Source organism: Bos grunniens, chromosome 8, assembly GCF_055505025.1.
Source record: "Bos grunniens cultivar Pamir isolate PY7600 chromosome 8, Bosgru_T2T1.0, whole genome shotgun sequence".
Classification (NCBI taxonomy): domain Eukaryota; kingdom Metazoa; phylum Chordata; class Mammalia; order Artiodactyla; family Bovidae; genus Bos; species Bos grunniens.
Window position 1 is genome coordinate 96,778,737 of NC_141172.1, and position 144,179 is coordinate 96,922,915.

General features: G+C 45.6%; 2 long non-coding RNA genes across 2 annotated transcripts; both read left to right on the forward strand.

Annotated features, from left to right (window-relative positions):
- Positions 1-10,173: 10,173 nt before the first annotated feature.
- Positions 10,174-84,907, forward strand: LOC147367747 (uncharacterized). Its single transcript, XR_015169301.1, has 8 exons — positions 10,174-10,283; positions 36,235-36,379; positions 40,774-40,998; positions 41,530-41,608; positions 42,666-42,733; positions 82,920-82,988; positions 83,147-83,259; positions 84,287-84,907. It is a non-coding gene; the product is annotated as an uncharacterized LOC147367747 (long non-coding RNA).
- A 27,249-nt stretch (positions 84,908-112,156) lies between these two features.
- LOC147367748 (uncharacterized) lies at positions 112,157-117,333 on the forward strand. Its single transcript, XR_015169302.1, has 3 exons — positions 112,157-113,569; positions 114,310-114,499; positions 115,860-117,333. It is a non-coding gene; the product is annotated as an uncharacterized LOC147367748 (long non-coding RNA).
- Positions 117,334-144,179: the final 26,846 nt, after the last annotated feature.

The following is a 144,179-nucleotide window of genomic DNA, read 5'->3' on the forward strand; positions in this document are numbered from 1 at the left end:
CACCCTCACTGAGATCCAGTTACCTCGTACTTTAAGTCACCTGTTGAGTCCTACGCTCCTGGTACCTATTAGGTTTCCTTAGAATATTTGTTATCCTTGATTTTCCTACTCCTTGCCAACCACAGAAGCATTCTTGGAATGCATCGCGCCCCGAATGAATCCACTCAGCCCTTTATGCCAAGCCCAGGAATCCCGCTCGGTTCGGAGACTTGGAAGCCCTTGCGGATCCTGCAGCCGGTCTTCGGCCAATGGCTGCCAGGGCCTGTAACCGGAGGGGAGGGCAGGTTTTCGTGGGGAAACCCCCGACCCTCCTCCCGCGGCCTGGAGAGTTTCAACCCCACCCCATAGGAGCCAGCCAGTTTATTTTAACTCTGAAAATATTGCCTTTTTCAAAAGGAGGAACCAAGAAAGAAAGATACCTGCAACCTCCTCCCCCTGTTGCTTTCGTTGTGATGGCAAACATTTCTTGGGATACTGGGGCTTGAAGATAACATGGAAAAGTTAATCCACTTTACCGTCAAAGCCAAGATTGTTAAACTGCATTGAACTTGGATAAGTCCTTGATTGGCAACCCTCACCCTCCTGATATGTAAGTCAGGACTAAGCATTTTCTAGTTAGGGAACCGGTGCCGTGAGGAGCTTTCTGCTTTTCTCTTATTTATCTAAGGCAGTAGGCCTTCGCCTTCAACAAAAGTCACCACCACAGTGAAAAAACAATATTACACAGATGAATAGGAAAGCCACTATTATTATGTCATATAATCAAGACAAGATTCTGAAACTCAATTAAAAAAGGCAGACTTTCCTAACAGCCTTTTGGAGGCGGAAAGCCAGTGCCTCTTTGTGGCAGGCAGCTTTCTGGTTATTCCTCTGATTGCATCATAAAGGGAACTCTCTAGATTTGCTCCAGCATTTCTAAAAGAGGTAAGGAACTTCAAGTTCACAAGTCATCTCCTTTCAAGGCAGGTGCCTGGTGTGACATCAGGGTTATGACCATGCCTCTTTTCAGAACAGGTAGGTCCAGAAGAGTTAAATCCCTGGCCTATATAATTTATAAACATGAGGCTGAGTAAACGTTTGATGACTAAATTGCACTCTGAAATAATAATGGAAGACACCCTTGAAAAAAGAATTAAATACTTACTGGTGACTTTATTTCAGCAAACTGATATTACAAGTTTTGTGGTATGGAAGTTAATTATTAATGTCTTTGGAGTTATAAAATAGATTTTTTTTTTTTCCTCCAGCACAAACTGCATTAGTTGGCAGAAGATGTGATGGAAACCACTAGTGTTAAGGGATTAATGTGGAGCCACAGAGGAGTGTGATAGATTGAAGAGGCTATATCAGTGTTTCAAGGGAAGGACCTGGCACCCAGAGCTGGGCACCAGAATCTGGGTGTTTGACAGCACCCTAGCTTGTATGTAAATGCCACGGGATTCAGGAAAAGCTGCTTTTTTCAGAAGGTGAAAGTAAGAGATGCTTTGAAGTACCCATCGCTTTGAAATGAAATCCCTACAGATAAATGACTGGGAAAGGGTCTTGCAACTTTCTCAGGGTGGCAAATCTTTTCCCAGCCTCTGAGTGACTCTCGTGTCCTGGTAAACTCCCGGCCTCTTTTTCACCTCAGTCTTGTGCAGAGGTTAAGAAAGTGAGCTGTAACACTAGATTTCCTGGGTTTCTGTTCTGGTTCTGCTGCTTTCTAGCTGGGCAAGCGCCTTGACCTCACTTTCCCTGTTTTTTTCTTCTACAAAATGGGTATATCAATTGTATCTACTGCTGAAAATAATAAGGATTATAAACGGGATCATCCAAGTAAGGTGTTTAGTGTAGGACTTAACACTCAACACAGGTATGTGTTTCTACCACCAGGATTCTCCAGGGCACCTTCAACTGCATGAGGACAGGAGCTGTTTTTTCATTACCATATTCCCAAGTTCTAGTACAGTGATACTGTAGTACTCTTTAAGTGTTTGTTGAACGAATAATGTACTTTTGTCAGCAGTCCATCAACAGAGAGCCTGTCTTCCCTTTAAGTCTCAACTTTATGCTCATTAATCCCCTTCATTGTAAAGAACCTTAATCCACTCAGACTCTTATCATTTTTCCCACCTTATTTCATCACTCTTCCCCAGCTTCCCAAGCTCTTATTTCCCTCAACTCATGCCTCATTTTCTTTGACCTGGGCATTCAGGCCTCTGCACAGAGTTCAGCCCTTTCTATTCCTAAATATCTCAGTCATTTTTTTCCCTACTGTCAGGGTGGGCTGCCTTGGTTCAAGCCCTGCTCATCTATCACTTTTTTTTTTTTTTAATTTTAGAAAAAGGGTTTTTTATTCTACTCCGTTGAAGTATAGTTAATTTGCAGTGTATTTTGCTGTACAGCAAAGTGATTCATTTATACATATGTATACATTTTTCTTTTTTTTATTTGGCTGCATGAGGTCTTAGTTGCCTGTAGGCTCATCTCTCACTTTAAATTGTTTTTGTAAGCCTCCAAACTGCTGTCCTCTTCTTCCACCTCCTCCATAGCCTCCCTGGAGGGACTTGCCAGTCAGTCCAGCAGTTAAAACTTCGTGCTTCCATTTCAGGGGGCAGAGGTTCAATCCCTAGTCAGGGAGCTTAGATCCCACATGCCTTGCCGCCAAAAAAAAAAAAAAAAAAATTCATAGTCTCTCTGGAATTAGATCTAATCCATTTTGTTCAAATCACTTCTGCCCAACCACCCTCCTTGGCCTAAAAGAGCAACACCAAACTCCTTAGCCTAAAGTAGCAAACTTATCCTGGCCCTAGACAAGCTAACAGGATCATCTCCAGAGACTGACTCCACCCTCCCTCAACTTTAACTGGATGTTCTCTCAAGTCTGAATACACAATGTGTATTTTCCTCGTTTTTCCTGTCTGAAATGCCTTGTCTCCCCTCAGGCTCTCATCTGGCTCAGACTCCCTAGTCCCTCTTAATTGTCCCTTGGTCTGTTAGTCCTTGTCTAGAGTCATCCTCTTTCCTCTGAGCTCTAATGAAGCCATGTGGCCTCTGCCATGCCATTTCCAGTGGACTGCGATGATCTGGTTACTTGTTTGTGGCTCCTGTTCTGCTGGGGCATCTTTAGGACAAATGGCCAGTGAGTGTTCTCTGTAGCATGAAGAGAGCCAGCAAAACTGCCCTGGTGAAAGGACTCATCTGGGAGCCTGCCTTGAGCCCTGCCCTTATCTTGTCAATAACTTGTCTCTGGTGGAGAGTTCACTGGCTCAGCCCTCTGCTTTCCAGTCCCTTCTCTCCCTCCACCCGCTTCTCTTCTTTGAAAAATTATATGAAGGACAGAGAAAATAAAGTCCTTCGTAGTTATGTCCTCTCAAAGCAGTTGGACAAAAAGCGAGGGAACAGCTCAGCCCAAGGCATTGTAATAAAACAAACTAGAAAACACAAAAACAAATAACCAAAAGCCAAACCAAAACCAAACAGCGCGGCCACTCTTCTGGAGCCAAATCCATTGCCTTTCAAAACCCAAACATTGGGTTTTGAAGTTTTTAGAGCAGAAAATGAATCACAGACATTTAAAAATCAATTCTCAGAAATTTAATTAAAATCATTTTCATGAACCTTTAGGTTTGATCACTTAAGCTACATTCTTAGGCCAAAAATGTGAGGCCGGGTTTAAGCTATTTAAAAAGAAATCTGCACTTAATGGGATTATCTTAAAAGACTTGAGCTATTTTGACAGCAATATGTTAAATTCAGCCTTTCAGTGTCTTCAGCTTGTTCTGATATATTAAGAGAATGCAAACAAACAAAAAACCCAAATCTCTGTTTAGGTTATTTTTAAACGCCTAAGTACAGCAAGTAATATCTTTTAAAAGCAAGGTGCATAGTAGTACTATTTCTCTTAACAAATAATTAGGATCTAACATCTACCATCTTTTATCAACTATGATTGTTTTTAAGGCCACAAGAAGAATCTTCTGCTACTACGTGCTTTTGAAAATAAATCTAGCATTTAAAAGTAAACGAATCAGGGACTTCCCTGCTGGTCCAGTGGTTAAGACTCTGTTATCCCAATGCGGAGGGCACAGATTCAGTCTCTGGTTGGGGAATTAAGATCCCGCATGCCCCATGCTGTAGCCAAGGAAAAAAAAAGTGGGGGGGGGGGTGCTAAATGAACCCACAAAGGCAAATCAGCAGAGAAAACCATTGCTGGAATTTTCTCCTTGACTTGGTTCACCAAATTTTCCTGGCCTGATAAACAATTTCCACGTAGAATTGTGTTGAAAAGAGAAAGTGAAGTGAAGTGAAGTCGCTCAGTCATGTCCGACTCTTTGTGACCCCATGGATTGTAGCCTACCAGGCTCCTCTGTCCATGGGATTTTCCAGGCAAGAGTACTGGAGTGGATTGCCTTTTCCTTCTCCAGCAGATCTTCCCGACCCAGGGACGGAACCCAGGTCTCCCGTGTTGTAGACAGCCGCTTTACTGTCTGAGCCACCAGGGAAGTCCAAGAGAAACTTGGACTTGAAAAGAGAAGCAGAACATTATTATACTCTGCATGCTAAGTAGCTTCAGTTGTGTCCCCTTATTTGCAACCCCATGGACTATAGCTTGCCAGGCTCCTCTGTCCCTGGGATTCTCCAGGCAAGAATACTGGAATGGGTTGGCATGCCCTCCTCCAGGGGATCTTCCTGAGCCAGGGATCAAACCCAAGTCTCATATCTCCTGCATGGCCAGTCGGGTTCTTTACCACTAGCGCCACCTGAGAAGCCTATTATACTCTAGAAGATTCTGTGTCCTTAATTTAGAAGCCTTTGTGGGCTGTATGGCAATTGTATCTCAATACAACTGTGAGGAAAAAAGTCTCTTTACTTCAGATTCTTAGACTAATACAATATCGCCCTTCTGAGGAAAACAAGATTCCCTGGTTTAAATCAGAATGGAGGGCATTTTTTTTTTTTGAGGTGGAGGGCAATCTTTTGCACTATGAAAAGTGTAGAGATTTTGAGGGTTTGAAAACAAATGCTTCACACCCTGAGAAATGCAAACAAGAAACAATTCTGTGCTGAATTTTCTTCTCAGTTTGTGGGCTGGACAAGAGGATAAGTTATTTTTGCCAATTTGATATTATGTACTCCTGGCCAAAGAAATTATTAAAAAAATAATAATAACAATACATTTGATTATCCTGCAGCTGACTCTTTCTCACAGACATTGTGTTAGTTAATCAATTTTAATGTCCTGGCTGGTGCGAAGAGTGCTGGGAGGATGGCCAGTGTCAGGATTTTTTTTTTTAACAAAGGTCAAAATAAATTTCTGGCAGCACTTGCATATCTCTTAGTGTGCTTGGTGTGTTTTTCAAAGTCACTAGCTCAAATCTAGACACGGGCTTTTCTTAGATCCAGGGATGATCAGAAGCTTCTTGAAAGAGAAAGCCCTAGAATAGTTACCTAATCTTACAGGAATTCCCAGCATTATAGAGATTCAACAAGTTAAACTATTCAGAGACTCACTCAGTCTATGCTGTCAGATTGTTGTTCTTGTGTGCAGTCGCTCAGTCATGTCTTCACTCTTTACGACCCCCGTGGACTGTAGCCTGCCAGGCTCCTCTGTCCATGGGATTTCCCAGGCAAGAATACTAGAGTGCGTTGCCATTTCCTACTCCGGAGGATATTCCCAACCCAGGGATGGAACCTGTGTATCCTGCACCGGCAGGTGGGTTCTTTACCGCTGCACCATCCCGGAAGCCCTCGGGTTGCTACACGTACCCAACAGAGTTCTCAGAGTCACGTGTTTATGGGAAACACCCAACTGTTGAATTTCGGTGTTCTGTGTTTCATTCAGCACACTCAGTTTTCTATTAAAATAGAAACTCATTTGAGTTTCTTTAAAGACAGGTCAGACTCTTTGGTCTATGTGAATGTGGATTAGAGTGTCATTATCTAAGTTTGATTCTTTGCCCCCTCTTGCTTCAACTCAGTGAAGGAGGGGTCTTGGACAGAATTCCTTGTCTAATGGGAGATGAAAGAATGACTTGTGATGAGAGTGCAAACATGCTGGGGAAGAAACCTGGGACTTCCACCCAAGAATTTGGATGCCTAGACCTTGTGCTGCCTCTTATCAGTTGGTTGACTTTGGGTATGTTATCTAGCTGCCCTCTATTTTCCATGCCTGTGAAATGGGGCTATGAGTGCACCCACCTCCCAAAGCTGTTATGAACACCAAGACATCGGGTGTGAAAGGCACCGCTGGGGTTAGCTTCTCCACTCTAGCAATGAAAACTAACATAGTTATCCCCATTGATAAACTTTCTGAGGTTAGCACTGCCACTGATGCACTAGAATGCAGGCTTCAAGAGATAAGGACCCTGACTGACTTACTATTATTCCAGAATGTAATGCAGTTTGCTGGCCTGTAACAGGTGCTCAACACACATTTGTTTAATAAGTGAACTCCATTTTACAGTTTAAGAAACTACAAAGTCGAGTTGGCAAAGTGACTAGCTCAGGCTTGTACAGCTAAGTGAGTGAGGAAGCCAGTGTTCTTGGAGTCCACATGGGGAAAGAGGCCTGGGGTATCCCTTCTCCTTATATGGCCTGCCCTTTTGTCATCCTTGTTTCTTTCTGACCTCAGCTGTGCCAGGCTTCCCTTCATCCAGAGTTTTTTTAGATCAATTTCTCCAGCAAATAAAATTCTAACCTTTGGTTCAGGTTGGGGGGAAAGTAGTCACACTGTTGTATGGGGTAAGGGAGAAATCTTAGGACATGATTGATTGGATGGATGGATGGATTAGTAGGTGAATGGATGGATGGATAGATGAATGGATTTCCCAGCAACTGCTTATATAGGCTTTCAATCAGTAATCCCATTTCCATCCCCAGATGCTCCCTACTTCTGAGTAACACCTTGGTGTCTCCACTTCCTGAGCCCTCCAAGGGTCCTGCACCTTGAAATCAATCTGCCTGGTTTTCTACTTCCTCTGATCTAAGTTTGGCTTCCCAGCTCCCACTGTCTTTGCCCTGGTAGGTTTTGTCTTTTAATTCTTTACTGTCACCTAAATGGGGTGTCAGAAGGAGCATAAGAAAACACTTTTGTTGAATACACCATGTTTGATTCTTAAAAAACCCTTTGCTCCTTTTTTTTTCATTTTTTAAAGGTTTTTTTTTCTGATTTTAAAAATTAATGCCTGCTTACTCACAAAATCAATCAATAAATGCAGATTCAAGAAAAATGAATTCACATTGTACCTATCCAGATATGACTGTGGTTAACAGTTAGGTATACAAAGTTTCAAGATTTTTATGCATATATAAAAGTAGTAAAATTTATTTTTAAAATACCAATTACCATTTACACACAGCTTTGCAAATTTGCTTTTATTTTCACTTAGTAATTTACCATAGCTGTACATGTTAATACATAGATATACCTCTTATTTTTAAACACATCATAGTAGTTCCTAATCTTGGTATTTAATCAATTGCCTTTTGATGGTCATGTAGATTGTTTCAATTTTTCACTATTCCAGAACTTCCTTTTGCAATCTTACACAAATTTGCTTATTTCATTAGGTTCGATTATAGCAATTGCTTTACTAGGTTGATATTATTACTCATTATTAAATAGTTCCTCAAAAAGTTATGTTTCCATCAATTTACATTCCCATCAGCATTTCCATTCCCATTAGCAAGGTGTATTACATCCATCCACCTACTAATCCATCCATCCATCCAATCAAGCCCTAAGATTCCTCCCCTACCCCATATAACAGTGTGACTGCTTTTCCCCCAACTTGAACCAAGGATTAGAACTTTATTTGCTGGAGAAATTGATCTAAAAGAGCTCGGATGAAGGGAAGTCTGGCACAGCTGAGGACAGAAAGAAACAAGGATGACGAAAGGGCGGGCTACATGACAGTGTTACCTGCTGCCCAGCACTGAGTATTGGCATCTTACTCTTTGGCTACTCTTTGATTTATTATTATGCTTCTTTGTTTGTTTTTGTTTTTACAATTTAATTTTTATTTTATATTAGAGTATAGTTGATTTATAATGTTGTGTTTGGCTCAGGTGTACAGCAAAATAATTCAGTCATGCATATACGTATGTCCATTCTTTTTCAGATTCTTTCCCATATAGGTTATTACAAAATATTGAGTAGAGTTTCGTCTGCTATACAGTAGGTACTTGTTGATTATTTATTTTACCTACAGTAGTGTGTATATATGTGATTCCCAGATTCCTAATTTATCCTTACCCTCATTTCACGTTTCCCCTTTGGTAATCATAAATTTGTTTTCCAAGACAATGAGTTTGTTTCTGCTTGTAAAATAAGTTCATTTGCTTTTATGTATTTTTAATTGAAGTAAAGTTAATTTACAATGTTATGCTAGTTTCAGGTGTACAACAGGGTGATTCAGTTATATACGTATATATTCTTTTTCAGATCCTTTTCCTTATAGGTTATTACAAAATATTGAGTACAGTTCCCTGCTGCTCCTTTGAAATCCAGGCATCTACATATGTCAGCTTTGAGGCTAGTCAACCTTGTAGGGCAGTTGGTTTGGATTGCTTCCAGACTTTAAGGGTGTGGAAATCAGACAATGTTAGAATGCAGTCAGAGGCTTCCACTTTGCACGTACTGAATCAGAGACCTAGGGAGCAGAGGTGATGCCCATGCCACACACTGGCAGAGGTGGGGCCGCAGAACATGTGTCATGACTCCCAGCCAAGTCCCAGCTCCTTGCTTGCATCATACCGCACTGACAGGAACCCCTAAAACCTGCCCTTTCCCTGAGCCCCTTTCCCTTCTGCAACCAGAAGTGTGGACCTCAGGAGGGGATGAGAACCAACATTTTCAGTGTGCTTTCTTTTTAAATTTTAAAAAGTTTTACTTACTTAATTTTTGGCTGTGCTGGGTCCTTGTTGCGGTACTCAGGCTTCTCGTTGCAGATGGCTTCTCTTGTGGAGCGCGGGCTCTAGGCGCATGGGCTTCGGCAGTTGCGGCACATGGGCTCAGTGGTTTCAGCTGCGGGCCCTAGAGCATGGGTTCAGTAGTTGTGCTGCATGGGCTTAGTTCCTCCGTGGCTTGTGAAATCGTCCCAGACCGGGGATCGAACTCTTGTCCCCTGCGTTGGCAGGCGGATTCTTACCCACCAGACTACCAGGGAAGTGCCTCAGTGCACTTCCTAAGCACTCCCACCTACCCCAGCTACTCTGCCTGTGTTGGGCCCTCCGTGATCCTGTGAGGTAGGTATTACTCATGTCACTCTATAGAGGAAGAAATGAACAAAAGGGAGATGAAGTTAATCAAACGAGTAACCTGTGCCCAGTCCTAAGGAGATTTAGCACGGGGAACTAGATCACATCTATCTTAGAGTGAATGAGGAGGCAAAGTGTGCGCTGGGTTTAAAGCGAGGAAGGGTGGTTATCAGCAACACCCATCTGCCCTAAATGGATCATGGAGATGTTTCCTGGGATGACTGAAGACATTCTGACACCTCACCCCAGGGGTGTGTGTGTGTCTGTGTGTGACTGTATGGACTCTAGCCTGCCAGGCTTCTGGCTCCATAGGATTTTCCAGGCAAGAAGGAGGGAGTGGGTTGCCATTTCCTCCTCCAGGGAATCTTCCTGACCCAGGGATTGAAACCACATCTTCTGCATCCCCGTGTAAGAGTAAAACCCAGCACCACAAGCACCTCTCAAGACATCATCTAGCTGGTTCAGGGGTTGTGTTGCTAGGGGTTGAGCACAAGTAGAACCCAATGCTTGCTGGCCAGGTCCCCTCTGGAATGACTGAGCTGTCCAGCATGCCCCATGTATAAATGTCAAGTAAACAGCAAATTGAAGTGCAATCTAACTATTGTGCTGGGACTGTTTGCTTTAGATATACTAGTTGGCAGGAAGGGAGAAGGAGAGGGAGAGGGAAAAATATGTGTCACTTTGCAAGGCAGGTTGTGAACGTCCTGAGTCCTCCCTTGGCCGGCTGGAATGTCACAGAAACCAATGTCAAATAAATACAGGGCTTGCACTCCATGTTGCAAAAATAAGCATGTCCATTTGCTTGAAAGAAAAAAAAAAAGTCTTTCAGATGAGGGAACATTTTCCAGTCAATCACACAGCAGCAAAGTCATCCTGTTGAATTTGTGACTCACAGGCTCTCTGTGTCAATAGACAGAGAGTGAGCCCAGCGTTATGACTTCAGTGGGAGATGAAGCAGAAGCTGGGATGAAGCAGGGCTGGCTTTAAAGCAGGGCCCTGGGCTCTGACAATAAATAGCGGAGGAAAGTCTGACCACTCACAGGGTGAGTAACTCATTTGTTGGTTCCTTTTCTTTATTACTTGCTTGTCTCCTAGAAAAGAACCAATTACAATTTGCCTTACTTCATCCTTTCCTTGCACCTACAATGATGAAGGACGTCATTGTAAGGACTACTGACGGAGCATCCCGTGGCTTGATGCTCTGCACACTTACACACATCGTCTTCTGGCCTTGTAGCAATTCTGTTAGGTAGTTGGCACTTTACGTGTTAGTTTATGAATGAGAAAATTGAAGTCCACAGAGGTTAGGCATCTTTGTAAGCTTCTGGCCAAGGATTCTCATGTGGTTCTCTCTGGCTTCAATTTCAGATTCTGTGCGATTTTGGGGCATTCTCCCATTTTGCTGTCTTGCCATGAGCCAGATGTTAGCCTGGGCACTGGGGCTGCACCGATAAGTAAAAAATGGTTCCTGCCCTCAAGGAGCTCCAGGACCAGTCAACATATGTTGTCTTGTGTTCTAGACAGCTGGGATCTGATTAGGTTGCCTGAAACTGGTAGTTATTTAAGAGAAGATACTACCAAGAGGCTCACTGCTTGTTTACTTGGCGGCACTGAGTGGGGGTGTCCTGGGACAGAAAAAGCAGTGCAACAAAGACCACAGATGAGCCAACACCTGGCCCTCAACTGGCTGATCTTAAAGCAGATTTTCGCAGCCAGTCACGAGGGTTGGGGCAGGTGGAGGCTTGGTGTTTGGTCTGAGGTAGTCACAGAACAGGATGGAGAGGGACCTGAGCCTGACCACAAAAGTGATGGGCTGGCTTCTAGTCCACAGGCTTCCCTGGTGGCTCAGAGGGTAAAGAATCTGCCTGAAATGAAGGAGACCTGTGTTTGATCCCTGGGTTGAGAAGATCCCCTGGAGAAGGGAATGGCAACCCACTCCAGTATTCTTGCCTAGAAAATCCCATGGACAGAAGAGCCTGGCGGTCTACAGTCCATGGGGTCACAGGGTCAGACACAACTGAGCAGCTGTCACTCACTCACTCACTCACCAGTCCAGGCCCTGCTCTGCACGCACGTGGGCTGAGGTCAGTCACTGGCTCTGTCTGCGTGTGGGCTCTTCAGCTGCGCATGAGAGAGCGAGCAGAGTAAGGCCCCCGTGGCTCCGAAGCATCAGGATTAATTGGGATGGTGGGGTCCGTTCTTGACTTTTTCTCGATGGTCTCAGCCGAGATATTCTCAAGTAAGAAGGAAAAAAAAGCAGTAAATCTGGTGGCTCTCAAAGCTGAGACATTTCTTCTTCACCCTCCACACAACTCTGCTGAAAACTGTTCTGGTCAAGTAACTTTGATCCTTTTAGAAAATCTGTTGTCCGTGTGGACAAAAGCAATTCTTCATTTGAATAGGACATCAATTCTTTCTCCTGCTTTTTCCCTGTGGCCCCAGTGTCCTCCCATTTCTGAGAAGTCGTCAGCATGGAGACTATATTCCCTAGTTGCCTGAGTCCTCTTCAAAGTCCAGTCCTGACGGTTTTTCGTCTTGCCGGCTGGGGAAATTCTTAAAAAGACACGGTCAATAATCTTTTGCTGGAGTATACTTTCGACACGTTTATTTTGGCTCGTGTTGTTTGTCAAGCCCTCGTGGAGCCCTGTGAACGAGAACGCTCCGTTTACCATTTGACTTTCTCCCCATCTAGTTGGCAAACATTGTGTTTCCTCAGTAAGCTGTCTGAAAAACAAACAGTAGAGTTTACACTGGTCTTTGTGTCGCCCATCTGCCTACTCAGTGATCTATGCAACAATGTGGGTGCTAGAAACCTGTATGTGTGTGCGTGTGTGTAGGGAGAAACGCTCATTCATTTACTCATACAGTTGATGTTTAGGGAGCACCAGCTATGTGTCTGACTCGGTGCTGGGCATTGACTGAAAGCCCAATGGAGGACTTCCCTGGTGGTCCAGTGGTTCAGAATCCTCCTTGCGATGCAGAGGATATGGGTCTGATCTGTGGTCAGGGAACTAAGATCTCACATGCCTTTGGGCAACTGAGCCTACAGGCCACAATTGCTGAGCCCACTTGTAGTTCATGTGCTGCTGTGATAGATCCCACGCTATGAAACAAAGGTCCCACATGCAGCAACTAAGACCCAGAACAGCCAAATAAATAAATATTAAAAAAAGAAGAAGAAGAAAGGCCAATGGTGAACAAAGGTAGATGTGATCTTGCCCATAGGAAGGTTATAGTCTATTGTTGGGAAAAGATGTTAATCAAATAACAGCAACAAGGAAAAATAATAGCAAAGTGCAAACACTGCTGTGAAAGAGGAGGCATGGGACAGGAAAGCTTTTAAAAGGAAACTGGCCGAGTTGGGGTATACAAGGAGTACAGTGGGGAGAGGAAAGTCATGTCCTCCTGTGGACTATGATCCCTGACAATTACAAGTATTTATGCCTTTGAATTTCTGCACCTAGCATAGCCTCAATTATATTTCTAAGTTATTAATTTTTTGAGTTATTTAGTGTTCTAGGCCAGGGTCTCAGGGCACAGAGACAAATGGTATAGCCTATGTGGAATCTAAAACCCAAAGCAAAACAAGCTGAAAAGACTCATAGATATAGAAAGCCGGAGGGGCGTGTTGGGGAAAATAGGTGAAGGATATTAAGAGGGACAAACCTCCAGTTATATCAATAAATAAGCCACAGGGATGTAATATACAGCATAAGGAATATGGTCAATAATATTGTAATAACTTTGTATGGAGACAGATGGTTACCAGACTTATTGTGATCATTTCATAAGGTATGCAAATGTCAAATCACCTGAAACGGACATAATATGGCACATCAACCAGGTTGCAATAAAGGAAAAAGTAATTAAAAAACCCCAAGACACTGCCTAGGACCACCCCTGAAAGAAATTGTAAAACAAAGTGCTGAGTGTTGCAATAGCAAGGGTTGTGCACAAGATTGCAGGAAAGCCCAGAGGAGACAGAGACTGATTCTGCTTGAGGCTGGCCTGCCAGGGAGAGAAGAGAAGCGGCACGGAGACAAAGAAAGACATGGAGGTGGGACACTGCAGGGTCTGTAGATGGACTGGTGTGAAGTCCCGTGGGGTCAACGTGGAGAGGGTAGATGAGACTGGTAATATTTGAAAAGTCATTTTTGGGGCAAAAACTGAGGGGCCCAAATAGCTGCTCAAGAAGACCCACAGGTTAAAGTTGTATTTTCCACACTTCCAGTAATTCTAGAACTATGTTAAAATTGTTTAGCATAGATATGTTCTGCCAGCTGTGACACGTTCAGTATTTTTCTGTACATCCACTTATTTAGAAAATATTGTAAAACTTTAAAATACACTCCATAATAATTTGTATAATATCAAAGTTTGGCTGTACTAGCTCGATGTTCTATAACAAAATATACAATAAATACATGATTAAAAGAATAAATACTTCTCTAATGGCACCCCACTCCAGTACTCTTGCCTGGAAAATCCCATGGACGGAGGAGCCTGGTAGGCTGCAGTCCATGGGGTCGCTAAGAGTCGGACACGACTAAGTGACTTCACTTTCATTTTTCACTTTCATGCATTGGAGGAGGAAATGGCAACCCACTCCAGTGTTCTTGCCTGGAGAATCCCAGGGACGGTGGAGCCTGGTGGGCTGCCGTCTATGGGGTCGCACAGAGTCAGACACGACTGAAGCGACTTAGCAGCAGCAGCACGCCATATAAAATCATCTTGAATCCCATCAGTGGTACTTGTATTCCATTTTGATGAAAACCATTGTACCACAACTCTACAGCAATTTCTTTCTTTCTTTTTTTTCTTAGTATTTTAAAAATAATTATTTTATTGAAGTTTAGTTGATTTATAATGTTGTGTTAATTTCTGCTATACAACAAAGTGATTCAGTTATACATATACCTACATTCTCTTCCATATTCTTTCCTTATGGTTTGTCGCAGGATATTGAGTATAGTTCCCTGTGCTAGACAGTAGGCCCTTGACGTTTATCAGAGCACTTTAGATGTTAAAAACCAAAAGATTATTTTTTTCTTCTGTCACTTGTGTCTCGCATTTAATGGTTGAGCAGAATCTCTTCTGTCTAACCTGTTGATTTCTATGACTAGCAAGTAAGGGCCACTGCCTCCTTTGGAAGAAGCCCATGGGCTTGGCTTCTCTTTTGTATCTCATTTTTTCCCCATTTCTGTGTTTCTGAAGTGGTGTTGGAGAAGACTCTTGAGAGTCCCTTGAACTGCAAGGAGATCCAACCAGTCCATCCTAAAGGAGCTCAGTCCTGAGTGTTCATTGGAAGGACTGATGTTGAAGCTGAAACTCCAATACTTTGGCCACCTGATGTGAAGAATTGACTCATTTGAAAAGATCCTGATGCTGGGAAAGATTGAGGGCAGGAGGAGAAGGGGACGACAGAGGATGAGATGGTTGGATGGCATCACTGACTCAATGGACATGAGTGTGAGTAAACTCCAGGAGTTGGTGATGGACAGGGAGGCCTGGTGTGCTGCAGTCCATGGGGTCTCAAAGAGTCAGACACGACTGAGCAACTGAACTGAACTGAAGTGCATGCATTATCCAGCTAATGACAACTGCCCACATAATCTCCTCTTGTGTTCCCAGCAGTGCAACTTCCAGTGGTCAGTTTCCTGTTTAAAACATACAATGTTGTTTTTCTTGCCCAGGAGCACCTGTACATAAAAGGGAGTTAGCAATATTAAGCCGCTCATCCCAATCAATGCTCAAAACAACCCTGAAACAGAAGTAGTTAAAGCCTCATTTTACAAATGAGAAAACAGGCTCAGATGGATCCAAGTAACTGTCTGTCTCAAGGCTTTGTGGTCAGCCAGAGCTGGGCTTTGAAACCAGGAGAGTCTAGAGATACTGAGTCCAGAGCTTTCTCTTTGGCTTCAGAAATTCACTTGGGAGAACTTTGTTCCTCGTCCACTTAACAGGTATTTGGTGAATGCCAGTTATATACAGAGTGCTCTGATATGAAGGAGAATTCAGAGGAGATGAATGACATGGGCTGTGCTCTGGGGGAGTCAGAATTATAAATGATTATGTTTTTAACAATTAATTTTAAGTTAAAAATTGTTTTTTTATTAACTACTATCAATAACCTCAGATATGCAGATGACACCACCCTTATGGCAGAAAGTGAAGAGGAACTAAAAAGCCTCTTGATGAAAGTGAAAGAGGAGAGTGAAAAAGTTGGCTTAAAGCTCAACATTCAGAAAACGAAGATCATGGCATCTGGTCCCATCACTTCATGGGAAATAGATGGGGAAACATGGAAACAGTGGCTGACTTTATTTTTGGGGGCTCCAAAATCACTGCAGATGATGATTGTAGCCATGAAATTAAAAGACACTTGCTCCTTGGAAGGAAAGTTATGACCAACCTAGATAGCATATTGAAAAGCAGACATTACTTTGCCAACAAAGGTTCGTCTAGTCAAGGCTATGGTTTTTCCTGTGGTCATGTTATGGATGTGAGAGTTGGACTGTGAAGAAGGCTGAACGCCGAAGAATTGATGCCTTTGAACTGTGGTGTTGGAGAAGACTCTTGAGAGTCCCTTGGACTGTAAGGAGGGCCAACCAGTCCATTCTAAAGGAAATCAGTCCTGAGTGTTCATTGGAAGGACTGATGCTAAAGCTGAAACTCCAGTACTTAGGCCATCTCATGCGAAGAGCTGACTCATCGGAAAAGACCCTGACTCTGAGAGGGATTGGGGGCAGGAGGAAAAGGGGACGACAGAGGATGAGATGGCTGGATGGCATCATGGACTTGATAGACGTGAGTTTGAGTGAACTCCGGGAGTTGGTGATGGACAGGGAGGCCTGGAGTGCTGTGATTCATGGGGTCAGAAAGAGTCAGACACGACTGAGCTACTGAACTGTCTGACTGACTGCACCTGGTAAAAAGGGCCCAACCTAAAACTGAAAGCAAAACCTTTTCTAAGTACTAGAGCTATTTTCTAGATGAAACCATCACAAATAGCTCTTTATTATTTTCACTTGGCTACTCTGCGGAGACTTTGAAGTGACGGATGGTGGACGATAGATTTTCTTTTCCTTTATACGTTAATAATGTGGAAATTGAAAACAGGTCCACAAAAAAAAAAAAAAAAAAGGAAGTTGGCATGAGATACAGTTGCTATGAACAAACATTGGAGCTGCTTCTTAGCTTCCTGGCAGCCAGGAGAAAAAGAGAACATAGCTCTCACTATCATAGAGGAAGAAGCCCATTGTTATTTCTGGTCCTGAAGCCTCAAGTTCACTTCTTACCTGGAAGCCCACCTATGGACATTGATAGACACAATAATTAATGTTTTTGGCAACAGCTTTCCCACAAATGCCAGTCCTTGTCTGCCTTTTCTCGTGAAGGCCTTTAATTAAGGTTGAGAGCTTCACATCCAGGACAACATCAGTGAGGGCTTGATTCATGTGGTTCAACAACCACTATAACACGAAGCAGCACAGAACAGAGGGTCGTTAGGGCTCCAAGTGAAGTCCTGCAGGACTTCAGGGGACCGTGGGAGCGTCTACAAGTTGGACGGTGGGGAAAACCTTCACGAAGGAGGTCGTCTTTGCATGGGACTTGGGGAGCAGGAGTCGATGAGCAGAGGAGAGGGTGAAAGGGAAGAATATTCCAGGCTCAGGGAGCAAGTGCAGCTGGCACAAAGAAGTGAAAATGCTTGGCCTGTTTGGAGAATGTCAATCGGTCCGGGTGGACCGACAGAGATCCTAAGAAGGCTTCTGTGAAAGAGGTTATATTTGCCACTTGGACATTTTCTAGTTCTTCTGAGACAATTTTTGTTGTTGAGTTAGGCAAAAACGAATGAGAATCAGATGGCCACATTTCTCTCGAATCCACACGGGCTTAAAAAACGAAGGGGAAAAAGAACTTGACAGAATGTGTCTTGGCTTCTGCCAAACCTAAAGTATTTGAAACATCACACAAGACAGATCTCGAACCCAAACACATGCCTGGATTCGCCCACTTCTAATGGCAGCTGCGGCCGTTTCATAAAATGAATTGTCTTCAAGAGAAAGGGGTCTGATGGAAGAGCGTCATTAAAGAGAATGGCTGATGCGGGGGTGGTTGGCCAGTTGGCCCTTGAGAATGTACACATTTCCTGCCCTTGTGAAGAGAGAGGGGCCAGCGCGGTGTCGCCAACCAAGCTATTGATCTGGCTCCCTTGTAGGATGACTAAAACATGTATTATTTGACTTTATTGTGTTGCGTGTAGAAAGAATTCAGCATCTCTTGTTTCTCTCCCTCTCTGTCCCAGTTTTATATTTCAGAGGGTAAAAATGAAAAGAAATATGTTTTGCATCAGTCTCTGTTCACACGAGTGGAGACTGAATGAGGAATGGTGGAAGCAGAGAAATGAGATCACTAAACACACTGTTTATTATGATTTTAAATTCCTGGCTTGAGGATCACGGACATTTGCAAAGTGGAAGGAATCAGGAAGAGGGGTGAACTGACTTGTGCATCGTCCACAGTTGGTCAGTTGTAAAGTTCAAACTCCAGCCTGGGCCTCTGATTCCTGGGCTTTCATAGCCAACACATTTTTGCCAGGCTCGGAACTGAGAATAAAAGTGAATTCTCTTGTATAGTCTTTCCTTCCTCATTCCTTTGTTTCCTTTCTTTCTCTCTTTCTTCCCTTCCTCCTTCTCCCCTCCATCCTTGTCTTCTTTCCTTTCTTGCTTTCTTCAAAAGAGACATTTAAAAAAATTATTTTATTAATCTATAGTTGACTTACAATGTCATGTTAATTTCTGCTGTTCAGCAAAGTGATTCAGTTATACTTACGTATACATTCTTTTTTTGTATTTTTTTCCGTCATGGTTTATCACAGGATACTAAATATAGTTCCCTGTGATATACATTAGGACCTTTTTTATCCATCCTATACATAATACACTTTGCATCTGCTAATCCCCAACCCCCAATCCTTCTCTCCCCATTCCTCTTTCCTTGGCAACCACAAGTCAAAACAGACTTTTTTAAAAAAGTTTTTATTTTATGTTGGACTGTATGTTAATCAGCATTAACAATCAGTTATGTTAATCAGCATTAACAATGTTGTGTTAGTTTTAAGTATACAGCAACGTGATTCAGTTACACATATACATGTATCTATTCTTTTTCAAATTCTTTTCCCATTTAGGTTATTATAGAATATTCAGAAGAGTTCCCTCTGCTCTATTGTAGGTCCTTGCTGGTTATCTATTTTAAATCTAGCAGTGTGTACATGTCAGTCCCAAACTCTCTCTCTATTCTTCTCCCCAACCATCCCCCCTGGTAACCATAAATTCATTCTCTAAGTCTGTGAGTCTGTTTCAAAACAGACTTTTTCCTTTTTTCTTTTGAGAGCTCAGTGATGGTAACAACATCCAAACAGAGTTAAGGTGTGTTCAACGTCAGTCTGGAGATACAGCCTTGGAATTGTACTGATAGAATTTAGGAAAAAAAAAAAAACTAGCAATGGAAATGAACTGCAACTGGGACGGAAATAGGAGACTAGTGGAGGAGGCCTTCAGAGAAGAGCAAGCATTGGAAGGGCCCGAAAGCCCAAGAGAGAATTTGCTGGCTGGATCTTGAGTAAGTGGGAAAAGGCAGGGGAAGCATGGTGGGTGTGGACGGATGAATGAGCGGTTGGGATCCGGGACACTGAGGCTTAGTGAGGCCAGAGCTTAATTTAGGGAGGGAATGGTGGTGGTGTTGGCAAGTGAGGGAGGGGAAGTGGGCAGGGGTCAGATGCCGGAGAGTCTTGCATTCCATGTGAAGTAGGGTGTTTGGGCTTAATGGTGTTTGCATGCCCATTGACTGCTCAGAGTCCTTCCCTCTGGAAGGAAAATTCTTAGGAAACTGGCTTCTATTTTCATATATGTCTCTGTGTGTGTGCACTTGTGAGTATTTTTAAGGTCTTTAATACAATCCAAATGACATACTTGTTGCGATGTATACTTTTTTTTAGCTTTAAAAAATTATTTATTTTTAGTTGGAGGACAATTGCTTTACAGTATTGTGTGTGTTTCTGCCATGTATCTGCGTGAATCAGACATATGTCCCCTCTCTCTTGAACTTCCCTCCCACCCCATCCCCCTGATTCACGCACTGTTCTGTATGTAGGCTACACCTCAATAATCAAGGGGGAGAAAAGACATGCTGGGCAGAATCCTTAGCCAACTTTTTAAAATACAAAATATCAGCTCGAGGATGATGGTGAAGTGACTGGAATCCATAGACTTCTCTTTCTCGTGCTGAGGCTCAGAGAGTGTGAGTCAAAGCAAACCTTGTGAAAACCTGTGGGAAAGCCTGAGGAAAACCTGCTCACCAAAGCCCTCCTCTTGGACCTTCTAGATTCCTCCACCTTAACCCTCTCTCATGTCTTCCCCTCAGACCCACCTGTTCTTCGGCTCTGGTCTTGGGGACACTATCATCTTTGGGTCTTCAGTCCAGGAACCTGGGAATTCCCTTAGCTACTCCTTCTCTGTGAACCCGGTCTTACTTTATGTACCCTCTAAGTGTTTCTTTTCTTTGTTCTTCTTTTTTAAAATTGAAGTATATCTCATAGTGGTTTTGATTTGCATTTCTCTAATGATGAGTGATGTTGAGCATCTTTTCATGTGTTTGTTAGCCATCTGTATGTCTTCTTTGGAAAAATGTCTATTTAGATCTTTGGCCCATTTTTTGATTGGGTCATTTATTTTTCTGGAGTTGAGCTGGAGGAGTTGCTTGTATATTTTTGAGATTAGTTGTTTGTCGGTTGCTTCATTTGCTATTATTTTCTCCCATTCTGAAGGCTGTCTTTTCACCTTGGTAATAGTTTCCTTTGATGTGCAGAAGCTTTTAAGTTTAATTAGGTCCCATTTGTTTATTTTTGTTTTTATTTCCAATATTCTGGGAGGTGGGTCATAGAGGATCCTGCTGTGATGTATGTCAGGGAGTGTTTTGCCTATGTTCTCCTCTAGGAGTTTTATAGTTTCTGGTCTTACATTTAGATCTTTAATCCATTTTGAGTTTATTTTTGTATATGGTGTTAGAAAGTGTTCTAGTTTCATTCTTTTACAAGTGGTTGACCAGATTTCCCAGCACCACTTGTTAAAGAGATTGTCTTTAATCCATTGTATATTCTTGCCTCCTTTGTCAAAGATAAGGTGTCCATATGTGCGTGGATTTATCTCTGGGCTTTCTATTTTGTTCCATTGATCTATGTTTCTGTCTTTGTGCCAGTACCATACTGTCTTGATAACTGTGGCTTTGTAGTAGAGCCTGAAGTCAGGTAGGTTGATTCCTCCTGTTCCATTTTTCTTTCTCAAAATCGCTTTGGCTATTCGAGGTTTTTTTGTATTTCCATACAAATTGTGAAATTATTTGTTCTAGCTCTGTGAAGAATACTGTTGGTAGCTTGCTAGGGATTGCATTGAATCTATAGATTGCTTTGGGTAGTATACTCATTTTCACTATATTGATTCTTCCAATCCATGAACATGGTATATTTATCCATCTATTAGTGTCCTCTTTGATTTCTTTCACCAGTGTTTTATAGTTTTCTATATATAGGTCTTTAGTTTCTTTAGGTAGATATATTCCTAAGTATTTTATTCTTTTCGTTGCAATGGTGAATGGAATTGTTTCCTTAATTTCTCTTTCTGTTTTCTCATTATTAGTGTATAGAAATGCAAGGGATTTCTGTGTGTTGATTTTATATCCTGCAACTTTACTATAATCATTGATTAGTTCTAGTAATTTTCTGGTGGAGTCTTTAGGGTTTTCTATGTAGAGGATCATGTCATCTGCAAATAGTGAGAGTTTTACTTCTTCTTTTCCAATTTGGATTCCTTTTATTTCTTTTTCTGCTCTGATTGCTGTGGCCAAAACTTCCAAAACTATGTTGAATGGTAATGGTGAAAGTGGGATATCATTTCACACCAGTCAGAATGGCTGCGATCCAAAAGTCTACAAATAATAAATGCTGGAGAGGGTGTGGAGAAAAGGGAACCCTCTTACACTGTTGGTGGGAATGCAAACTAGTACAGCCACTATGGAGAACAGTGTGGAGATTCCTTAAAAAACTGGAAATAGAACTGCCTTATGATCCAGCAATCCCACTGCTGGACATACACACTGAGGAAACCAGAAGGGAAAGAGACACGTGTACCCCAATGTTCATCGCAGCACTGTTTATAATAGCCAGGACATGGAAGCAACCTAGATGTCCATCAGCAGATGAATGGATAAGAAAGCTGTGGTACATATACACAATGGAGTATTACTCAGCCATTAAAAAGAATACATTTGAATCAGTTCTAATGAGGTGGATGAAACTGGAGCCTATTATACAGAGTGAAGTAAGCCAGAAGGACAAACACCAATACAGTATACTAACGCATATATATGGAATTTAGAAAGATGGTAACGATAACCCTGTATACGAGACAGCAAAAGAGACACTGATGTATAGAACAGGCTTATGGACTCTGTGGGAGAGGGAGAGGGTGGCAAGATTTGGGAGAATGGCATTGAAACATGTGAAATGTCATGTATGAAACGAGATGCCAGTCCAGGTTCAATGCACGATGCTGGATGCTTGGGACTGGTGCACTGGGACGACCCAGAGGGATGGTATGGGGAGGGAGGAGGGAGGAGGGTTCAGGATGGATTTTCTTTTAAAAATTTAGGAAAAATAAATAAATAAATTCATGAAGACTCTACCCTAAAAAAAAATAAAATAAAATAAAATTGAAGTATAGTTGACTTATAATATTATGTTCAGTTCAGTTCAGTCGCTTAGTCATGTCCGACTCTTTGAGACCCCATGAATCGCAGCCTGCCAGGCCTCCCTGTCCATCACCAACTCCCGGAGTTCACTCAGACTCACGTCCATCGAGTCAGTGATGCCATCCAGCCATCTCATCCTCTGTCGTGCCCTTCTCCTCCTGCCCTCAATCCCTCCCAGCATCAGAGTCTTTTCCAATGAGTCAACTCTTCGCATGAGGTGGCCAAAGTACTGGAGTTTCAGCTTTAGCATCATTCCTTCCAAAGAACACCCAGGGCTGATCTCCTATAGAATGGACTGGTTGGATCTCCTTGCAGTCCAAGGGACTCTCAAGAGTCTTCTCCAACACCACAGTTCAAAAGCATCAATTCTTCGGCGCTCAGCTTTCTTCACAGTCCAACTCTCACATCCATACATGACTACTGGAAAAACCATAGCCTTGACTAGACGGACCTTTGTTGGCAAAGTAATGTCTCTGCTTTTGAATATGCTATCTAGGTTGGTCATAACTTTCCTTCCAAGGAGTAAGCGTCTTTTTATTTCATGGCTGCAGTCACCATCTGCAGTGATTTTGGAGCCCAGAAAAATAAAGTCTGACACTGTTTCCATGTTTCCCCATCTATTTCCCATGAAGTGATGGGACCAGATGCCATGATCTTCGTTTTCTGAATGTTGAGCTTTAAGCCAAGTTTTTCACTCTCCTCTTTCACCTTCATCAAGAGGCTTTTTAGTTCCTCTTCACTTTCTGCCATAAGGGTGGTGTCATCTGTGTATCTGGGGTTACTGATTTCTCCCGGCAATCTTCATTCCAGCTTGTGCTTCCTCCAGCCCAGCGTTTCTCATGATGTACTCTGCATATAAGTTAAATAAGCAGGGTGACAATATACAGCCTTGTCGTACTCCTTTCCTATTTGGAACCAGTCTGTTGTTCCATGTCCAGTTCTAACTGTTGCTTCCTGACCTGCATATAGGTTTCTCAAGAGGCAGGTCAGGTGGTCTGGTATTCCCATCTCTTTCAGTCCACACAGTCAAAGGCTTTGGCATAGCCAATAAAGCAGAAATAGATGTTTTTCTGGAACTCTCTTGCTTTTTCCATGATCCAGTGGATGTTGGCAATTTGATCTCTGGTTCCTCTGCCTTTTCTAAAACCAGCTTGAACATCTGGAAGTTCACGGTTCACGTATTGCTGAAGCCTGGCTTGGAGAATTTTGAGCATTACTTTACTCCTATATTTTGTTACAATGTTTATTATATAACATACAACATTATAATAGTATATTAGGTGTGTGTGGTGGTGATGGTTTAGTCCTAATTCGTGACCTACTCTTTTGTAACTGTAGCCCACCAGGCTCCTCTGTCCATGGGATTTCCCGGGCAAGAATATTGGAGTGGGTTGCCATTTCCTCCTCCAGGGGATATTCCCCACCCAGGGATGGAACCCACATCTCCTGCCATTGCTGGTGGATTCTCTACAGTTGAGCCACCAGGAATAACCCATATTAGGTGTGCAACATAATAATTGGATATTTTGATAGATCACACTCCATACCAAGTTATCATAAAGGATTGACTATATTTTGGTCATATGTCACTTTCTCTTTAACCCTAGGTTTGCTGATCAAGTTTTGGCCCTATTTCTTTCTCTCACTCTTCAACTTAAAAAAATAAACCAAACTTAATCTTTTCAGTTTATCCTCCCAATTTCTATTCTGCCCCTTCATTTACCTGGATTGTTGCAATGGCTTTGTAAGTGGCCTCCTTGCCTCCAGCCTTAGCCCTTGGAGGCCAGGCCCCACCCTGCTGTGCAGTGACTATTTCAGTGTGAAAGTGACCTGTTGCCGCTCATCCCTGACGCTCCCACACAACAGTGTTCAGCCCTCGCAGACTGGCCATTATTTACGCTTCCAAGAGCCCTATCTCCTGCAGCTTCTCAAACTTTATACTGATCACAATGACAGATTGTTGCTTCAGAACAAGATAAGGTGCTTTTTATTTGCTTGCTTGCTTGATTTGCTCTCTTTTGCATTTGTCCCTGTGTCTTTGCTCATACTGTTCACTCCACAAGAGATGCCCTTCCTACCCATCACTTATTACCTCAAGAAGGACTTTCCAAAGAAGGGTTTTTTCTGAATTAGCTTTTCATCCTCAGCATCTGACATGAAAACTGCACACTATGGACATTCAATAAATATTTACTGGATGAGAGAAAATTCTTGACTCACAAGCACAGTGCATGGTACCCAATCACTCATTCATTCATTCACTCACTCATTCATTCATTTGCTGATTTCATCTTCGCAGAAAGTTCACTGATAGGGTGCTCTTCATATGACACACACAGATACAGTCCAGTTGCTTGTTGCAATATTTCATCAATATTGTAAATAAACAGCAGCTGTCCTTCGTGTCCCCCACCACACTGTCCCCTGGTCCTTCCTGTGATCCAGCAACTAAAGGATTAACTCCAGGTGCCGTGGGGGCCCCCTGGAACCCTCTGCAGTCCTCCGGCCACATGGGTTGTTAAATGCCTGGTGAACTCTGCCCAGACGGGAGGCTTCACAGGCCCCATTTTACACTCGAAACCCAGCCCCCCAGCAGGCATGGGATGGCTCTGCCTATGCCTCTGGGTCTCTTCCCAGGACACAGTCAAACCTCCTCCTCCTGGCTCTCCTGTTCTCTGTGACGTCAACCATGTGGACTGACTGCACCCACCTGAGTTTTGACAATCTCCTCTGTGCACAGAGTGAGACTCGGGGTAGCCAAATGTCAGAGGCTTGAGAACAGCCTTCCAAGTTTGTGTAAGCTTAGAATATGATGCCAAGCAATGGGGGTCTTTCTGTTCTTCCCTCATGTAATTTCTGTATATGCCTGTGCATTGCACATTCAAAATCAGCAGAAAAAATTCAGTTCAACTTGTTCAAACACAATGACATTCACATGGAGACACAGTGGGGCATTTCTGGCCAGAACATGTTATTACTTTCCTTAAGTTATAACCTTCTGTTGCCTTGTCTCTCACTATCCAAAAATAAAAAGTCTTTTCCAGCTTGTATATATCACTGAGAGTGGGGCAGCAGGAGATAGAAAGAGCCTAAGATTTATTGTTGTTTCTGGATACGGGGTCCAAACTTTATACATAGATAAAAATGTATTTCTAACAGCTAAGGTTTTGTGCTCCAAAGTTCATAGTCTCAGCCTGACCCTGTTGAAATTCTGGGGGTTTGAAGGACTCCTCTCTGCCCAGCAACACGCCATTCCTGGTCCAATCGTCCACTGGGAAACCAGGAACTATTCAGAGGTTCCGCTGCCTCCAGCTCCTCCTCAAATGACCTCTGGTATGCCTTGGTGCAAACCTGTCCTTCCAGAAGCCTTGGACACTTGAGAGGTTCAGGGCTGTATAGAAATGACCACTGTCGCTGTAGATTGGCCTGAATCATGTCACAAAGCTATAGCAAGCCTACACACATTGACTGAACATCGGCTGGGTGCCAGACACTAGTCTAGGAGAAAGGGATAATCTGTATTTCCTCACGTTTTTTGTTGTCTTTCAGTCGCTAAGTCATGTCTGACTCTTTGCGACTGCATGGACTGCAGCACGCCAGGCCTCCCTTGTCCTTTATTATCTGCCAGAGTTTGCTCAGACTCATGTCTACTGAGTCTGTGATGCCAGTCAACCATCTCATCCTGTGTCGCCCCCTTCTCCTGCCCTCAGTCTTTCCCAGCATCGGGGTCTTTTCCAATGAGGTGGCTCTTTGCTTCTCGTGGCCAAAGTCTTGGAGCTTCAGCTTCAGCATCAGTCCTCCAATGAATATTCAGGGTTGCTTTCCTTTAGGATTGACTAGTTTGATACCCTTGCTGCCCAAGGGACTCTCAAGAGTCTTCTCCAGCACCACAGTTTGAAGGCATCGATTCTTCAGTGCTCAGTCTTCTTTATGGTCCAACTCTCACATCTGTAGCATGTGTTTTTTCCTTTCATTAACATCTTTAAAACTGGGGTAGGTGTTACAATCAATGGCTCTTACAGTTGCTGTTGGACAGGTACTAGTCACAATGCAAGTGGTAATACCTTAACCAATTGATTTCATGTACAAATACATATGATATGCACAGAAGTGATAAATGATATCTACACTATTTGTAAGTAAGTTCAGAAGAATTCTTTCATGATGCATAAAATACAAATCCCAAGAAGCCAAGGTGTCAGGATGTAAGTGGTGCATATTTTTCTTTCTTAATGGTACACAAAAATAATGGTGAATCTAAAAATTTGTTGGCAGGCAAAACTTAATGAAACAAGAGAAGATGATCCTTCTTTGTCAACAGGGAGCTCGAGTTTTAGTTTAGATTAAAAAAATAATACTAACAACCCAGGTAGTTAGACCAGTGCAGCAGTAAGAGCTGCTGTAAGAGGAAAGCATTGGGTGCTGTAAGCAGTCAGGAGAATCAACCAGGCAGGAAGAACAAAAAGAGCCTGGGGGCCTGCATGCTGAGTCTCTTCAGTTGTGTCTGACTCTTTGTGATGCTGTGGACTGCAGCCCAGCAGGCTTCCCTGTCCATGGGATTTTTCTAGGCAAGAATACTGGAATGGGTTGCTACTTTCTACTCCAGGGGATCCTCCCGACCCAGAGATTGAACCCACGTCTCTTACATCTCCTGCTTTGGCAGGTGGGTTCTTTACCACAAGCGTCACCTGAGAAGCCCCAGAAAGAGCCTGGGAAGGCTTTAAAGGAGAGGTGGCATTGCAGCTAGAACTTGAAGGACCTCTGGCTGCTCATCAGGCAGAGAACAGGAAGGGCATTCTAACCAGAGGGAGATGTTTAGGGAGTCTGAAGCATCCTGCATGTCTACCATGCACCGACAGGCATGAGGATGAAAGCTAGGAGGCTGGAGAGACCCTGCTGAGAGTGCTCCAACAAAAGAGGGGTGAGTGTCAGGGAAGGGAGGGTGAGAGGGGAAGCCAGGAGCCTTGCTGGCTCTCAGAGGTTTTTATCTTGTTCAGTTCCTACAGCCACCCTTGGAGGTTGAAAGTATCATGCCCATTCTACAACTGAGTAAACTGAGGCTCAGTGGTTTGGTTCACAAGTTGAGTGGCGAGATCAGGACAGTGCCAAGAGAAGGGCAGCTGACTGGCTGTCGAGCGGCCTCACCAAGTGGCACAGTCGTGGAGAGGACACTGTGACCCTGGGACCTAGTTCAGGAGTCTGGTTGGTTTAGAGACTGGATTAGTCCACCCACCAGGGCGGCTTCAACTCTGGGGGCTGGAGTCACGTTATACAAGCTCTGAGATACGGTTGTGTATTATATCATAAAACCCACTCCAGTATTCCTGCCTGGGAAACCCCATGGACAGAGGAGTCTGGTGGGCTATAGTCCATGCAGTTGCAAAGAGTTGGACATGATTGAGCGACAAAACAGCAGCAGCTGCAGCATTGTATCATATTGGTTTACACCATACCATACTGTACCATACTGTATCATACCATCCGTACCACACCATATTATATGTCGGTTTACAATGAAGAGTAGAGGTGTCACAGTGAGGACAACACCCTGGCTGCCAGCAGGCTCTCGCCCTAGAGGACCTGTTTGTGGGAAGCCAGGGTATGACCAGAAAGTTACCTTGTGGGCAAGGAACTCAAGCAGGTTCATGACCCCATGCATCCATCCTGCCATTATAGGACTTCCCTGGTGTCTCAAATGGTAAAGCGTCTGTCTACAATGCAGGAGACCTGGATTCAATCCCTGGGTCGGGAAGATCTTCTGGAGAAGGCAATGGCACCCCACTCCAGTACTCTTGCCTGGAAAATCCCATGGACGGAGGAGCCTGGTAGGCTACAGTCCATGGGGTTGCACAGTCGGACATGACTGAGCGACTTCACTCACTTGCTCACTTACAGATTAAAGGACTATAGTAATAATAAAAAAAAGCATCCTGCCATTGTGAGAGGAAGGCTAAAAATGCACTGGTGAGGCCCCCCTCCCCACTGAACAGTGCTGGGATCAACCGTTATGTCTCACTAAGTCTTTGCCATCCTCTACCAGGCCTGAGACAACCCAGCTCCCTGTTTCCTTCTTGACCTCATCTCCTGCTCCCCACTTGAAAAAAACTCCCTTCCAACCCTGGCTTCCTAGGAGCTCCTCCAACAGTCCTGGCATCCTCCCTGCTCGGGTCTTCTGTATCTGCACTATCCTGTCTCCAGAATGCTCTTCCAGGCACCCAAATAGCAGTTTCTCAATTTAAGTCATTGCTCAGGTACCAACTTCTCAGCATAACTGGCCTTTAAAATACTACGATCTTCCCTTCCCGCACCTGGAAATCTCTATTCCCCTTGCCGAGCTCGTGGCCTTGTCACCGTCTGACATATCCTTTCTTTGTCTTGGTTATCTTTCTTATGGTCTCCCTAGAATGTCACAGCTGTCAGCTACACAAGAGCAGGACTCCAGGCTGCTTCCTTCACTCTGTCTGTGTTCTCATATCTATACCCATACCTCTCAGCATTTGGCGCCTGATAAGGGCTTAGAAGTTATTTGTTGAATGAATGAATGAATGAATGACTCTACTTTTCCTGCACCTGCAGGCTGACACTTCCTTGGTGGCTCAGATGGTAAAAAATCTGCCTGCAATGCAGGAGACCAGGGTTTGATCCCTGAGTTGGAAAGATCCCCTGGAGAAGTGAACGGCAGCACACTCCAGAATTCTTGCCCGGAAATCCCATGGATAGAGGAGCCTGACGGGCTAGAGACCTTGGGGTCCCAAAGAGTCAGAGATGACTGGGCGATTAACAGTTTGACTTTGAGGCTGACATGCCTTCCTTTCCTGCCTCCAGCCTCTTCTGAGGGGCAGTTTCCTTCCTTTATCCTAAATCCAGTTCAACTTTGGTCTGGAAGAGCCATCCTGTCTCTGTTCAGCTTTGCACGTCTTTGTCCCAGTGCTTTAGGACATCTCACTGTCAGCTCTAACTCCAGTCCTGGGATTGGCTCGAGTGAGTGGATAGCTGCCCTCTGGCACCCACACAGCCCTTCCCACCTAGGGCTCTGGAAGTGGGTATTGAGAGGTCAGGATGGCTATGAGTTCTTCAAAGAAGGTGGGGGAGATGGGGTAGAAAGAGGAGAGCTGAATAATATGGAGCTGGGCTGGGTGAAAAATTCAGGAGCAGAAGGGGGTGTCATTTGGGGAGTGTCGAGTCCACAACATCCATTTCTGTGAAGGCCAAGCCCACTTAGCAGAATGAATTCCCATAGAGCACTGAAGCTGGTGTGGTTTGACGGCAGGACTGCTTGGGCCCTGTGCCCCAACTTGAAGGCACTTCTCCAGGAAGGGTTAGGGGACCCACTGAGATGGCTACACCCAGGCTCCAGGCCTCCCCATATAGAAGGGACTCACTGCCTCCAGAGAACTTTCTATACTCTGAGCAGCAGAAGGGCCAGTCTAAGATATCTGAGGCTGCCCGCATCATCGAGATCTCTTAACACATGGCTTATCTCTTTGTGTCTCAGCCAGACAAGGAGACCTCTGGGGACAGGAAACTTCCGTTTGTATTCTGCCCCCTATTTTTGTAAAGACTTTTTTCCAGAGCAATTTTGTTGTTGTTTTCTAGATGCTAAGTTATGTCCAACTCTTTGCAACCCCATGGACTGTAGCCCACAATTCCTCTGTCCATGGAATATCCCAGGCAAGAATGCTGGAGTGGGTTGCCATTTCCTCCTCCAGGGGATCTTCAAGACCCAGGGATCAAACCTGCATTTCCCGGATTGGCGGGCAGATTCTTTACCGCTGAGCCACCAGGGAAGCCACAGCAAAACTGAGGGTAAGGTACAGAGATTTCCTGTATACTTCCTATATGCATAGCCTGCTTCATTGTCAACATCTAGGGGTACATTTGTTACAATGGATGAACCAGTATTCACCCATCATAATCACCCGAAGTCCCTAGTTGACATTAGAGTTCACCCTTGGAATTGCACGTTCTGTGGGTTTGAATATATGTAGAATGACATACATAATGACATGTGTCCATCGTTATGATATCATACAGAGTGTTTTCCCTGCCCTGAAAATCCTCTGTGCTCCACCTGTTCATCCCTCCACCCCTCCCCAACTCCTGGTGACCCCTGCTGCCTTTTCTGTATCTCCACAATTTTGCCTTTTCCGGAATGTCATATAGTTGGAGTCATGTATGTAGATTTCGGATTGGCTTCTTTCTCGTAGTAATATGCATTTAGGTTTTCTCCATGCTTTTCCATGGCTTGATAGCTTATTAATTTTCAGCACTGAATATTAATTTTAATAATAGTAATAATAATTTCCAGCACTCCATTGTTTGGATGTGCCACAGTTGTTTAACCCATTGTTAATCTGCTCACATATTTTTAAAATTGTAGTAAAATATGTATATAATGGACTTCCCTGGTGGCTCAGATAGTAACCCTGTGGCTCAGAGATAAAGCCTCTGCCTGCAACGTGGGAGACCTGGGCTTGATCCCTGGATCAGGAGGATCCCATGGAGAAGGAAATGGCAACCCACTCCAGTACTTTTACCTGGAAAATTCCGTGGGCTACAATCCATGGGGTTGCAAAGAGTTAGACACGACTGAGCAACTTCACTTTCACTTTTCCCTGGTGGCTCAGATGGTAAAGGATCTGCCTGCAATGCAGGAGACCTGGGTTTGATCCCTGGGTTGGGAAGATCCCCTGGAGGAAGCCATGGCAACCCACTCCAGTATTCTGCCTGGAGAATCCCCATGGACAGAGGAGTCTGGTGGGCTACAGTCCATGGGATTGCAGAGTTGGACATGACCGAGCAACTAAGCACAGCACAGCATATATATATAACATAGAGCTTCCATTTTAACCACTTTTTAAAGGATGTTGTGGGTGTTCATTTATTGATGTCAAACTATGTTAACCATTTCTAAGTGAGCAGTTCAAGAGCATTAAGTGCATCCACCTTGTTGTGAAACCATCACCTTCCATCTCCAGGTCTTTCTCATCTTCTCAGACTGAAACTTTGTACGCATTAAACACTAACTACCCATCCTCCCTTCTTCTCAGCCCTTGGTAACTTCTTTCTACCTCTATGAATTTGACTACTCTAGGTGCCACACGTAAGTGAAATCATATAGTATTTGTCCTCTTGCATTAGGGTTATTCCATGGAGCCTGCTATCTTCATAAAGGTCGATCTGTATTACAGCATGTGTCAGAATTTCATTCTTTTTTTTTAAGGCTAGCAGTCCATTGTATGCATATAGCATATTTTGTTTATCCGTCATCTGTCTATGGACACTGCTCTGGGTTTCCCATTTGCCTCTGAGTTAGCTCATGTCAAAAATATTGGATAGGTGTTCATGAGCAGTTAATGATGAATGGAACTCGAATGGTAACTTGAGAAGCTCTGGGGTGGAAGAGAGTTGAAGAAAGCCACTCCTGCCTTGAAGAAGTGGGTGCTGCCCAAGAAAGGCTGCTGTCACGTTGGAGCAGGAGATGCTGACAGGGGAATGTACATGGGTGCTGAGGCCTTTGGTGCCTCCCATGTCGGTGTCTGTTGTCTCCTGCTTCTAGTGACTAGCAGTCACATTGTCAACATTCCAAGGGCCTGTGGATCTGTTTTAAGGGACAACAAGAAACTGAGGAATGGGGTGAGTCTATCCAATTTTTAGCCTTCTCCAAGAAGATGACGAGCTTCAAGGTCAAGGGCAAGAAGTTAGCATTGACTGAGCACTTTTGGGAGCCAGGCATTGTGCACGCCCTCATTAGTTTTTTTCCACAGATTCCTCCCAAGAAGCCTAGAAGTCAGGCTGATCCCCGCTGCCAGATGCTCCAGGAAATCCAACCAGGGTCAGAACTGGCCCAAGGTCACACAGCTCTCAGTGCTGGACTTGGGCTGTTGCTGTATTTTGTCCTCTTATCTCCAAACCTTGCTGTCTCCAGGTCTGAGCCACAGCTATGGTTGGCATTAGGAAAACCCCTGGAGCTGGTATAACATCAGTCAGGATGGTTTCTTGGACACTGTGGCCCTAGAGTGAGCCAGATGGCTTCTGTGGCCCTTTGACCAGAGTCTCTGAGCTCAGCCTTGGTAGCTTCTGGAAGGTCCAGAGAGGCCAGTGGGTCTGGGTTCCTGATTCTCATTAACTGAGTACGCCTTGCCTATCTCAGGAAGTCCCTAGATGGTAGGAAAATCCAAGGGTCAATTAGAAGTTGACTTGTCCTGGAAAAAGAACCTATATCCTACTCCTTCATCCTGTGTCCTCTTCCCAGTGCTCCTCCCTGGGTCCTCCCCTCAGGCATCAAGAAATGAGGAGTCATTCCGGCTGGTATTCTCATCCTGGAACCTGCCAATTCCTAGCCATATGTTCATGGACAAGCTATCTATCCTTTACGTGTCTTAATTTCCCCTTCTCTAAAATCGGGATAATTACGGTACCCACCTTATAGTGTCCTGTGGGATTTAAAGGAATTAATAAGTAAAGTGTTTATAATGGAGTCTGCATGCTGTAGCTCAATAAATGTTAGTTTTCATTACCAGCAGCCCCTTCTCCATCTGGAGTGCCCTTCCTGTCATTTCTACTGCAGACCCAACTCTTATGCAAACTCCTCCAAGAAGTCTTTCCTGATTCTGGTCAGAGGGATAAAGTGCTCCAAAGACCCCAAAGTGCTTTTCACCCTTCTACTTGTTGCTCATTCGCTAAGCTGTGTCCAACTGTTTACCACCCCAAGATCTGCAGAATGCCAGGCTTCCCTGTCCTTCACCATCTCCCGGAGCTTGCTTAAACTCATGTCCATTGAGCCGGTGATGCCATTCAACCATCTCATCCTCTGTCTTCCCCTTTTCCTTCTGCCTTCAATCTTTACCAGCATCAGGGTCTTTTCCAATGAGTCAGTTCTTTACATCAGATGGCCAAAGTATTGGAGCTTCAGCATCAGTCCATCCAATGAATATTCATAACTGATTTCCTTTAGGATTGTTGGGTTTGATCTTCTTGCGTTCAAGGGACTCTCAAGAGTCTTCTACAATACCACAGTTCAAAAGCATCAATTCTTCAGTGCTCAGCCTTCTTTATGGTCCAATTCTAACAACCATACATGACTATTGGAAAAAACATAGCCTTGACAACACAGACCTTTGTCAGCAAAGTGACCTCTCTGCCTTTTAATATGCTGTCTAGGTTGGTCATAGCTTTTCTTCCAAAGAGTAAGCATCTTTTAATTTCATGGCTGCAGTCACCATCTGCAGTGACTTTGAAGCCCAAGAAAACAATACCTTTCACCGTTTCCACTTTTTCTCCATCTATTTGCCATAAAGTGATGGGACTAGATGGCATGATCTTCGTTTTTTGACTCTTATTTGTTGGCATGAATTTTCTCCCTTGATGATTTGCAAGCTTCTTTGGGCCAGGACGATATACAGTCTGTGTAGCACTGAGCATGTTTCCCCTTCTATCTTGAGGCCACATGAAGGGTACATGGAGGTTACTGTACAGAGTGAGGAGACCAAGCCTCAGCGGAGAGCTCCCTGTGTAATCGGCTCAGACACATCCTGTTGTGGGCTCCAGGTTTTCCATCTGTACGATGAAGACTCTGGACAGATTCCTTCCGAAGTCCTTCCAGGCATGACCATTTTGTAAATAAATAGAAGGCACTAAATCCTTCAGAAAGTAATTTCTCCCATCTGCCAAGCTGGACTTCCCAGCTTCCAAAATTCCAGCTCAATATCCATGTGTTCTTCATTGAGTTTAGAGCTTGAGTCCTGGGGTTAGAGAGACCTGGGTTGAATCTTGGTTCTTAGTTATGGCAAACTGCATGCAAGTTACCTCCTCACTTCGAGGAAGCTCCCTTTCCTCTTCTTGACCTTGGGGATGATAATGACAACCTTGGATATATTACAGAGTATTATATGAAATAATTGTTAAAGGTCTGCCTATGATGAAATCAATCAACTGTAGCTATTATCTCATTCTCTGAAAAATATGAGAAGGAAAGACAAACACCAGTGGCTCCACTTCTGACCAAAACTTTACCTAAACTAATTAGCAGTTATGTTTAAAAGTGGGGTGAGGGTGGCGGAATACACTATTAGTGTTAGTCCCTCAGCCGTGTCCAACTCTTTGAGACCCCATGGACTGTAGCCCACCAGGCTCCTCTGTCCATGGAATTCTCCAGGCAAGAATATTGGAGTGGGTTGCCATTTCCTTCTCCAGGGGATCTTCTCAACCCAGGGATCAAACCCAGACCTCTTGCATTGCAGGTGGATTCTTTTTTTTAAAAATATAAATTTATTTATTTTAATTGGAGGCTAATTACTTTACAATATTGTATTGGTTTTGCCATACATCAACATGAATCTGCCACTGGTGCACACGTGTTCCCCATCCTGAACCCCCCTCCCACCTCCCTCCCCATACCATCCCTCTGGGTCATCCCAGGGCACCAGCCCCGAGCCTCCTGTATCATGCATTGAACCTGGACTGGCCATCCGTTTCATGTATGATAATATGCATGTTTCAATGCCATTCTCCCTGCAGGTGGATTCTTTACCGTCAGAGCCAGGGAAGCCCCAAGACATGGCAACATTAATTAGTATGCTAGTCCTTCGTTTGTAAGCTTTATTGCATAAGTATGCCTTAAAGAATAGAGGCTCCCTAAAGAAAACATCTTCTAGACCAGTGCCTTCAACCATTTGACCTGAAAACCTTCCCATCGGCTTGAAATTCCACCTACTCCTCTAACTGCTCTGCTCAGGCTCAGACCCAGCCCAAGGGAGGACTAATGTCTTGTTCTACTAGACAGTCACGAATTTCTTTAAAAGTTAACTGATAACAATGTTGACTCTGTGAGTTTATTCTGTGCCAGTCACCAACCTAAGAGCTGCGTATGATTTAGTTCCTTAAAACCCTCCTCCATGTGCTCTGCAGTAGGTGTTACTATGATCCCCACTTCTCAGGGGTAAACTGAATACCAGAAATATAAAGACACTTGCTTGAGATCACAAGGTTGGTGTAAGTGGGGATCACAAGGTTGGTGTAAGTGGCGAAGTCAGGATTTAAATACAGTAATCTGATTCCAGATTCTCCAGGATTAGCTACTGGGATTAATTATTCCCTCCCCTGACAGTTGCTGAAGCTTCCAGATGTGGAAAGACAGCTAGATGAAGTGAATATCGGGGACCAGAGGGAGGGAACGAGGGCAGTCAGTCCTCACTCCTCACCTCGCCCCGTGCTTGCTGTAATTCCAGCACTCTCCTGTTCCCCACTGTTTGCTGCAACTGAACCTCTTACTGGTCCACATCTCCACTCTGGTGGCTTGGGGTCAATCTGCCAGCTGGAAGGCCAGGGAGATCTTTCTGATAGTGAACCTTACTATTCAACTGTATTACCCAAAAAACAGACAAATGACCTGGTCAAGTATACATCTTTCAATAAATGGTGCTGGAACTACTGGCTGCCATTCTGGAAAAAAAAAAAAAAGTACATACACACATGACTGGAGCCTTAACTTATGCAAAATGAACTCCAAGTGATTCAAATATTTAAAGATAACAAATGTAAGCATATTAGAAAAATGTATAACCATTTTTATAATTTTGAAATGGAAAGAGATTTCCTAAATACTTTGCAAAAATACAAAGGTTATAACAGATTTTTCTTTTTTTTTTTAACTATATAAATATTTAAAATTCATTTGTATAAGAACAAACGCTATAAATAAAATTAAAGGAGGAAACACCAAATATTGGGGAAAATATCCACAGTATATGTACAGTATGTAATAAGTGAGAAGTTCATATCCTTGCTACATAGAGCCCTCTTTCAGAATTATAAGACAAAATTACTGACAACATGGACAAAATATGTGAACTTCTAGTTACAAAAGAAGAAATTAAAATGACCCATAAACAGCTTTTAAAAGTTCAGCTTTTTTAGTGATCAAAGAGCTAAATGAAACAAAATACTGTTTTTCACCTAGCATGTTGATAAATGGGGCATGTGTCTGCCTCTTGTGGGAGTGAAAGTTGATCCAACCTTTCAGGAGGGTAATTTTGCAACTTGAACCTGTAGGGAAATAAAAATGAGCATAACTTTGAATTCTAGGAATTCATTTTGGGGACATATTTAAGAGGCATCAGAAAGCTTTGGGTCTTTGGATGAGATAAGAATTACATGTTTTTTGTAGTATGTGCCTTTTTGTTTCAGGAGCTCTTGAGGGAGGCCACCCTGGTCCGAAGTGCATCTTACTTCTAACGTCTGCGTGGGCTCTAGCAAAGGATCTAGCGGAAAATACGGTTCAGGGAGTGTGTGAAGCCTGGGTCAACGCAGAGAACGAAGAGAAGACGTGGAGGTTTGTACACGCTTTCCAACCACCACCCGCTCACTCCAGCCCACTCTCCTGGGACCTGGGGAGAGGGAAAAATTGGGGCAGATCCTGATAAAAGTTCAGTGAACAGACCAGTATTTGCTCAGCGGTGTAGGAGAGCTTGGTTACTGCACATTCTCGCCAACACCGGGTATCACGTGACTTTCAATTTTAGCAGTTTTCCTGAGTCCAGGGATGTCGCTTGAGGGTTTTAATTTGCATTTACGTGATGCACCTTTTCATATGTCTATTAGCCATTTGGCCATAGTGTGTGTATGTGTTTAAGTGCCCATTCAAGTTTTTCCTTTTCCTCTTTCCCCTTCTGCACACTTTTTTATTGGTTCTCTTTTATGACTGACATGTAGGAGTTCAGTATACATTCTGTTTACAAGTCCTTTGTTGGGTCTATGTTTGCAAACATCTTTTCTTAATCAGTGCTGTGTTTTCAATTCCTAATGGTATCTTTTGAGGAATCATTCTTATTTTTGAAGTAGTTCAGTGTATCAAAATTTTTCCTTTATGATGAGAGTTTTTTATGTCCTATTTATAAGAATTTTTTACCTACTTCAAGTATTCCAGTCATATTCATATTCTAGTGAATTTTATACATTTTTTTTTTTTACAAAACCTTATTGTTTTCCTTTTAACGTTTAGATCTATAATCCATCTGGAATTGATTTTTACGTGTGGTTAAGCTTTTTTTTCATGTGTTTATCCAATTGATCTGGCACCATTTATTGAAAACATCACTATGTCTTTTCTACATGGCTATGTTACCTGTATCATAAATCAAGTAATATTTATGCTTGCATCTGTATCTGAATTCTCTCTTCCAAGCCACTGGCCTATTTGTGCCTAAACCACCCTGTCTTAATTCCTGTAGTTTTATAATATGTCGTAGTGTAAGACCTCCAGCTTTGTCCGAGATTGTCTTGAATATTTTTGGCCTTTTGTATTTCCATGTAAATTTTGGAAACAGCTTTTCAGTTTCCACAACCACCTCAAAACCCTTAAAAACTGGCAGCATCCACCAAAGCCGAACAATAGGACTCCTGGGTAAATGATTAACAGAAAGAAATACCCAAGAATGTTCATAGTAACTCTATTCAGAAGAGCTCCAAATTAGAAAAAAGCGAAGTGTCCATCCGCAGTAGAATGGATAAATATATAACTGCACAGCCACAGTGGAATGCTGGCCAGCAAATGGGAATAAATTAACCAGCACGCTACAAAACAGTGAGGTTAAATCTCACAAGCATGATGTTTAGTATAAAAAGCCCAAACCGAGGGAGCTCACACTGTGATTCTATTTATACAAAGTTCCAAACAACAACAACAACAAGCAAGCAAAGTTACCTCCGGAAAGTCTTATCTTTGCTGGAGGAAGGGCCATGGTGCAGACCTTCTGGGGTGGGTGGGGGAGGTGGTGGGGGATGGGGTTGTGGGGGTTGGGAGCGCCTGATATATGTTCTTTCTCTTTGTGAATATTGAAACACTTACGATCGTGGGCATCTTATATTTCAATAAAAAGTTTCCTCAGAAATTGATTCGATTCAAGGACAATGTATTCTGAAGTCTTGCTATGTGCGGGAAACCTGATCCTGCCAGCGCTGGGGGTAAATATCAGGACAAATATAAATACAGTGTGGTTACTGCCCTGAGGGGAGTTCAGGGTTTGGGGGTGGTGATGGTGATTAGGAGCTGGAGGTGCACGCCTCTATTTTACAGAACATTATGGAAGCGAAAGGACCACTCTTTGAGCTTTGCCTGGGGGTGCAGGAAGTTTTGTTGGTTATTGAGTGCTAAGTAGGATTTCAACTACTGTAGTCAGGGCCAGTAGTGTTTTTGAGGCCAGGAAATACAAACATATGAAACTAATGTGGCAAATTGTATTTTTAATTTGAATCAAGGTTAAAGTTTAATTTTAAGGACTGACTAATTTCCTTGGAACTCTGGAATAGTAGGTATGTTGTAATCGGGATGGCTAATACTAAAAAAAAAACAACAACCAAAAAAATGACTCTTAAAAATCTCTAATATGAAGAAAATTGATACATGGATCCTTTTATCCTCTATTCTTGAGTAGACTGAACAAGTTACCAACCAATCTCATTGGTTAGATGTGGCTTCACCAATGAAGTAGTGAAATGTAATTGTATTTGTTAAGGAAGCAAAAGCACTCCCCACCCCTCCCCCCTCCCCACCCCCACCCCCACCCAAAAAAACAGTCAAATTTCTCTGGTTAGTAAGGAGCTGCCAAAGAAGGCAATCACTTGTAGGTTAAGGTAGGGGAACTGCTGGATACTATGAAGCAACCAAGGAGAAGGAGATGGAATTTTCTGTCGAATCGTTGGCAATTTGAGGAAGTCCCAAAGGACCAAATGTTCTGAAAGAAATTTCGTGTAGTAAGAATATCCCCAAATTAAACCTCTTGGCTAATTCAGGCCTTCTGGAACCCCCTGGCTTCGTGAAGGGTAGTTTGCTTGCCTCCTCAGCAGTGTAAACCAACTGGATTCCACCAAATGAGGGTGAGAGCTAGGTAGGAGAGGACTCCACAGGGCTGATTCCAAGCGGTCTCCAATATACTTTGTTGCAAAGTACCCCAGCCCCTTGGGAAAGTGCGTAATGGAAAGGGGTCTAAGGGTAGACAGATAAGGGCTCCAGCCCTGCTCCGCAATTTGCATGACCTTGAGGACATCACATTACAACTTCCCTGTGCCTCAGTTTCTCTTTCTGAAACACGAGGGTCATAGCAGACACCTCAAATCCCATAGACCTTGTGAGAATGAACTTGAATGTTTTTAAGTCCCTTAGCACAGAGTCTGGCACCCAACAGGCCTTCAGTCAATAATCACAATATTATTATTTTCGCAATGCTTTCTGGCTGATGTCATGCTGGACAATAAACACAGCATTGAGCATCTCCTTTCTAGGTCACTGTGTCCACAGTTAGGGTTCATACTGTGATTCCATTTATATGAAGTTCGAAAAACAAACCCAGCTAACGTGCACTGTGAGAAGTCACAAAAGTCCTGTCATTTGCGGAGGATGGGTCATGGTGCAGGCCTTTTAAGAGCGCACCCTCATTCACTTTGGAGATTAGGTATATCTATTCATGAGCCAAATCACAGGTTCACTTGGAGCTGGGCTCGGTCTGCAGGCAAACAATGGGAAATTGGCAATTAGGCCAGGAGTAGAATTGAACCTACTGGTCCTAGCCTTGAAAACTCAAATAGTATGTTTTGAACTTTAAAAAAACAAAACAAAACAGTAACCCACAGTGTGAAACACATTTTGTTTTGATCTCAGGGTAAGCATGTCGATAGATGAAATAAAAGTTCTACAAGATAATACTTACCTATTAATTGCAATGCATTCATATATTTTATATTCTAAACTCTTCTATTTCCCTTTCAAAAAAAACATGTTGGTTGTAACCCACTCTACTGAATTTATTGCTTATCATTGGATTAAAACTTGTAGTTTGAAAAACACCACTGGTCCCACTAATTACAAATGAGGAAACTGAGGTACAGAGAGGGGAAGGGTAGTTGCTTAAGAAAAGTGGTGGGTGAAACAGAACTGAAGTCAGATGTATAGACCCCAAAGCTCTTTCCAAAAATCTTTGCAACAGGTGTGTGCTCGCAAGACGATGGGCTGGGAGGGACTTTTTCTCTCTTTCTTTCTTTTTTTGTTTAATGTTTAAAAAAAGATCCACAAAGGCCCCTAGGTACAACCTTTCGGAAGCAGGCCTGTTGCTAAAGGAGATGCCGGGGTATTTTTCTCCTGGAGCACAGAGCCCTGCCTTCACCTGCCAGGGCTAAGCAGCAGCCCCTAGAACCGCCCAGGCTGTGGTCAGAAGAACTGGCCGTTCTTTCCGAGGAACTGCGTGGTTCAAGATCTTGTCCTGCTTTGTGCCAATAGCGGGAAGCGGTTTGTCAATCTGCCCCCCAGGCCTGCCACTGTTTGCAGAGCTGGAGAAGGATGTCAGAACTTGTGGGACAGTCTGCAATGACAGCAAGGACGACCGAGGTTCTCAAGGGCTGTTTTTGTTGTGGGTTTGCCTACTGATGGCACTCACACCTCTACAAGAATGGGGAGCCTGGACTTAGCTTTAAATGGAGCTTCTGAATCCTTTGTCGGTGTTCCAGGAGAAGTAAGGGCTGTTTTAGTACTCTCTCCTTATTCTGCTTTGTTAGTTATTCCCATTCTAGGCCTATCACCCTATGAGACATACACTCTGAATCTTGTTCTTCCTGCTACAGAACTTGGCCCAGTAAATGTGGGTTGAATCAAAGTAAGCTTGTGCTATTTCCCAAGAATTTGTTTCCCTTGAGCCAGATTTTGTCTTTTGTTGTTTTTTTTTTTTTTAATTCAAGGAAGGACATGGACTTTTGGCCTCGTATCCACGCCTGCACCAAAGCCCAGACACCAGGTCTATGTGGCTGTGTCTAACCAGCAGATTTCTGTCCAAAGTTACACAAAGCTGATGTTGCTGAAACTTACAGGTTTCTATGACCGGAGCCTCTTGTGCCAATTGCTACCTATACCTTGGCCTTGGCTCCCATCTGCTCTTTGGCTAAAATGCCTGGATTTGTGCCCAGGTATGTGTGCATGTCAGTCAGGTGGGAGGTGGGGCATTGCTTATCTGTCCCCTACTCATCCCCTCATACTGAGTGAGTGCCTTGCCAGTGTTCCATTGCTGGAGATACAGTGGCCAAGTGAGACAGATAAGGTCCTTGATCTGATGGTGTTTATATTCTAGAGAAAGAAAGGTACATAATAAACATGTAAACAAATGAGATAATTCTAGATAGTGTATAAGTGTTATGAATAAAAGAAAAAGGGATAATGAGATAGAATGATCCGGGCTGGGCTCTGGAGGGAGATAATGTTGATCAGAGACCTGAACTGCAAACAGACTAAGATCTGCCCTGGATTAAAGGATGCTGCGGGAGAGTCAGCTGATGATTAGCTTGTGATGCTGGTGGAGGTGCTCATGGGGGAGAAAGGAGACAGCCCAGTCCTTGAGTACCTTCTGTGTTCAAGAAGGTGCTCTTAGACCCCTATGGATGCTTTCCCAAATGCACTGGGACTCGACTACTTTAACACTTTCTAACTTTTCTCCCTGCAAGTTGTAGATTTCTGTCTCCACCTACTTAAGACTTATGGTCTTGAAGGCATCTTCAGAGCCAACTGCCACAACATTTCAGGGTAAGGTTTGTTTTTTTTTTTTAAATTAAAAAAAAAAAAGAATATATATATAGGGTCTTCCCTGGTAGCTCAGTGGTAAAGAATCCACCTGCTGATGCAGGAGACAAGGGTTCGATCCTTGATCCAGGAAGATCTCACATGCTAAGGAACAACTAAGCCCGTACTCTGCAACTCTGGAGCCTGTGCTCTTGAGCCTGGGAGCCACAACGAGAAGCCTGTGCACCACCACCCAAGAGTAGCCTCCACTCACTGCAATCAGGGAAAAGCCCATGCAGCAACGAAGACCCAGCACAGCCAAAAATAAATAAATACAATTATTAAATATATATATGTATATATATGGACTTCCCAGGTAGCGCAGTGGTAAAGAATCCACCTGCCAATTCAGGAGACACAGGAGACACGAGTTTGATCCCTAGGTCAAGAAGATCCCCTGGGGGAGGAAACGGCAACCCACTCCAGTATTCTTGCCTAAAAAGTCCCAAGGACAGAGAAGCCTGGCGGGCTACAGCCCATGGAGTCACAAAGAGTAGGACATAACTGAGCGACTGAGCACAGCATATATACATATATGTGTATATATGTCAAAACTGTGTTCTTTTGTAAACAACATTATGACAAGAACTGAAGAAAGGAAAAAAAAATCACTCCACATCTCTCCATCATTACAAGCAAGACTATTTCTTTAGGGGGTAAGGGTTAGTTGCTCAGTCATGTCTGACTCTTTGCGACCCCATGGACTGTAACCCGCCAGGCTCCTTGATCCATGGGATTCTCCAGGCAAGAATACTGGAGTGGGTTACCATTTCCTTTTCCAGGGGATCTTCCTGACCCGGGGATCGAACCTGGATCTCCCACATTGCAGGCAGATTCCTCACCATCTGCTCTACCAGGGAAGACCAGTATGATTGCTTAATTCTTGCCAATATGTATACTGTTTATATATTTCATTAGGTGAGAGTGAGCCACAGTATGGAACAAGATATAAATAATTTACCAGTTAATAGTCTGTCTTCCTTTCTCCAACCCACCTACTGACTGAAACTATCTATTACAGGGAACCAGACATTGTGTGAATTGTTTAAAGCGCATAATCTTGAATAATCACCACGACAATCCTGTGAGGTAAGTACTATTATTATTCTCATTTTACAGAGGAGAAACCCAAAGCTCAGAAAGATTAAATAAATTGCCTAAGATTATGCAAATTGTCACCACTAGTGACAGATAGGATTCAAGCCTAAAATCTCAAAGCCACTGTTTTCTTGACCCTTATCCATGTTCCTTCCCTGCAGCTCCATCCATTATAGGGAGATTTACTCCAAATCAGGTTTTTTGAAAAGAACTTCTGCTTCTGCCTAGTGGAGTTTCCTTCATATTCATGCCACACACTTACTGTAAATATGCTGATCGTTAACATGCAGACAGCTCTGTAGATAGTTAAATGTTTACCAGCATTTTTTCAAATATATGATCTCACTTAATGCTCTGACATGTGGCAAGGGCTCTCTCAGTATATCCAGTTGACAGATGAGATGAGGCGGAGGGCTTAAGTAACCACCCCTAGGTCATCCACACTTCAGGAGACTTGCGCTGCCAGGCCAGGAGGTTGAGGGTGGGCCTGGATGGTCCTCGGCTCAAAGTAGATAGTGAAGTTTTTTTCTTGCTTGTTTGTGAATCTTCCTGGGGAGGGGAGGTAGGAATATGTGTTCTCAATTTGCTTCTGTATAAAGGGTTACTGCTATTGAGTGCCCCAAGACTTGCCCCAGATTCCTGCCTTTTCAAAGTCATTTGTCATTTCCTATATCACTGTACCCCAAGGAATTCTGTGACATAATGCAGGCATCTTGTGTCTAAAGTGACCCAGTTGGGTGAAGGCAAAGGTGTTTGATTCTCAGTCTGAGTTTATAGCTCATGAGAGCCTTTCGCATCTATTAGCCCAACAATCCCCAGTGAGACAGGCAGTCTTGTTATTTGTGCCCATTGTAAAGATGAGTAAACTGAGTCCCACAGACTGCACAGTGCCAGGCAGTGGTACTGTCATGACTAGAGTCCAGTTTGTCCAAGATGAATCCAAGTTTAATTCACCCTTTATCCAGCATACTTTTCTTATTTTCTAGAAAAATAAATATGAAACATTCAACAGCCCTAAAATTGTTGATTAACTGCACCCTTCTGTCCTGTTAAATGCATCTAATAGATCTGTTTCTCAGGCAGCATCTGAGCATCTGGCAAATGGTAAGAGCTCTCCCCATAGCAGCTGGAAACCAGTGAGTGAAACATTTACCAGGTTATTGACATAATGACTCTGGATGTTTGTGTAGGTATCAGTCAGTCATAGATTGCTTTTTAACACTCTGTTTTAAAATGAAAATAAATGTGACAATAAGCCCTAAATGGCCCTAATAGAATGTCAAGAGTAATCAATACTCAAGTGTGATAAAGTTTATAGTTATGGGAGGGAACCCAGAGGGTGACCCATTTTTTTCTGCTTGAACTGAGGCTGGGGCCTTGTATTAATAGGATGGGAAAAGAGCTGAGGAGGCTTTTGAGAAGAACTGGAGGAGGGAGATGGAGCAGGGATCAAGGGACAGTTTGAGAGTCAGTAGGTGAAAACATCACTAACCGCAGGTGGATGACCTCATACCAGTCACAGATCCCTTGCTGGTGATACCCAGAACACCAGCATGCCAGTGTTATGGGCACTTGTAAATGAAGTCACATTCTAACAGGAGAACATAAACTAGCAAAGTAGGAATGGGACCAGAGATATGCAAATCAAAAAAGAGATAAAGCTGCTGACCAGGGCAAGGCTTTCTGGAATTTTAACATATCTAAAGGAGGATTGTGTCATTCCTGGAATCTTGGAAAGTGGGAACTGCAGAGACTCCCAGGATCTCAACATCAGAGTTGGCAGCTTGCTCTATTAGGGGTATGTGAAGATGGATGCCATGAAATTAAAAGACGCTTACTCCTTGGAAGGAAAGTTATGACCAACCTAGATAGCATATTGAAAAGCAGAGACATTACTTTGCCAACAAGTGTCTGTCTAGTCAAGGCTATGGTTTTTCCTGTGGTCATGTATGGATGTGAGAGTTGGACTGTGAAGAAGGCTGAGCGCCGAAGAATTGATGCTTTTGAACTGTGGTGTTGGAGAAGACTCTTGAGAGTCCCTTGGACTGCAAGGAGATCCAACCAGTCCATTCTGAAGGAGATCAGCCCTGGGATTTCTTTGGAAGGAATGATGCTGAGGCTGAAACTCCAGTACTTTGGTCACCTCATGCGAAGAGTCGACTCATTGGAAAAGACTCTGATGCTGGGAGGGATTGGGGGCAAGAGGATAAGGGGACAATAGAGGATGAGATGGCTGGATGGCATCACTGACTCGATAGACAGGAGTCTGAGTGAACTCCGGGAGTTGGTGATGGACAGACAGGGAGGCCTGGTGTGCTGCGATTCATGGGGTCGCAAAGAGTCAGACACGACTGAGCAACTAAACTGAACTGAACTAAACTGAAGATGGATGCTCTAAGACACGGTGACTCAACTCTGCTAAACTTTCTGGTCACATGACTGTGTCTGGGACTCTCCAAGATTCTACTATGCCTTCCCAGGGGCAGGTGTGTCTATAGGCAGAACATCTGCTGGTCTTGCTCAAGGAGCCGCTGAGGCCAGGCATCTGTGGGAGCAATTAGGAATTTGAGGATGAAGTGTTAGGGAATACGATGGAAGGAGTAGTGGCTGTGAGTGGGGAGGAGGTTGGTACTTAGACTGACCACTAGCTTTGGCCAACAGAAGATGACGGTGACATTCGTAAGAACTGTTTCGGTAGCAGAATGGGTCTGACGCCAGCTTGTGGGTTGTGGGAGAGTTGAACCAACTGCAGCAGGAGCTGAGGAACTAGCTGGAGGGGAATTGGGATGAAGGGATATTTACTTTTGTCGTGTGAGAGATGTGAGCTTGGTTGACTATTGATGGGAAGAGCTGGTGGAAAGGAATCCATTCCAGACACTTCAGGGAGAGGATAAAACTCACCGAGGGGATGGTTGGGGCGGTGGCAGGCTCAGGTGGAAGAAGAGAGACAGGACTGGAAGGGTGGCTGAGGAACCCTGAGAATCCAGGACCGGATGTCTTCTTTGCTGAGGATGAGGGAGCCTTTTGGGATGGATGCAGCTGTGAGTTTGAGGATGGGGTAGAGATTTAGAACCAGCTGCTAAGAGAAATAGGGGTGGGGGCTTCCTCAACCAGGGATGGGGAAGAGACTGTCCTGAATGATGTTTCAGAGCCGTCACCACCCTCCCCCGTCCAACACACGTGTGAGGGCCACTCAGTGTAGGGAACATGGTCACTGCCCTCAGTGACGCAACCATGAGTAAGAGCCACCGGATTCTGTCCCTGATGTAAAAATGAAATTGATCTTAGAGACGGAGCCACGATGAAATGTAGACACGTCTGTCTTTCCCTATGTATCATCCACTACAGGCTTTGCCAGCCGTATGTTTTTATTTTTCCCACAGGGGTACCACACCAAGGCCCCTCCTCAACTCCAAGGCCAGGACCTCAGATCTGCACGGACGTTTGGGGAGCAAAAGGAAGCAGGGTGAGGAGATGAAGCTCTGATTCCAGGCAGTGGGGACCTGAGGAAGATCACATGTCCCAGTACCCCAAGCATGGAAGTGGGAGCTGGTGGGCCCTTTTGAAGCAAACCCGTTAGGTATAAATGAACTATTCTGGGCCAGCGATTCTGCTTATAGCAGGAATCTTCCACTTGCTTAATCAGTACCAGCAGACCTCCTTTAAATACCAAGCTTCCTCGTGCATTTGAGTTAGGATTTTAATGTCTGCATGCCAGTTCCAGGGATACTTCTTGGGCATGACAAGCAAGCAGGGACCCCTCTGACAGTTCACTTCCCTCGGGTGGCAGATTAGAGTGAGGTCTTAGGCTCAGATGTGTGCAGGAAGGTGGTTTTCTTTCCTTTTTGGCCATGCCACACACAAAAAAACCCGGGATTATGGGGCCAGGGATTGAATCCGTACCCTCGTCAGTGAATGCTCGGAATCCTAACCCTTGGACTGCCAGGGAATTCCTGGGAGGGTTTTGTTTTTTTTTTTTTTTTTTCTGAACTGGAATCTCCCTTCTCTAGCAGGAGATCTGTATCCTTCACTCCCCAGGACTTGCTTCGGGCTTGGGTAGAAGGAGAGAGCAGTTGTCCAGACAGTCCTGCTTTATGAAAAGAGATGAGCTCAGCCCAGGAACAGAGTCTATTGGTGACATCAAGTTAGAAACAGCAGACAGAGGGCGAGGCTGTTCTCGTAAGAGTGAGCTGTATATGTTACCTAGACGGGACTAGTGATGTCCATGGCAACGTGTGAGAAACAGCGCATAGCACAGACTTGCGAACGTCCCTGGAGGGCCAGTGGTGTGTGGGGGCAGGGGTGGGGGCCAGGAAAGGCCAGGAGGCCAGGATCCCAGTCCTACGTCTTCTCACTGTGTGACCTGGGGCCACCATCATTCTCTGAGCCTCCGTTTCCTCACCTGAAAACATTCTTGGTGATACCCAGATCCTAAGGCCGCGCTGAGCATCGGGGCAGGTGGTGTCATGTGAAGTCATGTGCACATTAAGATACCCATTGCCAACATGAATTCTCATCAGTGAGGACTACTGCTATGTATAGACACACATTTAAGAACTGAGCTGTGGACCCCGGTTGTTTAATCTGCCCACTGTGCGCAAGGCCCCAGGCTAGGGAGGCAAAAACAGTAAGGTGTAAACCTCAGAACCTGAAACATACCCAGCTAGCAGGAGAGGTGAGAAGCAGTGATTTCACTTGAATGTGGTCAGCGCTGTGGGCGCAAGAGGAGGAAGATGGACTCTGGTTTGGTGACTGAGCTGACTTCTGAGAGAGTGAATTACAGGCTGAGGAGGGAAGAAAGGCTTTCAAGGCAGAGAGAGCGGCATCGGGGCTTGGACCAGCAGGCTCCCTGGGGAACTTGCCAGAAAATCTAGAGGAATGGCCTAATTCATCAGCTGGCCCCCCTGAAGTGTGAGGGAAGCTGAGCCCTGGACTGCCCCTTTTCACTCTTTTCAAGGCCTCCCTGGGGTGGTGATTAAGAGGAGAAGGGGAGATGAGGAATTTAAGGTGTTGAAAGAGAGACTCAGGAGCTTGGGAAGGATGGGAGGGCTTTACATGTGTGCAGCAGATCTTAAACTCAACTGCTTAAGGCCGGAAATCTGAAGGTGGGGTGGGTGTGCTCTGCTGTGTGAGCTGCAAGTAAAAGCTTGGTGGTATTTTTTTTTTTTTTCAATTAATTAATTAATTTGGCGGGTGCCAGGTCTTGGTTGCAGCATGTGGGGTCTGGTTCCCCAACTAGGGATCGAACCCTGGACCCCTTGCGGTGGAGATGTGGAGTCCTAATAGCTGGATTGCCAAGGAGGTCCCAAAGTTTGGTGGTTTTAGTTAACAAAAACAGCTAACAGGTTAATATCGTATAAAAATAGTCCTTCCGCTTGAATCCAAACACAGTTGCTTTTTCAATGTAGGCCCTTCCTTCCTTACATCTGCATATCCTCAGCTCAGCCCAGGTCAGTATAAGAGGCCCAGCTCCTTTTGGCTCATCTCTGTTCCAAAATATTCCTGACCTCTGCATACCTAAAGCCTCCACTTCTGCCCAAAATGTGTCTATGATTGTACATTTGGGTTGCATATATATTTCTCATGGTTTACAAGCCATCTGGGCTTCCCTGGTAGCTCAGGTGGTAAAGAATCTGCCTGCAATGCAGGAGACCTGGGTTTGATTCCTGGGTTGAGAAGATCCCCTGGAGGAGGGCATGGCAACTCACTCCAGTTTTCTTGCCTGGAGAATCCCTATGGACAGAAGAGCCTGGTGGGCTACAGTCCATGTTTCGCAAAACGTCGAACATAACTGAGTGACTAAGCACAGCACACATGCCATCTTGTGAGTCCTTATGGCACCAGGCTGAGAGCATGAAGAAGCTGTGAGAAAGCATTAGCACCTGCGCTCTGGAACCAGGTTGGCTTGGGACTGTCCAGGCACCATCATGATCATTCCATCTCCATGGACTGGGTTCCTCGCCTGGAAGGCAGAAATGATGGAACCAACCCTATAGGTTTTCAGAGTTAAATGACATTTTGTTGTTCAGTTGCTAAGCTGTGTCCGTGACTCCGTTGACTGCAGCACACCAGGCTCCCCTGTACTTCACTATCTCCCAGAGTTTGCTCAAATTCAAGTCCACTGAATTGATGATGCTGTCTAACCATCTCATCCTCTGCTGCCCCCTTCTTTTGCCCTCAATCTTTCCCAGAATCAGGGTTTTTTCCAATGAGTCAGCTCTTCGCATCAGGTGGCCAAAGTATTGGAGTTTCAGCTTCAGCATCAGTCTTTTCAATGAATATTCAAGGTTGATTGACTGGTTTGATTGGGGCAGGGTTTGATCAGGGTTGATTTACTGGTTTGATCTTCTTTCTGTCCAAGGGATTATCAAGACTGTTCTCCAGCACCACAATTCGAAAGCATCAATTCTTCAGTGCTCAGCTTTCTTTATGGTCCAACTCTCACATCTGTACATGACCACTAGAGAAAACATAGCTACATAGCTTTGACTATATGGACCTTTGTCAGCAACGTGATATCTCTGCTTTTTCATACACTGTCTAGGTGTGTCATAGCTTTTATTCCAAGGAGCAATCGTCCTTTAATTTCATGGCTGCAGTCACTGTCCACGGTGATTTTGGAGACCAAAAAAATAAAATCTGCCACTGTTTCCACTTTCCCCCCGATTTATTTGCCATGAAATGATGAGACCAGATTCCATGATGTTAGTTTTTTAAACACTGTGTTTTAAGGCAGCTTTTTCACTCTCCTCTTTCACCCTCATCAAGAGGCTCTTTAGTTCCTCTTCACGTTCTGCCATTAGAATGGTATCATCTGCATATCTGAGGTTGTTGTTATTTCTCCTGGCAATCTTGATTCCAGCCTGTGTTTCATCTGGCCCGGCATCTTGCATGATGTACTCTGCATGGAAGTTAAATAAGCAGATTGATGATATACAGCCTTAATGTACTCTTTTCCCAATTTTAAACCAGTCCATTGTTCCATGTCCCATTCTAACTGTTGCTTCTTGACGTGCATACAGGTTTTGCAGGCGGCAGGTAAGGTCGTCTGGTATTCCCATCTCTTTAAGTATTTTCCATAGTTTGTTGTGAGTCACACAGCTAAAGCCTTTAGCATAGTCAATGAAGCAGAAGTAGATGTTCGTGCTTTTTCTATGATCCAACGGATGTTGGCAATTTCATCTCTTGTTCCTCTGCCTTTTCTGAATTAGCTTGTACATCTGGAAGTTCTTGGTTCACATACTGTTGAAGTCTAGCTTGAAGGATTTTGGGCATTACCTTGCTAGCATGTGAGATGAGCATAATTGTATGGGAATTTAAACATTCTTTGGCATTGCATTTCTTTGAGATTGGAATGAAAACTGATTTCTTAAAACGTAATGCATTTAATTGGAGGCTAATTACTTTACAATATTGTGGTGGTTTTTTCCATACATTGACATGAATCAGCCACAGGTATACATGTGTCCCCCATCCCGAGCCCCGCTCCCACCTTCTTCCCCATCCCGTCCCTCTGGGTTGTCCCAGTGCACCAGCTTTGAGTACCCTAATGAAAACTGATCTTTTCCAGTTCTGTGGCCATTGCTGAGTTTTCCAAATTTGCTGGCATATTGAGTGCTGCACTTTAACAACATCATCTTTTAAAATCTGAAATAGCTCAGTTGGAATTCCATCACCTTCACTAGCTTTGTTTGTAGTGATGCTTCTTAAGGCCCACTTGACTTCATACTCCAGGATGTCTGACTCTAGGTGAGTGACCACATCATCGTGGCTATCTGGGTCATTAAGACTTTTTTTTTGGTATAGTTCTTTTGTATATTATTGACATCTCTTTTCAGCTCTTCTGCTTCTGTTATTTTCTTATCATTTCTATCCTTTATTTTGCCCATCCTTGCGTGAAATATTCCCTTGGTATCTCCAATTTTTTGAAGAGCTCTATCGTTTTTCCATTCTATTGTTTTTCTCTATTTCTTTGCATCGTTCACTTAAAAAAATTTCTTATCTCTCCTTGCTATTCTCTGGAACTCTGCATTCATATGGATATATCTATCCTTTTCTCCATTGCCTTTCACTTCTCTTCTTTTCTTGGCTATTTGTAAGGCCTCCTCAGACAGCCATTTTACCTCTTTGCATTTCTTTTTCTTTGGCATGGTTTCGGTCACCACCTCCTCTACAATATTACAAACATCCATCCATAGTTCTTCAGGCACTCTGTCTACCAAATCTAATCCCTTGAATCTATTTTTCACCTCTACTGTACAATTGTAAGAGATTTGATTTAGGTCATACCATAGTCTAGTGGTTTTCCTTACTTTCTTCAATTTTAGCCTGAATTTTGCAATAAGAAGTTCATGGTCTGAGCCACAGTCAGCTCCCGGTCTTGTTTTGCTGACTGTATAGAGCTTGTCCATATTCAGCTGCAGAGACTAATCAATCTGATTTTGGTATTGACCATCTGGTGATGTCCATGTATAGAGCTGTCTCTCATGTTGTTGGAAGAGGGTGTTTGCTGTGACCAGTGTGTTCTCTTGGCAAAACTCTGTTAGCCTCTGCCCTGCTTCATTTGTACTCCAAGGCCAAACTTGCCTGTTACTCCAGGTATCTCTTGACTTCCTACTTTTGCATTCCAGTCCCTTTGATGAAAAGGACATCTTTTTTTGGTTTTAGTTCTAGAATGTCTTGTAGGTCATCATAGAACTGTTCAACTGCAGCGTCTTTGGCATTAGTGGTTGGGGCATAGCCTTGGATTACTGTGATGTTGAATGGCTTGCCTTGGAAATTAACCGAGATCATTCTTTTGTGTTTGAGATTGCACCCAAGTGTTGCGTTTTGGACTCTTGCTGACTGTGAGGGCCACTCCATTTCTTCTAAGGGATTCGTGCCCACAGTAATAGATATAATGGTCCATTTTAGTTCACTGAGTTAAATTCACTGATTCCTAAAATGTTGATGTTCACTCTTGGCCATCTCTTGTTTGGCCACTTCCAATTTTCCTTGATTCATGGACCTAACATTCCAGGTTCCTATGTAATATTGCTCTTCACAGCTTTGGACTTTACTTTTATCACCAAACACACACACAACTGAACATCATTTCTGCTTTGGTGAAGCCTCTTTATTCTTTTTGGAATTATTTCTCCACTCTTTCCCAGTAGCATATTGGACACCTACTGAGCTGGGGCAGGGGAGCTCATCTTTGGTGTATCTTTTTCCCTTTTCATACTGCTCATGAGGCTCTAGAGGCAAGAATACTGAAGTGATTTACTATTCCCTTCTTCAAATAATGGATGTGAAAAATCACTTGGTACACTTGAAGGGAGGAGGAACTTATGACTGAATGAAGACTTCCGAGCTTTATGCAACATACATATTCGTATATATAGTGATATCATATACATATATATCATATCATACATATATATATCATATATGTACATATATATCCTCCCCTCTATTACTCCCTCTCCTGTTTTGTGGATGCAGATGCAAGAAACTGTCTAAAAAAATCAGCAAGGTGAAAAAAAGCCGCATTTAGTTTTGTTTACAATCTCGTGTCCTGACGCATGACCAAGTTACAGAGGTGGTAAAAAATATTCAAAAATATTTGAAGTACAGCATGGTGATAAAGAATGTGGACTGTGGCATCAGACAGACCAGAATCCAAACACCAACATTGCCTAGCTGTGCTTAGCTACTCTAAGCCTTGGCTTCTGAATCATGAAAGGGGTATAATGATACAGGCTTTGCGGAGTACTAATATGCTATTTTTTTTAAAGAAGTCTTTATTGGATTTATTACAGTATTGCTTATGTTTTACATTTTTTTTTGTTTTTTTTTTTTTTTGTTTTTGTTTTTTTCCATGAGGCATGTGGGATCTCAGCTTCCTGACCAGGGATCAAACCTGCGCGCTGGAAGGTGAAGTCTGAACCACCAGACCGCCAGGGAAGTCCCAATTATGCTGGATTTTTGTTAACTTTTTTTTTTGGCCGCCCTTCATAGCATGTGGGAAGGTCCCTGATCAGGATCGAACCCCCTGCAGTAGAAGCATGGAGTCTTAACCACTGGACCACCAGGGAAGCTCTAATATGCTGCTTTGTTCAGTGCTTTGTATAGAACTGGTGCTGGGAAGCCTACAATATACACCAACAACTAATGATCATAATCATCATCTTTTTGAAAGATTTTTATTGTTTCAAATTTTCTGTCAACTGAGCTTTCTTTGATGACCTTGAAGGCTGTTGTCCTTGCCTTCATTTATTCACCAAATATTTACTGAGTTCTGACAGTATGTCAGGTACTGTGCTAAAGTCTATAAATTTTTGAATGAGAAAGTATTTTTTGAAGATAATTATCTCTAATGTGAGTAAAGCCATTAATCTGCTTTCAATAGCCTTTTGTTAAGTTTCAGGCACTCAAAATTAGCAATTAGTTTTGAATCCTCTATTTAATTCAGAAAGCAGATGCGGTTACATTTAAGTCTGGGTACTGGTATCCTCCTTTATCCATTACTCAATTATTATGCTCTGCTTTATTACTTTTTTTCTAAAAGAGATTTGAGGTGGCATAAACTAGAGCTGTCAAAATAAGGAAGGCAGATCAAAAGTAATGAAACTGTAGTGGGGAAGGAAGTTGGTCCAGATCCATAGTGTAAAAGTATCTGTTGTGTTATTACATACAAGTTAGAACCAAGATCCCTAGCAATCAAGGGGAAATGCAAAAGGATGAATTATAGGTCACATTGGACAATAAATAAGAGTGAACCAGCTCATTTTCTTTTCCTTCAATGTAAACTCTGAGAAGTTATAAGATAAAACTTTAAGGAGCATTGAAATAAAAAGTACCCCCCTGGAAAAAACTGTTACCAAAGAAATAGGAGTGTTCTTTTGTGGCTTTCTCCAGCACCGAGAAATGACAGACTCTGATGGACTTAAACAATGAATTTTAAAAAATCCATGTTTATTTAGGGACCTTTAGTTGCAGCATTCGGACCCTTAGTTGCAGAGTGTGGGATCTAGTTCCCTGACTAGGGATCGATTCTGGGCCACCTGAATTGTGAGCACAGAGTCTTAGTCACTGGCCCACCAGGAAAGTCCCTACATGATGAATTAAAGCGTCAGAGTTAAGCTGTGCGGCTTTCTGGTATTCTGTTTGATGTAGGAATAGCTTCAAGAGACCCCAGGGAAAAGAAGTGTTTGCATTGTCTTAGATTGTTTCAAGTATTAATTGTCTCAGCTGGGTTTTTGGCAAGGGCTGACAAGCAGAAAATCATACATTCAGTTACCTATCAGATATAATAATGTTGCGGAAACAGGCAAAACTTGGTAGAATAGAATACTCAAAAACAAAGAAACAGCCTACCAATCACTTTGTTGATGGAAGAAACCCTTCATCTTCCTTGCTGTATGACTTTAATGGGATTTGATAACAACCGAAAGATTTAAAGACTTTCACACAGCCTATTTTTGTTATAATTATTTTTATGGTTCATTGTGTGGAATGTATCATTTCAGTGGCTCTTAGACTTCTGTGGTTCCACATCTGCAGATTCAACCAACTATGGGTGTCATGGTCCTCTAGTATGTGTTTACTGAAAAAACTATATATAAGTGGATCTGCGCAGTTCAAACTGGTGGTGTTCAGGGGTCAGCTGTGTTTGTCAGTAACTACTTGTCTCCCGTGCCCCTGAGAGCCACTCCTCGAAGAACACAGAGTGACTGATGGTCTGTGAGTGAACAGAGGTTCTGGCTTTGAACCTCCCCCAACTGGTGGTGATATCTCAGACCAGCTTATCTTGGTCCTGTGGAGTTTCCCAAGCCTTGGCAAAATGCTGCTGACACCCAGAGTACCTGTCCTTACCTGGGCTGATATCGGAATTGTGTTGTGTTAGACGCTCAGTTGTGTCTGATTCTTTGCAGTCCCATGGACTGTAGCCTGCTGGGCTCCTCTGTCCATGGAATTCTCCAGGCAAGAATATTAGAGTCGGTTGCCATTCCCTTCTCCAAGCCATCTTTCTGACTCAGGGATCAAACCTGGGTCTCCTGCATTGCAGGCAGATTCTTTACCATTTGAGCCACCAGGGAGGCCCAGTTGGAATTAGCTGGAGCCTGGACCTATTCCATCCCCCAGATTCCTGTGTAAATTGTTCTTGGGTCTGATCAGAGCATCAGGGTTTTAAAAAACACTCCAGGTTAAAACAACAACAACAACTCTCCAGGTAACCCTATCATACAGTCAAAGGGGAGAGCCTACTCAGAAGGCTCCTGTAGAGATCAAAACAAAAACCATGGGAAAGGACCTGATCAAGGTGGAAGTAACCTTGGAAAGAAACCTTCTCACTGGCTTTCCATGCTAAGTCTGAATTCTCACTCCCTTTAACTTTAAAAGGAAAGTCATTCTTATACTTAAAAAAAAAAAAACAAAAAAGATTCCTCTTTCAGCACGCAGGCCGTCATAGAAAGCAGACTCTTGCTGATGCTTCATCTTTGGCTCCAAAGGAAATCCAGCCCCACCCTAGTAATCCTGGGCCAAGTGCATTGGATGGGTCTCCAGGGAGCTCTCTCCAGCCCACGGCAAGGTCTAGAGGCACGAATTTGACAAGCTACTGATTACCCTTTACCGGGGGAAGGAAAAGGAGATGACTTAAAGGTTGGGGGAGGGGAGTAATGTGAATTGCGGGTTTCCAAGGAGCTGCGGAATGTGGGACTCAGCTGTCAGAAGCCTCTGGGATTCAGGCAAGCCCATGGTAGAGGGAGCCTGTTGAGGGATTGAGGAGGAGGCAGGCTGGCTTAGGACCTGATGCTGTGGGCACAAATTTCATCTTGAAACTCTGACACTAGGCGAGGAATTGCCACCTTGGGGTTTTTGCTTTTTTAAAAAATTTTTATGCAATTTTTTTTTACAGTTTTTTTTTTCAATTTTTTTTCAGTGTTTTTTTTACAACGTTTTTTACAATTTTTTTTTTTTTTTTTACAATGTTGTGTTAATTTCAGGTGTATAGTAAAGTGCTGATCCACCTTGGTTTAACATCCCCTCATACATGCTCCCTGTACTTCCATCTCTTTGTTCATTGTTGTCTTGTCACAGGAGTCATAGAAATGTCTTTGTCAGCTCCTGGAAGTCTCAAAGTCAGATTTCTATTCCTTGACCTAACCTTGCTGTGCTTCCATTAAGTAAAGTCCCGTCAGTCAGTCATTCTTTGAAGACGGGCATCATCCTTAGGGATTCACCTGGAACAGCAGATTTGAATTTCCTAAGGCCTTTGCACAAATGGTTCCTTGCCCATGAGAACATTTTATGTTGGCTAGCAAGGTTCCAAATGTGCTTTTAATACCAAGGTCTACAGTCCCAGTCTTCCCAGTTCAACTTCTGCCTTTTCTCATTGCCTTAAGATGACTGAACTTGATCAGGTTCAAGCAAGTTATTTCATTCACCCAGCTATCCATCCATGAAGCCATTCATTTAATTCACCATCCATCTGCTCACCCATCCTCAGCTCACCTATCCATCCATCTACACACTCATCCATCCGAACGTGCGGCCACTTACTTTTCAACCACTTTCAAGATTCTAGTTCCACAAAGTTTGTATGATATTTCTATTATTATGCCATGGAGACAGAATATACTCACAATATGCTAGCTATTTTATTTTTATTAATCAATCAAATCATTAACTCCCCCCGTCAAAAAAAAAAAAATTGGAGACTTTCTCGGTACCTGGTATGTACTGGTTACTCCTGAGGATATGGTAACTGCCTGAATTGAGTCATGAAGTTTGAGTGAGCATTTTCCAGGTGAGGAAAGTGGAATGATGATAGGGGAAAGCTTGTTAGGCAGAGAGAACATCTAGTGCAAAGTCTTGTGGGTAAGAGAGGAAGTGCAATTATGGGGAACTGTGTGGGGCTCCTAGTGTCACGGTAGCAAGAATCCCAGAGCCTCCAGCAGCCAAGACTGGAGAGATAAGCAAGAACTAGGTGGCACAGTGGTAAAGAATCTGCCTGCCAATGCAAGAAATGCAGGTTCGATCTCTGAGTCGGGAAGATCCCCTGGAAAAGGGAATGGCAACTCCAATATTCTTGCATGGAAGATTCCATGGACAGAGGAGCCTGACGGTCTACAGTCCATGGGGTCGCAAAGAGTTGGACATGACTCAGCGACTGAGCACAACAGCACAGGTCATGGGTATCATACTAAGACATTTGGAGCTGTTGAAGGGATTTCAACCTTGCAGTTGCCATCTGAAATTGATTTGACTATTTTGTCTAAAACCAGGAGCCGTTGTTGCCCCCTGCAAACTCCCTGAGAGTCCAGCAGTGGACAATGTCAGGGCCACACCTCATAGACTTGCCTGGAGGCCAGGTCTTCTGACCCCAGGGCCACTGCTGTCTGTCCACCGCTCCACATGGCCACCCCTTCTGCTCTGACTCATCCTCCTTCTCCCTGTATCTAATCTTTTTTATCTGTCAGTTTCCAATACAAGTCTGGAAACTCAGTCAATAAATGTTTGTTGAATGAATCACTAATTCTTGGTGAATGTGTACGTGTATATAAGGTCTCCTGAATTTCTTCCTCCATCCCAGGCCTGCTTTAAATTGCCTTGGTAGAAAATGGACTGACTTAGCAATTCAAAAATCAAGCCGAGGCTCTGGCTCTCTCCTGACTAGCTGAGTCTCTTGGTCAAGTCTCCACATACTCCTGGGCCTCGTTCCTGCCTCTGTGAGGTGGAGTTGGTTGCTCAAACTTGTCTGTTGCTTACCGGGTGGTTGTGAACCACGAAATCCATGACTGGGAAAGGACTTTGCTAACTCTAGAATACTGAGCATTCATACAGTAACAACCTTGCTTCTCCCCTGGCTTAGGCTCTCATCACAAGGCCTCTAGATAATGGGCCTCCTCCAGGTCTGCTGTATCTCGCATGGTCCTCGCAGGACATAATGAATTTGGGAGTATTACTTTTTATACACACATACATATTTTTAATATTTATTTATTTACAACTGTGCTGGGTCTTCATTTCTGTCCTTTATCGAGCTCATCTTTGCATGAAATGTTCCTTTGGTATCTCTGATTTTCTTGAAGAGATCCCTAGTCTTTCCCATTCTGTTGTTTTCCTCTATTTCTTTGCATTGATCGCTGAAGAAGGCTTTCTTATCTCTTCTTGCTATTCTTTGGAACTCTGCATTCAGATGTTTATATCTTTCCTTTTCTCCTTTGCTTTTCGCTTCTCTTCTTTTCACAGCTATTTGTAAGGCCTCCCCAGACAGCCATTTTGCTTTTTTGCATTTCTTTTCTATGGGAATGGTCTTGATCCCTGACTGCAAGGAGATCCAACCAGTCCATTCTGAAGGAGATCAGCCCTGGGATTTCTTTGGAAGGAATGATGCTGAGGCTGAAACTCAAGTACTTTGGCCACCTCATGCGAAGAGTTGACTCATTGGAAAAGACTCTGATGCTGGGAGGGATTGAGGGCAGGAGGAGAAGGGGACGACAGAGGATGAGATGGCTGGATGGCATCGCTGACTCGATGGACGTGAGTCTGAGTGAACTCCGGGAGTTGGTGATGGACAGGGAGGCCTGGCGTGCTGCAATTCATGGGGTCGCAAAGAGTTGGACACGACTGAGCGACTGATCTGATCTGGGTCTTCATTGCTGCAAGTAGGTTTTCTCTAGTTGTGACAAGCAGAGGCTGCTCTTCAGTGCAGTGCGTGGGCTCTAGGCATGCGGGATTCAGTAGCTGTAGCACACAGGCTAAGAAGTTGCGACTCAAGGGCTTAGTTGCTCCTGGGCAGGTTGGCTCTTCCCTGACTAGGGATCGAACCTGTGTCTGCTGCGTTGGAAGACGGATTCTTAATCACTGGACCACCAGGGAAGTCCAGGGAGGGTATTTTTAAAAAATGACTTTTACAAAGAGTTGGATGGGGTTTGGGGAAACCCAGCAGCTATTAAGGCAGTACTTTATGTCTAATAGCAGGGGGCGTCTTGCCTACTCCCCCAGACCTGAAGGGTCAAGAGGAGGAAGGCACTTTACTAGGCTCTCTCCCCATCCTCTCCGGCCTCCTGCCAGTGTCTTCTATAGGCTGAACCCAAACAGCAGTCAGAGTCAATGTTATTATTGGTGTAGTCTGTAAAGGTCAGCCTCGTGGGCACAGAGTAAGGTGAAGAAGTATGCAGAGTGGGGCTGGTGGTACCACAGCCCTACGCAGCTTGGTGGTCTCTCTCCTCCAAAGAGACCCCCATTGCTCTCAATGCCCTGCCCCCACCCTCTGTTGTCTGTTGCTCAGTTGTGTCCAACTGTTTACGATCCCAAGGCTTGCAGCAGGCCAGGCTTCCCTGTCCTTCACCATCTCCCTGAGCTTGCTCAAACTTGTGTCCATTGAATCGGTGATGCCAACTTATCATCTAGTCTTTTATTCAGCAAGACCTCAAGGTTGCGAAGGATGCATCTGTGAGACTGCACCATGAATTGGAAAATGTGGGAGAAAAGCAAACAACAGTGGAAGATGAGAATGAGAAACTGAGGCAACAGCTCATAGCAGTTGAGACAGCAAAGCAAGCACTGCAGGCTGAACTGGAAAAACGAAGGAGGCTAGTAATTGGTTATCTTGTGGCATGCTGTGTATATGTAGCTCTTCATAGAGAATACCAATGGAGACGGCAATGGCACCCCACTCCAGTCCTCGTGCCTGGAAAATCCCATGGACGGAGGAGCCTGGTGGGCTGCAGTCCTTGGGGTCGCTACGAGTCGGACACGACTGAGCGACTTCACTTTCACTTCACTTTCATGCATTGGAGAAGGAAATGGCAACCCACTCCAGTGTTCTTGCCTGGAGAATCCCAGGGACGGGGGAGCCTGGTGGGCTGCCGTCTATGGGGTCCCACAGAGTTGGACACGACTGAAGCGACTTAGCAGCAGCAGCAGCAGCAGCCTTTATTCAGACCTCGACTTTCCCAATAAGCCTTCCTGGAGCTCCTTTCTGTCCTTAGACTGGAGGTATTGTGGGGATTGTTTGCTCTCTGGTGATGGGGGCTCTGTCTTCTTCCTTTCTCTATCACTCCCCAGCCGTCCACGCCCAGCTCCCTGCCTCGAACCCTGACCAGTGCCCCGTGAAGGACCGTAGGTGCTGACTGCCTTGAGCTGAGCTTTGTGAACTTGAAATACAGTGCTCAAGGGATTTCTCCTTCCCACAAAGCCTTCAGTTGCTCCCCGTTTTTTGTGAATCAGAGAAATTGCCAACCTCTTTCTCTGCTATCTGAAATGTTCCACTGTCTATCCACTAGCTGAGCTCACACTCAGCTAACCTGTTTGATCCCTGGCACCCGTGCCAGCCAGCCTGCTACTCAGGGGATTCATGTCTTCTCTTACCATGTCTTGGATTGGTATGTGATTCACTCCCATTCAGTTTGCTTTTGGAAGCTAGTTTTTCTCGGTGATGCCTGTGAAATAGGTTGCTTGGGTGAGTGTCAGCCTCTGCACAGTTCTGCATAACCTGGGAAATTTACGTATACTTTCTCGTCTCCCCGCTCAAACGTGATGCTGTGTTACTGGCTCTGGGCTGACAAGGTGCAGGGATGCTGGAAAGGGCAGGAGAAGTCTGCAAAATCATTGGTTCCTTCTTTCACTAGCTGTGACCTTGAATGAGATCCTTCATTTCCCACCTTTTCAAGAAGAGGGTCACACTCCCCTCCTTCTGGGCAATCCTGGAGACCGCGTGACAATTTGCGTGTAAGCACTTTAAATGAAAAAGCATTAAGGTGATATCAGAGGGAGAATTTTGGGCTGGAACTCAAGGCAGCCCCTTTTGTATTCCTATTAGCCTCCTGGAAGGTAGTTGATTTCATTCTGTTTGGCCTCTGCGGATGTGTGGTAGTTGTGTACAAGTGTGTATATGTGCTATATCTGGATATAAGAGGTATTTTTAATTTCAAATGATAATTATTGCAGATTTCTCCAAATCATTTATGGTGTCACTACTTAGAAATTAGATTCACATTACAGCTTATATTTAATGCAATAATAAAGAAATCTGTATTATTACATCACAAATTTGCGCTTTAATATTTTGATAATTGAGGTATTGCACAATTGCTTTCCATTGTAATCAAAGGTAATTTACCACATGCGTTTTAGGTCACTTCAGGCGTGTCTGACTCTCTGCAACCCCATGAACTTAAGTCCCCTAGGTTCCTCTGCCCATGGGATTCTCTAGGCAAGAATACTGGAGTGGGTTGCCATTTCCTTCTCCAGGGGATGATCTTTCTGACTCAGGGATCGAATCCACACCACATCTCTTATGTCTCCTTCAATGGCAGGACATTATTTTGAGAAGATATCCAGAGACCACAGTGCACCCATTCACACACCTGCACACACACATACACACACCCAGCACAACTTCTAAAGAATCTAGTCGTGCCACACAGTTGGCAAGATCTTAGTTTGCTGACCAGGGATTGAACCAGGGCCCTTACACTGAAAGCAAAGCACCAAGTCCTAATCCAGGGACAGCCAGGGAATTCCTAAGAATCCAGCTTTAGACTCCAGGAAATACCCTCCAGGGAAACTGCCAAACCTCAAGGCCACTGATTGCTGTTATCTACAGATCCAGGAAAACAGAGGAAGGAGCTCGGAAATACAAAGCAGGGGCGTAAAAGATGAAAAAGTAAATTCAGAGAGGCAGGGGGAGGAGCAGGGAGAGCTCCTGGGCTTAAATCTCACCCCTACAAATGGACTCGCTCTGTGATCTTGGACAACTTCCCTCACCTTTCTGAGCCTCAGTGTCCCCATCTGTGAAATAGTTTCTACCTGGTGGGTTCAGTTGCAAAGTCATGTCTGACTCTTCACGATACCATGGACTGCAGCATACCAGGCTTCCCTGTCCTTCACCATTTCCTGGGGTTTGCTCAAATTCATGTCCACTGAGTCCATGATGTGATCTAACCATCTCATCTTGTGCTGCCCTCTTCTCCTTTTGCCTTCAATCTTTTTTAGCATCAGGGTTTTTCCCAATGAGTTGGCTCTTTGCAACAGGTGGCCAAAGTATTGGCGCTTCAGCTGCAGCAGCATAGCGGGTTCATAGTGATGGTATTAAAGAAATATACGTGTGATGTGCCTTCCATGGAGCTTGACACAGAGTCCTCACACAGCCCGTGAGAAACAAAGAAGGAGATCAGGGGGCAAGCTTTACGTGCTCTGGGGAGTCGAAGGGAAAGTGAGCAGCCTGGAAAGTTAGCCTTCACCTGCCCCATGTGCGGCTACCCTGGGGACATTCCCACCTCAAGGCTGGGCTTCAGGTCTGAAGAACCGAGGAATCTTACTTGAGGTGCCAAGCCCCAGCTTCTTCAAAGGACCCTGGTGCCCCGAGGTGGTCAGACTTCATGGGGCATGAGGCTGGCATCAGCCTGCCTCTTCCTCACTTCAGGGAAAACAGACTGTCAATGGGGCTGCAGTGGTCGGGCCTGGAATTCCAAAGCTGTGAGAACACTTTGTCCTCGGCTTCCCTGGGTCTGCCTGTGGCCAGTGGCCGAGCTCCCCATGCGGCTGGGTTCTCCTGAGGGCTGGGTACAGGCAAGGGTACACGTTGGACCTGGGCCTGCTTTTCTGGGTGGTCAGGGCAGGACTGGCACTTGGGTGCAGCCAGAGAGGCACAGGGCATAGTTTTAAGGTTCACAGGCTCTCCCTCTCAGGCTCAGACCCTGCACTTCCCTGACCTTGAATGTGAGGGCCTCCTTGATCCATACACTCTTACTTCACCCTATTCCTGACCTGGGTCAAGGGTTGTGAGCTGAACTTCACAAGCCTCACGGGCCTGCTGTTTCCAGATGGGACTTTCTACTGAAACCACCAGAAAAGTTTGTTAAAATACAGCGCACAAGTGCCCCGTTATGTCTGACTCTCTGTGCCCTCATGGACTGTAGCCCTCCAGGCTCCTCTGTCCATGGGGATTCTCCAGGCAAGAATACTGGAGCAGATTGTCACTTCCTACTCCAGGAGATCTTCCCAACCCAGGGACTGAACCCGTGTCTCTTGTGTCTCCTGCATTGGCAGGCAGATTCTTTACCAACAGACATACCTGGGAAGCCTGCTAAAAGGCAGAATTCCTCCCAAATCAGAATCTCTGTGGGTGGGGCCTTGGAATCTGTTTGTATTAATATCCCTTTGGGTCATGCTGATGGGGCTGTAGCTCCAGGCAGAGCCCTTGGGAAGTGCTGGGTTTAGAACAAAGCTTATTTGATTTTCACAATGTCCCTGTGAGATAGGGCACTTTCCAAAGGGAAAAGTCACATCAGCGCTTCTGTGGTGGAACCAGAGGTAGCACCATTCATTCATTCATTCATTCACTCATTCATCCATTTTCATTTTGGGAACATGGATTAGACATCTACTGAGATGATGTCGTTCAGTCGCTAAGTCGTGTCCAACTCTTTGAGACCCCATGGACTGCAGCACGCCAGGCTTCCCTGTCCATCACTATCTCGTGGAGTTTGCTCAAACTTCTGTTCATCAAGTCGATGATGCCATCCAGCCATCTCATCCTCTGTTGCCCCCTTCTCTTACCTTCAGTCTTTCCCAGCATCAGGGTCTTTACTGAGGAAATTGCCACACACATGTATGCACACAGATTACTGAGCTTATGAGGGCTTTGGACTTCCCTGGTGGCTAAGATGGTAACAAATCTGCCTGCAATGTGGGAGACCTGGGTTCAGTCCCTGGGTTGGGAAGATTTCCTGGATGAGGGCATGGCAACCCACTCCAGTATTCTTGTCTGGAGAATCCCATGGACAGGAGCCTGGAGGGCTTTAGTCCATGGAGTTGCAAATAGTCGGATACAACTGAGTGACTAAGCACATGCTTGAGGGCCTCAGAGATTAGAGGAAGGATGAGTAGGGAGTGTCTTGGGAGGAGGGTCCCAGAAGGCTTCCTGGAAGAGGTTTTGAGCTGGGCTTTGAAGACTGAGGGTGATTTCACCATTTATGAAAAGGGCATTCTTGCAGCGAACACTACACATACAGAGTTGTGCTGTGTTGGGCTTGAGAAAGCCTTATGTACTCAGAGAGTATTGAATATGGGGAATTAATTAATTGAGAAGAGGCTGAGTAGGTAGGCTGGGATGAAATTGTTGAGCTTGGATGGTTTCCTTCAGGCCACAAGGAGCCACTAAAAGTGTCTGGGCAGAAGAAATGACATCAGTCCTGTGGTTTAGCCCAGTGGTTCTCAAATGTACTGTGTCTGTGAATCACCTAGGTTTCTTGTTAAAATGCAGATTCCCACTCCATAGGTCTGAGGCGGGGCCTGTCATTCTGTATTTCTAACAAGTTCCAAGGATATGCTGATGCTACTGGTCCATGGAACACCCTTAAAGTAGAAAGATGTTAAGTAGCTCTTCTTCAAGTCACTGTAGGCCAATGCAGAGAGAGACTGAAAGTGAAAGTCGCTTAGTTGTGTCTGACTCTGCGAATTCGGAGTGGGTAGCCTTTCCCTTCTTCAGGGGATCTTCCAGCCCAGGGATCGAACCCAGGTCTCCCTAATTGCGGGTGGATTCTTTACCAGCTGAGCCACAAGGGAAGCCCAAGAATACTGGAGTGGGTAGCCTATCCCTTCTCCAGGGTATCTTCCCAACCCAGGAATCGAACTGGGGTCTCCTGCATTGCAGGCAGATTCTTTACCAACTGAGCTATCAGGGAAGCCCAGAGACAGACTGGAGGCGGGCAAATGTTCAAGCAGACACTGGGAAAGCGGGAGTTGGTTTTTAAGAAGGCTGTTGCTTCTCCAGTCAACTTTGGGATTCAGACCCTATCAGCTTTGGGTTAAGTCATCTTCCGTATTTCTCCCACTCAGAACAGGGCGGAGAAAAGGTCAGAACCCAGCTTTGCCCAAGTCTTTCAGATGGTGAGGCCTGGCCACTGACATCACAGTGCTCTTGAATGATCATCATAACATATTGATATTCGCACCAGCACAAGATTTGGGACAGTTTTGCTAGCAGAAAATATGACTCTCTTCCCTACTAGAGCAAAATGGTCCAACCACAAGGGCAGGATCCATAGAATGTGACCAGCTGTTTTGGTGGTTTTCTGTTACTATTTGTGAAGTCTTCATTCTTGTCATCTGCCAGCAGAAGAGTGGTGGCAGTTGCCAGAGGTTGGAGGAAAAGATCATGGGAGAATTTACATTCGAGAAAATTCCATTCATTGACTTCATTATTTCTGGGAATTCAGAAAAGACCACCATGATCCTTTAACTGTGAAAATGCTGGGGCTGGCCTTGGAAACTGCTAGGATTCGTCGGCAGGCACAGCTTGCTTTTGAGAAGTCCTGCCCTGTGCCATCTTGTAGCCTGAATATTTTGCCTGTGTGCTAAGTTTTTGAAATATTAAGTAGTGCTATAGCAACATAGGGTGAAATTAACACAGAAAATGAGAATAATTAAAACTGGAGGAGCAGTAATAAATCTTGAAGTCATCACCCTGCCACGTTGATCCTTACATGTCAATTTTCCTGTTTTGTTTTGTCCTTCCAGTTCTCATCATTATGCAGAGTTATTTTTTTTTTATTTTTTAATGCAGTAGCAATTACATAAATTCTGTTTTCTGCTTTTCCTGCTTGACGCTGCAACATAACTATTTTTCCATGTTGTTATGCAGGCCTCATAATCAAGTTCATGGGCTGTATAATTCACTGGTGAGATATATGATCATTTATTTAAACCTTGCTATTGGCCATTTCAGTCACATGATGCTGTTATAAACGGAATGAGCAACAGCGTCAGTGGGAGTGTGAAGTGGTACAGTCCTTTTGGGAAAGCAATTTGGCAATGTGTATCACAGGCCTGAAAAATGTTCATTGCCTTAGAGCTAGTCATTTCTCTTCTGGGAATTTCTCATAAGGAAATAATCTAAAGTGCAGACCCGGATTTATGCATCAAGATGGAAACTTTATGTATCATAGAGGAAAGCTTGAAACAACTAAATATTCAAACATAGGGGAAGCATTATGTAAATTATTACATAGCAGCTCCATGGAATATTATGCAGTCATTAAAACTGTTTATGAAGAGCTCATAAATGGAAAATGCTGATGTTATGATTGAAATAAGTGGGATATAAGATTATATTGATACTATGATCCCAGCTGTGTAAAATTAGTTTCCCAAGTAGGCATAGAAAAAGATTAGAGAGAAATCCATCAAAATATTAACAGTGGGTGGGAAGATTAGGGATTTTATTTTTCTTGCAACTTCCCATGTCTTAAAAATTTTTTACTTTCTTCGGGTATAAATTTAACACACATTTATTGAATAAAATTGCAAGCATTAAAGCAATAGGTGATGGAGAAAGTCCTGTGAAAGTGTTAGTCACTCAGTTGTATCCGGCTCTTTGTGACCCCATGGACTATACCCCACCAGGCTCCTCTGTCCATGGAATTCTCCAGGAAGAATACTGGAGTGGATTGCCATTCCCTTCTCCAGGAGATCTTCCTGACCCAGGGATTGAATCCAGGTCTTCTGCACTGCAGGCAGGTTCTTTACCATCTGAGCCACCAGAGAAGCCCACGTGTATTCTAAGACAACTTGATTTCTACATAATGCAATTTTAGGGTAGTCTGCATTAAAGTATCTTTTTTTTTTTTTTTTTTTAATTAAAAAGGGGGATGAGGACTTCCCTGGTGGTCCAGGGAAGAATCCACTTTCCAATGCAGGGGACTGGGTTCAATCCCTGGTCAGGGAACTAAGATCCCACATGGCATGGAGCAACTAAGCCCCTGCGTGCTCTAGAGTCTGTGTATCCCAATGACGACCTGACACTGCCAAATAAATAAATACTTTCAAAAAAAGAAAAGAAAGGAGGATGAAGTCAGCTACTAGGAAAGCTTAGCACTGCTGTGCACATTATCAGATAGGCATTATTGTCAAGGTCTGAATTTCTTGGATGCCTTAGATGTGAAGTAAAATCAGTTTATTGATTAGGTCCTTGTTATTTCTAGATAATTTATATTGACTGAAAATTATTTTTTATAAGAAAGTTAATAGCAGCGGTTACGACTCTGAGCTCCCTAATGCAGAGGACACAAATTTGATCCCTGATTGGGGAAATAAGATTCTACATGCTGCACGGTGTGGCCAAAAAAAAAAAAAGCCACAGGTGCATAATGAATTCTTCAAGAAAGGATGAGTTAAATAGATGATGGTATATACATTCAATGGAATGCTGCATAGTTGTTAAAGATAAGAATTCTGTTTTTACTGACACTGAAAACATATTCAACATGTTAATCAAGTGATAAAAATTAATCTCTGAAATAGGCACACACTAAGATCTTAATTTGTAAATATCATTCTGTATCTCTCTCTTTCTCTCCCTCTCACACAAATAGACACATAATATTTTAGGAAGAGGTTTATCTCTAACAGTGGGTATCTTCATGGAGGAGGAACATGGATGATCATAATTTTATTTTTGTTTGTTTGAATTGTCTAAATATGCTAATTGAACATTCAATATTTATATAATTTAGAAAATAAATTTTAAAAATTCCTCCCACTTCAATAAAAGAAAGAGGGAAGAAGTAAGACTGGCTTTGGCATGGCAGATAAGGAATTGAATTGAGCTGAATTTCTTGCAATAGAAAGAAATTAACCCAATGTATTTTCACTGTGTGGTTTTCCACTCATGGCTCTGATACACATTCCTATGAAAATCAAGCGACTCACTTTTTCTCTTATCTGCCCTCTTTCTCATCTCAGCTGTACTTCTCTTATTAAAGGCTTATATGAAGCATTCCTTCCTCCAGGAAGTCTTCTCAGATTTCCCCAGCCCCACCACCATGCAAGTAATATCTTCTGTGGAATGTTTACGGCCCTAGACCTGATTCCTTGACTATCTTATCATGCTGTTTGTGTCGTCAGGGTTATATTAGATATTAAGACATTATTATTTAAGATATGAAGGTAATTATCATGGACACTAGAGAGAGTTCCTTCAGAACCAGATTGCATGAACTTTACATTTTTGCTTCTTTATATCATACAGGGCTTGGTAAGCAGTAGATACACAGTAGAACTTTGCTAAAGGACTGAAAGTTTGACACAGAGTCCTTCCTTCCCAGGGAGAAAGGGTTGCTAAGAGATGATATTCACAAATAAACGTGAACTCACAAAATGATCCTCACTTACAGAATAAACCAGTATGTGCTAGGGATTGCAATATATATTTAACTTTCCTCAATCCATTCAATAACCCCTGGAATAGGTATTACAGTAAAGTGAAAGTGTTAGTTGCTCAATTGTGTCTGACTCCTTGTGATCCCCTGGACTGTAGCCCTCAAGGCTTCTCTTGGCCGTGGAATTGTCCAGGCAAGAATACTGGGGTGGGTTGCCATTCCTTTCTCCTGGGGATCTTAAGTCCTCTGCATGTGAACAGATTTGAATATGCGTTCCACCAGCGTCAGGAATGAGTGGAACTGTAGCTTGCCCTTTGTCTCTTATTGCTGATGATCCTTTAGTTCTACCATCTCCCACCCCCCTCCCTCTTCCAGTCAGTAACTCTTCTTGCCTGTTAACGCCATACCAGCCGTTGTATGCCAGCCATTGTGCCATACTATTACTGTTTTCAGGGTACTGTACTGTAAGATTAAGAATGTTTTATTTTCTGTGTTTGTTTTTAATGTATTATTTGTGTGAAAAATATTATAAACCTATTACAGTACAGTACTATAGAGCCGATTGTATTAGTTGAGTACCTGGCCTAACTTTGTTGGACTTACGAATAAATTGGACTGAACAAATGAGCTCTCAGAATGGAATTTGTTCCTATGTGGGGGACTTACTGTATTAGCTACAGTTTACAGATGAGGAGATGTGGTGTTGGAGAATACTCTTGAGAGTCCCTTGAACTGCAACAAGATCCAACCAGTCCATCCTAAAGATCAGTCCTGAGTGTTCACTGGAAGGACTGATGTAGAAGCTGAAATTCCAATACTTTGGCCACCTGATGCGAAGAGCTGACTCATTTGAAAAGACCCTGATGCTGGGAAAGATTGAGGGCAGGAGGAGAAGGGGACAACAGAGGATGAGATGGTTGTATGGCATCACCGACTCAATGGACATGAGTTTGGGTAGACTCTGGGAGTTGGTGATAGACAGGGAGGCCTGGCGTGCTGCAGTCCATGGGGTCACAAAGAGTTGGACACAACTGAGTGACTGAAAACTGAACTGAACTGAACTGAACAGATGAAGATCCTGAGGCTAAAGTTTGCACAGCCAGGGAGTGGGGCAGACAAGATTCTAACCTGTGTCTGTCTGACTCCATAACCCCTGACCTCTCCATTGGGCAGGAGAGATGCCAGATGAGTGACTCAGGAAGTAGGATCAAAGGTTCCCCTCTTTCAAGGCAAGTGTCCTTTCATACCAAGTAGCTAGTAAATGAGCTAGGCCGTCTCATTTATTATTGTCTGGATATCTTGTGTTGGATTCCATGTGCCAGTAGAATGTAAAGACGCAGCATTTTATTTCGTTTTAATAACAGGACATTTAGAGCCGATTTGCCCAATAAGGGTCTAATTTCCATTCTTCAGTCCACATGACTGATGCCTATGTCTGACCAACATAAGCCCTCCTCAAACAATATGAAACAAATCAGGGTAATTTCCTACTCACAACAGTGAGAAATGATCAGCTATTCCTTCTCTTTCTGAGCACATCTGCTGAACTTCACTGAGTTATAAGCTGGTGATTGTCAGTTCAAAAGAGATGAGACCAGAGAGGTCGATACACAGAAAAATGCAGAATTCAGAAATCACTTACTTAAAGACATGTATAGCTGATTAAAACATTTTTTTAAATTATTGAGTATAATTGACATATATAGCCTTGTATTAGTTTTAGGTGTATAACATGAAGATTTGATATATGTACATATTGTGAAATGATTACCACAATAAGTTTAGCTAACATTCATCACCACACAGTTATAATTTTTTTTTCTTATGATAAGAACTTTTAAGATCTACTCTTGGGAATTTCCTGGTGGTCTAGTAATTATTACTCTGTGCTCTCATTGCCAAGGGCCTGGATTCGATCCCTGGTTGGGAACTAAGATCTCACAAGCCACGAAGCACAGCCAAAATAAATAGATAAAAAATGTTAAAAAAGATTTATTTTGTTTGCAGTTTTCAAATATGCAATATACTATTGTTAACTGTAATTGTCTTGTGGTATATAACATCATATAACTGGAAGTTTGTACCTTTGACCACCTTCATTTGTTTTTCCCATTCCCTTCCTCTGCCTCTGGTAACCACCAATCTGTTCTCTGTTTCAATGAATTTGGTCTTTTTAAGATTTAGCATATAAGTGAGATCATATGGTATTTATTTATCTTTCTCTATCTGACTTATTTCACTTAGCACAATGCCCTCAAAGTCCATTCATGTTGTAGGACATGGAAGGACTTCCTTCTTTTATACGGCTGAATAATATTCCGTTACATATATATCTCACATCTTTTTAATCCATTAATCTATTGATGGACATGTTGTTTTCATATCTTGGCTCTTGTAAATAATGCTGCAATGAACATAGGGATGAAAATATATTCTTGAGATAGTGATTTTATTTCCTTTTCACAAATGCCCAGAAGTAGAATTGCTGGATCCAGTTGATTTTCATTATTTGCTCTGTTAATGGTCTATAAAGTCACCATGAAAACTGAATTAGTGATTGTTGTACATTCAGAAAACGAAGATCATGGCATCTGGTCCCATCGCTTCATGGGAAATAGATGGGGAAACAGTGGAAACAATGTCAGACTTTATTTTTTTGGCCTCCAAAATCACTGCAGATGGTGATTGCAGTCATGAAATTAGAAGACACTTACTCCTTGGAAGGAAAGTTATGACTAATCTAGATAGTATATTCAAAAGCAGAGATATTACTTTGCCAACAAAGGTCTGTTTAGTCAAGGCTATGGTTTTTCCAGTGGTCATGTATGGATGTGAGAGTTGGACTGTGATGAAGGCTGAGCGCCAATGAATTGATGCTTTTGAACTGTGGTGTTGGAGAAGACTCTTGAGAGTCCCTTGGACTGCAAGGAGATCCAACCAGTCCATCCTAAAGGAGATCAGTCCTGGGTTTTCATTGGAAGGATTGATGCTGAGGCTGAAACTCCAATATTTGGCCACCTCATGCGAAGAGTTGACTCATTGGAAAAGACTCTAATGCTGGGAGGGATTAGGGGCAGGAGGAGAAGGGGATGGCAGAGGATGAGATGGCTGGATGGCATCACCGACTCAATGCACATGAGTTTTAGTGAACTCTGGGAGTTGGTGATGGACAGGGAGGCCTGGCGTGCTGCGATTTATGGGGTTGCAAAGAGTCAGACATGACTGAGCAACTGAACTGAACTGTGCTGTTGCTCCTATGAGAAATACAGGGTTAGGTTCTTTCAAGCCTCTGGTCACAACATTTTCATCAATCGATCAATATACAACCTTGTTGTAATGTGTTTCTGTTCAGAAACATCTTACTTAATATATAGTGCTGATTCATTAACATCGAACTCACAGCCAAAAGCACCATAAATCACGCCTGGATGAAGCTTATCTAACTTGTATTTTCTCTGTAAGGCACATCATCACAGCTTTCTGTGGTTTGGAACATCAGATAGCACTTTAGCACTGCTCTTCGGGCTCATTTTAAACAGTGAAATCATAAGCACAAAATCATAACCGAAAGCACAAAAAAAATGTGAAAAAAACGTGGCTAAACAGACCATGAAAAGGACACTTGTTTACAGTCTAAGAGCTGACACACGACCCCAGCTGGGAATGTTTGTGTAACAGTTTGCTAGGGCCGCCATAACAACAACAAGTAAAAACTAGGCGGCTAAACAACAGAGTTTCATTTTCTCACGGTCCTGGAGCTGGAAGTCTGGGATCAAGGTGTTGGCAGGCTTGGTTTCTCCTAAGGCCACTGTCCTTGGTTTGTAGACGGTCACCTTCTTGCTGCAACCTCACATGATCTCTGTGTCTGTCTGTGTGTCCCAAATCCGTTCATATGAGGACACCAGTCAGATTGAATTAGGATCCACCCTAACAACCTCATTTTAACTTAACTACCTCTTTACAGGCCTAATCTGCAAATAACAGTCACAAAATGAGTCACATTCTCAGATTAGGGCTTCGATTTATGAATCTGGGGGGACCCAGGATAACCCACAACCATATATATCAGGGAACTCAAATTTTTTGCTGCTCTGCAATTATCTGTGAATGAGCTCTATAGCCGTGTGAGCCTTGATTTGGGGGTTCTAGATCAATTTTAGTAGCTAGGTGAATTCATAAATAAGGAGGAATAATTTGAGAATCATGAAGGTTGACGGCAATTGTACCAACCACAACTATAGAATTAGACTGTTGAATTTTTAAAAATATTTATTTATTTTGCTGCACTGGTCTTAGTTGTATCATGTGGGATCTTTCACTGTGGCACACAGACTGGTTGTGGTCCACAGGTTCAGGAGTTGTCACGCTAGCGGTTAATTGCTCCTTGGCATATGGCATCTTAGTTCCCTAACCAGGGATTGAATCCACGACCCCTACATTCCAAGGCGGGTTCTTGGCCATTGGACCAGCAGAGAAGTTCCTAGACTGTTGGATTTCCTGATACTCGCGAGGCTAAAGCCTGCTACTTGAAGAAGACAAGTTTCTTTCCCGTTTCCTAGGCATAGACCAAAATACGCTGTCTGGGTCAAGTGGAAGGGAGCCAGAGATTTTCCCACCTTGGTAGTCTCCTCCTCCTTCTTGAATTCTTCTCTTTGAGAGAAAGCAAATTTAGTTTTAAAACAAAGAAAAATAGTGCATGTAAAGCTCCTGGCCTCACCCAAAACATTGTAAACCGAGCCATAAATCCTAGGAACACGATGTCTGCACACTTTGTAGCTTTCTAGAAAATCTAAGCCAGACAACAACTGGAGGCATGGAGGGGAATGTCTTACACGCCTCCAATGCTGAGAGGCTCTGCAGTAGGCTCCCATTCGTTTTCTCATTCAGCTCCCATAAAGCTCATGGAATGGGCAAAGCAGCAATTATTGGAGTTCAGAAGGAGACTGAGTTGCTCATGAGATCATCTGGCTGCTTAGGGGGTCAGCCCAGAACCAGGGCCTTTAAACTCCCAAGCTTGTCCTCCTTCTTTGACTTTGAGTTGGAACAAGCTGAATTGGTCCCAGATGTTGATAGCAATGCATCGATGTTTAAGAAGATCAACAGTTGTTTCTAAGCCTTGAGGTGTTTTGAATTCTTTCACTTTTCTACACTCATTTCTTAAGGATCAGAGGGGAATCATGCCACAGAGGGGATGGTTGTCGAGATCCAAAGGTGAGTGAGCCCTGGCCTTCACCACAGTGGAATTCTGAATGTCTAGAGAGTGCTGCCGGAGAAGGCAATGGCACCCCACTCCAGTACTCTTGCCTGGAAAATCCCATGGACAGAGGAGCCTAGTAGGCTGCAGTCCATGGGGTCTCGAAGAGTAGGACATGACTGAGCGACTTCACTTTCACTTTTCACTTTTCACTTTCATGCATTGGAGAAGGAAATGGCAACCCACTCCAGTGTTCTTGCCTGGAGAACCCCAGGGACGGCGGAGCCTGGTGGGCTGCCGTCTATGGGGTCACACAGAGTTGGACACGACTGAAGTGACTTAGCAGCAGCAGCAGCAGAGAGTACTGCCCAATAGAGCTAGAAAAGCGAGCCAGGACTTCCTTGGTGGTCCAGTGGTTAAGAATCTGCCTGCCAATGCAGGGGACATGAGTTGTATCCCTGCTCCAGGAAGATCCCACATGCTGCAGGGCAAGTAAGACCATGTGCCTCAACTACTGAGACCGCACATCCTAGAGTCTATAGTCCGTAACAAGAGAAGCCATTGCAATGAGAAGCCTATGCTCCACAACTAGCAAGTAGCTGCCTCTCTCTGCAACTAGAGAAAAGCCCGCAGGCAGCAATGTAGATCCAAGACCCAGAGCAGCCAAAAAAAAAAAAAAGTGAGCCATATAGGATAACGTCATCTGAAAGCTGAAACAGGTGAAATTAATTTGAGAATACATTTATTTAACCCAATATATCCCAAAATTATCATTTCAACATGTAGTCACTATAAAAATTGTTGATGAGATAATTTACGCTCTTTTATTCCTACTACAATTTTCTTTTTTCAAATCAGGTGTGGATTTTACACCCATAGCACATCTTGATTTGTGCTAATCCCATTGGCAGTGCTCAATACCCACATGTGTGGCTTCCATGTTGGACGGTGCATGTCTAAAGGGACATGCTTCTAAATTAATTTATGTGCCTCCATGGGATGCTGCCCATAATGAAGGGTCTACTCTAACACATCAAGAGATCATTTCTAGGAATTGCTTTCAAAGTCTTTCCAGAGGAGACTTTTAAAAATAAAAATATTTTAATTTTTTGACTCTGCTGGGTCTTCGTTGCTGTACTTGGGCTTTCTCTAGTTGCGGTGAGCATGGGCTACTCTTCGTTGTGGTGCGTGGGTTTCTCATTGCAGTGGCGTGTCTTGTTTCTAGGGTGCTAGGACTCAGTAGTTGTGGGATATGGGCTTAGCTTCCCTGAGGCATGTGGAGTCTTCCTGGAACAGGGATTGAACCTGGATCCCCTTCATTGGCAGGCAGATTCTTAACCACTAGATCATTGGGAAACCCAGAAGGAGACTTCCCTGGTGGCCCAGACGGTAAAGCATCTGCCTACGATGTGGGAGACCTGGGTTCAATCCCTGGGTCAGGAAGATCCCCTGGAGAAGGAAATGGCAACCCACTCCAGTATTCTTGCCTGGAAAATCCCATGGATGGAGGATCCTGGTAGGCTATAGTCCATGGGGCTGCAAAGAATTGGGCATGACTGAGTGACTTGACTTTCTTTCTTTCTTTTGATTGCACCTAGAAGGGAAGGGCATCCTTGGCAAAGGTAGGAGCATCTTTCTGGGGGCTGGTGAAGGGAGGAGGCCCTGTTCCCTGAGTGGGTATGGTTCTGACATTCTTCAGGTTGGCTTGAATTTTGCTTGGAATGTGAGTTCTGGGAAGGACAACCAATTTTTAGAGCTGATACGCTTGCTCAGCACTGTGTGCTTAGAACTCAATAAGCCAGCCTTTGCACTCTAGGAGCTCATCTCTAGATCAGTGTTTTCTCAAAGTCAAGTGGGCACCAGAGTCACGGTGGGGGTGGGGGTGGCGGTGGGGAGAGGTCTTGTGAAAAATATAAATTCCTTGGCCCCCACTCTAGAGTTCCTGATTTAGTAGGCTTAGGATGTGGCCTGAGAATTTGTGTTTCTAGCAAGATCCAGGCCACCACTACTTAGAAAATCAGACTTTGAGAACCATTGGTCTAGCAGATGAGTAAAGCCATTAGATATTCATTCCGCAAACACTCCCAATTTAGCACTTTTTTCAGTGCTACAGATAGAGTAGTGAGCAAGACAAGTGAAGTCCCTTTCTTCAGTGGAGGTTTGGGCAGGGATAACAGATAGTGGTGACATCAGGGATCTGGAGTTGACTGGATAATGACACTCTATTATCTAGTAGGGCTTCCCTGGTGGCTCAGATGGCAAAGGATCTGCTTGCAATGCAGGAGGCCCGGGTTCCATCCCTGGGTCAGGAAGATCCCCTGGAGAAGGGAATGGCAACCCACTCCAGTATTCTTGCCTGGAGAATTCCACGGACAGAGGGGCCTGGTGGGCTACATCCCATGGGGTCACAAGACACAACCGAGCGACTCACACACACACATCATTTCGTAACTGAGGTTCATAAAGCTTGGTAGAACAACTTGGCCCCATTCCCACAGCGAGTTTACATTTTGTCTCTGGTCTGTCTGTTGTTTCATGGTGGTTCCTTTGGTCTGATCCTCTTAGTAACACCCCCTCCTCCAATTGTTCTAGTTAACTTTTCTTGCTCAACTTTAAGATCCCCGATCAACCACCAGATCTTCAGAACAGTCTTTCTCGACTTCCCTATGAGTTTCACTGGAGTATTTATTCAGGATTTAAATCACAGGGTCTGTCACATTGTGGCTGCTTAAGAAAATTTGCTGGTTGAATGAAGGAGTTAATGCACTTAATGGAATCCATGATTGGCTTCTTGACTTATTGGGCTGAAAAGAAGTCATTCCAGGAAACTGGAGAAAGGAGAGAAGCTACCTGGCAATTAAAACCAGAGACAGCCTTGAACTTGGAAGGGTGGAGGCCCAAGGTGGGGACCAGCCATCCTGCACAGACCTGGGATTTGGGTAGATGGGCAGGGGTCATCTTGGGGAGAGACTGTAGAGGTAGATATGGAATCCTGACAAATAAGTTCAGGAAACAGGGAGCCCCTGAATATTTGGGGGCAGCCAAGCCACATGTGGGCTTTCCTGGTGGCTCAGTGGTAAGGATTCCCCCTGCCAATGCAGGAGACACCAGAGATGTAGGTTTGATCCCTGTGTTGGGAAAATCCCCTGGAGAAGGAAATGCAAACTCACTCCAGTATTCTTTTGGGAAATCCCATGGACAGAGGAGCCTGCTGGGCTATAGTCCATGGTGTCGCAGTCAGACACAACTGGCCACACATACACCTTTTTATTTTTATTTTTCTGTTTTGGAGGAAAAACCTCAGCTCTCCAGGCACCTGTGATGGGTGCTTGGGGAGGGGTCAGTAGAAGGAATCATAGCTCAGATTTAAGCCCAAACACATAATGTCAGGGTCAAGTGCTACTTCCTGCTCTTAATAGCACATGACTACGGGCAAGATGGATGGCATCATCGACACATCGGACATGAGTTTGAGCAAGCTACGGGAGACAGTGAAGGACAGGGAAGCCTGGTGTGCTGCAGTCTGTGGGGTCACAAAAGTTAGACACGACTGAGTGACTGAACGACATGGGCAAGACGCATAAACATTGTGAAGTTCAGTTTTGTTCTCTGAAAAACAGGCAAAACCAACCAAACAAAACCAGCTACCGAATCCATTGTGTTGCTTTGAGGATTAAATGATATACTGTAGAGTAAATTGTCTGGGATAAAGTCTGGCACGCAGAAGGCGCTGGCTGTTATTACGGAGATAAGTCTCTTCTTGTCTCCTTTCTCCTTTCCTTCTCCAACTCATCCTCCTCTCTCCATACATTGCCCACGAGAAGATTTTTAAGGCCTCTTGGCATCTGGGTAGGCGGGATGTCACCAAGGGGCTAAAAGACAGCATCTGGGCATGTCAGGGCAAGGCTTGAGGCCAAGCTGGTCACAGCCTGTGGCATCTGGTTCCATACCGGGTTCCCCGTGGGCGACAAAAGGCAGACCACTCACCTCTTGGTGTCTGGGTTTTGAGGGCTGTATCAGGGGGACCACAGTCCCAGCTGAGCTTCTCCGCTGCTCTCATCCCCTTACTGCTCCAAGTTCTGAATCTCCTCCCAGGAAATAATGTAGCAATTGTGGAGGCCAGCTAGGGGCTGGGGCCAAATCAGAGGAATGCCAGGGAACACACTAATCTCCAGGGAAGTCCCTGCCTGCAGTGAGGCTGCATGGCACTCACCACCACACGAAGCAGAGCAACAAATGACGCTTCAAGAATGAAAAACAAACTTTCCGAGTTCACTTGGCTGCAGAGCCTTTGGGAGACCGAATTATAGTAAAACTAAAAATAAGACTTGGGAGGACCAGTATGCTTTTTTCCTTTAAATGCACAAAAGGTTTCTCTTTTCTACCTGAGAACAATATAATTCCACGGGCACATTTTGCCTTATTTTGTTGCATGGGACTCAGAAAAGCTCAGGGGAGAAAGAGTTCCTGAGATTGTAGCTTGTTGCTGGAAGATCAAACCCAGGGAAAGTTATTTTTATACCTCGTGGGTTTTGTTTTGTTTTTTCTTTCTCCTTTCAGCTGCCTGGTATTTACCCTCACAATTAGGGGGTCTGTCTTGTTAAATAAAGTATTTATTCTTTCTTTCCTTGATTATAAAAGACATACATGTTCATTGTAGAAAATTAGAAACTACCAAAAACAAAAAGAGAGAAAGAGACATCTGCCATTTAAAGACAAGCATGGTTGTATAACTTTGATACACAAAGTACCATATAATGGTACTGTATATGCTCCAACTACCATTCCTTGGCTAGCGTTGTAAATATTTTCTCCCAGTTTTTGCTTTTTCACGTTTCTATATTGTATTTTGAGGGACAGAAGTTGTTGAACATATCAATTTGATAAAGGCTAATGCTTTTTTAGTGTCTCCGATCTAAGAATTCCCTATCTACCCTGAAACCATCAATAATACATTCTATATTTTTTTGGTAAAACATTGTAAAGTTTTGCTTTTCATTTTAGTCACTAAAATACCCAAAACTGGTTTTTTGGTAAGGGTGACTTAGATATCAAGACTTTTGTTACACCTTCTGTGTGCACAACTGATCGTCCCATGACCGTTTATCGAATAGTCCATGTCTACCTGCTGGCCTGCCATGAAAGTCTTTGCTATTTTCAGTTCAGTTCAGTTCAGTTCAGTCGCTCAGTCGTGTCCGATTCTTTTCGACCCCATGAGTCGCAGCACGCCAGGCCTCCCTGTCCATCACCAACTCCCGGCGTTCACCCAGACTCATGTCCATCGAGTCAGTGATGCCATCCAGCCATCTCATCCTCTGTCGTCCCCTTCTCGTCTTGCCCCAAATCCCTCCCAGCATCAGGGTCTTTTTCAATGAGTCAACTCTTCTCATGAGGTGGCCAAAGTACTGGAATTTCAGCTTTAGCATCATTCCTTCCAAAGAAATCCCAGGGCTGATCTCCTTTAGAATGGACTGGCTGGATCTCCTTGCAGTCCAAGGGACTCTCAAGAGTCTTCTCCAACACCACAGTTCAAAAGCATCAATTCTTCAGCGCTCAGCCTTCTTCACAGTCCAACTCTCACATCCATACATGACCACAGGAAAAACCATAGCCTTGACTAGACGGACCTTTGTTGGCAAAGTGATGTCTCTGCTTTTGAATATGCTATCTAGGTTGGTCATAACTTTCCTTCCAAGGAGTAAGTGTCTTTTAATTTCATGGCTGCAGTCACCATCTGCAGTGATTTTGGAGCCCCCAAAAATAAAGTCTGACACTGTTTCCACTGTTTCCCCATCTATTTCCCATGAAGTGATGGGACCAGATGCCATGATCTTCGTTTTCTGAATGTTGAGCTTTAAGCCAACTTTTTCACTCTACATAGGTGTGTTTCTAGGCTCTGTTATCTCCCAATTGGCATATATGTCTCTCCACATGTGGATAGTGTCCTATCTTAACTTTCATAATTTTATTTATTTATTTTAATTGGAGGATAATTACTTTACAATATTGTGGTGGTTTTTGCCATACATCAGTATGAATTGGCCATAGGTATAGATGTGTCCCCTCCATACTTTCATAATTTTATAATAAGCTCTGATATTTGGAAAGGCAAGTTTTATTATTTGTTATTCTTCAGAATTGTCTCAATTACTATTGGCCTTTTGCTTGTGGTCATACATTTCGAATGAGATGTTCAAGGTCCCTTGAGAACTCTGCTGGTATTTTGATTTCAATTGTATTGAATCTGTAGATAAGTTTGGGGATGTTTGACATCAATCTATGGAAACTTTCTATCTGTGAACATAGTCTCTTATCTATGAACTCTCTCTTTCCATTTAAATATTTTAAAATGTCATCTAATAAGTTTTATAGCTTTATTCATAAAGATTTGCACAATTTTTGTTACAATCATTTTTGCTATCATGGTAAATTGTATTTTTTAAATTGTATTTTCAACTGACAAGTGTTGGGTTATAAAAGTATAATTATTTTAAATGAAATTTTTTGAGTTTTGTTTGATAACAATTTTTCTGAATTTCTTGTTATTTCTAATAATTCATAGTTTTCATTGATTTTTTTGGTAGATATTCATATAATTTGGGAATAAAGATAATTTTTATACTTTAAAAAAATTTGTATTGTCTAATTGCATGAAGTAGGACCTCTAAAAGAAATCAAATTTAAACCAAAATAGCTACTTCTTTGCTGACTGTAAAGGAAATTCTTCTAATAACTCACCATCAAGTATGATATTTATTTTGGATTTTTGTAAATATCCTTTTTTCAAGTTAAGGAAATTTCTTTCTATTTCTGGTTTGCTAGTTTTTTTTTTTCCCCAAACACTTACTAGTGTTGAAGTTTTAGAGAGTTTTCTATGTCTCCTCATATGATATTGTGATTTCTCTCACTTAATACATTATGACGATGAGTAGCATAATAAATCAACAGCACCCCACTCCAGTACTCTTGCCTGGAAAATCCCATGGACGGAGGAGCCTGGTAGGCTGCAGTCCATGGGGTCGCTAGAGTAGGACATGACTGAGCAACTTCACTTTCACTTTTCACTTTCATGCATTGGAGAAGGAAATGGCAACCCACTCCAGTGTTCTTGCCTGGAGAATCCCAGGGACGGCAGAGCCTGGTGGGCTGCCGTCTATGGGGTCTCACAGAGTCGGACACGATTGACGCGACTTAGCAGCAGTAGCAGCAGCATAATAAATATCTGCTTTAAGCCAACATAGCATTTCTTAGATAAACCACATTTGGTCATGTATATGATCTTTCTTTATAATTTCTGGAGTTTACTTGCTAATATGTTGTTCAGGGGTCTTAGTTCCCTGACCAGGGATGGAATTCTTGCCCCTGCAGTGGAAGCACAGACTCCTAACCACTGGACCACCAGAGAATTTCCTGTAATTACCTGTTCTCAGTATTAAGTTAGAGCTTGTTTTTGCGACCAGTGGGCCTGTCAGTTCTTTATGGGTTGGTTTTCAATTATAGATTTAATATCTTCAATGGTTAAAGGAAAAGCCAGGTTTTCTAATTTTTCAGACAATTTTGGTTGATTACACTTTTTTTTTTGGCTACACCGTGCAGCATGAGGGATCTTAGTTCTTCAACCAGGATGGAACCCATGCAGAGTCCTAACCCCTGGACTGCTTTGGAATTCCCTGATTATGCTTTTCTAGCTTGTCTGTTTTTACATTTATTGGCAGAAAGTTTTTCAGAGTATTTCTCGTCTTCTTCCATTCAGTTCAGTCCCTCAGTCGTTTCCCACTCTTTGCAAACTCATGGACTGCAGCACGCTAGGATTCCCTGTCCATCACCAACTCCCGGAGCTTGCTCAAACTCATGTTCATCAAGTTGGTGATGCCATCCAACCACCTCACCCTCTGTCATCTCTCTGTCTTCAATCTTTCCAAGGGTCTTTGCCAATGAGTTAGTTCTTCACATCAGGTGGCCAAAGTATTGGAGTTTCAGCTTCAGCATCAGTCCTTCCAATGAATATTCAGGACTGATTTCCTTTAGGATGGACTGGTTGGATGTCCTTGCAGTCCAATGGACTCTCAAGAGTCTTCTCCAACACCACAGTTCAAAAGCATCAATTCTTCGGCGCTCAGCTTTCTTTATAGTCCAACTCTCACATCCACATGACTCATCTTTTTAATTTCTACCTATCCATGATTTCCCCCTTTTATTATTCTTAATCTTATTTATTTAAGCCTTGTCATTTTTTTTCTTGACCATTCTCACTGAAAGTTTATCAGTTTTATTAGACTTCATAAAAAACCAATTTCTGTTGGGGCTATCTTATTTTTATCTTTTACTTCATTAATTTCTGCTCTTATTTTCATTTCTTTCCTATGTCTGCTCTCCTTGGGTTTATCCTGTGGTTGTTTTTTTAATCCTTAAATTAAGTATTTAGCTCATGGCATTTCAACCTTTCTTCTTTGCTCAACTAATCATTTAAGGTTACGTATCCTCACTGAGTGTTGATTTAGCTGTGTTCAATCCATTTTGATACATAACGTTTTCATTGACAACCAGTTCTATCTATGTTCTAATTTCTACTTTAATTCTTTCCTTGATCTTTGACTTCTGTAGAAGTATGCTCATAAATTTCCAAAACCATAAGATTCTTTGTTATCTTTTCATTATTTATTTTCAACTGAATTGCTCTGTGGTCAGAGAATGCAGCATATGTGCTGTGCTTGTGGATTTTGTTGGACTTGGTTGATGGTTTGGAAGACAAGTTTTCATGTTTTAAGTGAAAAACATATGGCTGGCCCTTTATATACATAATCTTGAATCTTCCCAATTCTGACTCCAAATAAAAAAGAATATTTATTGAACAGACAAGAAAATTGAGGCTCAGGGAAGTAAGCAGAAAAGGCAAGAGTTAATTCAGGTTAGTTTAACTCAAAACTGTTTTTCTATTCATGTAATAGCTTACTCTGTAATTTGGAAAATAAGGTAAAATAATAATAATAATCAGATTATTATTGTTATTATATAACTACAATAATATTCATACGAAGAAAATATGAACTTAAGGGCTCTCTAGGTATTTCCCCTTTTAATCCTAGTGTTCACTCTTCTTTAATTTCTTCATTCATTCACTATATTGAGGCTGGGGCCAGATAATTGGGCCAGGCTCTGGATCTAAACCTTGTTCTGAGAAATCCATGTCCTAGTTGGACGGTGAAGTGAACTTGTCTTACTTTCCCCTAACATGAATCATAGCATTGGTGGGATCATTTGTTCTTTTAAGCAAAACTCTCTTAGAAAACACTTGGAAGAAAGAAAATGTGGATTAAATAGAACTGCTACTTCTGGGCTGGTGGTCATGGTAACAATTCCAAAATCATTGCTGTGTCTTAGGCCCCTGCCCTTTCCAAGTCTCTCCTGCCTCCTGGCCCCAGGTGTGCCTGCGGCCTCCGTCTTTAGCATTCTCCTAGGAAGTTGCACCCAGTCCCATCACTGTGGCTTCCTCATGGATGCTGGCTCCCCCAGACTGGTGTCCCCAACCCCAATCTTGCCTCTACTTCTGGTCTTAACTGCCCCCTGCCTCTCTGCCAAGGATGCCATTTGCCCTTGACCTTTGAGAGTGAACTGAAGACAGTGAAGGTCGTTGAGCCCAGGGATGAAGGCAGAGGCTGCTTCTCCTGTTTTCCTCTGGCCACTTCCACATCCCTCCGTGCAGCCCCCCTCTCCTCTCATGCCTCTGCTCTTGTTTCCAAGAGGCTGAGCCCTTTTCTCTTACAGCAGGTATCTCAATCATCTTTCCAAAGCATCTTGCAAAAAAATCATTCTTATCTCTGCTTTGTAGATGAAGAAACTTGAAGCTGAAAGTTTGTCCATGGTCTTCTTGGGGATTCAAACTCAGGTCTACCTTCAGGTGGGTGTTCTTTCTCTCCATTCTGCTGTTTGGGATGACTGAAAATACTATTCCTACAGCTGCTAAGCAGTGAGCGCGGGCAAGGCACTGGCTTTCTGTGGACCATAGTCCCTTCATTTTCAGGTGGAGGTGGTCATATCTACCTTCTCTTTTCATAGAATTGTTGGATATTGCAAAGCAACTGGAAAGCTCTGTTTAGAAGACAACAAATGTAGAAAGGCTGGTTTCAAGGTCCAACTCCGCTTCGCACATACTCTCTGCCCAAATCTGGGTAAGTCTCTGAGGATGGATCCTCTTTATGGGATGGAGCCTTTTACTTTCTCTAGGTTTGTTATGTGTGCGTGTCTGGGTCCTGGGAGGTAGAGAAAGCAGCCAAGGCAGAGAGCTGAGGTGGAGAGAGAAAGGAGAATTTGGGAAATTGCAAAGACTTCTTGAAGGACAAGGAGGCCTGGCGTGCTGCAATTCAAGGGGTCACAAAGAGTCAGACACGACTTAGCGACTGAACAACAAGGATTTCTGTGGCTGGACTAGAAAGAATGGGGAAGGAGTGAGAACTGAGGCTGGGAGGCCAGCAGGTCCAGGTGCTGAGCTAAAGAGCTTGACTTTTAATCCAAAGACAATGGGAAAACAGTGAAGGCATTTTAAGCAGTGATGTTGATGACAATAATAATCGTGCTGCTGCTGATAGCTAATATTTATTAAGTGCTCAGCATCCCTTCACTAACTTATAACACAAACAACAACAACAAGAAATAGATACTATTGCTATTTTCTTCTTAGAAGAGGAAGCTAAGGTTCAGAGATGTCAAGTAACTTACCCGAGGCCTCACAGATGGTCTGTTAAGGCTGAGACTTCAAGCCCAGGGATCTTTGTCTGTTTTTTGGCAGTAGAGCTTGCGGGATCTTACTTCCTTGTCTAGGGATTGAACCTGGGCCCCAGCAGTGAAAGCTCTGAGCCCTAAGCACTGGATATGGTTCATGCGTGCTCAGTCGTGTCCGATTCTTTGTGACCCCATGGACTGTAGCTCACCAAACTCCTCTGTCCATGGAATTTTCCAGGCAAGAATACTGGCGTGGGTCACCATATCCTTCTCCAGAGGATCTTCCCTACCCAGAGATCAAACCCACGTCTCTTGTGTCAGGCGGATTCTTTACCACTGGACCTCCTGCAAAACCCTAACCACCTAAGCACTAGAGAATCACCCAGAGATAGATCCCTGTCTTAACCATGACTTTCTCCTTGGTGATCAGAACTGAAGTGTACTACCCTGCTGGATTTTTTTTGGTTTGCTTTTTAGGAGGTAATTCTGTGTGGAGGCTGAGAGGACTGGTCTAGGCAAAGGAGGATGGTGGCCTTCATCAGAGGGGCAGCTGTGGAACTGAACACATCTGACATGCTTTCAGACACCAGAATGAACAGTACATTGACCCATGCATTCAGCAGCTAAAATGTGCCAGGTCCGGAAGTGGCCAGGCCTTGGCAGGGGGTGGTCTGGCAGGGTTGGGGGTCGGTGAATGAGAAGGAAGTGACTTCACCAGATAAGGAGTGTTCTTCCTGAAAATGAAAGTGCAGCCCACCCCCGTGCCTGGAACCTTCCAGTCATCTCCCCTCCAGCCCTACTGCTGGTGGGAGGTATGGGCCAAGTAGAACAGGGGCCTCCGGCAGCTCCCACCCCGCTGTGACGGGCTCCCTTTTGGCAGGGGATGAGGTTTGCCTTGGCTTGGAGTCTTCATTAATTACCCTCCAAGGTTAATTCTGTAAGTGCCAGTAATGACCGCGAGTTAATTTCTCTCTCTCTCTCCTGTCGGCCTTACTTCTTCCAACTTTTTGTTTCTTTAATGGGCCATCCAAGCTTGTTGGAATGTTTACCAAAGCAGGATAGTTAGAGATGTAAATAAATGAATTTACCTTGTCAAAAGGATCTGGAGATAGAATTAAGGCGAGAGGGGGTAATTTACAGATGAATAATTACTTGGAAACTTCAGCAGGGAGACTGCTGGGGTTCTCTAATTATTTATCTTCTCTCAATTTTCTCTTCTTTGAACTGCTACCACGGGGGTGGATGGGGGTGGCTTGGGGAGCAGGAGATATTATTTGGGATTTCCCCTCTCAATTGTGAAATACCTTTGGGGGCTGGTGGGATGCAGGGGTGTGTGTGTGTTGGTGGTGGTTGGGCTCCGGGGGGGCTCTGCCAGGATGCCAGTCAAGCCCATTGCAGTTTGCAGCACACACTCATGCCTTCATTTGGATCCTTTTGTTTGCTCTCTGATGGGGATGGCATTACTAGCCCAATTTATGGATGGAGAAACTGAGGTTCCTATGGGTGAACTCAAGCCCCACAAGCCCCACGTGGAAGAGGTGGTATACTGTGGCTCAAATGAGCCTTCTGCTTCTCCCTGGCCCTCCAGCGGCCTCGTATGCCACAAGGAAGACAGTCTGAGGCTGCTCTCACCTGCCTAGCGCCACTTTCTCTGTCCCCCAGACACCCCTGGCTGGCTGAATCCCTTCCCTTTCAAAGCTCTATTGGGAACAACCTGCTCCGTCTTCCCTGTGAGCTGGTGGCCGCGCCCCTTCCTTACGCAGCTCATTTTCCATTTTAAGATTTCCTGTTTGAACTAAAGGGCAAAGATCTCGGCAGTATCAGCCTGGAGCCGGGCTTCTGTGTGTATAAAGGGGAACCTCAGCCCCTGCCCTCTGTTTGTCCACTGGCCTTATCGACGGAGCCCAAGTCCCAAGTTCAGAGGTTCCAGTTCCTTCCCGATTTGCTGGGTAAAGTCCGGCCCTTCCGTGCGGGCAGCCAGGGCGGGTGGCCAGCCTGGAGCCAGCAGTCATTTACGGCCGGGCAGTGCTTCCGTCCTGCTGGAGGTTACTGGCTGCAGCAGACAGATGGATGGGTGGCCATGGGGACTTGGTGCCTGCTCTCTTTCCCTTCCTCCCCTTTGCCCTCTGACATGGGCTGACTCCGCAGGGCCCTGCTGGCCCAGGCGGCCTGTCCTCCTCATAGCATCCCTGGGCCTTGTGTGCACATGTGCCGCTCCTGCACCAGCATACGCTCCCCGCCAGTGCCAGGAGCACCACTTCTCAGTCCTTTCCCAGAGAGAGGCACTTAACTGGTGCCGTTTTTATGGGGGATAATAAGAACTGTTGCTGGCAGAACAGCCTGCTAGTTCCAAGGTCCTTTCATCTCCTGTCTCATCTGATCTGTGGGACAGTCAGGAGTCATCCAGATAGTGATCGCCTGTTTTTTTCCAGATGAGCGATCAGAGCTCAGAATCAATGGTTTCATTCAATCAGACTTGTATTCGACAAGAGGTTCTAGGGAACTCCTGTCTCCCAGGCACTGGGGACCAGAGGAGACAGTGATGCAGGCTCTTTTCAGGTTGTTCACACAGTCAGCAAACAGAATCGATGATTGCAAGGCTTGTCAGACGAAGCAGTCTGGGGTGCTGTGGGAGCAGGGGCTCAGGGTGTGGGGTGAGGGCCCAGGAAATGCTTTCACAAGATTTGTCCAAGTTTGCTGAGATGCACAAGGAAGCCGGGAGAAGGGTGTGGCTCTTAATGGTACGGATGGGACGTTTCCGAACTACCAGCCTCTGGGCACCAGCGATACACGAGGGTCCTTCTACATAGACCCCCGAAGACTGTAAGTCTCTTCTCTGGAATGTCAGCCCCCCAAGAGGAGGCGCTTCATCTCTTTTGTGGACAGCTTTATCTCCAGGGCCTGAAGTGGAGCCTGGCCCAAGGCCCTCGATAAATATTTACTGTTGAATGAATAGATACACATGCACACCCGGGTGCGTGCCGGTCACCCTCTGTCTCAGAACTATAGAATCTACAAGCTGAAGGACGCTTCTAGAGAACTGCTAGCTGGGAACAGAGCCAGAGTCATGGAGACCTGACCTGAGTCTCTGCTACTTCCCCCAAAGGCCATGGGACTAGGCGTTGGTGTGGGAGCACCCAGGTTCTGGTCTCATTTACACCTTCCCGACTTGGGTGACCTTCCTCTCCTCCCCACACATGGAAGGTCCCGTTGGCTGACCTCAGGAAACCCCTTCCTGCTCCAATGTTTGGCGAGTCTGGGAATAGACCAGTGGCACTAGGCAGGAATTCCTCTGAGATGAAGAGACGCCTTCTCTTTGCAGTCTGAGAAGGCAGTCTGGTTGCCCTTTGCCAGACCTTGTGGCCAGAAAGATGCCTGGCTTGTGGTCACAGCTGCCCGCCCTCTGGACTCCGGCTCGCCTCCCCATAGGCCTGCCTGCTGCTGGCTGGGATGGGAAGGGGTGCCGCCTGTCCACCCGCCCATGTGGCCACCCCCACCCCATTCCCCTCTCCAGAGTGAAATGTCTGGGGCCCGAGGAGCCTGGGGCCATCCTGGGGCCCGTCCTTTTGCTGTTGTTGCTATTATTCAGTTGTGTCCGACTCTTTGTGACCCCGTGGACTGCAACACGCCAGATTTCCCTGTCCTTCACCATCTCCCAGAGTTTGCTCAAATTCATGTCCATTGAATCAGTGATTCCATCTCGTCGTTTGTCATCCCCTTCTCCTCCTGCCCTCAACCTTTCCCAGCATTAGGGTCTTTCCCAAAGAGTTGGCTCTTCGCATCAGGTGGCCAAAGTATTGGAGCTTCAGCTTCAAAGCACCAGTCCTTCCAATGAATATTCAGGACTGATTTCCTTTAGGATGGACTGGTTGGATCTCCTTGGAGACCAAGGGGCTGAGGACAGGCCCTCATTCCTCCTGTTCTCCTTCCTCCCTTGTGGATGCTGATCTGTGGTATCATCGGCAGCAGGATTTTTCCTGAGCCTCAGAGACTACAGCCTTGCTGGGAAAGACCTGTAGCTCTTGAGAGACCCTCAGCCTGCAGCCAGCATCCTCCATGGGAGGCAGTGCTTACGATGGGAAAAGATGCTCCATCTGCCTGCCCACCAGCCAGTTTCTCCCACCCTGAGCCTTTCTCAGTGGCATCAATTTCCCTTCATTATTTTTCTTTCCCTTTTCCCATGACATTGTACTTTACTCTTCCCTCCTCCTGGGAGGGGACCTGGGACCGTGGAACTTGAAATGAGCAAGAACAGGGAACCATTCAATCCCAGCCTTGCTACAAAGCTGGAGTGTGACTTGAGCCTCAGGTTTTTCATCTAGAAAACAATTATTTCTTCCCAGGCTTGTCCTGAAGATTCTATGAGATAATAGTGTATGTGAGCCTCCGGGCAGGTAATAGCAGCGAACAATACCATAGAATTAGCTCTGTGCTAGCATTGTTTTGATCGTTCCACAGTTCTAGAAGGCAGGTACTACTTACTCCCATTTTACAGGTAGGTGAAGTTGTGGCCCAAGGTCAGACAGGTTGTAGGCGGCAGAGTGAATCCAGTAGCCTGGCTCTCACCCAGCACACACTGCCCCGGGGAGCTGTGTGCTTGTTGAGCGCTGGCTGGGTTCAGTGGCTTCTAGCTGATTTGGGTGCCACCAGCCATTCGCCTTGATGAGACTTATCCTTGGGCTCTTGGGGACTTCACCCACCCCCTTGCTCTCCCTTTCCTGCCCTCCCCCCACACCATCCCCCACAGCTTGGGCTGAGACTTGGCTCTGCACCCAAGGGTGGAGGCAAAGCTCCTTGGGCCAGAGTTTTGTTAAGAGGCCTACACTGAGGTTGTATCTGCCTGTCTTTGGGGTCTGCTGTTTAAAAGGAGGCCAGAGTGTGGCTTCTGAGCGATTCATCAACACACATTAACAAGGCAGGCCAGAGGCTGCTTCCACAAAGCTTACAGCCCAGGGGCTTTATCGGAAGTCCCTGCCCAGGCAGAGGCTGCCGGCAGCTCTGGGGTCACAGCCTGTAGGCCTTGGATGCCAGGCTGGAAAGGAAGTAGGAAATCAGGTTCAGAGATAGGCCAGGGCTGTGCCCATTTCACAGACAAGAAAGGGTGAAGGTCAGGACTGAACTTGGCACTTCTGATTCCTGACTGGGTACTTTCTTTGAGTCTTTTCTTTCTTTTATTTTAAGAGTTCAGGAGAGAGGAGAACCTTGAGAGTCCATGATCACGGTCAACCCCACATTTGAGACTGAAGGCCCTTGAAGGAGGCCCCTTGTTAATCCAGAGAGAGAGAGAACCTGGGGCAGGGTGAGGCTGGGGGCATTTGGGAGGAGATAATTGACTTGCCCAGGGAGCACACAGCCTGTTCTGCCTCGGGGAGGACAGCACCACCTCTCCTGGGCCAGCGGGAGGGTCCTTCCCCACAGGGATGTCGAGAGAACCAATCAGAAGCAGGAGAATGAGAAGCATCCATTCTGGGAACCCAGAACCTCAGGTTGATGACCAAGTTCTACTGTGGCATTGCTGAGGGGTCTGCAGCATCTGGATTCACAAAGACCCTCTCTCCACTGACCACACTCCTCGGACCTAGGATGGGTGGAACCAGGCTCAGTCAACTATTCCCATGTCTTTGCATTATGGATCAGGGTATAGGGGGAGTCCCGGGCTGGGGGAGAGAAGACTTCTATTTATGCTATCCCCAACCACTTAATTCTTCCATGATCCCTCTAGCTACCTCTTATTCCTAACAAGGATGCCCACTTTTCCTTTTTGGACTTGAGAGAAGGAAAGGAAGACAGGAGGAGAGGCGGGGGAGGGGGGTCTTTACCTAGGACAGAAGCAAGAAGCAGGAACTTCAATTCTAAGGCAACATCCATTCTCGGACCCAGGCTCCATTCAATACCAGCTTTTAAGGGATGGAAGAAAGACACAAATTCAACGTGCCTATCCCTGAACTTCAGAAATGACCAAAAAAAAAAAAAAGGTGTGTTTTAGGATCAAGGAAATATGATGTTTACTTAGAAATGAAAATTGATTGCCTTTAACTTATGATAAGATAATTATGCTCCTCTGAGTCATTGTCATGCATTTGTGTTCATAAACCTCCCTCATTAAGTAGTAAGGGTACATGTATTTTATCTTAATTCATTTTTTATAGGGCTGTGAATTCCTGCATTTATCTACTTTTGTTTTCCTGTGTAGACACAAGGCTGCCTGGCCTCCCAGAGGTGAGATAACTTATTATCTAGCAACTCTTTCCCTGAAACCCAACCTAAGGCTGAGATGGGCTCTCGTTTCTCTTCTTACTGCCTGACCATAACCTTGAATGATTCACTTCACTGCTCTGCCTCTGTTTCCTCATCTGCACAGTGAAGTTAATATATTACATCTCTCACAGAGCTGGTATCACCAAGGCAATGGACATGCGTTTGAACAAACTCTGGGAGATAGGGAAGGACAAGGGAAGCCTCATGTGCTGCAGTCCATGGCGTCACAGAGTTGGACATGACTTAGCAACCAAACAACAACTGCACAGAACTGTTGCAAGGATTTGATGAGATAATACTACGTCACCTCCATAAAGGAGGAGCTGGTCTTGTCTGAAGTCAATAAATGGTCTCGGCCATTCCTCCACACTGTCTAAGTTACTATGAATGACCTCGTCATTGTGAACTGGCGTTGGGTTGATTGTGTGATCGCTTGAGAAGAGGCAGGGAGAGTGGAACCAGTTCAGATGGAGGCTCGGAGATCTCACTGCCCAGTTTCAAATCCCAGCTTGACAGCTCCCTAGTTGTATGATCTTGAACATGCAATCTTGTAACTCTTTAAACATCAGTTTCGTCGTCTGTGAGATGGGGCTAATAATGAGATCTCCCTCATAGAGTGGTTGTGGGGATTCAATGAGAATATCAAATGTACCTGTAAAGTTTAGCACAGTAAATAAATTATCAAATAAATTTTACTATTATTATGTGCCTGCCCCGTGCTGGATACTTGCTGTATGTATCTGGTGCTCTGATCTCTGTAAGGTTAGTGTTATTTGCTTCATGTCAGAAATGGAGAAATGGAGTCTGGGAACAGTTAGAAGTTCCTTCCTTCTAAGTGCTAGAAATGATTTTAGGCTCCTTCCGTGTCTCTCTGCTGCTTTCCTGACTTCTGCTCCCCAAAGGGGGAAATGCAGCTCTCCTTTGACTAAGTGCCATACTCTCTCATCCACTTCCAAGCTGGGGTTCTAGGCTCCTTTGAAAGTTTCTCACTGAAAGTTTCCTTCTGCCTCCAGGTTGACTTTGAGAACCATTGTTGCTGATAGGGCCAAGTGGACTGGACCCTCAGCTTACCTCCTGGGAGCCCTCCCCACTCCTCCTCTTAGCCAACGAAGCCCCATCTAGCTCAGAGCTCTTGTCAGGTCCAGGTCCCTTGAAGTTGATGCCAGCAGTTTCCCTTGAAAGCATGAGTCAACTCTCTTGGGTCTGTTCTGTAGGGGGAGTCCCAGGACCCCACGGGAACTTCAGGGAATACCGGACAGTTAGTGTTGTCCATCTCTCCCCAGACACACCTCACCTGGAAGTCTGAAAAAAAAAAAAACCCCTTCCAACAGCAGAACGTGCTTTGAATGCCAGGGGTGCCAGTAAGTGTGGCAGGCTTGGTGCCGTTTGTTGGACACTGTATTTCAAGCACCAAGATGCTTTATGTACACTGGCTCTGTCAGTTCTCTCCCAAAACATGCACTACACAGACATTATTGTCCAATTTCAGAGTTTTGAGATGTTGTAGTGTGTGGTGGTAAAGATCATAAGCTCTGGAAGCCAGATTTATTGGGTTTATTTATTTATATTTTGGGGCTGCATTCTGTGTGATGTGGGATCTTAGTTCCCCAAGCAGGAAATGAACCTGTGTCCCCCGCAGTGGAAGCCAAGTCTTCCCGTGGTTCTTTCATCAACTAGCAGTATGGGCACTTGACGTTAATTGTCTGAGCTTCAGATTACTCTTCTGTGAAAGGGTAACAATGGAGTTTAGAGGTGAGAAGCCCCATCCCCAGGGCACTTAGCCAGGAAGAAGTAGAAGTTTGCCTGGAATCCAGATATGCTTGAGTCTAAAGCCTCTGCTCATGTTTTCTTCCTTCACCAAGCTTCTGACTCAGATCAGTGCCAAACAGAGCTCAGAGCCAGCTGGAAGGCCCTTAAAGAGAGGAGAAGGCTGCAGCAGAGCCTCTAGGGAGTATCAGTCAACAGGTGCCTGACAAGGGCCCTAATGTACCCATTAGGGTCTGCTCCCCAGTCCCCTGTCTCCTAGCCCTGGCAACTCTAATCTCCATTCTTTCTCTATAGATTGGCTGATTCTGGGCATTTCATATAAATGGAATCATGGCATATGTGGGGTTTTCTGGGGGGAGAGGGGACTGACTTCTTGCACTTGGCACTATATTTTCAAACTTCACCCTTGTAGTGTCAGTATTCCATTCCTTTCATTGTTGAATAATAATTCACCATGTGTGTATGCTATATTTTGATCATCCACGCATTGGTTGATGGGCATTTGGCTTGTTTCCACATTTTGGCTCTTGTGAATAATGTTGCTGTGAAAGTTTGTGTACAAGTTTCTGCGTGAAGATATGGTTCACTTCTCTTGGGTATAGATCTTCACCCTGCTTTCAATTTTTTTTTAATAAAAATTTTATTTTTGTTTTTTAAAATTAAAAATTGTAAAATTTATTTTAATTTTTAACATTATTTAAAATTTTTTGATTCTTGCTTTTTAACTGTCTTCTGCCAGCCAGCCAAGGAGGACTCTTATTTGATTGAGTGGATCCGGGCCTCTTGGGAGGAGGAACTAACCTGCCTTCCCTCCCTTTCCTCCCTACTCAGCTGTCCTTCCCAAGGACCCCAAGAATGCTGGGGACTGAGGGAGACAGAGCCTTGCCCTGCAGGTGGCCAGGCAGGCCTGCCACCCTCTTGGCTCAGCTTGGAGTCACCAGCTTTGGTAGCACCTCACCTTTCATCTTAATAGAGGGAGAACAAAGATCGACATGACTGGTCCCCAGACAAAAACAGACAGAGCATTTTAATGATTAACATCGTAACACTGTTATTGGCCTGCGCCAGCCTCCTGCTGTCATTGGGCAGCACACCCTGCTGTCAGCTCCCCGGTGCCCTAAGCCCTGTGGTGAAGAACAATTTCATCAGGATTCAGTGCTTCCATGTGGAAGTCCCCGTACAAGCTAGCATCTGCCATTAAGAGACTGCCCGGATGGTCCCAGCAGGTCTAAAACCCTTCCCAGAACCCAGGAGCACTTTATACCTGCCCCCAGGTGATCTGCTGGGCACTTTTCACCAGTTACCTCATTTTTACCCTCTCAGCCACCCATCAAAGCAGCTACTATTAACTCCATTTTATAGATGGGAAAGCTGAATCCAAGCCTTAATCCTTTACTCTCAAGTGCTATTTCAAGGAATCTAACAACCCTGAAATGAAGTGCCTGGAAATAAGATGGTGCAACACAGCCAGCAGTTTACCTACTTCTTAATCACTTCTTTTCTTTTTACCTGTCCTAGTAGAATCCTCTGACCTCTTAATTCCTCCTCACCTTCCTTCACCCCCTTATCTAGAGTAGATGCAGAGGGACTTAAATTTGTCAAGTTGAGTATCATGATTTGCTGTCCAGTCTTTCAGTGAGGTGCTGACTCAGGTGTTCATTTATTCATTTACTCCCGGCTCATTTATTGAGCTCCTTCTTCACCCAGCACCAGACGCCATGCCACACACTGAGGAAACACAGGTTATGGTCCAAATTTTTAGAGTCCTCATTGTCTGGTGGAGAAGGCAGAGCCCCAGGAAAGCAGTTTCTAGTTAACAAGGAGAGTGTTCCTATAGAGGGATTCACACTGAATTGCTAGAATGTAAGGAGTAAAAGCCAACCTGGAGAAATCATGGAAGACCTCCCAGAGAAAGTGTCACCAGAGTTGGGAAGTGAAGGATGAATAGGAATGCATTTGTTTCTCATTTATTCCTACATAGACCATGTTAGCAGTGCTGGCTTGCCTTCTTAAAGCTTCCTTCACAGAAGCAGACATTCTCCATATCACACACCTGGCCTTTACTGTCAATGGCCGTTGAGATCAGAAATTGACCTTGGACCCCAGGACAGCTGATTCTCAGGTAGGCCGGTGACCACTGATTAGCAACCTAGCTTACAAAGATGTGCTCAGCCAACCAGAGTCCTTTTCCAGGAAGTTGCTGCTGCTGCTGCTGCTAAGTCGCTTCAGTCGTGTCCGACTCTGTGCGACCCCATAGACGGCAGCCCACCAGGCTCCCCCGTCCCTGGGATTCTCCAGGCAAGAACACTGGAGTGGGTTGCCATTTCCTTCTCCAATGCATGAAAGTGAAAAGTGAAAGTGAAGTTGCACAGTCATGTCTGACTCTTCGTGACCCCATGGACTGCAGCCTACCAGTCTCCTCCGTCCATGGGATTTTCCAGGCAAGAGTACTGGAGTGGGGTGCCATTGCCTTCTCCAGGAAGTTTGACTTGGGAATAGAGATGAATCTGGTTGGCACTGGTACTGCATTTACGAAGTTACAGGGTAGAGTTGAGATTGGGAGATGACTCTGATTGGCTGGAAAATAATAGATAAGCAGAGATCATGGGAGAAAAAGGAGACTGGGGCAGACAGGTGGAGAGAAGCCTGGGACTCTGCCTTCTCTTGGTGGTTTCCACGAGAGAGGGAGCAAGAAGTACCTGGGTGGCAGCAGTTTTCCAGTCCCCAGTGTGGTCCTCTACTTTTGCCCCTGTCTTGGGGTATCTTTAGGAGACCTCTGAGCAGCCCCACTATATATACCCTCTTTTAAAATGAACTTGAATAATGAAAAACAACCTGATATATATATATATGTTATGAAGTGAAATGAAGTGAAAGTTGCTCAATCATGTTTGACTCTTTGCGACCCCATGGGATATACAGTCCATGGAATTCTCCTGGCCAGATTACTGGAGTGGGTAGCCTTTCCCTTCTCCAGGGGATCTTCCCAACCCAGGGATAGAACCCAGGTCTCCTGCATTGCAGGTGGATTCTTTACCAGCTGAACCACAAGGGAAGCCCCAAAACACTGAGTCGGTAGCCTATCCCTTCTCCAGTGGATCTTCCCAACCCAGGGATCGAACCAGGGTCTCCTGCATTACAGGCGGATCTTTACCTACTGAGCTATCAGGGAGTATGGAATCACTTTGCTGTATGCCTGAAACACTGTACATCAACTATACTTTAATAAAAAAATCCATGAGAAAAAATATTTAAAAATCTAAGAGAATTTGATAGATGCTGAAAAGGCCTTCAATAAAAACAACATTCATGGAAGATAAAAATACTCAAGAAAATAGGAATTGAGAGTTTTTAACAAGAGCAAATATATATAAAAATAGAGATTTTATCTTATTGATCTATAAATAAAAGTATATTATATATATGTTATATATACACACAAATACATTTGATCCTTGAACAACACAGGTTTGAACTACACAAGTTTACCTGATGCGTGAATTTTTTTTTAATAAATATAGTATCCCTAAAGATTAATAGTTAAAAGATATAAAAAAGGAAAATGAAGGCTTCTTAGTTCTTGAAACCCAGAGTGTTGCTCTAACAATAATCTATTCTAAAAATGCTTTCAGGCAGAGCAGAGTTTTTCCAATTAGGGACCAGGAAGAGGTCATGGTAGAACATTCTGCTGCTGCTAAGTCACTTCAGTCGTGTCCGACTCTGTGCGACCCCATAGATGGCAGGGGTCGCCACCAGGCCCCCCGTCCCTGGGATTCTCCAGGCAAGAAGGGCCAAGTTCTGGGGAGCTGGGTGGGTCAGTCGGATTGGTCCTAGGGTCAGTGATGGGGCTGGTGAGTTCTAGAGCCAGCTTGGGAGGATTTTCAGGAGTCCTTCCTGATTTGTGGAAGTGCAATTGCAGTAACAATTAGTAAGCCCATCTGTACATCAGGATGCAAAAGACTGGTCTTTGTCAGGAATGAAGCCATTCATTTCCCTTTTGTTCTATAGACAGTTCTTCCCTGAGGCATCTTAGCTGGACTTTTGGCAAAGGAAGAGGTAGAGGAAATTTTTTTTTTTAAATAAGCCTCCACCTTTTTACCTCTTGCCAACACTCTTTCTGTTGTTAGGAGCTGAGAGATCTCACGGTTCTCATTTGTTGGTTGAATGAGAGAGTTTGTCTTTCCTGCTTCTTGGTGTTGACCTTGGGCAAGTGACTCAGTCTCTTTGAGTCTCATTATTTTTGCCTGTAAAATGGGAGTAATTATGTCTACGCAGAGAACATTAGGGTGGTGCTTTTCCAGTGCTCTGTGGTAAAGAAGTGGGGTTTAAAAAAATTTATTGATTTACTTTCGGTAAACACTTAAAAAATTCATCACACGCCAGTGCTAGAACATAGCCTGTGGGAGATGCAACCTGCGTTCAATACTCAAACAGACCCTGTTCCATGAGAGTCTGCTAATTATAGGCTTCATTATCACAGCTGTGTCAAAGCATTATAAAGGTTTCTACTCGCTTTCCTTTCTGTATTTATCTTGAGTTGGAAACAAACAGTTTATGGCCCATCGTGGGTCCATGGACCATTCTTTGAGTGACACTGGTTTAGGGGGTCTTATGAAATCCACTTGTGATGACCCATGGATGCGGCTTTGGGAGTGGAGGGTGCCTTGTTTGGCCCTTGTGTGTGTATGATCTGTTTATGGGGTCATAATGTGATGCCAACTCTGGGTTCCTGAACATTGTTAACTCTTTCTTCAGCTTTTCAGGCAATGTTCCTACACTGACTTCACAATTTCTGTGTGTGTCTCTTTCTCATCACTGGCGGCTTCGTACTCCGTCCCCCACTGGAGGGTAACACGTCTGCACTCAGAGGCTGCAGGTTTTAGAGTCAGGCGGCTTGAGGCCTGGCTCTGCCACTTTCTAGCTGTGGGATGTTGGCAGCTGTTTAATCATGCCTCAGCTTCCTCATTTATGACAGAGTGCTGGTGACAACTTAGCTGGCAGTTACTGTGAGAATTAAATGATTTGGTGTGTAAAAAAGTGCCGTGTGTCCCCGAGGTACCAATAAAGTGGCTCCTTTTGCTCTTGTACCCTGACTGTATTTTTTCCTAACATATCATGTGAGATGCAGAAGCCTGGAGAAGTGGTGTAAACAGGTGAACAACTGGTAGTGGCCGCACTGCCAGAAATCGTCACACCAGCTCTCCCCTCCACTCCTCCACCACAGACTTGGCTGAGGCCCTTAGAGGAGCCAGAAGCAGACAACATGGGTGACCCAAGTGCCTAAGCCCTTCCCTGCCATAGCCTCCCTGCCTGAAGAGATGCCTAGAACCCAGGCAGCTTCAAATCGGAAAGGCCCCAGTTCATGGGGAACCTTTTGTACAGGTCCTATTGCTTGCCTGGACTTTGCCTACTCCCCCTTTCTAACAGAATCTCAGTTTGGTAGTGAAAGGCATCTACCTCACGTGAATTGTCATTCATTTACTTAGTTACCATAATCACCCTTTGCTTCTTCAGCAATGGATTTTAGGGCAGGTGTATCATCTAGTATGGCCTAAGAGACAGAATAAAGGGGGAGCTGCTGGGAGGCTCCCTGGAAAGGTTTCTTCAACTCATCAAAAGGGGAAACTAGAAGATTAAGTCTCTGTTCTGTCTCTGGATATTTCTCTGTTCCTGTGGTGCCTGGCATCCATTTTGTGACCATGAAGGGAGTCAGTCTGGGAACAAAGTTGATGTATTCGACATGGAAAAATTCTGGATCCTTCATGAAGTTGTCAAATCAACCTCAAACTCACCCTACCTCTTTCATCTTCATGTTATCTGAATTGGAAAAAATGGGTTTGTCATCAGTGGGCTAGCATTCTGTATCAAAATTCCCAAATAAAATATGAGAAAATGGGTTTTCTGGTGTCCTGTGATACTGAAGGCAGAGTGATGTTTGAGGATTCCTGAGCACACTCTGCTTTCTTCTGCAGGTGAGGAAATGGACTCACTCGTGATTGGTTTGAATACGCCCTTGGAACAGAAGCTGTAGATGTAAATTCCTCTAGTCTAGAGACACAAGCCATGAATAAGAAAAGTCAGTGACACAGCCGTGTAAGTTCAGGGGAGCCTCACTAAGACACATGCTCTGATCTACACCTGCCTTGTGTGGTTACTGTGAGTAACTGTGGTTACTCTGAGTTCAATAAGATTCTCTACCTTTGGATAATGAAACTGAAAACTTACTTTAATGGGCACTCATGCTTAATAGTGTGTGGGGGTGGGAAAGGCCTCTTCTGTAACAACCTTTGAAGCCCCAGTAGTTGGTGTATTTGAGACCATTTGTTGTTTAGTCAGTAAGTCTTGTCCAACTCTTTGTGATCCTATGGACTTTAGCCCACCAGGCTCCTCTATCCATGAGATTTCCCGGGCAAGAGTACTGGAGCGGGTTGCCATTTCTTTCTCCAGGGCATCTTCCCAACCCAGGGAATGAACCCATGTGGCTTGCACTGTGGGTGGATTCTTTACCACTGAGCCACCAGGGATGCCCATTCTTGTTCCAATTCCTTAAGCCACTTTAGATTGGGTGGCTTATCGTTTGCTGTTGAAAACACCCTAATTAATATATGTTCTTTAAACTGTGAATGCTTGACCAATGGGTGTAGGGGCAACCCTAGGATTAGGGACAGGAAAGGATATGTTTTTAAAATTCAACTTTACGTTTTCACAGTGAATCCTAGAGATAAGCAGGCTCATGTTTGAAATGGTCTACTCCACCTACTCATTCATTCATTCATTCATTCATCCGAACCTGTCACCTCCCTCCCATATGCCAGCCCCTGGGAACACAATGGGTGGTGGGGAGGCTGCCTCTGAGGCATGACTCTGAGGAGTCATGTTCTAATTGACAAACACTGTGGCTGCTGTATATGCACAAACTCCCTTATGGGAATCTCAATACCTCAGCAACCGCACATGTGTCACATCAGTATCTTCAAGTCTTCTGAGATATGTCAGGGAAGGAGAGATTTATTCCAACTGTCATTAGAAAATCTAGGTTTATATGGCATTGCTTTCAATAGATATGTCCACTGAGTCGGTCACAGTGGGAAATGTTAACGGCCACATCTTGTCCTTTACATAGTTAAAAAAAAACAAACATTTACATTGAGGTATAAAATAGGCATATATGATCATTTATGCATAGTGATTATTGGCGTTCATTTGGGCATCTGTTCAGCTTTATGACCCAGCCCAGGAACAGTGGTGATAATCTTCAGTTCTCCTGTACATGTTCTAGTGAACTTTAACTGGCTCCTACCTCATTATCTGCAAAGCACTGTATTTATAGAAGATAACAATAAATCTAATCTTCAGGAAAATATCTTTCTTTGCAGGTGGATAGGGATAATCATATCCAGCCCTGAAGGATTTGAGCTTGTGATCAATTTCTGGGGAGAAATGAAGATGTGAATTGGGGGAATAACTCTGCTTTTATTTCATGAGCTAGCGAATAGCATTCTTGTGATAGTGTAATTCTCAGGACACGGGTCTCTGATTCCAACTCTCTGGAACTTGTGTTTTTGCTTCTCAGAGGAGTGCCCCTTTAATATCTGGTCCTTCTTTCTCTGATAGCTCAGTTGGTAAAGAATCCGCCTTCAATGCTGGAGACCCCAGTTCGATTCCTGGGTCGGGAAGATCCGCTGGAGAAGGGATAGGCTACCCACTCCAGTATTCTTGGGCTTTCCTGGTGGCTCAGCTGGTAAAGAATCCACCTGCAATGCGGGAGACCTGGGTTCGATACCTGGGTTGGGAAGATCCCCTGGAGAAGGGAAAGGCTACTCACTCCATTATTCTGGCCTAGAGAATTCCAAGGACTGTATAGTCCATTGGGTTGCAAAGAGTTGGACACAACTGAGCAACTTTCACTTTCACTTTCCTTCTTTTTCATCCTCTTCCTCCATCCCTGAGCCCCAGAAAGAGTGGCTGGGAAAAAGAAAAAGTGGTTGAAGGACCTCTGGCGCATGGGGAGTGGTGATTCTGACCTTTAGCATGTGCAGACATGCTGTTCATTCTGCTTTCCTCTAAGCTCGGGTGAAGAAAATCAGCAGGGTAGAGCGGTGGCTTGAGGCTCCTTGTGGGCACCCACGAGGGTGGAAGGCAGACGACCTGATTCACCCTGTTGGGCAGAGCTGGGGCCGATTGGAAGGAACAAGGCTCCTTGGTAAATGCAGAGCCTTTGCTCGAGTGAGTGAGTGAAAGTCGATCGGTCGTGTCCCACTCTTTGCTACCATAGGGACTATACAGTCCATGGAATTCTCCAGGCCAGAATACTGGAGTGGGTAGCCTTTCCCTTCTCCAGAGGATCTTCCCAACCCAGGGATTGAACCCAGATTTCCCGCATTGCAGGTGGATTCTTTACCAGCTGAGCCACCAGGGAAGCCCAAGAATACTGGAGTGGGTAGCCTATCCCTCCTCCGGGGGTCTTCCTGACCCAGCAGTTGAATCGGGGTCTCCTTGACAATTGTTCACTCTCTCCTTGTGTGTGTGTTCAGTCGCTCAGTCACGTCCAACTCTTTGCGACCTCATGGACTGTAGCCCGCCAGGCTCCTCTGTCCATGGGATTTCCCAGGCAAGAATACTGGAGTGGGTTGCCATTTCCTCCTCTAGGGATCTTCCCAACCCAGAGATTGAACCTGCATCTCTGGTGTCTTCTGCATTGCAGGAGATGGATTCTTTACCTCTGAGCCACCAGGGAAGCCACCAGAATTGTTTCTGCTGCACAGTGCGCGGTTTTTCATATATCCATTCAATCCAAGGCAGGCTGAGCTCAGTGAGAGATACATGGGAGAGGGAAATCAATCAGATCAGAGTCTGCAAGAGGGGACTCAAGGAACTCATGGGGTAGACTGACAGCTAGGCATCCCCCGAAAGCTTAGTGTCTAAGTGTCTCCTGAGCGCAATACACAAGCTCTGAGGGAGCAAGAGATGAGACCCCCTAGCCCAGCCATGAGAGATCATGATGCTTTGGAAGAGCATCCAGGGGCTCAGTGCAGCTGGAGCAGAGTGTCCAAGTGCTGAGAGCAGCAAGAGGGGATCCTGGGAGGGACGCTCAGGTTGGACCCTGGAGCCCCTCACGTGGGGCGTGTCAAGAGGATGGACTTCATCCTGCAAATGAAGGGGGTTGACCAGCAGGATTTATGCTGGGGAAGCTTGTGGTCACGTTCCCCCCTCCCCCGCCCTTCTCTCCCTTCCTTTCTTTTGTCCTCTCATTTTAAATAACTTCCTAACTGGCTTCTGATATCCTCTCTCGAGTCTTTGTACTACTGCTACTGCTGCTACTAATAACTGTCGCTTTTTGAACACATACTATGTCCAGAACTTGTGCTAGGCATCATCCCCAAATCTTATTTAATCCTCGTAATAGCCTCAGCAGAGAATGGCCTTGGGGAGTTGAAATAACTTGCCCAGAGTCACAGCTAGGAAGAGGTGGAGCAAGAATTTAGATAGAGATGCAGTTTGACTGTAAACCTGTTCTTCCAAAGAGGTCAGGGAGGCCCAGGGACTGCTGTAAGGTGCTTGCGGTGAGGTCAGGGAAAGCCAGAGACAGCTAGGAGCAACGCTAAGAGGACGAATCGTTGGCACACGGGATGGATTAGATCTCTGTCTGCTTCTCAGGAGAGTGATGGACCGTGTGCAAAGCGGTCCTGCCCCTTTAGTGGTTCCTGATGCGTCTCTGTATCTTGGGAGACAGCTCCTCTTGGGCATGGACAGCATCTGCTTCTTCGCCTGATCTCAGAGCTCAGGAGTAAAGAAGGCCTGCAGAAGAGAGGGCAGATGACTTAGGCTTCCCCCACTCGACTCCCAGCAAGCAGCGAATAAGTGATTGCAAAGCACTTTACAAGAGTCAAGTACCCTTTTGATGTGACATAGGAATAATATAAAAAAAAATCCCCTCTCTTGAAGGGTCAGTGATTCATTTCTTTCTACACATCTGTGTCCATTGAAGCCTTTTTCTCTGCACCCAGTTAACAACAGTAAAGGGATTGCGGGCCTCGGCTAGATCAAGGAACAGAATAATAGAGGCCTGATTGAAACTTCGTTCCCCACGACTCTTACTGCTCAGTGCTGACGGTGATCTCTCCTGAGTTCTTGCCAGATCCAAGGAAGCTTCAAAAGAACTGGACAAGGTAGATACTGTCATCATCTCCTTTTACACATGGGGACATGGAGGCTTCTAGATGTTAAATATTTTCCCCAAGGTCACACAGGTAGGAGTGGAGCCCATCCTCCTACCTTCAGATAATGATGCTTATCAGCATTATGCTTTTATTTAGTTCTTTTATTACTAAATTTTATGGAACAAACATTTATACCAGACCTACTTCTAAATCCAGGATCCCATGTAAACTTCACAAGAGTTCTGTGGTCGACACTATTCCTAATTTTATTCTGAATCTGATTGTTTTGCACAATTCCATGTTGCCCATTTACTGTTAAATCCACTTGGAAGGAGATAAGCAGTACTGTTAAAAAAAAAAAAGACCTGGATCCACACACCCTCCACATCACCTGTTTATTTTTGTGCCTCCCCTCCCTTCCTGTACTTATCCACATGTGTTTAGATTTTGATTACAGGTAGGTGTTTGTCTTTAAATACAAGCACAATCCAGATAATGTTTTAGTCCTTCCTTTATCACTTGATATCATTTGAGGACATTTTTCTAATCTTTTTAATTCTCTCAGACTGCAGTAACCACTTTGTGGCGATGGCATTATTCACCTAAGGACCCTGATTTTGAAACAGTTTTGTTTGCAAGGACTATCTGTGTTTCTATTAAATGGTTTTCTTTTGAGTAGCCTTTTTGGAATAATTGTCAGGAGAGTAGGTCTGGGGTCAAAGGGTGGACAGACTGTATTTATTGAGCACCTGCTGTATTCCGACTGTGTTTAGGCGCAAGAGACGCAATAGCTAGGGGAGCTGAATAGAAGAGATATGTCCCTGTCTTCCTCAAGCTTGCCTTCATTCCCCTGGGAGAGACAGACCAAAGGGACAAACAAATAAGTAAGCAAGATAATTATGGACCACGGCGATATGCTGTGAACCCATGAGCCAATTGATGGGATGGAAAAGAACCAGTGAGGGGACTTCCCGGGTGGTCCAGCAGCTAAGACTCTGTGCTCCCAATGCAGGGGACCCAGGTTCGATCCCTGGTCAGGGAACTAGCTCCCACATGCTGAAACTAAGAGTTTCCGTGCTACAACTAAGACCTGGTACAGCCAAAATAAATAAATAAATATTTATTTTTTTAAAAAGGACGTGGTAGAGTCCACTTGGGTAGATGCCAGTCTGAGAAAGGGTCCTTTGAACTGAGACCTAGAATATGGGAGTGATCCAGGCTGGTGGAGGGAACACATGCGAAGTGTGGGTGCCTCTATCTATCAGGTGAACCTGACCTGTGAGAGGGATGCAGTATACAGATGGCCAAACGTTTCAGTGTAATCAATTGCTCCAAAAACCTGGATGCTGTTGGGTGGAAGTTTGGATCCTGCTCTCCTGACGCCCAGATGGCCTCCCGAGGGGTCTACTCTGTCCCTTCTCAGCCAGTTTGCCACCTGGGAGTCAGTATGGCTGCGTAAGGGTGGATCGTGCATGAATTGTAAGTTGGAGAAACTCTGTCTCAAACTTGGTTGAGAAAAAAAATGGATCTAATGACTCACATAGGCGAAAAATTTAGGTACAGCTGGATCCTGGGGCTCAGACAATAGCTGCAGGACTCGTTCTCAGCTCTGCTCTGCTCTGGGGTGGCTTATTCTAAGGCGTGTCCTCCTGTTGTGGTGTGATGGTCCCCAGTCACAACTCATGCTTACATCTTTACCAGAAGTTCTGGTGGAAGTCTTGTTTATTGGCCTAGTTGAGTAACGTGGTGTCCAGGCTGGTGGGGTGGATGGGTGGGATAGTTGGTGGGATGATGGGGGGTAGATAGAGGCAGGGAATCATGATCCAAGCATGCTTTTCCTGCTCACTTCTGGTGCTGGGAGCAGGGTCAACCCACACAACCTCATGGCATGAGAATAGTAGAAGAATAATTATTCAAAGGAAAATGATATTCTGAAGCCAAAATAAGGGAGTGGGAAGTTGGGCAGGCAAAACCAAATGGTCTCCATCAATATCCAGGTCTATACTGACATTTACATCCATGGAAGACTCTTTTCCCTGAGTCATATTCCTGTCACATTGGCCTCCTTCCTCATCTAGGACTCTACGGACTCTTTACTGCCTCCAGCCCTTGACACATGCTCCCTCCCTCTGCCGGGAATGCTCTCAGCAAGACTGGCTCATTCTCATCCTTTAGCTCTTGGTTCATATGAACATTTCTCCGAAGCTTCTAGAGCTACCCATCCAAATGGACTCCTACAATTACTTTTTTCTTTTCTTTAAAAAAAAAAAATAGAATATACCTTCTTTAGCTTTAAAATATTATTTATTTATTATTTATTTTGGCTCTGCGGGGTCTTAGTTGTGACATGTGGGATCTTACCGAGTGTGTGGGCTCGGTAGTTGTGATGCAGGGGCTTGGCCGGCCCTTGGCATGTGTGATCTTAGTTCCCTGACCAGGAATTGAACCTGTGTCCCCTCATTGCAAGGCAGATTCTTAACCACTGGACCACCAGGGAAGTCCCACAATTACTTTATATTCCATCACCTTGTTTCTGTCTTTAATGGCACTCCTCCCAGTCTCTAATTATCTTGTTTATCTTTATCACTCTTTGGTCTTTGGGGAGGACAGGGACCATCCTATTTATTGTGACTCTAGCTCCTCAAACAACCTGGAATATATCAAGTGCCGGTTACAAAAGCATTGAGCAAAGGAATGAATGAATAGATGGACATTGTTAGTTTCTCCTGTCTTCCTAGACTGTGATGGAGTCACAGGCTTAACACTGTGTAGATTTAATCCAGGGGTTCCAAGCCTGAAGACCAGGAGCCACCAGAGCTTTGACTTCAGAAGTTTCAGTTCCTTGCTCTGTTCTTTTCCACCTCGGACAAACCGGCAGACCTTCCTGGACTTTAGCTTCCTCTTCTACAACATCAGCACAAAGACCTTACCTCTTGCAGGGGGATGAGAATCGAGAGATGCAGGCTGTGGAGGGGCTTTGTAGTCTTGAAAGTGTTATGCAATTTTGCTCTTGCCAATAGACTGCCGAGCACTCTGGGTGGAAGATTTCAACCTACATCTGCTTGGTCTCCTCTCCTCTCTCTCTTCCTCACAGTCTGTTTTCTAGCTTTCATTTATACCCTTATTTATTAAATAATTTATTTGCCAATTAGTTATGTCGCCATACTAGCCCAGCCCCAGTGCCCAGTGTGGGTTATGATGGTGCAGAAGCCTTGCTTGAGGAGTCACATGTGTGTAAGTGTGTGCATGTGTGTGTGTCTGTGTATGCTCATGCACATGAGTGCACATGTGATATGCACACCGGGAGAGCAGGAATGAAGGACTCCCCCTCAACCCCACCAACCCCAAGCTGCAAGTCTTCTCAGACATTGTTCTACCTGTTTATTTACAGAAAGCTGGAGGCCCCTGGCTTTCGATGATAATTGTATGTGTGAAGAACTGGCAGGTCATCAACCGTAATTTTTGTTTTTCAATTAAAAAATGAAAATTCCCTTCAAAGGCACAGTATTAAAAACACCAGGAATGGGAGCCACTAGCTTTGTAACTTGGTCTGGACACAATGGCCCGCTTCCGCCTTCTTTCTCCCCAGAGGCCTGGAGTATTGGGCAACTGCAAGCCAACCCTTTCAACTCTTCCTCATTTGGCCAGGATGCTTGTGGAGTGGGAAGACATCTTCCAGGACTCTTCATGTGAACAAACCGTACACAGTCCTCGGTTGCATCACCGCCTTTAAGGGCTCGGAACCCTCCAATGTGCTTTTAGCTGGGCCGTCTTCAGTCTCTGGTATAATCTATCTGTTCTCAAAGGGTCTGTGCCTGACAACATGGTGTGAAACTCTAGAGATTTGGCCAAATGTTGCCTTAGCTTTCTGGTGAAGACTTAAAGAATATCCGCCCAGCTGAGGCTGGTACTTGTCACCCTCCCGGAGAGTCTGGCGATTGGCTCTGGGGATGTGAGCGCCACATTGAGGCCCCTCTGAAATCTCCATATGGAGGCATTGATAGGCAAAAAGGAAACCTTCTGAGAGCAAGTCGAAAGGTCAAGAAGAAAACGTATTTTTCTTTGCCCTGAACCTGCTCTTTTCTGTCAATTCAGTTCACCCATGCATCATTTCTGCTTCTTTGACTCATGAATACTTTCTAAAACATTTCTCAGTTGGCCTCTAATCTAGATTTGTTCGCTGTCAGGCTGTAGCTCCCATCTGTGATGGTTTTTATATTTTTTTTGACTGCACCATGCATCTTGTGAGATCTTAGTCCTCCAACTAGGGATCGAACCTGTGCCCCCTGCAGTGGAAGGGCAGCATCCTAACCACTGGACCACCAGGGAATTGCCCTATCTGTGATGGTTAATTTGATGTGTCAACTTGACTAGGCTAAGGGATGCCCAGATGCCTGGTAATGCCTGATTTCTGGGTGTATCTGTGAGGGTGTCTTCAGGAGAGCTGAGCATTTGAATGGGTAACCTGAGTAAAGGTCATCCTCATCAATGCTGGTGAGCATCACCTAATCCCCTGGGGCCTGAACAGAACACCATGGCGGGGGCAGGGGGAGGGACAAGTTCTTTCTCTACTTAAGCTAAAGCATCCATCTTCTGCCCTTGGACCTCAGTGTTCCCGGGTGTCAGGCATTCAGCACCTCTGACGGAGATTATCTGGTTTGCTGGCGGCAGATTGTGGAACTTTCGGCCTCCATAACTTCATGACCCAATTCCTAGGATAAATCTCCTTGTATAAATATCATTATATACATATATGGGCTTCTGAAGTGGCTCAGTGGTAAAGAATCCACCTGCTAATACAGGACACACAAGAGATGTGGCTTCAATCCCTGGGTCAGGAAGATCCCCTGCGATAGGAAATCCCATGGACAGAGGAGCCTGGTGGTGTACACACACACACACACACATACACACTCACATCCTATTGGCTCTATTTCTCTGGAAATCCTAATACACCACCTTTAAGCTTTCTCTTGCTCCTGCTCCTCATAATTATCAATTTACTTAGATTATCCCATGGCATTCCCTCAGGACCTGTCTAGGATTCCATTCTCTTGACCTCTGACGTGCCTGCATGCTACGTTGCTTCAGTTCTGTCAGATTCTTTGCAACCCTATGGACTGCAGCCCACCAGGTTCCTCTTTCCATGGGATCCTCCAAGCAAGAATACTAGAGTGGGTGGTCATGCTCTCCTCCAGGGGATCTTTGCGACCCAGGGATTGAACCCACATCTCTTTTGCGTTTCCTGAATTGGTAGGTGGGTTCTTAACCACCAGCACCACCTGGGAAACCTCTGACAGGATCTTCCAACTCTAGCCGTGCCCACCAGGCCACACTCCTTAGCCTAGGTCTGTCTATTTATTTACTTGTTTATTTGGCCATGCCACGTGCCCTGCGGGATCTCAGTTTCCCGACCAGGGATTGAACCTGGGCCCTCGGCAGTGAACATGCCATGTCCTAACCCGTGGATCGCCAGGGAATTCCCGCTTGGGTCAGTTTAACCGGCTCGTGCTGGGCTTGGATGTCTGCCCCTGGCCAGGCTCTGGCCGGGTACCGGTGGTTTGTTTTATCGGGTTGGTTCGCATGAGGGCATCTTACTCCTCTGTGGGTTTTGTCTTCCTGAGATTCTGGAGGCCCATGTCCCCCACCTCTGACCCCCAACAGGTGTCCAGCATGACCATGGCCGGTGCGAGAGCAGTAAAACAATTCCTCAGCACTATAAACTCCAAGGCTCACCTGCTGAAGGTCAGTGTGTTCAGAGATGTTTTTACAGCCCGTAAACAGAGCAGCCATTTACAGTGGAACACACTGGGTCATAAATTATTTCACCGATAGCGCCAGCCCCTTATTTACAGAGAAATGGGGGGAAATTTCACATCCACTCTGCACGGTGAGAAAGTGCAGTTCTGGTTTTACCCATGGGCTTCCTATCATTCTACTGATAAATTGTTTTCTCCCCCCCCAGCTTGTTATTTACCACTGGAGTCTTAGCCTATAGGCCCAAACCACATTTGCTCAATCCGTCATTTTGCCCTGCTATAAGTGCAGCCTTTGAGAGGTGCTAGTTTGGCCCAAGTTGGCTGTGTGAAGAGTATTTTGTAGGCTGGAGGCTACAGACTTTGGCAGCTTGTGAACTCCGGAACTTTGGGGTATTCCAGGCACTGATCAGATGGTTTCTGTGCCCCATTCTGCTCAGGGGTGACTTCCGGAGCCGTGGTCAGTGCTACTACAGGCGAAGGCTGGGTCTTCCTGCCCCGTGACTGTGCAGAAGGAAAGCCCCGATTCACCCCCCAGCGTGTGTATTCTGCTATGTGGCACCTTGTGCCTTCTTCCGCTTGCCCTTCAAGCTGGGCCTTGAAGCCACCAGAAACTTGGGTGGAAAGTCTGAAAAATAATAGGATGCGGGTGTCTGACATGTCCTGAGGAGTGGAAAGGACACTGCAGGTGACTTGAGGTGCCTACGAAAGAACCCAGCGTGTAGTAGGCAGAGAACTGAGCTCAGGTTCCCAGGGCTACTTAGCAGTTTCTCCTCCTCTCCCTGTTGCGAGAACTGATGGGGCTGGAGACGATAGCAGGCACTGCCCAGAGCCACATGTGTGTGAGCCTGGGCTTGACGTGCGCCGCACCGGGATGATGGGGCACTCAGGCAATGTGGATGGGCAGTTGACCACTGTCCCACAGAATAGGGCTTCGGAGGCTTGCCCCTTCACAAGCCTCCTTGCTGCTCTTCTGCTGTGAGAGCTCTTCCTAAACACAAGCTTGCCCATGGTCTGGGTTCTTGAGTTGGGTGTTTGGGAAGGATCATTCTGAGCCAAGAATATCCCTTCCTGGGCTGATGCCTAACTGCCTGTGGACAGACAGCAGCTGGGCAGAGAGAGAGGCAGAACCCCAGGGCAGTCAAGAGGAGATCTGCTAGCCCTTCCAGCCGAATCAGCCTCCCAGCCCTCGTGGAAGGCGCCAGAGGCTTGTAAAATACCAGGATGTTTCTATAGGCTTTTGCAGCAAAGGGCTTCCATCCAAGACTTGTTTGAGTCTGGGGATTTCTCACTTCCCCTTCTTCGTGAGCAAATGAATCAGATCCACTGGAGCTTCTTCTAGCTGGATCCCCCTGTACACACACACACACACACACACACACACACACAGAGGAGAGAAACTATGATCTGCCAGCACCCACCATAGCAGCTGTGATATTTTGCTAACCGCTGACAGCAGCTCCCGCCCCTGAGACTGAGTGGATGATCCTGGATATGAAGGGAACTGAGGTCCGGGGAGGTGAACTGAAATGGGAGGTCATGCACGTGGATTTGAACCCAGGACTCCGGCCCCAAATCGCTGAGCAGTTTGGCCACCTCGGGGGCTGGGAGGGAAACAGAATGAAGCAGGGGGCTGTGAAGAAAGCAGTGGGTGAGTGAGGAGGCCCGGAAAAGGGGCGAAAAGGGAAATACATAAAAGCGTGAAGTTATTGCCTCATCGAGGCAAATGAAGTTTGCTCATGTGGTGGAAAATTGTGAAACTTGGCTTTGAAAGCTTTATGTTCTGTAGAGTGCTGAGCTGTGAATCCTGCATGGTGAGAATTCTTCTAGCACAGCCTGTTCCCTCCCCACCTCTAATTAAAGATCTGCTTTTTGGATTATGCTTTCCCGCACAATTTGATCACATTTATTGAAATGGCAATTTTTCTTATCCAACCACATCCCACTGGCATCTCATTGGCAACTCCAAGATCATAGATGCCATCCAGCAACGTGGCATAAAGTGATGGGGCTTAAGTGATGGGGATGTGTGTTTGGCCAGCAGCCCACTCTGCCCACGTCTTAGTGCCTCCTTCAGAGCCCCAGGGAGGGCATCACTGCCATCCTCATTACTCAAAACAGGAAGCAAGCGCAGAGAGTTTAAGACTGCTTGCCCAAGGTCAAATACCCGGCAATGGTAAAGCCAGACCTGGAGCCCAGCTCTGCTAGAGTTTGGGACCCATCCCTTTCTACATCCTAGTCTGAGGGCTGCTCTCTCCAAAAACGTGTTTACATATATTCTCTAACTCAGTTGTCACAGTAAACAGAAATCCAGTTGTGTGTTCTTAGTGACGCCATCCATCTTGTAGAGGGTAAACCAAGATGTTGTTGTTCAGTTGCTTATTGTGTCCAACTGTTTGCGACCCCATGGATGGCAGTACCCCAGGCCTCCCTGTCCCTCACCATCTCCCGGAGTTCACCCAAGCCTGGAGCCATTAGTAATAGCCCTCCTCTCTTCCCCAGTAGCATGCTGTACACCTTCCGACCTGGAGAGCTCATCTTCTGGAGTCATATCTTTCTGCCTTTGTATACTGTTCATGGGGTTCTTGTGGCAAGAATATTGGAGTGGTTTGCCATTGCCTCCTCCAGTGGGCCACGTTTTGTCAGAACTCTCCACTATGACCCATCCGGTCCTGCACTGCATGGTTCATAGCAAGCTCCTTTGCCATGACAAGGCAGTGATCCATGAAGTGGGCGATTAAACCAAGACTCAAGGCTAAATGCATTGACTGAGACTTCATGGCTATCTGGAGCAAAGGACAGCCTGTCTTTGAGTTTTCCAGACTCTTCCTGTTCTTTTGATTTTACTATACTTAAAGATCAGCACCTCCATCTTTCCATCTCTCTATTTACCCATCCACCCAATCATCATCTTTTCAGTGCCTACTTTTACCCGGTCTAGATTTATACTACTATATACTATATAAATGATGAGTGATGAAAAGTCATCATTTGCCTCCAGGAGCCTGAGGTCTGAAAAAACCAGTAATCAATTACATGAGAAAATGCGGAAATAAGGGTGGCAGTAGAAATGTGTGGGTGGAGGGAGATGGCGCTGCCAGTCGGCTGGGGGAGGCTGAGGCGCTCTGCCCCTGCCTGTTGAAGACCTTGTTTTGAAGAGTGTGTTGTGCATGTGTTTTTCAAAATCTCCTCTTAATTGAACAAGGCACCTGCCTCTATGGCATCCTCATGGGCCGGGGTTGAGCAGGAAGTCATCCTCCATGTGAATTAGGTTAATTGGGTGAAAATGAAATGAAAAGCTCTGTAATCTGTGGTGATGGGAAAGCCCGGGCAGCACAAAGCTGTGCTCGCGGCAGAAGCTGCTAACTGAATGGTGACCTTGGGCTCTCGCTGGTTACATAAACCATCTTCAGGTGAGAACTAACCGGGCTGGTCCAGCTGACAGGAGCAAGGCTGCCTCTTCTTATTAGGATCCTGAATGCACTACTGTAACTGCCTAGACATGTAAAGAGAGCTCCTTTTTTTTTTTTTTGCAGTTCACATGTCCTAGGAAGACTCTGGGTGGACTTCACTGAATTCCTGAAATTGGAAGTAGAATGCATATATGTAGTCGTTCAGTTCTCTGCAAGAAAGAGTACAGCTTTAATGAATTTCTCAAAAAGGTCCCTGAACAAAATAGTATCAAGAACTAGTCATGTGGCTTCTGGTTCCTACCGAAGTGGAATTTTGATTCAGCAGGTCTGGGGTGAGGTCTGGGACTCAGTTTTTTTGCTTTATATATTTGGTTGTAGATTTCCGGGTGATTCTAACCCTCAGTCTTGGGAACCATTGAGCCAGTACTCTACTTCTCAGTCTTCAGTGAAGCACATGAAGCTCCTGGGGATCTTGATAACATACAGATTCTGATTCCCATGACTGGGATTGGGGCAGAAATTCGGCTTCTGTCACCAAGGTGATGCTGCTGCTGGTGGTGGGTGGACCACACTTTGAGTATAAGGTTCTAAAGGCACCCTTACTCGGGTCAGTTATGGGACATTGGTTAGATTCAAACCACATCCAATTCCTTTGCTTGAGAATTGAGGCAAATTCCTCAAGCCACTTCCCTTTGATGAACATTATTAGATGGGAGTGAAGATATTTCTTAGGTGTGTTGAGTACTTCAGAGCCAAAAAATTCCATTTCTAGTGGCAGAATGGAGAATGGAATGAATAAGTCAGCGGTTCGATGGGCTTACATCCTCGGCCCCATATTGATCATTCTCGTGTATCTTTAGGGATGATAGCTATAAATAATGGAATGTATGACTAATAGTGGCTTAAACCAATTGGGGTTTATTTTTCATACGTAGCAAAAAGTGTACAGTAGTGTTGGGATTGTTGGGCCAGCTGCCAATATTCAAGGACCTGGGGATATTTTGTCCTCCTGCTCAATGTCTCTAGCATGACATGAAAACAAATCTCCCAGCATCCTGCTAGGATTTGGTACAGGAAGGAGGGACCCTGGTTGGAATCATGTCACCTAGTCAACTCCAGCTGCAAGAAATGTTGGACAAGGATAATGAACACTTTCAACCTCTATTCTTTTTTAAAATTAATGGATTAATTACTTTTTAGGCCATGCCCTATAGCATGTGGGATCTTAGTTCTCCAACCAGGCATCAGAACCTGTGTCTGCCGCATTGAGAGTGCAGAGTCTCGACCCCTGGACCACCAGGGACGTCCTCAAACTGTTTCTTGAGAACAGCAAGAGGGGAGAGATGTGAGAAACGTTCTTGGGGCAGCTCACCGTAGTCTCTGCCACATCCTGTGATTCTGGGCACCTTACTGACTCTCCCTGAGCTTCCATTTCCTCATTTGTAAAACAGGAGAATTAAGTGTCGTGTGTGATTCCCACACCAGAAGCAACGGCATCACCTGGAAACTTGAGTCCCACCCTGGACCTACTGAATCAGAAACTCTGAGGTGGAGACCAACAGTCTGTATTTCAACAGGCCCTCTGGGCATTTCTGATGCACTCGCAAGTCTGAGAACCACTGCCTATAGAGACTTCTGGGAAGACTAAGCAAGATGATTATTTAAGGCTTTTAACACACAGGGAGTGTTCGTAACTTGAACGCTGGCAGTTCACATCTGAGACCCAAACAGACTGTGATCAAGACCATTTCTTGGAATGCTGACTTGGAACCAGAAGTTTAAAAAACATCCAAGAAGGAATTTCCAAGGTTTGTTCTGACTGGTGATATCAGTCATCTGAATCTCTGGGATCCTTTGAGGATCTGTTGACTAAGGGCTCTACGGAAAGGCTGAAGAAAGTCGACATCAACTATTCCTATATTTTCCCAGATGATCACAGCTTTTGTGAGAAAAAAGTCACATATTGTAAGATTCGCCCTTTCTAAGTGCATAATTCAGAGACTTTCGGTATGTTCACTGAGTTGTGTAACCGTCTCCTATCAGATTTCAGAACGTTTTAATCACCCCCCAAAGAGAGTTTGTACCAATTAGCAATCCCTCCCCATCCTCTCCTTGCAGCTCTCCAGCAACCACTAATCTACTTCCTGTTTCTAAGGATTTTCTCTGTCTGTCTACCTATCTATGATTTATTTATTATTATTATTATTTTTTTTACTGATTTGTTTACTAGAAGGAATTGCAAGATTAATGTTGACATCATTGAAGAAAACATCACAATTCTGAGACTGAAGTCCAATATGAGTTCATCCTGTGATGTGGCTGCCAATGAAAACAACAACAATGATGATACTGTTTATTGTTGACAGAGGTGATTCCGTTGTTCTCCTGGGATATCAGCACCCTGGGGTAAATTCCTGCATGTCTATAGCCTTTGGTCTCATCTGTAAGGTAGGGGAGCTGGACTTTCTGGGATGATCTTTAAGGCCTTCTGGTTCTGAGAGTCAAAATTGTTGTTTTGAGCTGTTTGGAGTCAACCACAAGTTCTGCCCTCAGCTCTGGGTTCTGCATTGTGAGTGGGACCAATTGGCAGCGATCCATTGAAGTGGAAGTAGATGACCAGGTTGGGGAGGGCTCTGAAGCCTTGGCAGAGGAAACTGGGGTGTTGCTTTGGAGGAAGGATGGGGCTGGGGGTATAAGAGCCCTGCCTTGAAAGGTCTGTCCTGGGAAGAGGAAGCAGACGGATTCTACGGGGCTCAAGGGGCAGATGGATGACTAATGGAAAAAACTGTAGATCAACATTAAAGGAAACTACAGTAGTCAGAGATATCAAATGTGGAATGGATTATTTTGATAGGTAGCGAGTACCCGGTCACTGGAGGTATGCTCTTTGAATGGTATTTAAACCTCCAATGGGAGTCTTTCAGTTTTTTGCTAAAATATGATGCTGCAAATCTCTGAAAGTCTGGGATCAAAGTGAAGTAAATGTGTGTACAAAATCCTTGCCTCTTTCCCGCTTCCACAGACAACAGCTTATGGCAAAAATTGCAGATTTTATTTGTGCCCCCTGCCCATCCCTCCTTTTCCTTCCTGAGAAAATGTTTACCTGCTGCTGCTCCTCTCTAACTGGACTTGTGTTCCGCCTATAGGGAATTTCTCCAGGGGCGTGTGAAAAAAACAGTCCTCCTGTTGGCATTCTTTCATCATGGAGACAGTGAGCATTTGGAAAACGGTCCCCATCTCAGTGTAATGCGAGAGAGGCATGAAAACAGATGTTGCTGTACAGGGGCCTGGGGGCTTCACAGTGGCATAAACAAGCTGAACGGGAACCTCAGACAGGTGAGGGCTTCTCTGCTAGGATGGCTAAGGATGCCTTTGCAGTCCAGAAGCTTAATTTGAGCTCTGATAGAAACAAGGAGTCCTCACCAAAGGCAAAGGCTGAGGGGGTTGCTTTTGAGGTTGCAGCTCCTGTTAGAAAGTTCCCTACCAGTTCCCTTGGTACCAGAGTGGCAGTGCCAGATGGATTAGCACTGAGGCTGGCCAGGCCGTGTCTCATCATTGGGTTTATTTCATGTCATGAATTTCATGTCATGAATCTTCACATCAACCCAAGGATACATTGTTATTATTATTTTGTTATTCCTGATTTACAAAGGTGGGAACTGAGCCATCAACTTGCCTAAGAGTTTACACAGGAGCAGACAGCACTGGGTAACAGGAGCAACCAGGGACTTAGAAAGACCTCCCTTGGAGATGCCAGTTGGATTGGCCTCAAGGGATGAGCAGAGGTCGATCAAGGGTGGAGTCGACTTTGGAAACATTCAGTGTGAAGCTGAGGAGAGCCTGAAGCATCAGAGGTGCTCGACCTTTCTGAGCAATGGGCTGAGCAATGGCCCTGTACAGATGGCAGGGAGTGAGCAGAAGGCAGCTGCCTGGGAGGAGAGGCCAGTCCATGAAGGACTTGTGTGTCTTGCTCTAGGCAGCTGGACTTTGACCTCTAAAGCAGGCACTGGGGACTTGCCCTGGTGGGTGTGAGAAGTCTCTCTCCAGGCAGTTCTTGGCTCTTGGAGAGTGGGCTTTCCCTCCACTGTCCCGTCCCCTGGTTCCCTCAGGGTCGAACTTCCCCACCTTGACCTTCTCTTAACAAGTGCGTGTTTGTGACTCTAGCGGTTTTCAGGAGTCACCGAGGGGCCCGTCTCACCTGATCTGCCCCAAGAAACTTCCCAGGCAAGACCTTTGAAATCTGGTTCCCAATTGCTACAAGGTGCATCTCCTTCCAGCAGGGCTGCCCCATCCTATGGATGCTGAATTTGACTTTGACTCAGCTTTGCTCTCCATATGCAACAGACTGGCCACGTTGGGGAGTGGTCTTCCTTTGGGGCCCGACACAAAGTGTAATGATTTAGGCTCCCGCAGGACTCTTTATGAAAGACTGGGCTGTTAGGGAATCCACTCCCAGCATGCAGTGTGTCGCCCTTGTGTCCTGGCAAGTGGATGCTGGGAAACACAGAGTGAAGACTTTGGTACCAAGGGTACCAGAATTTGGATGCTGGCTTAGCCTGTCTCCAGCTGTGTGACTATGGATGATAAACTAGGATAAAAATACCTGTTAAAGGTTAAAGATCGTAGAAAGTATAGCTAGCTGGGAGGTGTTTGGGCACCAATTTTTTTATTCTTTGTATTTAATTCTTCTTTGCAGAGCCCCTGACAGGATGTCTTGAAGAAGCTCCTCCTTCCTGGGGCCCCAGAGTGTGAGCAGAGTTTATGATGGTCCCCAGGCAGTTGGGTCCTCCCAGTGTCTCCTGCAGACAAATGTTTAGACTGAACTTCACCCTCTGCACAATGAGGAACATGTTTTAAAGGCCTCACTTGTCAAAAAAGACTTATAAAATGGACTTAACGAGACTTCTGGATAGAGTGGGAGCCCTCCAATTGGCTGGTCTGGGGAGCAGGGCTGGAATGCAGCCTCCAGCGTGCTTGCCACACTGCGCTCCATGCCTGTCACATCCCGGCTGGGTCACGTGCCCCCTGCCCACCCCTCCCTTTACTTCCTGCTGAAATGTTTACCTGACGTTGCTTCGAGATGACTGACTGTTAAATGCCCTGCAAATATAAAACTCTGCTGTGAAGTTACACTAGGGGAAAGTCCAGAAAACCCTACAGTTTAATGTTGCAGGCGGCTTCTCCTGAACAGAGGCCAGACAGCAGAATCCTTCTAGGCTAGCCCCTTCACTTTCTGAATGGGGAGACTGAGGCCCAGAGAGGAGGGAGCTTGCATATGACACATACTTTACAAAAGTAATTTTTAAAAAGATTTAAAACATGAATAGATAACACGTAGGACACAGCTTTATGCTGGGTGGGAGCTCTTAGACTCTTCCCATCCCCCAACCCCCTCCCTACTCCTGCCTGCTCCTGATCCTTCATTTTTTTCCATAAACAGAGAGCAGTTTATCCTCTTAGTACCAAATGAGGTGGGTAGCATATTGTTCCCATTTTATAGAAACATTAACTTTTTTTTTGGTTTTTTTGATCATGCCTCACAGCTTGTGGGATCTTAGTTCCCAAACCAGGGATCAAACCTCTGACTCCTGCAGTGGAAGCTCAGAGGCCTACCTACTGGACTGCCAGGGAAGTCCCGAGAAACACTGAACAAATCCACCAGGGTGACACAGCTTAGCTGGCTGGGTGGTGGCTAAACCAAGATTCCATCTTGGTTGTGCCCAGTGACAGGGCTGTCTCTTTATTACCATCCCATTTTACAGATGAGCACACTGAGGCTGGTGAGGGAGGGTCTTACCGCCTGAGGCAGCAGCTGATCCACGATGCAGATCAACTCTGGCCTTGTGGAAAATCACTGGTCCTTTCCCAGCACTTCTGACCCCTGCCTATCCATGGTCAGCTCCTGAAAACTCAAGTCTGTTTGTTAAGCTCCATGGCCCTTTTCATTGTTAGAAATATTTGAACTTCAAAAATGAGGGAGTGTAGGGGCATATGTGGCTTCTGTGGGACAGAGATAGTGAGGATGGATGTTTTCATGTTCAATGGGCAGCCCCAGGCTGGATTCCTGATTCCCTTCTGTATCTATTTTCTCCTTGGCCCCTTTCCTGGTACATAGTAAGTGCTCAAGAAACAATCCCTGAATAAATGAGTGACTGAATGGGATGAATGAACTGTGTTGTGTGAACATGTTAGGTCCTCATTTGGCCATTGGCTCCTGGTTCTTGGGGATGGGGCCTCTCCTTCCCTCTGCCTGCAGGGCCTGGCATGGTGCCTCGGCTGGAGAAGGCATTCCCTGGTACACACTGAACAAGTGCTTTGTAGGCTGCTGGTGCTGAATCACCCGGCTGGCCTTGGTCTGTGTAGGAATTTGGACCCCACTTTTGGAAATACTCTCATCTGGGTGCATTTATAAACATGTGCCCGTATTTTTAATCTTGCAACCACTTGACCTCTGCAGTAGAGCCATTGTTAGCTGGGAAGGGCATCCTGTGAGGCCTATGATCTCACTGAAGGAGAACTGGGGGCAAGGGAGGGGCTCATGGAAGGCGCTTAAGTGCCAGGGCCGATGGATCCTCAGCCAGGAGGAAATGGAGACCACCACCTACAGAGTAGCGCTGACCCTTTGAGAGCTCACTAGTCATGAGAACATGGGTGCATTGACCCCCTGAATGTGATTCGTTAGTAAGAACTGGATTCAGTTGGAAGGTTTGAAACATTGCCCTTCCTCCAAAGCCCTCACAAAGTGACACTGTTAGGGGCTTAGGCTCCTCGTCTCGTTGCTGTTCTCAAGATCACCTCCTGATCCCAGATGCCAGCTGTAGCTCCAGCCATTATACCTGCATTCTAGAAAGCAGGGAGGAAGAAAGATAGAGATTAGGACAGCATACTTCCTGGAAGTGCAGAAAACATTTCCAATTATATTCCACTGATCAGAGCTTAGTCAGTTGGCCAAATATAGCAGCAAGAGAGGCTGAAATTTATTCTGGGTATCCATGTCCTCAGCCAGCGTCAAGGGGTTCTGTTATTGAGAGAGGAGAAGGGAGTCGATAGTGGAAGATACCTAGAGTCAGATGCACAAGTGCAAGCTTCCCTTCCTCCTGTTCCACCCTTCCCAGCCTCTGGGCCAGAGAAGGTCTTATTTAAAGTTGAGTTCCTTAAGGAATCAGAGGTTCAGAGAGTGAATGGCTTGCCCAGGTCACAGAGTTGGATGTTAGAGGAGCTGGCATTTGAATCTAGACCTGTCTGGAGGATAAAAGCTGAGTCGTTCCCTAATCCTGCTTTTTGATTGACGAGATGTTTTCCCACGAGCAGGAAAGACCAATCTGTCTGTTTGAGCTACATCAGCACCCAGAAAACACAGGGAATGGCCATGACTCATTGCTTTCAACTCGTGTGCCCACTGTGTGCCATTTATCCTTCTTCAGCTTGGAGGTCTAATAGCTTCTTGACACCTCTTCTCTTCCTCTTCTGTATGCCCGGTCTTCCTACAGGGTCGGGCACATAGGGCATGCCCTGTCAATTTTTGTTGAGTGAAATTGATAAGCCTTGCCTTGGGAAAATCACCTTCAAATCATGATATCACCCCTGCCAGGTAAGCACTGTAAATCAGCTATACTTTAATACAATTTTTTTTATTGTTACTATTGAGTGAATGAATGAATGAAGCTACATCACAGGGCCATTTGTTACCCTGGACTTTCTCAGGACTCTCATCCATGTGTCCCAGAGAACCAGCCCATTCTGCGTTTATCAGACACACAGGGGCTTCAGAAGCCCAGTCCTTGTCTCAGACTCTTCAGGATCTCCCCACCCAGCTGTGCCAGGTGTGTGGCCAGATCCTGGCGTCCAAGAGGCGAAGGACAGTTGCTGACATTTTGGAGAGCTATGGTGAAGCCAGCGTTGTGCCAGCTGCTTCACACAATCACTCCAATTCCACTTAACCCTCAAAACAACCCTTTTAAGAAGGTGGTATTCCCATTTGACAGGTGAGGAGACTGAGGCTATAATTATGGGATGTGATTTTTCTGCAAGTCACACAGCTAAGAAGTGGCAAACTGGCTTTAACAGGACATCATTCATGTTATTCATCAATGTTTAATTACTCATAGATTTGTCAAGTCAGTCATTGAAATGGGTGCTTAGCAGTACCTTTTCCAGCAAAAACCCAGGAGCTAGGTAAATGACAGAGATCTCGGTTTGCTCTGGTCACATATTATCATGCACCCCCATTTTGGCCCCCTCCAATGGCCCTCTCTCTTTTTTACAAACCTTCCTCTTTAGCTGAGGGCGGGGTCAAGGGGAGGTGGTCGGCCAAGGCTATACTGCGAGTCAGCCTGGCTGGGAAGGGACAAGGCTGGGTCTCCGGGTCTGCAGCTCTCGGGGGTCCAGAGGGTGTCCCAGCACGCTTCAGCACACACGTCAGGGGCAGGGGCGGCCGTCAGGTCTCAGGGCAGCCCTGCGTGGTTGCCGAGGGCTTTTCCGTCATGTCTTTATTGCCTCTGGCCCACACCAGTCCCAGAAGGGCGGCTCAGAGTGAGAACTCATTTTACAGCCCGGGGAGAGGAGGTCCTGCCAGTTTAAAGGGAGGATCTGGAAGCAAAAAGCCAGCGCATGTCAGATGGGGCTTTCTGGGCTCCTCCAGGCCCTGCTTAGCTCATGTGTTCACGCACTTTTAGGACGTCCTTTGGGCCAGACCCTTTTCTACCCATGTGCCCTCTTCCTCACCCTCTGGGCTCTGGCGTGCTGGCTTTCCTGGTGTTCCTGGAGCCTTCCACGCTTGTTCAGGCCCTGGAGCCTCTGCTTGGCTCTTATCCCTGCCTGAAAGGCTCTTCTCCCCTTTCTCTGTGTGACGGGCTCCCCATCACTCAGATCCCAGCCCCACGACCTTTATTCAAAGGCCTTCCCTGGGTACTCGATACAGGCGCTGCCGAGCCCTGCTCAACCACAGCCCATGCCTTTCCATTTATTTACTTATTTTTATCCAAGTTGAGTTGATTTATACTGTCGTGTTAATTTCTGCCGTACAGCAAATGACTCAGTTGTACATATATCTGCATTCTTTAGTCTATTCTTTTGCATTAGGGTTTATCCCAGGATATTGAATATAGTTCCTGTGCTGTACAGTAGGACCTTGTTGTTGAGCATGTGCCGTTTAAATATATTTTTAAAAAATTATCTGACACCCCCACTCCCGTCCCCAGTATGATTTCATGAGAACAACAACCCTCTTACGAAGTCAGGATGCTTAGAATAGTGTCTCAGAGCAGGGGCTGGCAAACTTGTTTTGTGAAGGGCTAGATAGTGAACTCTGGGAGATTGTGAAGGACAGGGAAGCCTGGAGTGCTGCAGTCCATGGAGTTGCAAAGAGTCAGACATGACTGAGTGACTGAACAAAGATAGTGAATATCTTAGACTTTGAGGAGCCGTATCACCCTGCTTGACTCTGCCATTATCCCGGGAAAGCAGCTACAGACAAGGTAATCCAAAGGGCCTGGTTGTGCTCCAGCAAAACTTTGTTTATAAAAACAGGTGGGGACTTCCCTGGTGGTCCAGTGGATAAGAATCCTTCCGCCAGTGCAGGGGGCACGGGTTAGATCGCTGGTCCAGGAGGACTTCACATGCTTTGGGGCAACTACAGCCGTGCACCACAACTGCTGAAGCCGTGTGTGCCAGAGCCAGGGCTCTGCAAAGAGAGAAGCCGCAGCAGTGAGAAGCCCGCACGCTGCAAGGAAGGGTCACCCCCACTTACCGCAACCAGAGGAAGCCCCCACACAGCAAAGACTTGCCAGCACAGCCAGAAAATAAACCAGAATAATGGCCACAACAACAAAAAACAGGTGATGTGCAAGATTTCGCTCAGAAGCTGTAGTTTGCAGAGACCTGGTTCAGAAACTGAACCAACTGAACCGAGCTTGAATCCTCCCTCTGCCTCATTTTTTTCATGAAATCTTGTGTGAGTTTCTACCTTTCTCGGTGCCTCAGTTTCCCTCTCTCATCTGTGTGGAGGAGGTGGTGACAGAGCTGGTCTTATGGATTCTTGTGAGATGCGACTTGTATCTGGCTTGTGTGTTGCTCAAGGTTCAGCCTTGCATGAGGTGCTGGCACAGAGCAGGAACTCAACACATAGGTATTTGTTAAGCAAATGCAGGGCTGAGTGACCTGCTGGCCTTGTGCTGGGCTCCAGGGGATACGGATGAACTATAATTGGCGGGACACTCAGCCGTCCAGGTGCTAAGAGTTTCAGAGCTCTGGCAAATGGTTTTGACGGCAAGGGTGGTAAATGCCCCATCCCACTGGCACCTGAGATGGGATGGTGGGCACAGTGGAAAACTCAGGCGTGCGTGTCCCTCTAAATTGTGGCCATGGGCCATGCAGGCCCAAGTTGCAGGCATTCTGATTAGTTTAAGAGGTTGGAAATTTGTACTTTGAGGGACAGTCTCTCATTTTTTTACAAGTAACCACTGATACAGTAGAGCAAAAGGAATCAAATAACACCAAAATAGCCAAATGGACTAATTGGAGGTTGGGTTCTGCCGTCCTCTCCTCACAAGTGAATGCTATGAAAAGAGAAACTGAGAGTCAGGGACGTGACGTGTTTGTCCCCAGGCACATGGCTGGCATGTGGGGTCTGAACCCATGTTTACTGATTCCCACACTTGAGGGTTCTATGGCAGACGACTCGGGTGGAATCGAGTGAGGAGGCAAGAGGGGGGCGGCTTGGGAGGTATGTTTTGGGGACTCAGAGCTCAAAAGCCCTCAGAGTCTCACCTCTACCCCAACCTAGCCATGAGGGTTGGCTGCAGGACAGCCCCCTGCAGCGGACTGACCTCAAAGGCCAGCCAAAGGAATGCCCATCCCAAAAGGGCTCGCTACTTGACCCTCTAGGTGCCCCTTCATGTTTCCAGGCTGGTCTTCTGCTCATCTGTGTGATTTCTACAGTGTCTGTTATCCCCTTGGTACAGGAGCCTCTGTCTTCAGGTCCCTTTCGCCTGTCACCCCAGATGGCCCACGAGAGGGAGGGTGAAAGGAGGCCTGAAGACATGGAGTCTGGTGGCAAGGACAGTGTTTGCAAACTGACTGACCTTTTTGGAATCCTGGCAATGAAGCCAGTTTCCAGCTGGGTGAACTTGGAGCCCTTTCTGCTCCTCTATGAGCCTCAGTTTCCTCACCTTTGAAGCAGGTGCAAGAGTCCATTTGTTGCAGAATTGTTCTGAGGCGACGCGTGCACCCTGGTGGCTCCTGCGCAGGAATGCCAAGGTCACACACAATGAAGGTCCCCTTTCTTTCTCCCCTCCTCGTCCACTGCCTGCCCTCTCCTGCACCCCACCCCATCTGGCCCCCGCTGAGGTCCTCTTGTCTAGATTCTGAGAGAAGTTTGTGGAACCTGGGTGGATCTCGGCCCCTGCAGCCCCTCTCCCCAGTGCCAGGGCTCCAAGGGAAGGGCTCGGGCATAAATTACGCCCATCTGTTCCCTTCCTGCTGAGAGCGGGGAGGAGGGGGAACACATGGGCCCTGGTGGATGCTGTACTTTCCACGAGCAGCTGTCAGGAACAATGGAAGGGAGGAAGGCAGGCCCAGTGAGGGGTCCACTCCACCCAGCCTCCCCGCCCCTAGTGGGGACCTTGGGAACTGGATTCTCTCAAGGCTGCACTTCTTGGAGAACAGAGACCCCCCAGCGTGCCAGCCCAGACTGTCCTCAGGGTCACCCATGTGCGCCCTGAAGTTCATCATTATTCATTCCTAACAGCGCTCGTTTGTTTATTCATTCCACAAACGTTTTCTGAGTACATCCTCTAGGCAGCCAATGCTGTGGGCTAAGAATTGAGATGAGCGTCTTGTCTTTGGAGAACCGACGACATGGAAACCACCCGGCTTTGAGTGCAGAGGTGGAGGTGTGCACACTGGGCTGTGTAAACACAGAGCGGGGAAGGCCTCTTGGGGTCACCCTTTGATATGGACAAAAGAAAAGTACCCCACAGACCGACAGCAGGGAGTCCTTGCTGGGGCAGGTGCAGCCGGAGGTGAGACGTGGTGACAGCCCTTCTGCTGCATCCTCTCCATCAGTGTTTAGCCACAATCAGATCGCTCACCTTAGAGCAAACTCTCCATCCACCTCATGTCTCCCTCTAGCTCCTGCCCCATCAATTTCCTTCCCAGCCAATTCCCCACATCGGTTTCCTATGCTATGTCTATGGCCTCCATTTCCTTCCCTCCACTCACGCCTGATCTATTGATGCTTCTACTCTCATTGCAACACTTCTGAGAAGATCATCATTTCCTCTATGTTCCTGAGTCAGTAGGCACTTCCCTGCCATTTGGTTTGACTTTTCCTGCAGCATTGGCCACAACAGACCACTCTGTCCTTCTGAACTCCTGTACTTCTCAGGCTTTGAGACATCACAGGCTCTTGGTTTTCCTCCTGCCATGGTGGCTGCTCTTCCTGTCTCTTCTGGTGGGTTTCACTCATGCCTATCAGGTTTTTAAACACTGGAACTCCTCAAGGCTAGAATGTCAGTCCTCCTGTGAGCTGTCTTTAATTTTATCCTTGGGCACCTTATCCAATCCCATAATTCAATGGCTATTTCTATGCTGATAGCTCCCAAATCTCCATCTTTCTGTGAAGACCTCTAGCTTCAGACCGTAGAACCAGGAGCCTAGTTATCAACATCTCCACTTGAATACTGCCCTAACTTCCCAAGCTCAACAGTTGAATTTGTTACCCTCCCTCCTATCCCAGTCCCTCCAAGTTGTGGCTCCAAAGCACACGGGCAGAGCAGGTCAGAGACCTGGGAAACCATCCTCAGCCACTCCTCTTCATTATCCCCCAGATCTTAGCCCTGCAAATGCTGCATCCTGGGAAACCCCTCGGTCCTGGGTATACTGGGACTGGGATGGTTGGTCACTCTTCTGAAATCCAAAGGTTAAACACAGAGCATCTTCCAGGACTTAAAAGGCTCTGTGAAGATGGTTTGGAGAACATACACCTATTTAGGGAGACTGCTTAGGAGGCCTTTGGGCTTTGGAGGTGGCATGAACTTGGGCATCAGCCAGGGAATTGGACTGTGCGGGCTGTAGCCTTTCAAGGTCAACTCTTCATGGCTTGGAGGCCAACTGCAGGAGGCCAACTGACAGAACTAAGTGAGTTGAAGTTGTCTCCTAGGGTTTGGGCTTGGGACTTGGGTGTCTGGGTGAAGGTCACTTGGTGGATAAATTCTGTGTGACGGTGGCAGACACTGGAAATCAATTAGTGTGGTTGTTGGGAATGTCCAGTCCCCATATTTTTGTTAAAATTACATTTCCTTGCATCCTCCTTGGATATATTTTATCCCTCCCCTCCCTGTACTGTACCCCACCCCCCAACTTTCCAGCTCCAGGCAGAAAAGAGCAGGATTCATGGTGAGTCAAGGGGAGAGACACATTTTTCAGACTCACACGGAATGCTGTGGCCCAGGCAAGTGGACAGACAGCTAAGCTGGCAGGAGGATGTCTGGGCTCTGTTCTAAGACTGGTGTCTCCCCAGCCCTGGGCCTTGGGCCAGTCCCTCTCTCTCTCTGGGCTCCCCCACTCCTACCTCTACAGTGGTGGGGGGGCGCGGTCAGAGTAATTCAGGGACTCTGAACCCTGACTGCATATGAGAATTCTCTAGAGGGTTTTACAGAATCCAAATGACCACCCCCTAGAGATTCAGATTTAACTGGACTAGGGTGGCATCCACACATTGCCTTTTTTCAGAAACATGATCCCCAGGTAATTCTCAAGGGCGGCCACTTTGAGAACGACTGGATCAGACGATCCTGGAGCCGGCTCACCTCTTTGGACCCTCAGGGTCTCTCCCTGGTTGACCTGCCTAAGTCACCTGCACCTCATGATCTGGACTTGAACTGGAGCTCTGGGCTGGCTAGCGGCAGAGGTGGTTTTCAGCTGAGGCCGGGGAAGCAGAAAGGCAAAGACCAGAGAGAGGGGGGTGGGGCGGGAGTTCTGGGAGGAGGAACAGATTGAAGCTATTAACATTTGATCAGTTTGGTATTGTTCTTCTGGAGACCACAGCTTATGAGGCTGCTTAATAAACGTCTGGTCAGGGTCCAATCCCAGCCGCCAAATGGGTGTTGCTATGGTTTCTGAGGAGGTTGTTTCCCACACAAGTCACTGCTTCCCACCCTGAACTGCGAAAGACCAGCGCCTTCCCCGTGCTCCTTAACTCTGTCCCTTCCCAGCTGAGCTGCAGAGGGAGAACACTGCACGCTGGTCGCATCAGCTGAGTCAGCCCCCAAAAGCAGCCTCGTGCATCCTCAGCCTGCCCTCTGCCCCGTGGGCCCATCCCTCAGCTGGTGTCATTTCTGTGCCCAGGTTTCAGGGTCCCTGTGTGGACCCTGCTGCCCCCGACTCAGGGAGTGGAGAAGTGGTGGCAGGCACTGTACGTGTGTGAGTGTGTCTACTTGAATGCATGGGTTCTTACGACTGAACACGTGTAGGTGAACGTGCGAATGTTTATGTGTAGTGTGTGTTGGTGCTTGAGTGTGCTTGTCAGTGGATGAGTGTGTACCGAGCATGACTCTGTGTGTGTGTGTGTGTGTGTGTGTGTGAATGGCCAGAACTGAGAGTAAGCACCAGGCGATGCTGCTTAATCTTCAAAAAACATATTGTGACATATTTAAGACAAATGAACATTTATAGACTCCAACAAGAAGCACCCATATAAATACCACCCTGCTTAAGAGGTAAAATTGGACCAAACAACAGCTGAAGCTTTCTATGCACTCTTTTCTGATTGCATTCCCCTCCACCCTCAAAGTTAATCCTGTAGTGGATTTGGGGTTATCTTTTGCCTAATGGTACTCATCTCCCCTGTTTATTTCAAGGCTTCTTCGACTCTATGAAACACAATTAATTGTGAGTATGTGCAAGTGTGCGAGCACATGTGTAGGATTGGGTGTTACAAGGGAAGGACGTGAAGTGGTGGATAATACTGGAGAAACCTTGTAAAGCAGAAAGGCTTTTATAATGCACCAGGGCATCTTGATGTCTGACTGGAGGCAAGGTTCCTAAACTCTCTGAGCTTGCTTCCCACCTATAAAATGAGATGAGGACGAAATACAATATGTGCCGAAAGAAATGGCACAGGGTTGGAACGCAATTATCTTTAATTAAAAAAAAATTAACTATTAAAGAAGAGGCAAGAAGGCTACCCAATCTTGCAGAAGAAAATAAACAAATGATCAGATAGACATTATTTTAGGGGTGGTGGTGGAGGTGTGCTGACTTAAGCTGGGTTCTCCCCCTTCCCCCGCCTTTCCCTCCTTCTTCCTTTTAAACGTATGTATTTATTTATGTCTGTGCTGGGCCTTCGTTGCGTCACACGGACTCCTCTCTGGGTGGCTTCTCTTGTTACGGGCACAGGCTCTAGGCTACGCGGGCTCACTAGTTGTGGCCCATGGGCTTAGTTGCCCCAGGGTATGTGGAATCTTAGTTCTCAGACCAGGGATCACACCCATGGACCCTGCATTGGCAGGTGGACTCTTAACCACTGGACCACCGGGGAAGTCCCCCTCCTGTTTCCTTTTGAGTTCCTACAGTGCTTTCCTCTTTTGAAGTGGTTTTATGTTTGTGGAGTAGGGAAATTCAAACAGGGGCAGTTTTAGCCCCAACAAAGGACTTCAGTGGAAGGTTCCCTGCCTGCTCACTGCTAAATCAAACTGCAAGGAGAGAGGATCGTTTGAGATGCGGCTGATTCGGAATACACAACCAAGGTCAGTGAGCAGGCCAAACAAATCTGGGCTGTCTGGCAATACCTGAGCTAAAATAAAATTACTTGAAAATTGAGGCCAAGATTCAGGATACAGATCCTGTAAAGGAACAAGAGGCCTTGACTGGTGTGTTTATCCACTCAGTCACTTACCCAGCTACATCCTGGGTTTACAAAGGTGGATGAGATTCTTCTGGTAAGAGAGAAAGACAAGGAAATAGGTAAAGACAGAAAATTTGCTTGTGTTGTTGGAAATACACAGCATTGATGGAAACAGCCGGCACTTCACTGATTTCGTCCTGTGTGTCTCTGCTGAAGAATTGATGCTTTTGAACTGTAGTGTTGGAGAATACTCTTGAGAGTCGGTTGGACAGCAAGGAGATCAAACCAGTCAATCTGAAAGGAAATCAGTCCTGACTATTCATTGGAAGGACTGGTGCTGAAGCTCTGATACTTTGACCACTAAGAGCCAACTTATTAGAATAGACCCTGATGCTGGGAAAGATTGAGGGCAGGAGGCAAAGGGGACAACAGAGGATGAGATGGTTGGATGGCATCACCGACTTGATGGACATGAGTTGGAGCAAGTCACGGGAGATGGTGAAAGACAGGGAAGCCTGGCGTGCTGCAGTCTATGGGGTTGCAAACTGTAGGACACGACTGAAGACTGAACAACAACAACGTCTCTGCTAAGAAATGACCGTGTGCCTCAGGTTGCACTAGACACCCGGATGAACTGAGAACCAGAGACATGAGATGCCAACTAGGTGGTATAACGACAAGATAAATGTGAGTCAACAGCGGATGGGGGAGGGGCAGAAAGCGTGCCATTTATTGAGCACATATTATGTACTATGCACTGTGGGGAGACTGGACCTAAATTAATCCTTATGATAACTACTGAGTAAATATTATCCCGGTTCAACAAGCGAGCAAACTCAGTTTTCAAGAGGTTAAGGTATTTGCTTGGTAAATATCAGAGCAGAGAGTCAAACGCAGATCTTCCTGATTTGCCAGCCTACTGCTGTTCTTTGAAAATAATTCTGTGGTAAGAACTAGCAGATGGCTAGTCTAAGGTAGTTTCCAGTGAATAAGAAAGCAAGAATCTGGTACTGACGTGAGTAGTGAGAAAGTCCAATATAAGATAGAATATTTTGGTTAGCATTTGTCTAAGAAAGCTTTGGAAAGCAAGTTGTAGATTTGGCTTCGAAGGAGTGGTCCTTTCATTCCAGGAACCTCAGTTTTTTTGTTTTCTGAGACTATTGTTTAAATCCTATATTCCTGGTATGACACTATGAGAAGCTTCTTGAGACAAAAGAGAAAAGGGGCCTAATATCATCTGTCATGGCAGAGGAACTGAAATCCAAGTTTTATGATCCCTTCTGAACAGCTCTGAGCTTTTACAATTTGCTAGAATCATAGAAAGACTTATGTAGCCCAAGTGGGAAAAAATGTCTTGATTTCTAAGGCTGTAAAGAGATTTTTCAATTACTTCTTAGTTTTTTTTTTTTATTAAAAAATTTTTTTTGAATCCCAAATCACCCCACAGTTTCCTTAGATGGGCTTAGACATGAGTTTCAAGTTTTCAAAGTTCAACTGGTTTGGAGTTTCCTGTGTCCTAAAAATGTCTCCAATTAAAGGCAAGAAAAAAATGTCATTTTTTTTTTTTAAAATCCTCATCAAACTAAAAAATGGCTGAAGGGATTTTATTCAAACTTTCCCCCAAAATTCACCTTGTGCCAAGACCCAGCATGGAAAATTTCAGCCCAAAAGGATCACTCTTTGGCAAGTTACCCGAGCTAATGAAAACAGAGGGGCATAAAAGGAGTCTGTGTGTAGTTGCAACTATAGTGGTCACTGGAGCCCACATTGTGTGAGAAGAAGGACCTCATTCAACAACCCCCCCTTTTAAGTCTTATCATCAATATGGATGAGACTTGGATTTGAAGTGGTCACTGAACAAAAAGCACTTACTTTATGAATACAATCTGGCAGTGACATTATTTCAAGTGGCTTTGCTCAATTATGATTGACACTGGAATAAACTTATTATACTGGAAAGGTAAGGATTGCTCTAAAGAGTGTAGATTCATTCACTTATTCACAAGTGTTTACTGAGTGCCCACATGTGTGTGGCCTCTTAATAGATGTAGGGAGTACCTTGGTGGGAAAACAGAAGTGGCTCCTGAATGTATGGATTACTGGGGGGAGGGGAAGGACACAGACTGAATTACAGACTGTGACAAATTCCGTGGTGCAACAGAGAGGGCTGCTGAGGTAGAGAAAACTGGGAGCGGTGATGATGGCAGCCTGTATTGTTAGAAGACTAGTGGGGGCGTAATGCATACTCATTCACTAGTTAGCCAACATTTAGTGAGTGGCCACCATGCCCTGAACTTCTGTTGGGATACAAGTCTGAATACAGAGCTGAACCAGACCTTAATTCTGTTCTCCCAGCGCTCTCCAACCAGTGGGAAAGCTGGCCAGTGAGCAAGGAGCTGTGACAGGTGACAGGTAATTTAATGCAGTCATCAGCAATGTCCAGTGGAGGATGGGAAGGGAAGTTGACAAGCTGCATTGGCAGTGGCCCAAGAAGGCTTCGCTCAGGAGGGACAGTTGAACAGGCATTTGTGAGAGTTGAGGCTGGAAATGTAGAGACAATGAGAAGTAGGACTGTCTACATGGAAGCCTTGCTTCCGGACTCACCTGTCTGAGGGCCTGGAACATGTGGTATGAGCCCCATAAACCCAGGAGCAAGCATGGAACTTGAGCCAGAGGGTTGTTTAGTAACTGGTGGGCCCCTTTCTCCGACGTCTCATGGCACCTCTTTGGCTTTAGCCTTGTGGTTAAGGGCTTGGCTTCTGCAGTCAGACTCCTTAGGTTCGAATTTCAGCACTGGTACTTTCTAACGGTGTTACTTTGGGTAATTTCTCTCTGTGCTAGTTTCTCTACAGCCAAGCAAGGATAAATAACCCTGTCTTCCTCCTAGGTTTACTGCAAGGACTAAATGTGGTCACGCTTCTACAGTCGCCACAAGTAAGACCAACACATATCACCCGAACATGTCTCTGGGAGCTTCCCCTCACTTCTGCACAACCCACTTTTCACTTGGCCCAAGGATTCTGGTTGAATACTTTGTCAGGGAGTGTGCTGGGCATTCGGTCTGGCAATGACCATGCAGACGGTGGGGTTTCTTGCCTCATGGGTGGCCAAATTCCTCAAGTTCCCTAAATGAAACTTGTTTGCCTCTTCCAGAAAATAGCTATTTGTTATCTCTGTAATGCCAAAAAAAAAAAAAAAAAAAATAAGGGTGAGTATCATTTCATTTTTCATCAGAATCTTTGGTTAGGTGAAAAGCTGCCAGAAATTTTGAAATATCTTGCTCCTTTAGACATCAGAAGGCTGGGAGATTTCCCATTATTAATTAGAAATAAAAACTTCTTTGTGGCCCAGCACAAGGGCAAAACTGTGATTTCACAGGTCAGTGGAAAACTCAGCAACACTGTTTTGCTTGGTATTAATTTTCTTTAGGGAGTAGGAGGAAGATGGAAGGTGGTTTCCAGAATGATACATCGATGTGGCCATGTACATGCAGTTGAGGGAGGTGACTGAGGTGGCGTGTTCCCCACGAGCGGACATGGACAATCATTTCACCTCCGAGTCTCAGTTTCCTTTCATGTAAAATAGGGATAATGGAACCTCCCATACGGGGTCGTTTGTGGTAGGTGCCATACAGGGTAGAGCCCTGTTCCCCGCGGCTTTTCCTGGGGAGACCCAGGATGTGGACTCATCTGGGGGCAGCAACACTTCCTCCTTTTTCATTTTCTAGGTCCCTGGACAGGTCAGAACGAGGGCAGTGGTGAGGAGTTCTGGGGAAACCTGTAGGGGCCTCAGGTGGGTGGGTGGTTAGGTAGCACTCTCCTGGGAAGCCTGTATTCTCCTCTGAAATTGCTGAACTCTGCAAGGATCCGCCCCATTTTCTTTGCTGAGCTGGTTCTTGTTTGTTTCCAGTCCTGCTTTGCAACAAGCAGTTCCAGCGTTTAAGAGACTGCAGAGGAGGCCTCGCGGGTGTGTGGACCATGGGTGTATGACTGGGGCTGTTTTAGTGGCAGCTCAGTCTGTGCCTTCCGGCTCAGCGTCAGGCTCCGCGTCCCCCTCCGTCTGCCACAGCATCTTCCCATCTGCAGGAAAGCAGGCCACAGGACACAGAAGCCAGGCCAGCGGCCCGAGCCAGGCTGCCGGCGACCAGCCAGCCTTGCCGGCCTCTCTCGGGGACCCTGCGAGGCTCGGCAGGCCCGGGTGACGGGCCCGGGCCCGCAGGTCACCGGCGATGGCACTCGCGGTGGCTCCCCTGCGCGAGGAGCGCGCGCGGACCTCCCCGCAGGCCCTGCGCCCGGCCGGCCTCGGGAACTGACCAGGCCGCGTGTGAGCGCCGGGATTCCTGCTCCTGCCTTAAATATGCCGGTTATTTTTATCTCCCTACGTCAGGCGGCGAAGGCCATCCCACCAGTGGCCGCGGCGGCTGCTACACAATGTTTCCCTTTAGTCGGGAGGGGAAATGGAGGGAGGCCAGACTTCCTGATCACATGGTGCTGAAGTCAATGAAAAAAAATTAAGGGGGACCCCTCCCTTTTTCTGCAATGCCCGATCCAGGTCTCCCCCCTCACCCGCTCCCCCCACCCTCAGCCCCCTTGGGCTCCCCGCGTCGGAGAGCAGCCGAGGCTCCAGGCGGAGGGCCAGCGAGGCAGGAGAGAGGGCAAACATAAACACGAGATTGTTGCAGTAATTGGTGCTCTGAAAACACTGAGGAAATGAGAGGCTTGTACGAAACATCAGCCGACAAGAAACGGGGTGATGTCAGACAGCCTTCCAGGATTAGAAACCCTTAAAAGCTCCGAGCCCGCGGCCGCGGCGGAAAGCGCTCGGCGATCCCGGGTAGGGAGCCCTGGATCGCCGCGCGGCTGGCGCTCGCTCGCCATCGCCTCTCTGCCGGCCTTTCCTCTCTCCTGTTTTCTCTTTCTCTCTTTTTCTTTTTTCTTTTTCCCTTCCTTCTCGCTTTCTGTTTCTCCCTTTCTCTTTATTTGCATTCTCTTTCTCTTTTATTTCCTTTTCCTTCTGCATTAAAAAGAAAAGGACAGATCACATCAAATGTTTTCCGTTTCTAAGACACCTGGTACTTTTAGATTTTCTCTGACTTTGAAACAACAAACCGTACTCTGCCCCCACACAGACCCCGCGGCGCACACTCTGCCCTTGGGTGTCTGTCGTTGGGGCTTGCACTTTTCCTCTCATTCCCTGTCCCTGTCTCCCTCTCCCCCCTTTTCAGGGGTTAGAACTACACGTTGCAATAAAGCCCACACATGTGGAAGGCCTGAAAATAAACAAGAGGCATTTATCAAGGACAAGCTCCCCAAGAAAATGGGATTATATATGTATATATATTTTTGGGTAAAAATCCGGCATTTTCAAAAGAGAATATGAACTTCCCAGTAACATGTCACCCAGCCTTCAGCTGCTGTGGCCTCACTTACTTTTCCTGGACTGAGATAATTAAGAAGGCTAAAAGCACACAGAGAGTACACGCGCACACACACACACACACACACAACATACATTCACTCCTTGACAGCTCCCCCTCCCCCAACCCCACAGGGCAGGGTAGCTAAACTAACATCGTTGAGGAAGGTCTTGTGCCAGATCCACCTGGAACCTGGCCGGGTCTTTAAGTTGGAGGCCAGGTCTCATCTGTTCAGTTACACAAAAGATGCCGCCGGTCGGACTTTCTCTCCTGGTGTTTGCCAGGATTAATGAGGCGCTGTTTGGAAAGGGCCTGAGCCCCTCCGACCAAAGGCACCAACGACACCTTTTCAAAGAATGATTTATGTCCAGCTTTACCCAAATAGGAACCAAAAGAGGGGTTTCTGTTTTCTCATCTTTAGAACAGATGAATTTAGCACCTGGATCCTCGCATTTCAGAAGCTTTAGAATCTGCCTTATTAATTGCTCTGTCACCCTCTCCTGGCAGCGTAGGCTTTTCACCCTCTCTTTTCAAGACCCAGTGAAAGGTCACATCGAGGTCCGTATGTCCTTGGGGAACTGGACGAGTCTCAAAGACTTGGGGGGTTCCCTCACTGCTGCTCATGGTGGGAACAATGTCCCTATCCCTTCCCTATACACTCATAAATCTTGCGGTAACTTAGCCCCCCTAAAATTTGACACTCCTAAACTGTAGTAAGTTGAGCCGAGTATTCTTCTCAGTCTGATCCAATATACCTATGGTGATACCACCCACCAAGAGGTAGATAGCAACCCTGTTTTCCAGTTTTCATGGGAACATTTTGCATCTTTGATGTTCCCTTTATGCTCTGCACAATCAGTGGTACGCCTCCTCTCTTCCCTGATGCTCCTGTATCTCCCCTCCCTCAATTTCTCAGCCTAGGGAGCTAAGGGTCTTCCTTGTCTATTCTTGCTCTCTCCCCATATCTATCAAGGTCAATGGATCCTGTTGTTTAGTCCCCCAAAATCTCAGGTTCTCTGATGCTCCTTCTCACCTCCTAGCATCAGAAACCCCTAAGGTGAACCACCTTTTTCTGGGTGGTGCCTAAGAATCTTCACAGTTTGAGTTAAAAATCCCAGATTCGCTACTTAGTGGCTTCATGACCTCAAGCAAGTTACTTCTGTGAGCCTCAGTTTTATCTCCTATAAAATGGGGATAATGATAGACCCACCTCATAGGCTTGTTGCGAGGATTAAATCAGATAAACACATAAAGGACTTAGCCTAGTGTCTACCACGAAGTAGGGGCTCTGTAAACAGAGGCAGATCTTTATTACGCTCGATATTAGTGTTCTTAGGCTATACTTTGCCTCAGGATCACCTGGAGGCCTTGGTAAAATCCAGACTCCTTGGTACTACCCCCCATAGCTCCTGATTCAGTCCACTGATATAATTGACACGCAGCACTGTGGAAGTTTCAGGTATACGACCTGAGGATTTGACGGAGGTGCATTTCTAACTAGCTCCTGGTGATGCTGATCTGTAGGTCTGCAGACGGCACTGTGGACAAAGTCAGATCTTCTATGCCTCTGATTTTCTTTGTCCAGATTCCTTGGCAATGGCCATGTGGCCCCTTTTGCTCCTGACCCAACTCACCTCACTTGCTTGCTAATATTCCCCATCACTCAGTTGACACCCCACAGCCCTCCAGGCTGCCATGCTGGTAGAGCTGCCTCTCTGCTGGGAATATCCTCTCCCTCCCTCCACTGCTTTGTGAGCTCCCCCAACCTGGAGGCCCAGATGCAAGGCTTCCTCTTCTCCAAAGGCTTTCCTACTCCCCCCAACCGCAAGAGCCAGCCTCTCCCTCCTGCATGCTTTGCCCTCCACTCAGATTCCATGGCGGTTGTCACTGGATGCCAAACCATTATCTATGGATGGGCCCGTCTCCCCACTGGCCAGTGGGCTCCTCCAGGGAGGGTCAGGTCTTGTTTGTCTCTGAATCACAACGGTATGTAGAGCCTCCAGTTCAAGGAGGGATTCGGTAACTGTTGAATGAATAAGAGAATGAATGAACCAGCAAGCGTACCCTCTAGGGAAATCGGCCTAGCTGATAGGATTGTGGGGGTGCTCTGGAGCTTGGGACACGCCCCCCGCCCCCGCCCCCCACCACAGCCCCAATCTGAAAGATTCGCAGTCTGCCCTGATTTAAGGAGCTACTGCTAAGTCATTTCAGTCGTGTCCGACTCTGTGTGACCCCATAGACGGCAGCCCACCAGGCTCCCCCGTCCCTGGGATTCTCCAGGCAAGAACACTGGAGTGGGTTGCCATTTCCTTCTCCAGTGCATGAAAGAGAAAAGTGAAAGTGAAGTCGCTCAGTCATGTCTGACTCTTAGCGACCCCATGGTCTGCAGCCTACCAGGCTCCTCCATCCATGGGATTTTCCAGGCAAGAGTACTGGAGTGGGGTGCCATTGCCTTCTCCAGATTTAAGGACAGAAAGCACTTATTCATGGAACTCTAAGCTCCCTTTCCCTTTATATCACTGAATCATCCTAACATTTCCCTGCTTATGAGAGGATGGTTGAGGCTGTGGGAGAGGAAGTGACTAGCAGAGGTTATGTAGCCCAGAAGAGGAAGCGCCAGGCTCGGGTCAACTTGGACACGCAGCTCCCCACAAATTCCACACAACACACACATGCACACACGTACACACACATGCACCCGTGGATGCACACACAAGTGATCTAGCGATTACCTCATTATCGAGGTTAACGCCCAAAGCCACTTCTAGAAGGAACTTGCTGGCATATCCCCTGTGGCAGTCGGTTCGTGCAGGGCCCTCCCTGTCCACCTCCTTCTCTGGGCTTCGAGCTCCTCGAGAATCTTCCTGGCCTCAGCTGCAAACTGGGAGGCCCAGGAAGGTAGCAGGAGGGATGCTCCCAGGCCAGCTTTAGAGACTGAGGAAGGGGATCAAATCGACCAACATGGTCTGCAGAAAGATTTCGTGGCTGAACTACATTTGAGTTGCAATCTATGTGGCCCCGTGATATGATATGGTTTGGGTGTTTCCCATGTACCTGACGCTGTATCAATGACTCTGCATATGTAACACTCACAGTAACACAATAACCTGTGTGCATGCTCAGTCGTTCAGTTGTGTCTGACTCTGCGACCCCATGGACAGTAACCCTCCTGCCAGGCTCCTCTGTTCATGGGATTATCCTGGAAAGAACACTGGAATGGGTTGCCATTTCCTCCTCTAGGGGATCTTCCTGACCCAGGGATTGAACTTGCATCTCCTGAATCTTCTGCATTGGCAGGTGGATTCTTTACCACTGATCCACCTGGGAAGCTGAACCCAATAACATAAATATTGCTGTTTTTCCCATGTGTAGATGAGGAAACTGAGGCTTGAAGAGGTTAGATAACTTGATCAAGATCACGCAGCTAAGCAGGGAAAGCTAACTAGGAAATACACATCCTTACTTCCATCTTATGGATATGGGAAGCAACATACTGTTGTTGTTGTTGTTGTTTAGTTACTTAGTTAAGTCTGACACTTTGCAACCCCATGGACTGTAGCCTGCCAGGCTCCTCTGTCCATGGGATTTCCCAGGCAAGAATACAGGAGTGGGTTGTCATTTCTTTCCCCAGGGGAATCTTCCTGACCCAGGGATAGAACCCATGTCTCCTGCTTGGCAGGCAGATTCTTTACCACTGAGTCACCTGGGAAGCCCAAAGCAACAAAACTCAGCTTAGAAAGCAGAAGAAACCAAGAGGTTTGAGACTCCATGACTCAGCTTTATTTCATGTCCATTTGTCTTCTTCAGACAAGCCAGATGGTACAGAGGAGTTAGAATCTGGGATTCCTAGAATGGATGAGATTGAAAGGCTGAGCAATCATCTTATCCAAACCCTACTCTGCCCACATGTTGCCAGGTTGAGGCACAGAGAGGGCTTGGTACATGCCTAATACCACACAGCTTGTGAATGAGCATCTGAACTGGACTGCGTACCACCCAGGCAGACCTTCCTTCTTCCTTTCCTCCTGCAAAACTTTATCAGGACACCTATCCTAGGCCAGGCACTTGTGGTTTTGAGATTATTTCCCACCTGACTCCTTAGACCATGGCAAGACTCTGAAACAAGAACTTCAACTATGAAGTTATTCAGATATGAATGGAAGGTTCAGGTGGCCTGGTGCCTTAATGCAGCCTGGGCGGATGGCTGCATTGTCAACACTTAAGTTCTGGCAAGCAGCAAAGGCAGAAGCTGATATTGACCTTTGGCAGGGATGGCATCTCTTGGGCAGTCATCTCCCTGCATTCTTGGCACCTCCAGACAACTCAGAGCTGGGCATCATTCTCAGCATCACCCTTTGCTTATACATTAGAGTTCAGGGAAATTTGAGAGCTTCACTTGGTATCGGTTACCAGCTGAGTGGCTCAGACGGTAATCTGCCTGCCATGTAGGAGACCTGAGTTCGATCACTGGGTTGGGAAGATCCCCTGGAGGAGGAAATGGCAACACTCTCCAGTATTCTTGCCTGGGAAATCCCATGGACAGAGGAGCCTGGTGGGCTACAGTCCATGAGGTCACAAAGAGGGCGGACACAACTAAGCAACTAACACACTAACAGCAGCTGAGTGGGCCTAGCAAGTGATATAACCTCTCCCAGCCTCCATGGACCCATCTGTAATGTGGGGATAAATGGAGTACCTGCCTTGAAATACCAACCAGACTATTGATGTGAGTTGAATGGGTCTGTCTATGTTAAGAGGGCTTCCTGGAGCATGACTACATATAGTTTGTTAATATGACTGTTAGTGGCCTTGGGCCAGCTGCAAGCAGTCAGCTCAGGAGACCAGCTTCCCAGGAGAGGGAGTGGGTAGGTGGGATAAAGTCAGAGGAGAAGGGAAGGAGAAGACCACGTGAAGATGGAGGCAGAGGTTGGGGTGATGCCACTATAAACCAGGGAACACCTGGATCACCAGAAGCTGGAAGAGGCAAGCAAGGGTCCTCCTCCGGGGGACTTCAGAGGGACTGCAGCCCTGCTAACGCCTTGCTTTTGGACTCTTGGCCTCCAGAACCGTGAGAGTACATTTCTGTTGTTTTCAGCCACCCCGTCTGTGCTCATTTATTACCACAGCCCTAGGACATTATTCGGAGAAGGCAATGGCACCCCACTGCAGTACTCTTGCCTGGAAAATCCCATGGACAGAGGAGCCTAGTAGGCTGCAGTCCATGGGGTTGCTAAGAATCGGACACGGCTTAGCGACTTCACTTTCACTTTTCACTTTCATGCATTGGAGAAGGAAATGGCAACCCATTCCAATGTTCTTGCCTGGAGAATCCCAGGGATGGGGGAGCCTGGTGGGCTGCCATCTATGAGGTCACACAACTGAAGTGACTTAGCAGCAGCAGGACATTATTAGGCTTCGCTTGTAGCTCAGTGGGTAAAGAATCTGCCTGCAATGTGGGAGACCTGGGTTCGATCCCTGGGTTGGGAAGATCCCCTGGAAAAGGGAAAGGCTACCTACTCCATCCAGTATGCTGGCCTGGAGAATGCCATGGACTAGTCCATGGGGTCGCAGAGTCAGACATGACTGAGCAACTTTCACTTCACTTCACTTTAGGACACTATTACAACATTATCTTTACCCCCATTTTACAAATGATAAAACTGGATCAGAGAGGTTGCATGCCTTCTTCCAAGCTGCCCAGATAACAAGGAACTGCTGTTCAAGCTCAGGCTTATCAGACCCCAAAGCCAAGACTCCCTTCAAGTGAAACATGGGGGTGTTTGAAAGATGTGGCAATGGGTCCCTAAGATGAGAAAACTAGGCTTCCTAGGTGGAGGAAAGGTGAGAATTGGTCCTTTCGGTTCCAAGGCTGATCTTTCAATCCAGAGAATTCCCCAAGAGACATGACTGCCACAAAGCCCACTCAGATGGTGAAGGGAGGAGTTTTTAAAGGGAGTTTTGGTAGTGGGATTTGCAAAGATGGTTCCAAGGCGTGTGGTTTTGGGAAACACTGGTTGAGCAGCTCATCCATAGGGTGACCCAGGCAGCCAGTTCTGAGCTTGGAAAAACATAGATTTCTTTTTTTTTCCCCTCTTTCTTCCTTTTTTTTTTTTCCTTTTTAAACACGAGTCAGGCTGGGAGGGACCTCAATAAGGAAGGAAATCAATAGGAAATGCCTTTAGAAAATGAGATTTTTCAGAAAGCATGCATGTCATGTCATCATTCTTGATGCAAAGGCTTGGGTCCTGTGATTTGAAACAGGAAATCAGAGAAATCAAAGGCAGCCAGTGAGAGGAGAGTGTGGAAGCTTCCTCGGTCCCGGAGCCAGCTGTGCGATCTGACTGGCAGCTGTGATTACAGAGCCCAGTCACGTGGAGGCCAGTGGAGGGAACGGCGGGTGTTGGCCTGGGGAAGAGCAGTTCTGGGTGGGACCTGAGAGTTTTCTCCATACACCTGAAGGGCTGTTTTGAGGCAGGGTGACAGGTGTGTTCTGGGGGGCCTGGGGTGACCCATGGAAACTACCAGGCTAGGTATATCACAGGAGGCACTAGAGCAAAAGGTTCAAAGCCACAGGGCTGAGGGTTCAAATGCCTATTTCACCACTTAACTAACTTGAGCCAATTATTTAAGCTTTCTGGGCCTCTGTTTCTTCATCTGTAAAATGGGAGTCATAATATCTTCCTGGTAGATTTGTTGAGATGCTTAACTCTTTTCTTTTTTTTCCGCTGTGCTGGGTCTTCATTGCTGCTCACAGGCGCTCTCTAGTTGCGGGGAGCAGGGGCTTGCTCACTGCAGTGGCTGCTCGTTGCGGAGCACGGTCTCTAGCCTTGGGCTTCAGTAGTTGCCTCTCTCAGGCTTAGTTGCCCCATGGCGTGTAGCATCTTCCCAGACCAGGGGTTGAACCTGTGTCCCCTGCAATGGTGGGAGGATTCTTAACCAGTGGACAACCAGGGAAGTCCAGAAACTTAACTTTTTTTGAAAGTCAAGTTCTAAAAAATAAAAAAAAATGAAAGTCAAGTTCTTGGACCAGTACCCAGTATATAATGAGCACCCTGTAAATGTTAGGTGTTTTCCTCTCTTCTTGGAGAGGTCAAGGAAGGCTTTCTAGAGCACAGAACTGGGATGTAAAGAATTAGTGTTGGGATTTGCTTTGTGGAGGCAGATGGGCGAGAGCATGGAAGGTGGAAGGAACAGCAAGCCCAGGGATACGAAGAGACCCACCTGGGTGTGTTTGTCCCGTACAACGTTGAGTTCTGTCTGGAAAGTAGAAAGTGATGGGGGCTGGGGACGCTGGCAGGGCCAGGGCATGGAGGGCTGGGGAGTCTGAGTTAGGAGCTTGGAAATCATCATGCAGGTCAGCGCTTCTCAAACCTGAGTGTTCATCAGAATCGTCTGGAGGATTCCTCCAAACACTTAGGGGCTGGGCCCCACCCCCAGAGAGGCTGATCTATTTATTCTGATCTTTATTCTGAGGTGGGGGCTGCGAATTTGCAAATTCTGACAAGTTTCCAGGGACCACACTTTGAGAAGCCCCGCTGCAGATGGTGAGGGCAGTTGAAGGATTGAGGGCAGTTCAAGATGAGGTTCAAGGTCAGTCTTGTTACCTTGAGGCCACACGGGTAGCCACCTGAGGGCACCGTGGGAGGCTGCTGGAAGCAGAGTGGCAAGAGCTGACATCCTCTGTTCTCCAGTGACAGCTGGGCCTGGAGGTTGACAGGCTCCAGGGAAGGAGAGCTGAGCAGGCTGCCTCGAGGGTGTGTGGCCAGCTAGGTGCCACTCCGGGCAGCTTCACACTTTTTCTTCTTTTATTAAGGGTAGCCCAGGGAAGGGTGACTTACGGACATCCTGGGGATCCCCAGGGATGCAGAGGGCGAAGTCCAGCGAGCAAGGGAAAACCTCCCAATGGCCGCTCCCTCCAAACCCACGGCTGCCGCCCACCTGGGGCCCCCATCAGTCAGTGCCGGGGCGGCACGTGGCTTCCTGGAGTCGCTGGAGGAAGGGAGGACAATTATCAAGGCCGCATCCCACCCCTCTCTGTCAGTGCTGGGGGAAAAACAATATTTAGTTAGTTAAACACCCGGCTATGGTTTCGTTTGAAAAGCTGGCTTTCATTAGGAGACTGCAGGGATTGATTTATGAGGACAGATGAAAAAAAGAACAGGCATAAATATGTAGAACTCACCCAAATGATGACTAAGGGGACACAAAATGTACAGAGCCCTTGCAAGTGGAGACGGAAACGACTTATTATGATTCTCGGTGCTGTCTTGGGTTCACGCAGCCACAGCTCCTGATGGTGGAGGAGCTTTTTGACTTATTCATCTAGAATGATTTAAAATCAGGGAGTGTGTGTGTGTGTGGGGGGGAGGGGGATGGGTGGGTTGAGGTGCATATTTTCTCACTCAGCACTGAAAATAAGTTTTACCCTTATATATCTGATTATATGCAATAGAAAATATGAAATAAAAAATACTATATGTGAAATGCAATTTCCTTTGCTTCCTGGTGACAAGCTTGTGAAAGGATGTTCATTAGCACGTTGCTCAATAATGGAAACTAGGAACAGTCTAATGTGTGCATTAACGGGGGGGTTGGAGCAGATAATTTTGACACTCCTCCAGACTGTGCGGATACATGTGGTGGTTTACAAGGAATGTGATGGCTCTGCCGTGTATGTGTGTGTGTGTGTGCACATGCGTGTGTGCACAGTGATCTCAGTGCAAATAGTGAGATTCAGGATAGTGTGTAAGGTTGATTTCATGAATACAAAACTGCACACACAGTCGCATATTTCCCCATGAACATATATGGGTATAAACTCACAGATGGGGCATTTCTGGTGGCTCAGTGGTAAAGAATTGGCCTGCCGATGCAAAAGACTTGAGTTCAATCCTTGATCTGGGAAGATTCCCATATGCTGCAGAGCAACTAAGCCTGTGAGCCACAACTATTGAGCCTGTGCTCGCCAGTCCTTAAGCAGCAACAAGATAAGCCATGTCAGTGAGATGCCTCACACTGCAACATAGAGTAGCCCCCTCTTGCCGCAACTAGAGAAAAAGCCCACGCAGCAACGAAGACCCAGTAAATAAATAGACAAGGGCTGGGAAGGATGCACATTAAAATGAGCCTCATGGAATAGATAACTAATAAGGACCTACATGTGTAGGTGGGGAACCTACACGTGTAGCACAGCGAACTCTACCCAACACTCTGCAGTGACCTATGTGGGAAAAGAATCTGAAAAAGAATGGATACGTGTTTCTGTATAACTGATTCACTCTGCTGTACACCTGAAGCTAACACAACACTGGAAATCAACCATGCCTATGTGCTCAGTCGCTTCAGTCACGTCCAACTCTTTGAAACCCATGGACGGTAGCCCATCAGGCTCCTCTGTTCATGGGATTCTCCAGGCAGGAATACTGGAATGGGTGGCCATGCCTTCCTCCAAGGCATCTTCCTGACCTAAGGATCAAACCAGCATTGCAGGAGGATTCTTTATTGCAGTGCCATCCAGGAAGCCCTGTAAACCAACTATGCTCCCAAAAAATTAATTTAGAAAAGTGATCTTCTGGGGAGCATGGTGGAATGATATCCAGGAGGTTTCTGCTTTGCATGTCATGTTCGGATGGTTTGCATTGGGAATATATTGACGTAGAGCTTGTGTAATTGAAACATCGTTAGAAAGACAATCAAATCCTTACTCTGAACTCTTTGGCAAGCGTGAGATGAGGGCAGCAGCATTTTCTGCGGGGTCTCAGGCACACCCTCCTGCTTTTTAGGCTCTTGGTATCCACCTCCTGCCTGGGCCCTTGCTGATGACCATGGGTTGTACGAGGTCAACTCCTTTTGGCTGCTTCCCAAGATTTAACGTGGGATTGACCTGACCTCACCTGACAGCTCTCTTTATGGTCATGATGCTCATCTCACTGAGGTCTCAGAGAGAGCTTCTAGGGTCCAGCTCTCCCGGTAGACCAGCTCTTACTGCCTGATGAGGCGCCTGGTGAGGCCCCATTTCTCTTTGCCTTCCCTCCTTCCCTTCTTCTGTGGGGTGGGGGGTTGAGGTGAGGCAATACGACCCATCCTACCCCACCAGGTTTCTGCATAGCACTGGCATGCCTCGCTGTCTCCTCCCTCGAGAGGCAGCCCTCCTCTCCTTGGCCTCCTGCCTGGGAAGTTGGGGGCAGCTGTTGCTTCTGTACTGATGCCAGAATCTGGTTCCTGGGAGGTCTGGCCTGGGAGCACCCACACATCCATGGTGGGCACAAGGAGAAATCTGGGACACTCACGAGATCATGTTCTCCCACTGACCTCAACAATCTAGCCAAGGAACATGCTAGCCCATGGCACTTTGGTTTCCCCATCTGTAAGTTGAGATGATTGGTTTCGATGGTTTCTGACCCAGCTCCCAGCTATGCTGGCCAGCATTTCATTGCATGCCTTTGTTGGCTCTCACCTCTCCTTGGTGGCCCTTCGATCATCTTATTCCACTCCCAAGACTCTGTGGAGCAGACAGGGCAGCTCGTGTTTCCCCCACTTTACAGCCTAGAAAACAAGGCTCTGAATTGACAAGGGTGCCCAAGTTTGTCCAGCTGGCATTGGGTCCTGGGCAGGTGTTTGCATTCACAGTCTGTAAAGAGATTCACCAAGAGTGAGAGCGTCTCTGGGAGATAAGAGGAAAGGGACCTTCCTGGCAGAGGGCAGAGGGCAGAGGGCAGAGAAGTGTACAGAGGGAGGGTGGGGCCTGATTTGGTTCAATGAAGCTGGAGGAAAGGGTGTGGAAAGGAAGGAGGAAGGAGGAATTGGGGCACCTTTCCATCTCCTTATAAATTATCTGTATTAAGTATTCCTCCTCGGGGAAGTCCTCCAGGCAGTGGTGTGCTGGTAAACATTTAACAACAATCCTTCAAACAAACAAAAGCAAAGCCAACCTTCCTTTATAGTGATGACCACTCACTCCCACCATGGCCATTTTCAAGTTAGCGTGTGATTACTGAATTTTTGGTTAAAGCGCCCCTAAGAGCTGCCTCCAGCCCACTCCTGGGTCACTAACTTTTCGGTCTGCTCTTAAACATCTACTTGCTCTTCTGACTTAGCAGCCGTGTCCCTGGTCACATCGTTGAAATCATTTGTACATAAGACTCCTACACGAGGTACAGGTACACCTGTCAAGCGGTAATGCAGGTGTCCTAAGGTGAGCTCAGGGAGGACAGAGACCTCCCGTGGAGCAGAAGGGCAAAAGCGTGCTTGATCTTGACTTTCAGTATGAATACAGACCATGAAAGTGGGGCCTCCCGATCCTTCTGATCTTTGGGGTTTTAAGCAGGAGGTGTCAGAAAAGTCACCACAGGGATAACTGGCTTGTGGTGGCCAAGTGTTCATAGTGACATCACTTTTGATCCTTCAATGTCAGCTCTTCCTATCATTGTGAAGCAGAATTCACCTACATGAGACCCTGTCAGTGTTTCAAGAGCCGTACTCATGTCTGATTACATGAGACAATGATGGCTAAGTGCATTAAATCTACTATTAAAATGTGTAAATGCACAGAATGTACTTGGAAGAGCTGTGGCCCTTGGAAATGCCGTGTACTTAAAGGCTGTGTCTACCAGCTGACATGCCACTTCCGGTCCCGCAGGAAGTGCTGATGGCGCTCAAGGACATGTCTCTTGAAGGACGATGAACTCCTAGCCCACGTGGGCACACAGCATCCACTTTTCTTATTCTGCTTGTTTGTACAAACCATTCCTTAACCC